Consider the following 142823-nt stretch of genomic DNA (forward strand, 5'->3'; position numbering starts at 1 on the left):
GAGGTATATTTAAGAGAAGAGGCAGCCAGCCTATGCCTGAACATCGGGAAAAACAAAAGCATCTTACTTTTGAAGTTAGAGATTTGAGAGTCTTAGCTGGCATTCTGAGATCATGTTTCACTAGAAAATTGGGCCTTCAGTGGGGCTTTTAGCTGGTGCGTGACTGTGGGCGCCTCAGCATGGCATCCCCGGCCTGTCCACCCTGGGGCCAGATGGGGTAGGAGGAACAGTGATTAGAACAGCTGTTATTTGTCCCTGAGCCAGGGAGGTATGTTTTTAAACTTGAGGTCACTGTACACATAGACAGTTCACAGTGAACTATTTGTGTCACAGCTGTGCAGGTGTGGACAAAAGAAGGTTCTTCCCCGGGGGCTTGGCTCACCTGCCTCCACACAGAACCACCAGGAGGTTCTCAAGAGTCGGGTATTGGAACTACTTGACCAGACCTACAGCAGAACCCTGGGCCTAGGACTCGCCATCTAAAACTCACCCCTCAGGCCTCGTTGTGGATTTGGTCCACAGCTTTAGGTTAGCGTCCAAGCCAGCGTTGCTCAGATTTCAGGATTTCACAAACTAGTGAAATTACAGACAGAATCTTCTGGACTGACTTTGTCAGCCTGTTATTTTGTAAAGAATGAAAAGTGATGGCCATCTCCTTTCATCTTCCGCCTTGTTTCAGAAAACATTATTGACATCTGGCTCTGTTAAAATCTCCATCCGTGGTCTTTACTGCCCAGTTTGCTGGGAAAGGTGCACGAGTCATCACCGTCCAGCATCTGTGAACAAACCCCAAGGGGCTGAGGGCAGCCCTGTGAGGTGAGTGAGGGACCCAAGAGACAAGGCTTACCAGAGACAAACACTGCCTTATATTCCTTTATTTATTATATATATGCAAATCTGTTTTATGTACAATATTTGGTCCTACCAAATAATCTTACCAAGGCATTCTACTGGTAATCTTCCCCAAAATAGATTCAGGTAAAATTAGATATTTGTGCACTTCACGACCACCCAAACCTACTGATTTCAGTTTGGGGGCCATATGCATAATTCGAAAGACATACACTAGATTAAGGCGATGAAAGTGAGCTGCAGGAAACCACAGGATTCAGGAACAACTAGACTGTGTACTGTGTTTGCATTAGAGTCACAACGTGAACAGCAAATGTTGTGCGGATCTCACAGTGCTTTTATTGTAGCGCGAGGGCTTCTAAACACCTACATGACTGCACGGTGGGGGGTGGGGGTGGTGGTAAGCAGCCCACGTGACCTGCGGGAAGCTTCGCTGGGAGCTCATTTCTTTTCCACCTCTCCTTTCTTGGGTTGTTTCAGTTTGTAATCAGCCAGGGCGGCCTTGATGGCATCTTCAGCCAGCACTGGAAGTAAGAGAATGAAAGAGAGCCTAAGTTTCTAGAATCTGCAGGAACAGTCTTGGGAAGAGACTCTTTAAGGGCTGAGGTAGCGGTGCTGGGACAGGCTTAACAGTCACCTCACCAGGGTGCTGGGCGAGAAGCAGGCCTGCAGGCCGATGGCTGTTTCCTGGGCCGGATCCCTCTTACGGGGTGGCTCTGGGGACAGACTGTGTGGCATATACCCGAGATTCTACATTAGTTCTTTAGCCTCTTGGACGATCATGTTTTCTTGCTGGGATAGGGTGTGGGCTTTATACATAAAGTGTCTGATGCACAAGAGGGACACAACAAATGTTAGTTCTCAGCTGCTCTCAGGAAAGTCAGGATAAATGCGGTGGACGCTGTTGACGCCGCTGGCATTACTTAGGTCGTGCCAGTTTGTGGCTGGGATGGCATTTGCCGGCACTCTCTAGTGAACCCAAGTGTGGAAACTCTTATTTTGGAGTCGATATTAAAAGGGAGGCTTTGGGGAAAATAAACATTGAGAGAGCTGGAATGACAGCAGAGAGCGTTGGCTAAAGGTTTCAGTACCCAAAAAGACCTAATGAAAAGGTGGGGGGTTCCTCTGAAACCATGTGAAAATGTTTATAAGCTATGGCCTTTATTCACGGGTATTTGAAATTCCAGTGCAAGTGGAAAGAACTCAGGTCTCAGCAGACCTCCATCCCTGCCGCGGCACTCACTTCTCTTGTGAGTCCTACCCTGGCAGGAGGCCTGGCCCTCTGCTGATTTTTAACTAATTTGGTCAGTAAATCTCCATAAATAAGTTTAGGCTACTGTTTCCCATAACCTCCTTCCCCTAGAAGGTTGAGATTTGAAAAGCTTTAGACTGAAATGGAAAGCCAAGTATAAGCCTTAGGGCATCTGGACTTTCTCTTAGGGAGAGTGAAGAGGGGGATATTGCACAACCGGGCTTAGTCATTGCATATACACAGATGCAGACCCCGACAGTGGTGGCATCTGGAAAGGAAGTGAGGAAACGCACAACAAACAGGATTATGGTGAAAGCGGCATTTTCTCCTTTACTGGTCCGAACTTCACCACAGTCGGGTGAACAGCACAGATTCTGGAATCAAAGACTGGGGTTTAGACTCTGGCCCTCCTACTGAGGGGCTGTGTGACTGGCTCAGGCTTTAACCTGAGCCCGCGTTTCCTCCTCTGTGAGGGGGAGAGGTAATGGCACCTCTGGGGACTGGAGGACGTTCCTGAGGGTTAGAAGTGAGGCCACAACGTGTTCCGCACGGTGCTTGGCCCACACCACCCCCGTAGGACTCCCCTGGAGACCGCAGTGAGACCCGGGGGCTCTAACCCTCTGGAGATTGTGAAAACGGACTCCATGAGCTCTAAAACCCTTGGAGGCTGTAAACGTGGACTCCACGACCCAAAAGGACTCGCCGTTCCTCTGTCACAAATCAAGTGGATGCCATTACAAAACTGCCCTCACTGTCCGAGCCCATGGGCATCCTGGAGGGGACACTTACTGGAGCAGTGCAGTTTCACAGGCGGGAGGCACAGCTCCTTGGCGATGTCCGTGTTTTTGATGGTCAAGGCTTCCTCTACCTGAGAGGCAGGTGGGACAGATGGGAAGTTTTAGTGGTGCTCTACCTGGTGGGACAGAAAATATAAAGCGCCAAAGAGGCCCCCACGACAGGGTGGTGGGGGACGATTTCCATTTAATAACCCCAGACAGATGACTCCCACTTCCATGTCCAGGCTGCAGCTGGGCTCCTCAAGTACGAAGTACATGCACGAGCACTGCTCAGCTGGGGTAAGCCAGGCCCGCAGAGATGCTGCCATGAGCCAGGAGCGGACCCTGGGAGGAGTCTCTGAGGGATCTGCTTGAGGCCAGCAACTTGAGCCTTTTTTTTTAAAAGGCAGTGATGTTCTACGCTGGTTTTATGACTCTCAGCTTCTCTGGTGTCCTTATACTAAATGTTCAGAATAAATCCCGTCAACTTTAAGTGCTAGATGGCGTCAGGGAGGTGGGAGGGGTGGCCCCCAGGCTGGCAGCACCCGGGCCAGCGGCACAGACAGCTCCTGGAAGTAGAGCTCTTGGGGCTCATCTCCTGCCCCAGGAAGAACCTTTCTCCTCCAGGCGGACTAAAAAGAATGCCTGGGGTTTGTCGAGAGCCCAGGGGCATAACAGGAGGCAGGTCTGCATGGAACGGAGCCCTGCTGCCTTAAGGAAAGCGATCCCCGCCCCCGCCCCCCCCGTGCCCCGCAATCTCCCAAGTCCACTAACTCCACTGAAGTATGCTTCAACTTCTGTTGCTGGAAACTCAGATGGGAGTCTCTCAGGGTCAGAGAAAGGCCCTCTCCCCACTTTCTGATCACATTCATGGGGCCAGGCCCTGGGAGCACAGGTGCCCTGTCTCCTCATTTTCTCTTTCCCTGAGGACAGTTCTGGACAAATCACTTCACAGCCACCTCCGGCCAGAACAGGTTAGGTCTCTGCTTCCCGGGTCCTGAGGACCTTGCCGGTCAGGAGGCCCTGAGCCACACACAGGGAGCCGGCAGCACGTGGCCTGGCACACGCCCGTGACTCAGCTCCCAGAACCTGGGCCCTTGGGGCCGCAAAGGTGAGCACCTGCAGTTTGGTTTTTCTGAGAGGTTTTAATGGCGACAGGATTTTAGAAAGGCTAGTTTGTTATTTCATGAATCCTTGTAAGCCACCTGCACTCCCTCCTGAAACATGATGGGAGGAAACAAACAAAACAAACCACAACGGAACCGCCCCAGAGCAGACTTAGACTTCTAAGAAATGATAACAGCAGTGACCCTGGAGAAAGCCAAAGATTTCTTTCCATTTCTATTGTGTTAGAGGGGGAAGTGAGGATCTTTTTTCGATTTAGTTAAAAACAAAACACCATCAAAACCCCCAAACAAATAAAAATGATGAACAACAAAAAACCCCAAACTAAAAAACACTTAAAATTATCTGTAATTCCCAACGTGGAGAAGAATTTAATAAAAACCTCGGTAAGCAAAATTAAAAAGAAAATTCTTAGCATATTTAGAAAAAAAAATCATAGGTTTTTGGTTTGTTTGTTTACACTCACTAGACCCTTCCCTTAACTGAGAGCCAGCTTTGTGGAGAATGTGACTTAATTCTAGTTTGCAGGAACCTACCGTCTTCCCCTTTACCCATTCGGTGGCTAGCGAGCTGGAGGCAATCGCAGAACCACAGCCAAATGTTTTAAACCTGGCGTCCACGATCTTCCCCTTTTCATCCACTTGAATCTAAAATAGAGGCGGGAGTTAGCAGAGGTTCTGGTGCGCCCCACAGAACCTGGCGCTCATGGAGGCCCGCGGGGCGCTTCCTGAGAGCTTTGGTCCTGCTTTCCACACTTAAAAGTTTGGGCACTAATTACTGAGTTTCTTCTATTTCAAAGAGCTCAGAGATGAGAAGATAAAACGCAGGAACAACTATACAGAATTATACAGGCCTGGCTAGTAAAGATCAACCAAGAAATATGCCTCCTGCCGCCCCCAACCCTAGCCGGAGTTTTGGCTTTGAGGCTCTCCTCCCAGCTGCTGGGTCAGTGTGCATCTTTAAACACTGGGAGAGTCTGCAGTAAAGGTCTCTGGATAATGCTTTTTCCTTTGGCGCCAGACTGCATGTAGTAGTTCCCTCCTGCCTTGTTTCTGTTTTCCAAGATAATCATGAAGCTGTCTGGCGAGCTGCCCACGACGGTGACAAAGGAGATGTGGAGAAAGCTATGGTTCACCCAGAGTGCCAGGCACTACCTGCATGTCATCTCCAACGTGGGGGAGGTTTGATTTATTGCGTTTCCTGTCTCTTTGGGGATTGCTAACTGAACAGTTGTGGTTTTCCTTTGACTGGTAAAATTCACAAAAGATTTCACTTAAGCTGAGTTGGAATTTAGGCTGGTACAGTGAGCACAAAGGTGAGATCAGTTCACTATGTCAGAAAGCGTCAGCGTGGTCTACCAGTATGACTAACATTCAGTCCCTGCTCGAGTCATTTATAACACTGACTTGTCCCATCTTACAGGAATCGAGATGGGGACCAGATGCAATGCTGTACACGTAAATGCTCTGTCAACTACGGAGCACTGTACAAGCAAAGGGGTTACCACCAGTAAAGATGGGAACCAGGGGTACCTGTAATTTCATGACATCACCACACGCTGGAGCTCCCACCAGTCCGGTTCCAACATTTTTAGATGTCTTATCAAGGGACCCCACGTTTCGGGGATTTTCATAATGATCAACAACCTGAAACGAGAGGGTGAACAGAAATCACAGTCACTCTTTTTCGCTGTTGGTCTCCCCGACTGTGATGGCAAGGTCCTTGAAGTCAGCGAGCTGAACCTCGCAGGCCATCACTAAATACCAAATTTCACCTGGGAAGGAATTCAGAGATTCCAGATAGTGATGAAAAATCAGCAAAATCGTGTTTAATCCCGCAGGGTTTTGAACCACAAATAATTACGTGGCCTTTAACCACACACATCACCAGAGTTGGGCTCAAACAGCATTTTTGTAATTTCCAAAGAAAATCGGTTCTCAAAGGATAATGATTACTATTTGAAAATCCTAAAAGTAAGTACGGTCCAGAAATGGAAGGGTTTCCCAGAAGCCTCAAGGAGACTGTTACAGGAGGAACAAGGCTATGGAATACGTCCCTTTGTGTGCGAAAATAAATAATAAATATCTCATTACTGTATTTCAGGGCCCTGAAATCTCTCTGGTGCAGTAGCGCACCCTGGTGGCGGAAAGGCTCGTGTCAACAACATTCACAACCCTGGGTGAGGGAGGAGTGAAGTCCCGTTGGGGAAACACGCGGAAGCCAGAACAGAATAAACATCTATTCAAACTGGCACACGGAAGGCTTTAAAAACCCTGAGGTTTGTTTACCAGTTAGCAGTAAGTATCCCGATCTTTCCAGTCTCCTCCCCCCACTCCACCCCAGCTATCCAACCACGGATTTTGACTCCAAGCCCAAGGACCTACAAGATACTGTCCAATCTGGACTTTCTGCCCTGGGCTGATTCACCGCATTCTTTAGTCAACCGGTTCCCGAGTGAGAAAGTCTCATGTTTGGGGACTTTCCACCCCCCGGAAGGTAAAGGCTGCAAACTATGCACCTATCTCTACCCACAGCTCACCACCACTCCAAACAGAAAACAAAAATTAAAACGTTATGATTGTTCGTTACACGTCCAACTCCACTCGGAGGCTCTGAGCTCCTGCAACAGTAACATCACCCTAAGTGGCCTCCCTGTGCCAGGCACCCTGCCGAGGACTCCACAGGCTGCTAAGACACCATTTGACAAGCGGGGAAACAGGTTCAGCGCAGGGCACTGACTTGCCCAAGGTCACCTGGCCAGGGCGGTGGCCTTGGCTGAAGCCGGACCCCGCACCGCTGTATGTCGGGCTGGCAAGTCACTGCAGGACCCTGCTTCCTAGGCTGTTGGGGGTTTGAAGACTGGATGTACAAGATGGCGGCCAGAGGCCGGGCCCACGGGCGTTGGCCACTAGATGAGCGGGAGCTTTCATTTTAATTTCAGGCGCGGATAGTGCCCCTGCGCAGGGAGGGAAAGTTAGTCCAGACGGATTCACGCGAGGGGCGGCCCCTCCGTTGGGGCCGGGGGAGGCCCGTACCCTGGGTCGCAGTGGGGCCTCCCGGGCCCCGCAGAGTCCTTTCTAGGCCGGGCCTCCGCTAGTATGCCCGCACTCTCGGTTGTCCTCGCGCCCCCGCCCGCTCCTACCTTTTTGTGATAGAGCCGAGCCGGAGCTGACAGCTCCCGGACCGGCAGACGCGGGGCCCGGAGTAGCAGTGCCGAAGTCGCCCGCCTCAGACGGCCTGCTCCAGCTGCCGCCATCTTGCAGGCTTGCGCCTGTGCAGGCCGAGTGCGAGACCGAGGCCTGGGCGCGTGCGCGAGTCTGCTCTTAGCTTGGAGCGCGCTCCCTCTAACGTCCCGGCGACTTCGCGCCTGAGCCCTCCCGCTCCGTGCACGTGTACGCGCTTTGGTTCCGCCTTGACCACGCCCCTCCGGAGCGGGCGGGGCGCGGAGCCCAAAGGTCTGGAGTCGCAGGAGGGTTTGTCCTCCGTAATGGGTTCTGGATCTGAGGGGCTTCGGGCTGGAGTTCGGGACCCAAGTTTGCGTTCACAAAGTCCACCGCCGGAATGCGCAGAGGATCAACCAGTCCAGCTTTCTTAGCCCTGTTTTGCAGCTTAGGAAGTTGAGGATCAGAGCGGTGTAGTAGCTTGTCCTAGTTGCCCGGAGAGTTAGAGTCGGTTGGGATTCAAACTTGAACAATCCTGAGTGGGAATCCCGTTTCTGCTCCTAACTGGCTTTGTGATCCTAGGTGAATGACAGTGACTTTCTAAACCTCGATCTTCTCTTTTGTACTAATTCAAGGACAATTCTTTCAACCATTGAGCAAATATGTGTTGAGTATCTACTTTTTGTCAGGGTACTTTGGGAATCCAACAAAGAAAAACAGATATAATTTCTGACATAATTAAGCTTGCTAATGAGGGAGAAAGGCAATAAATAGATACACCAAGGCTTTCCTACGTCAAAAGTGGAAAGCTTTGCCCTGATTTTAAAAAGTGTATGTCTCTATTTCTCTCTCTATAAAAAAGCAAACTGTCACAATTTATATGACAAGGCATGGCAATGAAGAGATTCTAAGTAAATGTTTACTAATGTTGTTAATAATTAATATTGGTTTGCAGAATATGATCCTATAAAATCAGAAAACGCACATGTGTATTTAACTGCTAGGCACCAGGCATTACATAAAGGGGAGGAATCTCTTTGGGAAGTGAGTTTTTCTCATGAATGGTGCAATCGATCCTTCCCCAAGAACTTGGACTTTTCTCTGCATTTGAGGCTCAGTTACCGGGGAGACTGAACCACGCGCCAGGTCAGAATAGGCGGTAAGGCATTAATTCCAAGAATCATTTTGACCTTCTCAAGATGGCGGTAAACCCTTAATGTCAGTCAGCACGCTCACTCCATGACTTCCTCTATGGCTTCCACTTCCTGTCTAAGGACCCAACTTCTGTCCGAAGTTGTGGCGAAACACATGCCCTGTTAGTGAGTTCTTTTTCCTCCGACGAGAATTATTAAAAGTATATAAACTAACATGAGTTTCGTGTATTTCGAGGTTTCGCCGTCATCCGTGGCTCATAGTTTCTCTGTAGGTGGCAGGAGAGCGAGGTTTTGATCAGGCGCGCGCCGCGGGCAGCTTCTATTTCAGTGGGTCTTCGGCAGCCGAGTGAGGACTCGGGAGTCACTGGAAGCGCAAGATGGCGACGGCGGCGGCAGCATCAGCTTCGGAAGCGGAGGCTGAGCCCAAGGCCGGGCCCAAGGCCGAGGGCGAGGAGGTTGAAGCTAAGGAGGCTAGAACGAGGAGAAAGGTGTTATCGCGGGCCGTGGCCGCCGCGACATACAAGACCGTGGGGCCGGAGTGGGACCAGCAGGAGGAAGGCGTGAGTGAGAGCGATGGAGATGAGGAGTACGCCATGGCTTCCTCGGCCGAGAGCTCCCCGGGGGAGTACGAGTGGGAGTACGACGAAGAGGAGAAGAACCAGCTGGAGATCGAGCGGCTGGAGGAGCAGGTGGGCGCAGGGGTGGGCGGCGGGCTTCTTCCCTCAGGTTCCCAGGCCCTGGCCCGCCTCCCTTGTCCTCGGCGGTAATAAAGCCGCCAAGGCCGCCAAAGCGCAATTCATTAGCGTGTCCCGTCCTTCGAGCGCTTACTGCTCGCCAGGTGCTTTGCAACCGTTATCCCATTGAACCCTCGCAAGAACCCGCTGAAGGAAGTAGTGTATTTTCCGTTTTATGGGAGGAAACTGAGGCTTTTGGTGGAGGGAATTCTCTTGCTCAAGATTACACTTCCTGCAGATGGCGAGACAGGCTTTTGGCGAGACAGGCTTTGAACTTTGAAACGACTCCAGAACTCTCGCTTTTAGCCACACCGTTCAGCTGTCCAGCACGAGAAATAAAATTTTATTTCTAAAAGAGAGTTATTTGCATGTAGGAATGGCGACGATGATGAACTATGGCGTGGTCTGGAAAATGTTGGCCGTGACGGTGATAACAGAAATGGAAAGGGAGAGATTTCAGCGTCTGGAGCCTAAGGCCCCAGTTTTGGCTCTTCCATTCGCGCTTGGGCGAATTTCTTAATCTTTCGCAGCCTCGGCTTCCTCATTTGTAAATTGGGAGAAACGATTTCCGCACATAGGTTTGTTATAATGGTAATTAAAGCCTGGGGCCTGGCACTAGTAGCTAAGTGATTTCTAATCTGTAACCTTATGAGATACAGGTGGTGGTATCTCTTGTGTAATCTAGGATTCCAGCAGGAAGTAGGTGGCACATTCAAATTAGGAAAGTTTGAGAAAAGGTCAGTAAAGGGACTACTGTGTCTAGGGCAGGGAAATCAGGAGTGAAGGTTCGGTACCCCAGGGCTAGTAGTAGCAGGACCTTTAGGTGTCCACCTTTAGGCCTGAAGAGGTGATGGGAGGGACTGATTTTCCAAGTAGTTGTGTGGAGAGAACACCTAAGAGGAGGTGAGACGTTTGTTCCAGGGGTGCGGCCCCAGTTTCCCATCAGGGATTGATTGGGGTGGGGAAGAAGTACCCTGACCCACTGCTCTGCTTCTCTCCAAACAGTCTGCTGGTGCCGTCTGCTGGGCAGACCCTGCTGGAAGCAAGACAGCCAGAGACCTCATCAGTGTGGTCCACACAGTGGGTCACAGGACGGGGAGGAGAGAGGGTGGAGTGGATTTGGAGGGGCAAACAGATGGAGCACATTCTCATTTTACAGATGAGGAAACCGAGGCACAGAAGGAATGATGAAATGATTTGCTTAGAGTCACTCATAAGGGGTTTTGAACTTTTCAAGGTTGTCTGTGGACTGAATGCCACACTGGCTATGAAATTACTTAGTGATGTGAGGTTGTTCGCCTGGGTTTCTCACTTAACTTTGCTGGGTGTGAGATTCCTTATAACAGTCTCTCTCGAGGTGATGTTTTTGTTAAGTTGTGAAACAGTTATATTATCTCTTGGTATACCTGTCCCACTTGTCATCCCATCTGAACCAGCTGGGGGTAGGCAGGTGGTTACCATTTCTGCTTTTTATAAATTAGCCAAAGTCCATTCAGCCTTTTATTCATTCATCAGTGTAATACGAGGTGCCAGGCTGACTGTGTCCCTGTCCTGGTGGAAATCTGTTCTTCTGGCCTTGGGCCTTTCAATGAACCATTAGCTTACTCGGTAGGGGAAAGAGTATTACCTTTTTAGGGGAAGGGGAGGCTTGGAAGCAGAGCGATTAAGTCCTTGATGAGGGTACCCAGCTTACTAGAAAGGAGGATGGGTTAGGGCAGAGGCCACCGGCCTACTGGTGTTGTGCAGTAGCCAGCCCTGCCTCAGGCCACCAGAGGTGACCACACAGGATGGGATCTGGCAGGTGATGGTGAATTGAAGAGCCCCTGGCTTTATCCTTTTTTCCAGGGGGTCTAGAAATGAACTTTTCCAATTTTTCCAAAACTCCCTCCCACCTCCTCCTAATCCCACAGCCTCTAGTTCCTGCTGTAACGACTCTGCTGGTGGAGCATGATGGTCAGTAACTTACAGAGAGGCCTGTGAAACCCTCGGCCTCGTCGTATTTGCAAATTCCAGTTCTCGCCCGGAGTGTGTTCATGAAAGCTCGTAGTTAGTGATATCTGTCCACGTAACAAAAGCGGAGATTTCCCACCATTTGTGTTTGTGGCCTGAAACTAAAAGTGGCCGCTCATGGTGTCCTAGAGGTCATGTCAGCGCTCTGAGCCTGCCGTCCCAGTTGGTAAAGGGAGGGTCGTAGTAGTGCCTCCCTCACAGGGCTGTTGTGGAGCTTAAGTGACAAGAGGTGTGTAAAGCTCCAGGCACAGTTTGACACACAGTAGATGCAGTGATGGGACCTGCTCCCTTCTCCTTCCCCCCCCCCTTTCCTGTGATTGTAGCCGAGTGTCCTCTCCACCAGGCCTCTCTGTCACCTCTCCGCCCCCAGTCCAGGGCCAGGTTGTGCTGTTAGGGAGTTAGGAAATCAATTCGCAGAGCACTTGCACGTTGGCTAAGCCTCCTCTTTCTTTAAAGCATCCTTTGTCGATAACAGTGTTCTGAGACCAGACTAGACCGGCACAAGTGCTCGTTTGTCAGTGCTGGTTGAACACTCTGGAAGGTCTCTTAAATGTATGTCAGTGTGCATTTAACGTACATGCTCTCAGAGCACCTCTCCATATATAGTATCTTCATTATTGGGGCCTAAAAATCAGAAATTTAGATCAAAAACCATCCTAGAGACAGTGCCTTTACTTCAGTGAGTTTTGTACATTTCTCTTCTGACCTCCCTCTGATGTTCACGGGAGGGCCGCTTGCATAGACATTACTCAGGCTGGCTAGGCAGGACTTGCCCACCCCCTTCATGCCCAGAAAACACATTCAGACCCAGGTGAGTTGCGAGTGATGGGGTGACAGGGAGAACTGCGCCTGCTCCTTCATGAGGAAAGTACATCTTTCATGATCTTCAGTTCTTTCACTGTTGTTACTTGCGGGCACACTTGACAGCCAATTCTGATGCATCAGTGCATCGTGGCAGTCCACTTGAGATGCAGAGGTGCACTCCAGTGCCTTCCGGTACAGACGGGGAAACAGAACCCGTGGACGTGAGAACGCTTGTGTCCTGACCTCGTCCAGTCCTTTTTCAGCCTATCACATAATCATGGGGTGGGTTCAGCCTGTCAAGTTTTATAAATCATGAGCAGGAGAACATTGCCGAGAGATTTTTGTTTAAATTATAGCTCATGGACTTACCTCATACTGATTCTTCTTTATTATCTATTTGTGTGTAATTTGATACATACAAAGCAGTTCACATCTGTAAATTGTTAAGGATGATAATGAGATGAACACCCTTGCTCTGCCCCTTGCTCTAAGGGTGGGGCCTTCATCAGTACTGCTGCCCGTCCCTAAGGCTTCTCCCCAGTTCCTGTGCCCTGCCTTGACCCCATCCCCTCCTCAAACCCAGGTAACTGCGTTTTTGAATCTTGAGTGCTTCCTTCTCTTTTAAAACATGTATAGCTTTATTCTCTTAAGTATGCATTCCTAAGCATATATTGTTCACTTTTGTTTGTTTCTGAGCTTTTAAAAAAGTGTCATGCAATGTGTAATCATCCGGGACTGCTTTCCGCTCAGCAATGTGTTTCTAAGATTCAGCCGTGTTCTGGCAGTTGCAGGTTATCCATTTTGACTGCTGTGTGTTCAGTACACCAGGGTGTGAGTAGCCCACAGCTTACTGGTTGTTCTGGCATTTGAATTGCTTACAGTTTTTTTTTTTTTTCCTGTTACAAACAAGCTACAAGGAACATTGTTACTGTTAAACTGTGCCAGTCTCAAACCCTGTAAGAGTTTCTCTAAGTCAGTATTTTTCAAACTGGGGCCATGGTCATGGGTCATGAATTCATTTTAGTGGATACACCCAGTGCCCCTCTGTGATATACTTTCTGGTTGCGTGGGTCTGTTTCTGGGCGCTTTCTAGTGTTCTGTTGGTCAGTTTGTCTGTCCCGTGTCAGTTCTGTGGTCTAACTCATTACTGCTGAGACTTGCTACCTGCTGAGACAGATCCTCCTGTGTGCAGTTTAATGCAATAACTAGGATCTAGATTACTAAGAGTACATTGTCAAATGGCAGTTAGTCGAATGAATTATAGGTCATCTGTGATCTCTGGAGAGGGAAATATTTATTGCTGAAATGTGGCCGACGCTGGAAGAGTAGATACTAGTCTAGTCTTGGTGTATAGACTTAATGTAACCCCATACCCCAATTTGTTTGAAAGCTTTTTTTAAAAAAAAAAAAAAAGATTTATTTTTAAATTTATTTTTGGCTGTGTTGGGTTTTCGTTGCTGCGTGCAGGCTTTCTCTAGTTGTGGCAAGAGGGGGCTACTCTTCCTTGCGGTGTGCGGGCTTCTCATTGTGGTGGCTTCTCTTGTTGCGGAGCACAGGCTTCAGGCACGTGGGCTTCAGTAGTTGTGGCTCATGGGCCCTAGAGCGCAGGCTCAGTAGTTGTGGTGCACGGGCTTAGTTGATCCGCGGCATGTGGGATCTTCCCGGACCAGGGCTCGAACTCGTGTCCCCTGCATTGGCAGGCGGATTCTTAACCACTCCACCACCAGGGAAGCCCCTGAAAGCTTTTTTAAAAAATTAAACTTTTCATTTTGAGGTAATTGTAGGTTTCCCTCCAGTTGCAGGAAATAATACAGAGAGATCCTGTGTACCCTTTACCCAGTTTCCCCCACTGGTGACCTTTTGTAAAACTATAGTACAGTCTCACAACCCATGTATTGACGTTGAAAAAGTCAGCACACAAATCGGCTCTGTCACCTCAGGATCCCTCCTGCTGCCCTGATAGAGACAGTTCCTGACCTCTAGCACCCACTAATCTGATATCCATTTCTACAATTTTATCATTTCAGTAATGTTATGTAAATGGAATCATACAGTATGTAACCTTTGGGGATGACCTTTTTTCACTCAGTGTAATTCCTTCAAGATTCATCTGTGTGTTTATTTGTTCTTTTTTATGGCTGAGTAGTATTCCACGGCGTGCATGTTCCATGGTTCATTTACCCATTCATCCATTGAAGGACCTCTGGGTTCTTTCCAGATTTAGCTGTTAGGAATACAGCTGTTATGCACATTCCTGTACAGATGTTTGTGTGAATGTAGGTTTTATTTCTCTGGAAAAATGCCCAAGGGTGCAGTTGCTGGGTGATAAGGTACTTGTGTGTTGAATTCTATACGTAACTGCCAAAAACAGTTTCCTGGGTAGCTATACCCATTTTATATTCTCATCAGCAATGTATGAGTGATCCAAGTTTTTTTGCATCTTCTCTGGCATTTGTTGGTGTCACGGTTTTTCCTTTTGCCGTTCTGATAGGTGTGTAAGGGTAGCTCATTGTGGTGTTAGTTTGTATTTCCCTGACTGTTATTCATGTGCACTCACTTGCCGTCTGTGTCCGCTGAACATATTGGGTTGGCCAGAAAGTTCATTCGAGTTTTTCTGTAACATCTTACGGGAAAACCCAAAAGACCTTTTTGGCCAACCCAGTACATGTTGGTTCATGTCTTTTGCCTACTTTTAATTTTATTTGGATTGTTTATTTTTTACTGTTGAGTTTGAGTTATATCTTTTAGATATTAGTCCTTTGTCAGATATGTGGTTTGTAATTTTTTTTTCCGGTCTGTAGCTTGTCTTTGCATCCTCTTAACAGAGTCTTTTACAGATCAAAAAGTTTTAATTTTGATAAAGTCCTAACTTTCTGAGTGTTTTAATCGTGAGTGGTTGTTGGATTTTGTCAAATGCATTTCTTGTATCAATTGATACCATGACTTTTGTTCCTTAGCTTGATACATAGTGGACTACAGTGATTGCTTTTCAAAGATTGAGCTAGCATTGCATACCTGGAATAACTCCCACTTAGACATGGTGTATAATTCTTTTTGTACATTGAATTTAGTTCTATAAGTTTTCCTGTCCACTCTATGCTAGCTGCAGTCCACTTATTTTTATTTGCTCTGTTTGCATTTTCATTCAGTTCTGTGTATTTTTTTTTTTTTTTTTTTTCTTTTTTGGAGCGCGGGCTCAGCAGTTGTGGCTCATGAACTTAGTTGCACCACGGCATGTGGAATCTTCCCGGACCAGGGCTCGAACCCGTGTCCCCTGCACTGGCAGGCGGATTCTTAACCACTGAACCACCAGGGAAGTCCTAGTTCTGTGTATTTTAAATTTTCTTTGAGATTTCCTCTTTGACCCATAGATTATTTAGAAGTGTATTGCTTAATTTTCAAGCATTTAGAGATATTCCTACAGTAATTGATTGTTGTTATCAGAAAACATACTCTGTATGATTTAAGTTTTTAAAAATTTGTTGAGGTTTGTTTTATGGCCCAGGATATGGTCTCAGTGAATGTTCCTTGGGCATTTGAGAAAAATATGTTATTCTGTTATTGTTGGGTAGAGTGTTCTATATATAGCAATTAGATCATGTTGGTTAATGGTGTTGTTGAGTTCTTTTATTTTCTTGCTGATTATCTGTTTGGTAATTCTTTTAGTTGCTGAAGTGGGGGATGTTGAAATCCCCAATATAATTGTGGATGTGTCTGTTTCTTCTTTTAGCTCTATCAGTTTTTGCTTCATCTGTTTTGAGGTTCTGTTGTTTGGTGCATGCACTTTAAGGATTGTTTTGTCTTCCAGTTGGGCTAATCCTTTTATCATTATGTAATGTCCCATTTTATCTCTGATAATTTTCTTTGCTTTAAAGTCTACTTTATGTGATATTAGTATACTCACTCCTGCTTCTTTTTGTTTAATGTTTGCATGCTATATCTTTCCCCATCCTTTCACTTTGAACCTACCTACATCCTTGAATTTGAAGTGAGTTTCTTGTAATCAGCATGGAGGTGAGTTGTGTTTTTATCCACTCTGCCATTCTGTCTTTTAATTAGTATGTTTAGATCATATACTTTGAAGGTAATTATTGATATGTTAGGTCTAAAACCTGACATTTTATTATTTTCTGTTTGTTTCCTGTGTTGCTTGTTCTCCTGTTTCTCTTTTCTTGCCTTTCTATGGGTTATTTGAACATTCTTTAGGATTCAAGCTTGATTTATTTATAGTGATTTTTAGAGTATTGCTTTATATACTTTCTCAGTGGTTGCTTTGGGTATTTCAGTATATTTGACTTACATGGTATCTATGTTTTACCCCTGAGTGAAGTGTGGAAATCTCCCCATTTAGGTCCCTTTACCGTTTCTCCTTTGAAATGTCATTATTTTGGGTATCAGATAGCCTTAAAATGTTTATTTCCGTTATCATACAATTTAGAAGACTCATGAAGAGAAGGATCATCTATTGTATTTACCCATATTTCTGCTCTTTCTTCCTTCATGATGCTCCAAGATTTTTCTTATCATTTGTTTTCTGTTAGAAGAAATTGCTTTAGCTATTCTTTAAGAGTAAGTCTGCTAGTGACAAGTTCTTTTAGTTTTCCTTTGTCTCAGATGTACGATAGCTTTGGAAGCACTTATCTTAATTTATTAACTTTTAACTTGAAATATAAAGATAAACCTTTTTGTACCTATCACTCAGCTTCATCAGTCTGTTGTCATTCTTGTTTCTCCGATAGGGATTTTCATTTGTTTGTTTGTTTAGTGAAAGAAAGGAGCTCTTAACTGATGTGCCTGGCACCGTGCTACAGCATGATACTAAATTACCTTTCAGTGGGATAACGAGGATAGGAGGGAGGCTCAAGTGGGAAGGGATATGGGGACATGTGTGTGCATAAGGCTGATTCACTTTGGTGTACAGCAGAAACTAACACAGTATTGTTAAGCAATTATATTCCAATAAAGCTCTATTTAAAAAAAGAAACAAAAAAACAAACCTCACAAGAACCTTACTAACTAGAGCCTAGTGGTGTATCCCATTTTACAGATGAGGGAATGGAGGCTTAGAAAAGTTAATAACTTGCCTCAGGTCATACTTTGTGTTTATTTATTTGCTTCATTAGAATGTTTTCTGTATTTCAGAGAGAACTCACTTGTGTTCTGACAGGAATTGTAACATGTTTGAGAGAGCATTAAGTTTATTATAAAAAGCTCTTCCTTGTGGATTTTTCTCCCTCTTCCTGAGGGTAAATGTTGCCTTGCTCTTTTCGTGGCTCTCCCACATTGCACGTATTTTGTGCTTGTGGCAGACGTGTCATCACCAATGGTGAAAAAAGCTGAATTATTTTGATGATGGCATTCTAAATTTCGACGTCTGCTCCTTTTTCTTCTAGCTGTCTATCAACGTCTATGACTACAACTGCCACGTGGACCTGATCCGGCTGCTTCGGTTGGAAGGGGAGCTTACCAAAGTGAGGATGGCCCGCCAGAAGATGAGCGAGATCTTTCCTTTGACTGAAGGTAAGGCTTCCACAGTTGGGCCGCTTTTATAAACACAGAGAATTGCAGAGTGTCCTCCTTTTTCAGTGCTGAAAGTGGGACATGCTTCTTATAGAAAATTTGGAACATATAGTGGAAAGAAGAAAACCCATTATCCAAAGTCAGTGATTTTTAGTTTATCCTCTTCTAGTTTTTGCTAAACATAGTTGTGGTCATGCAATACTGACTCAAGTTTTGGATCCTAATTTCTTTATCCTAACTTTATGATAAAATATTTCTGTGTAATTAAACTTTTCCCCTGTTCCCTTTCTGTTTCCTATTCTAGTATTTGTGTATTTAATACATTCTCAGAAACAGATAACTGTAAATGTACTATAACTAAACTTTCTTTTTTTTTTTTTTTTTTTTTTTTTTTTTTTTTTTTTTTGCGGTACGTGGGCCTCTCACTGTTGTGGCCTCTCCCGTTGCGGAGCACAGGCTCCGGACGCGCAGGCTCAGCGGCCATGGCTCACGGGCCCAGCCGCTCCGCGGCATGTGGGATCTTCCCAGACCAGGGCACGAACCCGTGTCCCCTGCATTGGCAGGTGGACTCTCAACCACTGCGCCACCAGGGAAGCCCTCATAAATAACTTTTAATTTAAATGTTTCATACCTTATTTGTTCCACAATAGTTGGGCATTTAGGTTATTTCTGCTAATTAGAAACATAATTACACCGAGCATCTTTGTAGTTAAATCTCCGTGAGTATACGTAATTGATTTTTTTTTTTTTTTTGTGGTATATGGACGCGCAGGCCCACGGCTCACAGGCCCAGCTGCTCCGTGGCATGTGGGATCCTCCCGGACCTGGGCACAAACCCGTATCCCCTGCATCGGCAGGCGGACTCTCAACCACTGAGCTACCAGGGAAGCCCCGTAATTGATCTTTTAGGGATAAGTCGGAAAACACAGGTCCTAGATCCAGTTCTGTCCCCTTCTCCCTCCCACAAAGCATAACTTCAGAGTGTAGAAGCTGAAATCAGATTGCCTGGCTATATGTCTTTCTAGCTGTGTGACCTTAAACAAATTATATAAACATTCTAAGACTCAGTTTTGGAATTTCCTGGTGGCGCAGTGGTTAGGAGTCCGCCTGCCAGTGCAGGGGATGCAGGTTCAAGCCCTGGTCCGGGAGGATCCCACATGCCACGGAGCAACTAAGCCCATGTGCCACAGCTACTGAGCCAGCGCTCTAGAGCCCGTGAGCCACAACTACTGAGCCCAGGCACCACAGCTACTGAAGCCTGTGTGCCTAGAACCTGTGCTCCGCAACGGGAGATGCCACTGCAGTGAGGGGCCCGTGCGCCGCAGCAGAGAGTGGACCCCGCTTGCTGCAACCAGAGAGGGCCTGCGCTCAGCAATGAAGACCCAATGCAGCCAAAAATAAATAAATGAATAAACAAATTTATTAAGACTCAGTTTTCCCAGCAGTAAAATGGGGATAATAGTAATTTCTGCCTTATAGTACATTGATTAGAAGAGGCATTCTTTGCACAACACTTAACACATGCTTGGCATGTTGTAAATGCTTAGAGAGATGCCATTGTTATTAATGTCCTTGTCACCTTCCTCATAGGTTTTTGACAAAGATTGAATGAGAAGATATATCAGTGCTCTGCAAAATATAAAATGCCCAGCCACTCTAGGGATGTTATGACTTTAGTGATTGATCATCTTTGGAAGCATAAGCCTTCTATGTGCTTGGTGCAGTTTTTAAGAATTGAATTTCTGTGAACTGGGCCAGGTTGTATAAGGTGGATGAAACATTCTCATGCCGATGCCTCACGGTGCAGTCCCTGCTTTCAGCCCGCCCTTTGGTGCGGGGGGTGGGGGGCGGTAACGCAGGGGACCCTGGTGTCTTGCAGAGCTCTGGCTGGAGTGGCTGCATGACGAGATCAGCATGGCCCTGGATGGCCTGGACAGAGAGCACGTGTATGACCTCTTCGAGAAAGCGGTGAAGGATTATATCTGTAAGTTCCCTGTGGGCTGTTCCGGGGGTGTCAGGTGGGCTCATCTAGCATTACTCTCTGCCGCCATGGATTGTACTGTGAGGTGTTGCTACCCAGAAAAGAGCATTCATCCAGCGATTGGAAAGATTGGAGTTCATTTATTATTATCATTGTTTGTGGTTTACAGTTGAAGCTTTAGGTTTTAAAATACAAGTAGAAGAAATATTTGAAGGAAAGAGGTGAATATACTCACCCCCACCACTTATCTGGCAGGGAGAACTTACCTGGTATTTCCAGATGACTAAAGGTTACCTTTTACACATTGATTGGATTTTTAGAAGCTTTGGACGGAAGGCTTTTTCTTTTTTCCCAGTACTAAAAAACTTAAACTTTTAATTTTGACATTTTTATAGATTTATAGGAAATTGCAAAGATAGTACAGAGAAGTCCTATGTACTTGCTTGATCCAGTTTCCCCCAATATCTTATGACTGTAGTACAAACTCAACACTGGGAAATGGACCTTGGTACAATGTGTGTGTATATAGTTCTGTGATATTTTATCCCACCACTGCATCAAGATACAGAATCTTCCATTACCACGGAGATCACTTGTCTGCTGGTCTTGACATTTTACCAAAGTGAAGTGTGGATGCCTTCCCTCCCTTAAAATCCCGTTTGATGGTATAAGTCTCTAAATATTTTCTCTACGTACATCGAAGACTATATCAGAAAATGCTATGGACAGAGTGTTCTTAAAAATTATTTAAAAATTTTCCCCATTTTAAATTAAATATCCTTTTTTCCTATCTGATTTTCCTCACTCCCTCTGTGGGCATTTCCCCTAGTGAGAAGCATAGACCCTCTGTAAACGAGACTAACCCTCACTAAGGGCTTCAGCTCCAAGAGATAGTTCATTTCCATTTTCAATTTGCAGCCCATATGGCAGCTCTGTACTGGTGAGCAAAAACAGAGTAGCTCACAAATTTTAGCTAAGTTCTTGGAAATGACTTATTTCATTGAAAAAGCAAGCCTAAGGAAAACATACAGTAATTCTCACGTTGGCTTTATCTTTTTAGTTTTTTTTTTTTTTTTTTTTTTTTTTTTTTGCGGTATGCGGGCCTCTCAGTGTTGTGGCCTCTCCCGTTGCGGAGCGCAGGCTCCGGACACGCAGGCTCAGCGGCCATGGCTCACGGGCTTAGTTGCTCCGCGGCATGTGGGATCTTCCCGGACCAGGGCACGAACCCGTGTCTCCTGCATCGGCAGGCGGATTCTCAACCACTGCGCCACCAGGGAAGCCCTCTTTTTAGTATTTTTATTTTGCAAGGTTAGTGTATCAGCATCAAAAATTATTTTCAGATCTCTGAAAAGTGACTTGATAGGCACAGTATGTACAGTAAGAATCGATGTATTCATAAAGAGTTTAATTCATTGGTCTTAATGCTGCAGGAGTATATAGAAAGTTTAAAAAGTGAAAGAAACGAGGCAACCAGGTGTTTGTTGTTTTAGAGATTTAAAATCTCTAGTAACAGGATTGGTGCTTTTAATTTTGTTTTTCACTTTGATCAGAAGACTTAAAAATGAATCAAGATTTAAAAGTTGAAAAATTCTAGGCTTTGTTTGCAGTCTTTCTGAAAAGTCACTCAGATTTGTAACTATTTTCATTGAAATCTTTACTGGATTTCTTCAGTTTTAACAAATGAGCTCTATAATCAGTCGTATTATATATTACCACTTGGCATGTACTGTTACGGAGTTAGATCTCAGTGGTTATACCTAGTAGGGCCATTAAGATAGGCTTTCTTTTCGAGCTGCACTGTTGGTACAGGGAACCTGGGATACTTGTCGGTGATGCTCTTCCCTTTGTCCATGAACGAGTACTTTTTTGGTGGGCTCATCTCTTCTGTTGTTATCAGAACAAAAGTTTTGATGTTTGGGCATTTCGTATCCTGAACTTATAGAACACTTCTCATTTTTAGGTCCTAACATTTGGCTAGAGTACGGCCAGTACTCAGTCGGCGGGATTGGTCAGAAAGGTGGCCTTGAGAAAGTCCGCTCTGTGTTTGAAAGGGCCCTCTCGTCCGTCGGGTTACACATGACCAAGGGACTCGCCATCTGGGAGGCTTATCGGGAGTTCGAAAGTGCCATCGTGGAAGCTGCCCGGGTGAGTGACCAGTGCTTGCCTTGGCCACCCAGGGCTGTCCTCGTAAGTGATCTTGGAGAAACATAGTTAACAAAACGGTCTTCGCCTGTTACTTAGTGGGTGGGCAGTAAATAAAATCACGAGTCTTTGTGGAGTAGCAGGAATGTCTTCTTGGACTGAAAAACACATGACCATACAATTTTTTCCTGATATTTAAACATACTACTGTTTTAGTTACTGGTTTCAGGTGAGAGTACAAGAATAACGAAGTCATTCCAAAAAAAGATTTTATATGTGTGTGTGTATACATATATATGTGTACATATGTATGTATATATATATCCTGTCCCATAGTAACTGAGAGATTTGATCCCATCATCATTGCGTTTTTTAGACTAGACTATGATTTATAGAATTTTACAGTCCCCTCCCTAGTGTCTCTTTTCCACTCTGTGTGTGACCACAAAGTTGTTGTTGCTACACGGTGGAGCCCTCTCCTTAAGTTAGATCACTGTGGTTAAAGTAGCCCAGTCCCGTCTTGATTGTGTCCCTGTTTAGAAATGTGCGGTGGTGCTCGCCCCCTACCTGGACTAAGGAGTTGGGGCTGAGCCTTCGGCTGACACGCGCGGCTGTCTCGAGTGTCAGTCGTGACCCCGCGTGGAGTCTGCTCCCACGCTCCCCTCGGTGTTCACTTTCCGGCCACTGTACTTGTACTCTTGCCCTCCCTTCAGCTGGGAGTCTGTTTTCCTCTCTTGCCAGCTCCGGAGAGCTTGTAGGAGCGTCCCCCGTGCCAGGTCCTCCAGGAGCCTTTCCTTGATTCCCTCCCTTCATAAAGACAAACTCAGCCCTGAAAACCAGCTTGAAGCAAGCCGCCACCCTTTGATATTTGTGAAGCTTCGCTTTTGTGATGCTTATGCTGTATCTCCTTGTAGTCATTTGGGTACATTTCTTAGATTCCTTCTTGCTTTTCCCCCATAAACACTTGCTAGGGAAAACATTCACTTTTGAGCCTCGTGCAGCATTTGGCACAATACCTCATGTATGAGAGGTCCTATGAATTCTTTTAGTGTGAACTAAAGATATGCTGAAATATTTTTTGAAGTAGGAAGAACCAGAGTTTGTCATTTACTACGAATTTGCTTCTTTAGCCCATAGCTGGCTTCCTTTCCCCTTTTGACCGGGAACAAACCTTTGATTCACAGCTGGAGAAAGTCCACAGTCTCTTCCGGCGACAGTTGGCGATCCCACTCTACGGTAAGAGAAAGTGACCCATCCACCCCAGTCCTTCATCGTTCTTTGAACGCTTTGGAGCATGTCACGTGATTAGGCCTTTCCCAGCATCTCGTGAGGCGAACGTGGCTGGTGTTCGTATTCTCATTGGACAGTATCACTGTGGACAAGGCCCTGGGGAAAAACGCATCTTGAATTGTTCATGCTCAAGAGGGTTATGAGGGGCAGGGGCAGGACTAGAAGCAGACTTCCTGACCCCTAGTTTCCTGTGTTAAGACATTGTCAGGGAGGCAGAGAGAGGGTCTCTGAAAGGAATAGGGAAACTGGCCCCCTGTGTTTTCTGGGGGAACTTTATTGAGTAAGAGCTCCATTATGAGCATTTTCTCTTCAGAAGTGACCTCCATAACAGCGTGGGCCTTGTATGTGGGCTAGTATCCTCCTCCTGTGGAGGTGAGCTGGTGGTCCAGGAGCACTGTCGATTGGAAGTGTTCCTATCTGAATTTCTTGGGGCTTGGGAAGGAGTCTCCTTTTGTGTGAACATATTTTGGCAAGCCAAGCCTTTGAGCTTGAACATGAGCAGCGCTGGGAGGACTTCTGAGCGTGGGAAGAATTGGGTGCTGCCATCTTGTTTGTTCCCCAGGTGTGGTTATGCGTTGCACACCCTCAGAACCTCTGGCCAACTTTACTTGAGCCCGTCTTATTTCTTTTTACTTCCTGGTTTATTTGGATTGGATTTGACAAATTATGAACTGGCTCTCCAGTCGAATCCTTGGGTGACAAGCAGAAAAGGCTAGAGCTGAGCTGGCTTCTATGTCTCATCTCACATACCAGTGTGAGGCAGTACAGCATGGTGAGCAGAGCATGAACTTGAGCCAGACTGCCTGGGTTCAAAGCCTTATTCTCCTGTTAGCTGTGGCCAGTTGATGTAACCCTCTGCTTATGTTTCCTGAACTGCAAAGTGGGAATCATGGTAGAACCTTCCTTGTAGAATGGTGAGGATCGAATGAGGTAATGGATGTGAAGTGTTAGAACATAGGGAGCAGTAGGTAAGTGTGGTTAGAGCATTGCTATTAGTTTCATTTACTCTGATTGATTAACTAGGTGGTAGGGCTGCCCAGGATGGTGCTTTGAGACAGAGTCTAAGACCAAGTCAGGGCTCAACAGAAGAGCTCAGGATTCCATCAGTAAGAGCCCTGTGGCCACAGATGTGGGAGGGGCCAGTGGCACCTGAGTCTCAAGGTTTACCCTGTGTTTGAGTTGATAAAACCCAATGGCAAGACCCATGGGGCTGAATCCATCTCTCAATAGATATGGAGGCAACGTTTGCAGAGTATGAAGAATGGTCAGAAGACCCCATACCAGAGTCAGTAATTCAGAACTATAACAAAGCACTACAGCAGTTGGAGAAATATAAACCCTATGAAGAAGCACTGGTAAGTGTTGGTCTCCTTTACAGTAAACGTCTCTCTACAAACTTTTCCCTAATTGATAGTTGCAAGTAAAACAGTATCTTTAACATTTGTTTTATTGTGAAATATACTATAGAGTGTATAAATGTGTACATTCAGTTTACATCCTAATAATAAAGTGAACATCCATGTACCCACCACCCAGGTTAAGAAATAGAGCATTGCCAGTACCTTAGAAGTCTCCTATGTGCCCCTCTCCGATTGCCTCCTCTTCCCTCTCCCGAGAGGTAATCACTTTCCTGACTTTTGTGATAATCATTCCCTTGCTTTTCTTTATAGTTTTACAACCTATGAATGTATCCTTAATTAATACATGGTTTAATTTTGCTTGTTTTTGAACTTTTATATAATGGAATCATGCTGTATATTTTCTTTCATTCAACATGTTTTTTGGGTTTTACTCATGTTGATAAGTATAGTTATAGTCCATTTGTTTTCACTGCTGTAAAGTTGTCTGTGTGTAAACAATTTATTTATCCGTGTTCTTAGGTGGTTGGGTTGTTTCCAGTGCTTTGCTAGGAGTAGTAGTGCTGCTTTGACCGTTCTTGGACGTATCTCTTGGTACACATGAAAAAGTTTCATTCCATTACGTCAGAATGGAATTGCTGGGTCCTAGGGTGATGCTGAACTGTTGTCCAGGCTGTCAGTTGCTCCTCCCGCCTGCAGTCTCTTGAGAGTTCTCATTGCTCTGCCAACCGGGGGTATTGACATACTTAAATTCTAGGCAATCTGATGGATCTGAAATTATAGTTTTAATTTGCACTTCCCTCATAACTAATGACGTTGAGCATCTTTTCACACCTATTGGCCATTCAGATTTCCTTAAAAAAATTTTTTTTTGAAGTACCTGTTAAAGTCTTTGGCTCATTTTTCTTTTGGTTTGTCTTTTTTCTGATTGATTAGGAGTCCTGGGTCTTAATCCATACTGTTGGTTGTATGTATTACAGTTTTTTCCTCCCAAGTTTGTGGCTTGTCTTTTCCTTTTTTTTTTTTTAGTAGCATCTTTTGATGGCCAATTCTTAATTTTAATCTAATTGGATTTGTCATTCTTTCCCTTAGGGTTTGTGCTTAATAGATCTTTCCATACTCCAAGGTCACTAATATACTTAGTTCTGTTTTACTTCTGAAAGTTTATAGTTTTGTCGTTCATCTTTAGGTTTTCTTCTGGAATGGATCTTCGGGTATGGTCTGAGGCAGGGTCCAGTTTCATTTTTCCATATGGAGAAACAGTTGTTCCATTGCTGACTTTGATGATTCCATCCACCCTCACTCATATGCTGCCCCATGTCTGTCATGGATTAGCTTTCTGTTTCTGTTTGGGTCTATTTCTGGGCTCTCTCTGTTCTGCCCCACTGGTTTATATTACACGTCACAATGATGATAGTTTTATAAATTAAATTTTGATCTTTGGTAGCATGAATCCCATCCATGTTGTTCTCCTTCAAGAGGATCCTGGCGTTCTTTAGCTCTTAATACTTCCATTAAATTGAGAATCAGCTTTTCAAGTTCTATTTTTTTAAAAAAATTGTTGATTTTTTTTTTTTTTTTTTTCCCCTACACTGCACCACATGCAGGATCTTAGTTCCCTGACAAGGGATCGAACCTGGGCCCTTGGCAGTGAGAGCATGGAGTTCTAACCACTGGACTGCCAGGGAATTCCCTTGAATTTTTGATTGGAATTGCATTGAATCTGTAGATCAATTTGGGGAAGAATTTATATCTTTATTGAATCTTTCAGTCTGTGAACATGGTATAGACCTCTGCTATTTAAATCTTGTCTACAAAGTTTTATAAATTTATCCAGTGTCTTGAACACATTTTTAGATGTATTTCTAAGTGGTTTTTTTTGATGCTATTATAAATGGTATCTTTTTTTTTTTTTTTTTTTTGCTGTATGCGGGCCTCTCACTGTTGTGGCCTCTCCCAATGTGGAGCACAGGTTCCAGATGCGCAGGCTCAGAGGCCATGGCTCACAGACCCAGCTGTTCCGCGGCATGTGGGATCTTCCTGGACCAGGGCACGAACCTGTGTCCCCTGCATCGGCAGGCAGACTCTCAACCACTGCGCCACCAGGGAAGCCTTAAAATGCAATTTTTTTAGTATTAATTTTTAAATCAAACTTGCCCAGTCCTTATTAATAATTTATAGATTGGGGGAGATTTTATGTGTTGACAATACACACAATACTATTTGTAAATGGCATTTATTCCCCTTTCTTGGTCTTAGAATACTTTTATTTAACTTCATTTACCACCCCTCAGACTTAAGCTTTGTTTTCTTGTGTTTCTCGTCTTTTAGTTGACCCACAAGGCATCGGTTATTAATGCTGCATTTTGCATTTCCAGTTTGTTTACATTTATTGCATGTATTTCCCATTATCTTTGCTCTTTCTTTTCACATCATAGATCTTTCACCTGGAATCACTTTTCTTTTGCTTAAAGTCTGCCCTTTAGCATCTCCTGCACTGGATATTTGCTTATAACAGATTTTCTCAGTTTTTGTTTGTTTTAAAACGTCCTTACTTTGCTCTCCTTGAGAGTTAATTTCTCAGGATATAGAATTCTAAGCTGACAGTTCTCTTCTCTCAGCAGTTAAATATATCTTTTTGTCTTCCGGCTTCTGTTGTGCTGCTAAGTCAGCTGTCTAACTCTTGCTTCTTGGAACGAAATCCTTGTTTGTTCTCTGGCCAATTTTAAAATCTCATTGGTTTGGTTTGATGTCTGGCAATTTCATTGCAGTAGGTCCAGATGTGGATTTTTTTGTATTTATCCTGCTTGAAGTTTGTTGGGCTTCTTGGCTCTGTTTTTGGTATCTTTCACAGCCTGGTGAGTGAGAACACAAGCTCTGAGAGATGGGCTGCCTCAAGTTTGAGTTGTAGCTCTGGACTAGTACTTAGCCTCCTTGTGACTCAGTTGCCTCGAATGCAAGAAGGGTATAGAAATGATAGCTGCTTCCTACAATCGTTGTAAAGATCAAATTCGTTAAATTTATTTATTTATTTTATTTTTGGCTGTGTTGGGTCTTTGTTGCTGCACGCGCCTTTCTCTACGAGCGGGGGCTACTCTTCCTTGCAGTGTGTGGGCGTCTCATTGTGGTGGCTTCTCTTGTTGCGGAGCACAGGCTCTAGGTGTGAAGGCTTCAGTAGTTGTGGCTTGCGGGCTCTAGAGCACAGGCTCAGTAGTAGTGGTGTGTGGGATTAGTTGCTCCACGGCATGTGGGATCTTCCTGGACCGGGGCTCGAACCCATGTCCCCTGTATTGGCAGGTGGATTTTTAACCACTGTGCCACCAGGGAAGTCCCAAGATCAAATACTTAATATTATCTCTTAAACTGGCAAAAGCTTAACCTTCCCTTAGCTTAACCACCTTCACTTAGATTTTGTTTGCAGTATTTCTTGTTTCTTGGCCAGTTTGTTGTTGATTTGCAAGAACCTTTTTTTTCTTTTTTAAATATTTAATCTAGTATTTTCAGTTGTTTTCAGTGGCACAGTGTGTCTGGGTAACTGATTTTGTCATTATTAGTAGGAACTGAGTCTCTCCAATATCATCTTTCTGCGTTCAGAGCTTGCATGCTCTCTCACTGGTCTGCATGTGCTCCCTCTCCCTTTTTCACATGTAAACGATTGGTATTTAGTTGCATTTCACAAAGCTTCATTCATGAAATCCTCAGGCAGCTGAGTTTTGTTTTGACCATCAGCAGAGTGTGGCTGAGGAGAAAACAAGTTGAGTCAGAGGATTTTGTTTAAAAAGAATTTTAATTGTATGTCTTTGGATCAGTAAACGTTGAGCATAGCCTCCTCCATCTCCTGCATGTACCTGTACTTTGGCAGGAGCTGGTATTTGGAGTGATGAGCCTGAAATAGCACAGGGCACCAAGTAACTCTGGTACGGTTGCATTCACCCCACTCAGTAGGCCAAGGAAGTGATATCTGTTTTGAAAGGATGGTTAGCAGTGGTCGTTGGCAAAGGTGTTTCTCTTTCATTCAGTTCCTGATTGATGGGAGATTTAAATTCCCTGTGGTCTAGGGATGGAGTTTTAAAAGGGTTTACGGAGCCTTTGTAACTATTGCCATGAAGAGGCACTTTGGATTCACTTTCTGCTCGTCAATTTATAGACTTGATATGCAGAGGTTCGGAGAGTGGGGATTGGTGATTCTTATCTCGGTGTGGCCATTCTCAGCAAAATTTACTACGGAGCTGTGTGTGCTTTCTGACAGTGTCACATAGCGCATTCCAATTTCATTGCCGTTCTCCTTTGCCGCAGTTGCAAGCCGAAGCACCCAGGCTGGCTGAATATCAGGCATACATCGATTTTGAGATGAAAATTGGAGACCCTGCCCGCATTCAGTTGATCTTTGAGCGCGCTCTGGTCGAGAACTGCCTTGTCCCAGACTTATGGATCCGTTACAGTCAGTACCTAGTAAGATAACCTACCTGTTCTAATCTCACTTTATTTTTTACCAATTTAGGTTCCATTTAAAGAAAGAAAGAGTGCCCGTAGTTAGCTGCATGCTGCTCTTCTCTGCTTGATCACTAAGGAAGTCTCCTGGTGTTTTAAGTTATTTTAAACTGATAAGTGTAAAAACATTTTTGCATAGCCTTACTCTTGAGGACTTTATAACAGATTAATTTTTCTTTTAACTTCTTATCATGGAAAAATGTAAATACATAAATGTAGACAGATTAGTAAAATGAAACTGCAGTTAACCATCACCCAGCTTCAACACTTAACTAATGGCACTAGTCTAGTTTCATCTGTAATCTTACTAGGTTCCTTACCTATTTTCCTCCCTTCCATGTTATTTTGAAGCAGATCCAGAAATCACATTTTGATGGTAAATATTTCAATGTGTATGTATAACAGATTTGAATCGGGATCTAGACAAGATCCATACATTAGGATTGGCTGATGTCTCTTAAAGCTCTTTGATCTGTAGGTTCCCCTCTGCACCTCTCTCCTCTTTTCCCGCAAAACCCCTTGTGATTTTTTTTGTTGAAGAAATCAGTCATATTAAGGAAATGTCTTTTGTTGGTTGTGCTGGGAATGTTTCATGGATGGTGAAGTCTTAACAATAAAATTTTCTCTCATGACCCTGGCATTCTTTATCATAGGATCGGCAGCTGAAAGTAAAGGATTTGGTTTTATCTGTACACAGTCGTGCTGTTAGAAACTGCCCGTGGACAGTTGCCCTGTGGAGTCGGTACCTCTTGGCCATGGAAAGACATGGAGTTGATCATCGAGTGATTTCGGGTGCGGATGTTTTTGTGGGAAGACTTCTAAGCTTTTTGTCCCGCGTCAGAAACATTGAGCTGTGACAAAAGTCATTAAATTAGCGTTCCCCAGGCGGTTACTTTGGGATATTGGGTATTAGTGACAAGAAGGGCTCTAAGTGGGAGATACGAAGTAGTTGTACTTTTGACTTATTAGAACTTTTTAACGTCTTAATATTCATTGTGATTTTCCAGGGAGTCATGGTCTTTTCTCCAGCTTACTTGACCTGGAGCACTTTAATGCAGGGCACCTTGTGGGATGTGCCCTTTCTAGAACACAGTTTGTACACCACTGTAGTAGCCTTTCTTTTGAACATTTCTCTCTAGCTCATTTCACTTTGTTGCATCCCATTATTACTATTACTGTTTAAGCCATATGGAATTTTATAGTCAGCAATTTTTATAATCATCTTGATAACTTCTTTTTGAATTGGCAACAAATCCTGGCTTTTTCTTCGACTCCAGTGACCTTCGAGAAAGCTCTGAGTGCCGGCTTCATTCAGGCCACTGATTATGTGGAGATTTGGCAGGCGTACCTTGATTACCTGAGGAGAAGGGTCGATTTCAAACAAGGTATTGAAGTTTATGTGTTTCCTATCAGAACTGAGCTTTTCCTTAACATGTGTTTTGGTAGGATGTCCCAGTTGCCCAGATATCTCATGATGGGGCAAGTGATATTGGTAACTTTTTTTTTCTCAGAAATTTCAGCTATTTCAGTTTGTAACGAATCATGCCGTTTATTGTAAAGGGAGAGAGTAATGGTTCTTACGGTTTACACTGGCTCCTGCCAACTTCTTTAGTCTCATTTCTCCCTTCTGTGTATCCTGAATAGTTCTTTACATGGGACTGCTGTATTCCTTTTAAATCATTGAACCTCCATGGGATCCTCTGCCTTCCTCTCTCCTCCTTCAAAAAAGAAAAAAAAGAGTGACCAGAACCACATGCCCTCCCCCCACCACCCCTAATTGGTGCTTGCTTCCTCATGCAGCGGGATTTTAGCTATTCTGCTGGCTCTGGGAGACCCCCTCTGCTGTGGTCCCGCACATGGCGCCCTTGTCACCTTTGTCCTCGTACTGTCTGTGATGTGCTGTCTCCCTGTATCTGCCTCCCCCCACTGTGTGATGAGGGCAGGGACTGGCGGTTTTATTTCCATGTCCCCAGCATGATGCCAGGGAGCTTCAGTGTAGGATTGAAAAGAACAAACAAGACGTGGCATGTGGTTTCCTCCAGCCGAACCTCTCTGCATTTTCTCACAGACTCCAGTAAAGAGCTGGAGGAGCTGCGGTCTGCGTTTGCCCGCGCCTTGGAGTACCTGAAGCAGGAGGTGGAGGAGCGTAAGTAGGGCCCCTCCTGCCTTGTCTGCTTGTGCTTCCTGTTCTGGTCGGTGTACCTTTGTAGTCAGAGGCAATTTGCCTCTCAATTACTTTCTGATTTCGTCTACTTCTGTTCTTCAAGGTTTCAGTGAGAGTGGAGATCCAAGCTGCCTGATCATGCAGAACTGGGCTCGGATTGAGGTAAATGTTTTTGACACATTGTCAGTTCATCCCCCTTTGAGGGACCTTTGTCCTGTAGTGTGACCGAAGCTGAGTCGGGATCCCAGGTGATGGTCTAGGCCCTGTAAGGATTCATGTTTATTTCCTTGCTCGGCACACGTTCGTTTCTATCTTAGGGAGAATCCTAGCTCCCAGCTCGAAGTTGCGCAGCAGCTGTCTGAATGCCAGGCACTGACTTGTGTGTTACTTCTTCCCTTCCCGCGCTGTGCCCCATTGATGAGCACGTTCCCAGGATGAGCAGTTTGCCAGGCCTTTCACTGTGTGCCAGGGGACGAGATAAACCCTGTCCCTGTGCGAGTAAGGCTTTTAATCTAGTGTGGAAGACAGACAATTTCACAAATAATCAGAGGATATAATGAGTCGAATGTTATTGCTGAACCAAGGACCCCAAGGTGAGTAAGACGTGAACCCTGCCCTTAATCAGCTCGTAGGATTGTAAAATTCTAACGTTTTCTCCTCTGGGGGAGAGTCAGGCAGGTATCAGGTAGTTGGTGGATGGGATGTTTGTGTTGAGACCACGTTAACGATGCAGCAGCTGCGGCTCAGAAGTTAAGAGCCGGCATCTGCTCCTCGATCCATCTTTCTTTCTCTGCCTTGCCCTTCAAATAAAACACAGTTAAGCTTGTTAAAAATAAAAAACGCCTGGCCAGTACTGTCGTGAGTGCCTGTGGGCTCCCAAGTGTGGTTCTCGAGGTGAACATGGGCAGACAGCCTGAGGCTTGTTGCTGCAAAAAGGCTGACATGCTTGGGCCGGGCTTTTATCATGGGGACTGGCCCGGGAATGTCCAGGGAGTTAAGTAACGCTGATAGTTTGGGGGTGAGTTTTGGGGTGGGAGGTTTTTAGCCATGTGTGTCTGAAGTGTGTTTTGTAACGAGTGTCACCATCATAAGGTCTGAGTCCTCTCCTAACTCAGTCTGCTAATGCGTGCAGGCTCGACTGTGCAATAACATGCAGAAAGCCCGGGAGCTCTGGGACAGCATCATGACCAAAGGGAACGCCAAGTATGCCAACATGTGGCTTGAGTATTACAACCTGGAAAGGTAACTGGCTGGGGTTGGGGGCGGTGCTTGTCAGGTGTGGCCCGCAGTGCCCCCTGCCTTCCGCAGCCTGGGCTGCTCCTGGCAGTGCACTGCTTCTCTTTATCATCCTGTCTCCTCGGTGGCGGGGGTTACTGGGGTAGGGCTGTAGAGAACCAAAGATAATATTCTGTGCCTAGGCTCTTAAAGCCATGTGTTACTTTTTTTTTTTTTAACATCTTTATTGGAGTACAATTCATTACTTTCAGTTTATTTTGGTTTGTTTTGATTTTTGGACATGAATGTTTTGTTTGACTTTTGGGGGAGCTGTTTATTTTTTGTATTTGCTTTGTCTATAAAAGTAGGAAATACTAAAGAGCAGAGAGGAAAAAACCCAAGTATTTTTGCAGTGACAGGCCCACATACAACCACCATTAGTTAATGGTTTGGGTATGTTCTTTGAGACTTCTCTATGCTTAAATTTTTAAGAAATGATGATGCAGTTATAGTATACATTTTCTAAACCTCTAAAATTATTTTAAATAATGTTTGTAACATGGAGAAGGTATAAAGAATATTACCAGCTTTTAAATTCAGTATATCTTGGACATTGCATGTCTATAAATACGTCTTTTTTCTGTTCTGAACATTTTGGTTTTTTACCCCCGATTTAAAAAATAGTATGTGCCCAAATTAAAATTGAACATTTAAAAAAATGTGAGATAGAAAGTGAAAGTCTTAAAATCCTTCCCCAGAAAAGATCACTGTTAAAGCTTCTTGAATATTCCTCTAGATCAGCGGTTCTCAAATGTTTTGGTCTCAGGACCCCCTTTACACTCTTAAAATTTGAGGACCCCCTCAAAAGCTTTTGTTTATGTGAGGTATATTTATTAATATTTACCATGTTAGAAAATAAAACTGAGAAATTAAAAAATATTTTTATTCATTTAAAATTCACAATAAATTCATTACATTTAACATTTTTATGAGAAAGGACTGCTTTCCAAACTCCAAAATAATGCAGTGAGAACGTGGGGTGGTTTTATACTTTTGTAAATATCTTTAGTCTGGCTCAGTAGCAGACAGCTCGATTCTCATGTCTGCTTCTGCGTCCCCTCTGTTGTGACGTTTTCATTGAAGAATATGAAGGAAATTTGGCCTCACACAAATAAGAGGTTAGGAAAGAGAAGGGGGTATTTTTCAGATAATTGCAGGTATTCTTTCACACTACAGCAAAATTTTACAAGTCATGGTCATTTGCATTCTGGAATCTGAAGCCATATCAGTGAATTTTTCACTCTGTTGCATTAATATCCATTGGTCTGTTTTGCACTGAGCAGACCTTTTATCCACGTGTGATTCCATGACATGCATTGTGTGTGTGGAAAATGCTGACTCATTAAGTCCTGCAGCTCTTCCAAATATTGACGCGTTTCATTATCCCATTTGTTATATCTGCACTGATCTTTGTAGAAAAGCCTTGCAAGTAGGAAGCTGTCAGACTCATGGTGACAGATACAAATTTTCCAAAGCTCTAATTTTCACTTGAAAGCTCCAGTCTTATCACCGTCAACAAAAACTCTTAAGTGGTTTTCCTTGAAGTGATAGCCTCACTTCATTAATTTTTGAAAATGTCTAGCAAATACCCAGGTCTGAATCACCATAGTTTTTGTCACTCAGCTGTTCTCTCAAGTGAAAATGATGTTCCATGTAAAAAAGTAACTAGTCCAGCTTGCAACTCAAACAGTAACCCATTATTTCTTTGCTACAACCATTGTACTTCGGTATAAAGAGGTGCTTTGATGTGTGCATCCCATTTGTCACACAGAATATTAACAAGGTGTGCACTGTGTTGATTTGTGCTAAGAGCCATTGTAGCTTTTGTACCCACAGTGCAAATGTCAACACAGTGGAAAAAGTCCAGTAAATGTTTCGGTATTATTATGAAAATAGTTTTGACTTTGCAGACCTCCTGAAAGGGTCTTAGAGACCCTCAGGGGTCTGAACTGCTGCTCTGAATTTTTTCTTAGTGTCCTAATATGTATTTACAGTGTTTATGTATATTTATAAAAAATTTTAAAACAAACGAGAACACAGTATCTTATAACTGCTGGGATGAACAGAAGTTGTTTTAGATGTACTATCCTGATGAGCAGTATATATTTCCCTGTCGGTGTAGGAAGATCTGACTCTAGGCAAGAAATCTGACAGTCCCCTGTGTCAGTGACTCTCCCCTCGAGTGGGACCGTGTCCTAGAATTTCTGTAGGAACTTTATCAAGTCACCCACAGCTCTTGGATCCCCCCATGCGTTGCACATGTGAATGCAGTAAAGGCAGAACGCCTGGCTGTGGACCACTGTCCCCAGGTGCGTTTTCCACTAGCACCGACTTGCTAAGGGAAAAGAGTGGCTTCGAAGAAAGCCCTCATTTTTGACTAGAGGGGCTCTCTGGGAAAAGGAGAAAGCATTAAAAGTATCAGTAGCACAAAGAGCGTGGCATTTCCTCAGAAGCGGTGGGCTTTGATGCCGTGATGTTAGCTGTGTGAAGACAGCCCTCCCTCTGCGCCTTCCACCTGGTGTGCTGGTGGCCCCAACTGTGTGTTTTCCGCCTTAGGGCCCACGGTGACACTCAGCACTGCAGGAAGGCTCTGCACCGGGCCGTCCAGTGCACCAGCGACTACCCAGAACACGTCTGTGAGGTGTTGCTCACCATGGAGAGGACAGAAGGTGGGGACCTCGGCACATTGCCTCTGGCTTGGGGTCTGTCCCTTTTGCCATTTGCCTCAGGTCTGTAGGCTTAAGGACAGACTGTGTTTATGGCTTCAGCCCCTCACGGGGCCTCTCTAATGCGACTGTCACACGGTGCTTGCCAATGAGAGGGGGGAGTCCTGCAGCCCTCCTCAGACTCCATGTGCCACGGGGCCCGTGACGATGCCGTAGCGCAGGCCTCTCAAGACTCTCTTTGGTGGGGGCCGTTGTGTGCGGCATCCCTGGCTTCCCTATACCCACTAGGTACCAGTCGCACTCCCTGCCCCCAGTCCTGACCACCAGAACCATCTGCAGGCGTTGCCAAGGGTCCCTAGGAATCAGGAGAGACTGTGCTCCAGCACAGCGCCGAGAGGCACACGGCAAAACGCGCCCCCTGGTCACATGTGCCTCCCTTGTGAATTTCAGAGCCTCAGTGTTCAGTTTCCATGGGCGTTTGTCTGGATTTTGGGGTATGAACCCCTCAGAACTGGAGATAGACATCCAAACAGCAACAACAGTAAGAAAAACACCCCAGCATTTATCATTTGAGGAGCTCTTAAAATCTTTTGGTCTTAGTACAGATGTCTTGTACCTTTTGCATTAGAATGTTTTCATAATCTTTGCCACAGAGATCCCATAATAGAACCCATTCTGGTTTTCAAGTCTCTTTTCTAAAAGAGAACGGATGTTCTAAACACAGCTGGAAGGACTATTTGAATTCTGAAACTTGAAACCTATACAAATGAAATCTTAAAATGGGGAGCCGATTCTCCAGTTGTTACTGTTTGATGGAAGAGCTTTCTTCTGGAGGTGCGGGACAGTAAGAAAATTTTATATCCTTCAAAATCTGAAGAAGTGAAAGTTTGCTTCTCTTCCTCTCAAGGTACTTTAGAAGATTGGGATATAGCCGTTCAGAAAACCGAAACTCGACTGGCTCGCGTTAATGAGCAGAGAATTAAGGTAATGATGCTCTTTATTTCAAGTCTTCGAACCTCTGAAAACTATTTTGATTTTGTTTGGTATGAATATTCCTTGTCAGAACTTTGGGGTCATCCTGAGAAATGTCTTTTACTCAAAGTATTAACTATGAAATGTTTGAATCAACAATTAAGCCTGTCATCTTTTTAGATCGGCTTAAAACTTTAGCCCCAACGATAGATACAAATCCAAAACAGGAATTTTGGCCCTGAAGGTTATTGGAATAGACGAAGAAGCTAAAAGAGGAGCCTGACATACTTAGCCTAGCGATTGGAGCATGAACACCCCCAAATAAATCAGGGCCTCAGTTTTATAGATTTTTTTCTTTCTTTTGGTGAGTCATTCATGGGGATCTTGTGAGACATACCATAGACTTGAGATGCGGCTCCCAAGAAGCCTGAAGAGGCTGGGGCTCAGCTGGGGAGACTGGGAGCAGCCGCCCTCCTCGTCCTCTTCCTGGTTTCCTCCCTTCTCCCGGGCGGTGGCCATCCTCCCTGTGCTCCCACCTCTTCCATCACAAGTCAGTAGACTTCATGTAATCGCTGCATCCAGTGATGCATCATATCCCGGTTTTCCAGGCTGCGGAGAAGGAAGCAGCCCTCGCCCAGCAAGAGGAAGAAAAGGTTGAACAACGGAAGAGGGCCCGGGCAGAGAAGAAAGCGTTGAAAAAGAAGAAGAAGACCAGAGGCTCGGACAAGAGCAAAGCTGATGAGGATGATGAGAAAGAGTGGGGAGACGATGAGGAAGGTAAGGCCTGGTAGGACTTCACCTGGGACGTCCCAGAGCTCCAGACAAGGGTGCAAAGCAGCACAGAGAACTTTCTTTCTTGCATTTGAGAATAAGTTGCTTGCGAGGTGCCCACCACCCTCCCTGTCCCTGCCTGCCCTCTACATGGGTGCCCTCTTCCCCGGCTTGACTCCAAGCCCCTGTGCCAGGCACCACCCCGTGTAGACACACCCCTGCCCATACCCCCTGGGCTTCACTCCCTACCCTGTTGCTGACACCACCACCCCCTTCCTGAGTGGTGCCTCCTCTCCCTCCGTGGGCTCCCACACTCCACCCTGTCCCGTCACTCCCCGAGCATGGGCGCTGCCTTATCCTCAGGCCCTGGCACCCCGCACTGCCACCGCAGCCGGGCCCTGCAGTGACACCAGCCTTACCTGTCCCCACCTGATGGTTTTGACAGGTAGAACTTTCCAGCCAATGTTTCTGTCACCCCTGCCATTTCAGGCGTGGGCAGGTGTGGGTCAGATTTGTTTCAGCAAAATCAGTCAAGGTAAAGAATTGTCTATAGACACTAAAGGACGCTAAACATTTTTCTAGTTCAGAGTTGTCAGCCAGAGGGAAATAGTAATGGAGCCATTGTTCAGTTGACCAAGAATTTCTCCCCGAGTCTTTTTGGGGCCTTCAGAAATGACCGTGGGTAGCTCACTGCGCTTTAGGGCTTCTGGTTTAGCAGGGGAAGGCAGACGGGACCTGTGACTGCAGTGACGTGTAGTAGGGACTCGGGGAGAGGTGAGGTAGGTGTGAATCATGGTGGAGGCCAGGGAAAGCACTAGGGGGTCAGTGATCTCCAGGAAAGACTTCGTGCGGAAGTGATGCTGCACCTTGGCATCTGGGGGAGGAGTGAGTGGCTTTCAAGTGAGAAAGAAGGGAAGGGGCCAGCAAAGCACAGGGCACAAAACAGCCTGGCATTTTCTCCGTGCAGCAAGTGTCTGGCTTTGGGCCCTGATGCATGGCAGAGGGCCAGGTGCTGGGGTAGGTGAGGCTGGGGCAGCAGGCAGGCCAGCAGGCCCAGTCAGGGCGCCCTGGTGGGGGCGTGCCACGGTCAGGTTCCATCGGGAAGGCAGTGGGAAACTGATGGGAAGGTCTGGAAGCAGGGGGCCCTCACCAGTTGGGTTTCAGTAGTGTCCCCCTGGAGGCAGTGGGAAGAGCGGGTTGGAGTAGAATGTTATTAAGTTCTGTTGAAGGACACGAGACAATCGTGAATGTGGGTCGGAACTGTAGCACTTTGTACTGCTTCCAGGGGTGGCCCGGGGAGCACATACTTCAGTGTCACTGGAGGTGTTTGTTTACACGCGGTCCCCAGGCTCTGTCCTCCCCTCGCTGCCCTGGGCTGTCTAGGAAGGGGGTCCTTGGGATTTGCCAGCCCAGCTTGGAGACCCACTGACCTCTCATATGATTAAGCATGGCCGATGAGGACTTAGGTTATCACTTGCACTTGAGTTCATCCCCACACATGAATGTAACTGGGGCCCGCAAAGGAGTGGGATGAGTCGGGTGGGTCGAGAGAGACCTGGCCGAGGGCGGGGTGGGGGCGCGTATAGGGGGAAGAGCCCTTTCCCTGCCAGCCGCTCCCCTTGCACAGCTCACCGACGGGAAGGGGCAGTTAACTAATCATCACCGCTTTTCTCCCGACCGACTGTAGAGCAGCCTTCCAAGCGCAGGAGGGTGGAGAACAGTGTTCCTCCTGCTGGGGAAGCCGAGCCGGGCCCAGAAGCCGAGCTGGGCCTCTCTGGGAGCAGAGCCCCTGCGGCCGCGGAGCCTCCCTCTGATCAGAAGGGGCAGCGGGCGGCTGCCCGAAGGAGGGGTGCGCCCAAGGTGCCGCACGACAGCGGCAAGGACGGTGTCACCGTCTTCGTCAGCAACCTGCCCTACGGCCTGCAGGAGCCTGCTGCCGTGCTCCGGCCGCTCTTCGAGGCCTGCGGGGATGTGGTCGAGGTCCGCCCCATCTTCAGCAACCGCGGCGACTTCCGGGGCTACTGCTACGTGGAGTTTAAAGAGGAGGCAGTGGCCCTGCGGGCCCTGGAGCTGGATCGGCAGACCGTTGAGGGGCGGCCAATGTTTGTCTCCCCCTGTGTGGACAAGAGCAAAAACCCAGACTTCAAGGTTGGTTTGTGGAATAAAGCACGCCTTTCCGTAGGGTTGTGGTAGGACAGGGTAAGCGCTCTTTTCCTGCAGCAACTCATATTTAGAATACATGTGGAACATTTGTTAAGAACAAAACTTCCGCGTTAACCGGGTCACTTCTGTTCTGAGCTGCTTCGCTGAGGTCTCAACTCGGGGCTGGGTCACTTCGAGCCGGCATTACTTGACAGAGGACGGTACAGTTAGGAACTGTGTGATGGTTGCTTGCCATTGGATGGTTAGGAGTGACAAGGGACTGTGCCAGGTGTTTTGTATGTTACCTCATTGGGTCGTCACCCAGGCTCTGAGAAAAGTGGCTTTGCTTGCCATTTTACAGAGGAGGAAGTGGCAGCTTCGAGAAGTTGAGTGACCTGCCCGGGACGAGTTAACAGTTCCCGGCACCCGGAGCTGGCTCTGGGCTGTGGCTGGGCCAGGCCTGTGGACGAAGCCTGACCCCGCGTTGTGGGGAGCTGGGTTGGGCCTCGGGTCATGATTTCCTCTCCCCACTCCTCCCTGTAGGTGTTCAGGTACAGCACTGCCCTAGAGAAACACAAGCTGTTCATCTCGGGCCTGCCATTCTCTTGCACGAAAGAGGAACTAGAAGAGATCTGCAAGGCCCACGGCACTGTGAAGGACATCCGGCTGGTCACCAACCGGGCTGGCAAACCCAAGGTCAGCGTCTGAGCAGATGGCAGTCGCCTCCTGGAGTCTGGGCGAGCCTCTGTTCAGAGGTTACTTGCTTCTAGAGTGGGTTCTGATTTGTCTACTAGGAAGCAGACGAGAAGTTAACAGAAGGATAGGTGCGCTAGGTTCTTTTTCCATTTGGAGTCAGATGAACCTGTATGTGGCTCACTGTACTAAAAAGAATAGGGTGTTTGAAGAAAAACTACCACGAATTAGCAGGGGCTCCAGTGCAGCTCCCAGGCTGTGGGGCCTTGGGGTGAGGTGCCCCCCTTTGCAGTCTCCTCCCTCCTGCCCGGACCCCTCTTTTTACTAGGCCTCTGGCCATCTCCCCAGGTCCCTGCACTGGCTTCCCGCTTACCACGTCCTCCCCTTCTCTGGCCCTCTCAATCTCTTGTGAAATCCTCAACCACGTTTTGAGTAGTTGTTTAAGAAGAGTTTGGTTGACCTCTCAACCCCCGTCCCGTTTATCCAAGTTAATCGAGAGTTGAAGAATGTGAATAAGGGCGTCCCCAGGCACAGGGACATCGGGGCTCACCTGTGTCCAGGACACCTCATCCATTTGCTAGATTTATGCTGGTCCATCTCTCTCCTTCCTTTCTTTTTTTGGCTGGAGCAAGCACAAGATGCATTAAACTTAAAGAGTTATCTAAAGTTAGTCAGTTGGAGAAATAGGGAGGGAGACTAGGGCTGTGAGACCTATAGACAAAGGATGGTGGTGGTGGGGAGGGAACCCAAGGGTCGGGGGCCCCGCCCTGAACTGGCCGGTGGACCTCAGGGAGGAGGCTGTGCCCTGCAGCACTCACCTGGTCGGGCTTTTGCAAACTTTCAGGGCCTGGCCTATGTGGAGTACGAAAACGAATCCCAGGCGTCTCAGGCCGTCCTGAAGATGGACGGCATGACTATCAAAGAGAACGTCATCAAAGTGGCTATCAGCAACCCGCCTCGGAGGAAGGCTCCGGAGAAGCCAGAGGCAAGGAAAGCCCCGGGGGGCGCCATGGTGCCGCGGCAGATCTACGGAGCGTAAGTGTTGTGTGCTCGTTGGTGCAGACTTCGTCCTGGCCTGCACCACGGTGACCGAGATTCCCGTCAGCGCAGTGAGTTCGGATGGAAGTTCAGGGCCTGGCGTCCCTGGGGCGCTCACGCTCGTTCCCAGGGCAGGGTGTCTGCAGCAAGTCCACGCTGAGGGCCAGTCTGGAAGGGGGACCCTCTCTCCTGTTCGCTGGTTTACACCAGTGATTTATTTATTTATTTTATTTTAAGACAGTGATTACGTTGAAGTCCCCTTTGGCAGGTGAATCCACATGTGTAGGTTCCAAACCTGACAGCCATGTCCTTGCCGTGCTAATCTGTATCTCCACCTGTAATCCAGATAGAAGTTCTGTTCTCACCCGACAGGGATGAGGCAGCAGGGCGCGAGGTTATTTGGTGAGGTCTGCAAATTTACAGCCATTTTTATCCACCCTATGTGTGACCGTATTACACAGGCGTGGCCCTGACCAAAATTGTGGAAAAGGCAAAGTTGGTTAAAGTGATTTTTACCTAATAGCCGAAGTCAGGGAGAACAGGGCTCGTCTTATTACCCTTCTTGTTTTTTGTTTTTCACCTTTTACCTTGGGGTGATCTAAGACCGTCCTGGCTTGTTTTCGTCAATTGTTGCCTCAGAAGGTCCGTGCATTGTTTGCTCTTCCAGGCGGGGGAAGGGGAGGACCCAGCTCTCTCTGCTGCCCCGCGCCCTGCAACGCCCAAGCGCCACCGCGGCCCAGGCTGAGAACGGCCCTGCCCCACCGCCGGCGGCCACCGAGGTACCCAAGATGTCCAATGCCGACTTTGCCAAGTTGCTTCTGAGAAAGTGAGTGGGACTGTGCGAGAAGGGAAATGCCTTACTTGACGCTGGCCGGGAAGACGCCCGGTGCCCAGCTGCGCCCTGGCTGTGCAGGACCCAGTGCAGCGCCCGTGGCCACATGCTCGCTCTGGTTTAGGTAGGACGGGAAAAGGGTGTCCAAGGAAAAAAGAGGCTTTAAGTGCTCCCTCATATTGAGGGCGAGAGGACGAAAACGGTCACTCCACAGGCTGGGCGCAGGGCGCAGTTTCCTAAGATGTGTCTTAAAGAGTGAGAAACAGAAGTGAAACGTGAACACACCATTTTGAGACCCCCTTGTCCAAATATTTTTGGCCACCTCTGGTCCCCTTTTTATAAGACACTTCTCTTAACACCCTGCACAGCACATGTGCCCGTCACTCTTTTAATTTTTAAAAGACAAAATGGCAGATGTTAGTAATTCACCAGAATGGCCTATTTTAGTAAAGGGGTGGGGGCAAGGGGCATCACATAAAAAACATCTGATGGGCTTTTGTTCACGGGGGCTGTGCGTTTTTATATTACGTATTTGTAAATGACACGTCAACCCACTGTTTTGTTTCCTAAAAGCAAAATACTTGTGACATTTGTTTTGTATAGGAATTCTGTGCGCCATCTGCTATGGACGTTTTTCTTTGCCTAGTGACTAGTGAACTGTGTTCTTTGTCTAAATATTGAGTTTCATCCTTTTGGTTTTGTTTAAATAGCATTGTCAAGTGCAAACTTAAATTCCCCCCATTTAGCTTTGTTTATTAAACTGAAGTTCTCTTAAAAACTTGTTGAAAGGTACTCAGATGTGCATTCAAATATGTATTTTGAAATGGGTGTACCTTGGTTTACCTAACGGGTGTGTAAATAGAACTTTTGTAAGTCAAGTCTGCGTGGCACTTTGATTTAAACCATTTCTGCTGTGATATCTTCGGTTTTAAACTTCAGTTTACAGCAGTTTGGCGCTTACAGCTTTCAAGCTTTTTTACCCACATCTTTTATTGCTTTGAAAGTGACATTGGCAGTTCAGTAGGGAAACTGACTTTATAAAAGGCACTCTGGGGGAAAAATCGGAATTCTTTACTGTGTCATGAAAATCAGCTCATTTATCTGTTTCTAAAAGTTTTATGCGTCATTCAGGCTTTCGTATATTTTTTAACTTAACATTTTTAATGGCCCATTTGAAACAGATAAGTAGACAGAATAGTAAACTAAGCCCTGTGTGCCTGTCATCGAGCTTCAGCATTGCTCAGCTCGCAGCCCGTCTTCATCTCCACCTCCTGTCCCTCTTGTATCCGGTGTTCTGGAGGGATATCCCAGACATCATTAGTGCTCACCCAATAATACTGTAGCATGTATCTCTAAGAACTTAAAAGGCCGTGGTTTTATCATTTCTAGAAACATTAGCAGTAATGCCTTAATGTTATCAACCATCCAGGCAAATCTCCAATTTCCTGTTGTTTTGTAAATAAGTTTTTTAATTGATAGGTTCTCTGTACCTCATCTTTATCTTCTGCACAGAACGTTTGTTGTTAGGTGTTTTTGAATTCAAGCAGCAGCTGTGGAGCAGTCAGAAGAACCTGTGTTCTCTGGGGTGGCCGGCTATCCACTTCCCTGCAGAGAGGCCCGTTGCGTGGGTGAGAGGATGAAGGTCAGTCTGGGATCAAGGGGCCATGGACCTTTCCTTAGCAATCCGGGTCATGTGGTGGTAAAGGTTTTGTTCTCTTGCTTTTGCCAATGCTCTGATCTCACTTCACCCTCTCAGATGTCCACAGGGGCGTGTGGTAAATAGATACATGAAAAACCATTTCAGCTACTCATGTCTTAGTGCAAGCTCAGCGACACAGCCCTGTCAACATAACGAACCAGTTCTGTCCTGTTGAAATAATTCCATCTTGGATCTGTTTTTCTCCCAGAATAATATAAAGAATAGGGCTAAAGTTCCAAAAGAATCCCTCCTTCCCCCTTAGGATAGATACATGGGAACGTCTCTTGAATAAGGTAGCAAAGTCTCAGGCATTTATGTAACAAAATACTTTATTAGTAATTTGTTAAAATAATACCCTTCACATAGCTAAAGTGCAAATTTCTCCCTCTAGTACGAAGCAAGCAGTTCTGTCAGGCTTCCTTGGTGTGCTTATAAAGAGCAAGACGATTAGAAGAGTTAAGGTTTAAGAAATACCTTATGGCAGCATACAAATACAAAAATATTTTTTATCAAGGTTTGAATAACTATCACTTGGGGCCATTTCATACATCTTTTCACTTATTAATCTTTCAGAAAATTACTCCGTGCTCCATTCAGACTAAACAGCAGCAGCCAACTTGGAAACCTGGCTTTGTTACATGTAACATTTTATCTTTTAACAAGTTGCTAGGAACATAAGGCCACTCCAAGGCAATCTGCTCTGCTTCCCCGAGGGGACAGTGGCTGTGGGGCAGGTGAGTAGATTAAAGGGACGCATCCTGGCTGCGGTCAAAGGTGTTTCTCAGCTCCTGTGAACTGGCGCTCTTGACTCCTCACAAATGTTTGTTGGGTACTGACTGACTAGGCGTCTGTCTGCAGATGTGTCCTAATGCCCGATTTGCAGCAGGATTTAATTGTTAGGTGACAAACCCAGAAGAACCTTTAGATGGAAACATCTGGTCTGAATTGCTGCAAACGTGAGAAACATCAATACAAAGAACCCAGGATAGCCATGCCCGTGTTGTTGATCAGAGAAACGGTCCATGTGGCAAAATAACAGCCTCTGGTACCGGAGTTTGCAAACCATGGCTCAAAGAATCTTCCTTGAAATGAGCGAGGTATCTAACTAGATATATTGTAAACGTTCATTTCATATCTCAGAAATTTGCTCTTCCGGTAAGGATCAGTCACAACACTAACCTCTTGGTAGGGGAGCCAACACCTGTACGAAAGGAAGCTTTGTCACTTCTCAGAACTGCGACCGGGTTCTCCTCAGCCGTGTGGACTTCTCTCAGGTAGTCACAGACCCTCGCGGCCGGTTCCAGAAAGGGCTGCAAGGAGTTACTCCTCCGGACCTCATCCCACAGCTCCCCCGCCTCAGTGCAGATTCTGCTCCAGAACCTGTGTTCTGGTCACACAAGGAGCACTGATGGCCCCAAAGCCTGCCGGGGCCACCCCAAGGATCGGGGCCACCAGCACAGACAGCTGACAGCACACGTTTACCAGCTCAGAGGGAAATAAATAACTGGGCTCAATGATAAGTTATCTTAGGGACAAGGCTTAATAATTTAGTTTTCTTCTTTAAAGCAGCATTTGGAGGTAAAGAATGTTTAAGTTCCTTACTCATCTCCTTTTGTTCTGGGACATGACTAGGTTTCCAGAAATGCTGAGTTTCTTGGCTTTATTCCCCCCCCGGGACATCCTTTGCCACCAAGGGGGAGGGTTGAGAGCGTTAGGGCTTCACAGGCAGCGTCTCCTTGAACCTCGAGTGGTTGGGCCGGGCCTCTGGCAGTGCCACAGGGTACTCCGTGGTGGCAAAGAGCAGGGTGTCCAGGGTGGTCTCCGTGCACTTGGCAATGAAGCGGATGAACGGCCTCACGTCGCCCTCATTGGCCACCTCCAGCACATGGTAGTACTCGGACCTCTGCTCCTTGCGGATGGTGATGGGCGGGTAGCCCGCCTGCATGAGGATGAGGTTCATGAGCAGGCGCGAGGTCCTGCCGTTGCCGTCGATGAAGGGGTGGATGTAGACGAGTTTATAGTGGGCCAGGGCCGCAAACTCCACCGGGTGCAGGTTCATGGCGTCCTCCGAGTTGAGCCACTGTATGAACTCCTGCATCTGCTTCTCCACCTCCTGAGGGTGGGGCGGGACGTGGTGGCCCACCAGGACCTGGGTCGTGCGAAAGCGGCCGGCTTCCACGGGATCCACGTACCCCAGCACCCGCCGGTGGATCTCCAGCACGTCGCCGATGCTGACGGAGCCGATGCGGGAGAGCAGCGTCGTGTTGACGTACTTCATGGCCGCGTGCATGCCGATGACCTCATTCTGCTCCTCCAGGCTCTTCCCCGGCACTGCGTAGCGGGTCTCCAGGATGTGCCTGATCTCTGAGAGGGTGAGAGTGTTGCCCTCGATGGCCACTGTGTGGTAGATGTGGTGGTAGTACGTCTCCTCCATGACCCGGCGCAGTGCTGAGTTGCCCTTGGGGATGGACATGACCTTCTTCACTTTGCTGTCGATGATGCTGAAGTACCGCTGGTCGATCTCCTCCACCAGCGGCAGCGTGCGGTCGCGGTTGACCAGCGCCTTCTTGTGGTGGGGTGCGATGGTCAGTGCTCTGGTGTACAGGTAGTCAGCCCGGATGATGTCCCTGTCCTCTTCTGAGAAGATGCCGAACTCATTGAGCGCGTCCACGAAGCCCGGGTCCATGTTGAGGGCGTGCAGGAAGAGCTTGTGGGCTTTCTCCCGCTTGCCCTGGCGTTTCATTTCCAGGGCTTGGTTCAAAGCTGCTTTGGCTTCTAACTTGCTGGCTAGAAAGGAGCCAAAGAGGTGTGGGTCAGGGAGGGGTAGAGGATGTTCAGGGGAGGCATCACCCCTGACAGCTGGCCTCAGGGGGCTCGATCCAGCCATGCCGTACATGCCCTTCTGCATACCTGTATGTGCAGACACGTCTGTTCCCTCCAGCCCAGTGGGGCCCTGTGCTGGTCGCTGTCCACTCAGCCCCAGAGCCATTCTCTACCGTGGGGGCAGCAGCAGGCTCCCCGGCCCCCACCTCTGACCTGCCATCGTCGAGTGGCTGTGTTCTCCTACGGCCGCAGCTCCTGTGAGGCGGCCCTCCCCTACCGCTGCTCCAGCTCTGCTGATTTCTTCTGGAGGTGTGGGTCCCTTCCCCCTGCCTCCACCCCTGCCCCTTTAGGCCCTGGCTGTGAAAGGCTCCTCATTGCTGCTAGACCCTGGGGGCCTCCTCATCCCTGGGCCTTTTAAAAATTCTTTTAATCTAATGGTTTTCAGCTGGACCCTGCTGTACCTCTGGCCCTTTTCTGCTGGCCCTCTCACCCCCAGTGCCAGCCACACCTCCTAGACTTCTTTTAGTTCCTCAAGTGCCCTGGTCTCTGCCTGGAACACTCTCCCATCAAACCTTTTCCCTTGGGTCTCTCCTCCTCCAGGGAGCCTTCCTGGTGTGCTCCTATGGCTCCCTCTGCTTCCATATCACCACATGTATCTCAGCCACCTATCACCTTGTCTAGCTAGGAGCTCAGGGCTGACCCTGTGCCCCGCACACACGACATACCTGGCCCTCTAAATACCTATGGGATTAACGAGCGTCGAGGCGAGATGGCCAGTCTTACCTGGAGAGGCCTTGGTCTTGACCACCAGCGGTGCTGCATCCCTGGAGGTGACACTGAGCTCCGTGGATGGGCTGGTGCACTTGGTGATGGCAGGCTGGGCCCTGTCCAACCTGCTCCTGAGCAGGTAGAAGCCTTTGAGCACAGCCAGACACTGCTCCTCCATGGCCCCCAGTGGCAGCAGCAGGGCCAGCAGGGAGCCCAGCACCATGCTCAGCAGTATCACCCACAGGAAGCGGCCCCAGACTGAGACCCATTTTGGTTCAGTCACCGCCATCACTGAAGCCATCGACATGAGTGTCATCTGGACCCGGTGGGGGGCCCTTGCACATGTCCAGTGGCCTGGGAGAGAGCAGGATCTGCAAGGAACCAGGAGTTGCAGGAGGTGAAGCAGGGGAACCGATACCCCGATGACACATTTCTGGCTTCCCAGGAGGCTTGGAGACCCCACGGTTCTTAATTCACTGTGAGCAGTTGGGGGGGGGGGGTGAGGCAAGCATTAGGTGCTGCCTCCACGGCGGTGTGATTGAGAAAAGCAGTGCTGCCATCACCCAACTGCTATTAAACACCTACTGCGTGCCAGACCCTGTGCTAAACCCTAAGGACCTCACACGTACCCTTGTGCAGTCTTCAACAGGAGCTGAGGCTGCCCCATTCTCCAGCGGAGACCGGCTCAGAGAGGTGAAGGCCCTTGCCCAGAGTCACCCAGTGAGCAAGTGACGGTCTTGGGTTCAGGAACCCATGGCTCAAAAGCCTCCCCACTTAAGCATAAATCTCTGTGGTCCCTGACCCCAGACACTGGGTGCCCTAGACACATAACACACATGTCCAGAACAGCTAAGGGAGTTCTGAGGCTCATTCTTTGGTAAGTACAACTGTTTGGAGGCCTGATTTAGTGCCACCTGCGCAGTCAGCTCTTCCTGCCCTCACCCTGGTATGAGCCATAGTGCTGTTCCCCGCTCTGGCCTTCTTTTCCTGGCCTGTCCAGGATGCATCCCGCCTAGAGTTTGGGCAGTCTGAGCATCTCAAGGGGAACTCGGGTTGTGGGCCAGAGGCGCTGACCACTTGCCTTCCGGGACAGTGAGCAGGAGCTTGGGGCTGGCGGTGGGAGTGGCGGGATCGGGTCTGCAAGCACCATCATACGAACAGTAAGCTGGGCATTGAGCTGAGTGCTAGCAGTGCCTTATCTCACTTACCCCTCACCACCTCACGGAGGAAAGCTGCCCCTAGGCTCCACTTTATAGAACTGATGCACACAGAACAAGTCAATTCCCAGACAACCTACAGGGGATAAACAGGCATTCGGGAACGAATTCCCAGTGCGTCTGGGTCCAGAGAACCCAAGTCTTCACCTCTATTTTATTCATAACCAGGGCCCAAGCACCCGATCCCGTCTGCTCCTGGTACTGGACCAAGACCCAGAACTGACTGATAAGGTTTCTGGGGGACACTGGACTAAGGTCGTTCTGAGGAGCCGACCCTTTCCGAACCCCACCCAGGGCTCGCTGCCCCGCTGCACCCTTCCCGGTTCACCCCCTCCTCACCTCGCGCCACCACCCGGCCCTGCTTTGCTGTCGCCTTCTCAGCACTCGCTGTCTCCGCTGGCCGCCGGCTCCGGGGGTCCTTTGCCGTCAGCCCGTGGCCCCGCCCTCGGCGACTCTCCATTGGTCGGCCCCCCATCCTCTTCGCAGCGTATTGGCTTCTTCAATTTGTCTGCGCCTCGCATTTCCGGGTTCCCGCTCTGCCTCCGCTTTCCCGGGAAAGACACGCCGTGGGCCACTCCCATTGGCTGATTCCTGTATTGGTCTCGTGCCCGAAAGGACCAATAAGCAATAGGAGGGGCGGGGCCTGAGCGACAAGCGGGAGCCCCAGGTGCGGAAAACCCCCGCCTATGCGGTTTTGGGGCGCTCTGGAAACTCGAAGTTCCGATTGCCTTTCCCTTAAGTTTCTTCCTTCCGCGGGCCCCTCTCGCCGTCCCCTGGGCCTCAGTTTCCTTAGGTGTAAAGTGAGAATGCGGATGGTTTACACCTGTCCACCCTGTTAGGCTGACTTAACACCCCGCGTTCTCAGCCACCTCTCTGTGCTACCAGGGTTGCCCTCTTACACTGTTTCTCACCTTCTTTTCCTCCTGACTTTTAAACTTACATCCTCTTGAGAAGCGCCTGGCTGGTTCTCTTTCTTCTCGGTGTGGGCAAAGAACGTTGCCAGCCATTCTGGTACACAATGGATTATGGCCACCCCTCAAGCCATCCTACACTGCAGCTGCCCAAAGGGTTTGTGCGCCCTAGGTGGAACTCAAGATGGAAAAAAACAGGATACTGGTCCTAAATAGTTAAGATGCATATCAAAGGAATAATTTCAATGAGCCTAGATTCTTCCATCTTCTTATAAAAAGGCACTAAACTCATTCACTTGAGATGCTTTTTGTGATTAGCAGTAAGCTTCTGAGTGTTCAACTGCACCCCACCCCCACCCCCGCAAAAACTCATATCCTGGCTCCTCCCTTACCTTACCTCTTTGGAACAGTTCTTCAGAGTTGAGATGGCTCCGCAGTCCTCAGTAATGTCCCTGAACAAGAACAATTCAACTTTCAGGTGGTATGTTTTGTTTTGTTTTTCAGTCGACAGTGAGAAGTTTTCTCCTTGAAGTAGAGAACTGAAAGCTCCATTTTAATTCACAAATATTGACATTAAACATCCAGGACATGCCCCAGAATGCTAAAGTACATGAGTTTAAAAAAATATATTAGTACAGATTCTGTAGTCAGGGAAACCTGGGCTTAAATTCAGACTTTGTCACCTTGGCTGTGTGTTTCCTTGAGCGAGTCGCAGTTTCCCCATCTGTAAAATGGGGGCAAACAGCCTACCTCACGTTTGCCCTCAAGTTTGGGATTTGCAGAAGGCCTGACACCAAAGCAAGCTCCTCTTGTCTGATGCACAGCAAGCCAAAATGCTGAGAAACTGAGTTTCGCAACAGAAGATTGATTCGCAAGGCAGCCAAGCAAGGAGACAGGAGAACAAATCTCAGATCTCTCTCTCCTTGAAGGCAAGGGGCTCGGGGTATTTGTGAGATGAAGAATAAAGCTGTAGGGTGGAGGTGTGGGGAGCAGGGGGCAGGTGATTGGAAAAAGGTGTGATAATTATCATTCTGCACAGGCATAACTAAGCTACAGGCCTCTGCACGTTCAAAAGGTCACCGATGGACCCCCCGCCCGTGCTCAGGTGAATGGTGGGTGGACTGCCGCCCATGCCCAGGTGAATGGTGGGTGGTCCTATCCAGTCTCAACCAGCTCAGCTGAATAGACACAGCTGACTCCAAGTTCCAAGAAAACAACTTGGGCAAATACCTTATTGTTTAGCTATGGGCTGCTTGGAGGACAAGCAAGTCTTAAACAACCTTAGTGGAAGCAGGTGAAATGGATTTAACTCACAGCTGCAGTTCCCCCTATTTTTGATCATTCCTTAATCTTGAGGAATAAAGGCAAAAACCGTTCTGGCTACTTCCTGCTAATAAGGGGTGCAGCTTGTAGAATCAAACTGCTTAGTACTCCCTTGAAAATATTCTCTTATTCCTGGATTCAAGTTAACATTTTGATTTTAATAAACAATTACTACCTACACACCAGCTGTCAAGGCACTTATAGGCCCAAGATTGGTAACTGAAACCGCAAAGATGTACCCTGAGGGGGGCACACAGAATGTCAAACATCTGACATTCTTAGGTATTAAATATGGAAGGAAAATAGCCTGGGAAAATTAAGTACAGTTTCTACAATATCCTGACAAAGTAGAACCCCCTGCCAGGGGTAGACACCAGGTCTTTAAAAATCCAAGGACATGAGGAGAGGACCAAATTTCAGCTTAGTCAAGAAAAAACAGGGGACAGGAAATTCTATCAGTCTAATCTGTTACATCTGAAGACACAGTGAAGATAGGGAGAGTCAAAAAATTAATGACAGGCACAGTCAAGGGATCAGCGTGATCCAATACAGAAAAAAGGTTTTGAACAGCTAGAGGGATTAGCACTTCTCAAACTTTGGCAAAGTAGGTAATCACTGAATTGTCCTTCCAAGCCTGGGAGGTTAGAAGCCAAGAGAAGGCATAACAAAAGAGAACAATCATTCTGGTAAATCTAACAAGTTATCTAAATTGCCTTCTGAGAATTAACAAAGCCACCACTGCAGCAATCCCGCTCACCTTGATTTCTTTCTTGCAGCTTCTTTCTGAAAAGAAACTTAATAAGATCCATGAAGGGGTTCACTTGCTCCCTTGGAGAAGTCAGTGTCGGGAGTCTGGAACTAGCCAAGGTTTGGATGATCTTGGTCCCAGTTTTTCTTCTGCAGCAAGCATGGTTTCTGTTTCCCCATCATGTTCCTCATAAGGTCTGGTCCAATGAGGATGGAGCTGGTTTTCCAGATATTTATTCTTCCAAGATTCCAGTCTAGAGGTTCATCGTCTCCCCTAAGAGCTTCCTAAAAGGGGTTCTGCTATGAGTCCAGAGTTGGGGATCCAAATGGGGCAGCACCCGGCCCCCCCCAGGAATCCCCGGGGGTCTAGAGTTTCCATTCCGTCAGGGAGCAAGTCTCTCTATCCTTGTGAGAGTTCAGAACCCAAGTATTTAACAGAGGGCTGAGAACTCTGCCTTTTTTGGGGACCCATTATAGCCTCTTTCAATCAAGGAGTTCAAAGTCAACACTGTATTCTGGTCCTAGGTGTTTGTCTTACTGGTAATCAGAAGATCATCCACAATACTGGAGCAGGGATCCCTTCTTTAGTGGAAGCTCCCTCAAATCTTTTGCCAGGATTTCTCCAAACATCGTGGGGGAATTTTTAAACCATCCCCCCGCCCCCCCAGGAAGTAGTGTCCAGGAGTACTGTTTTTTAACTCTTGTATCTAGACCTTCCCATTTGTAAGCAAACAACTCTTGGGAGTCAGAACTCAAGGGTACGCAAAAAGAAAAAAAAAAAGTGCCATCCTTCGACTCCAATATGGGAAACCAACAAAAATCTCCGGACAAAGCAGTGAGCAGGGTGTATGGGTTAGGGGCTCACTGGGTGAATATCTTAGGTGTAGTGGTCTTTGCTCTCTTCCCAGACCCCCATCCCCTTTACCTCCTGGCTCACCTTCTGCAGCATCTCTTCCGGAATGGTCACAGGCTGTCATTTGGGGTTGGAACACTGGAGTCTGCCTTGGGCGAGCCTGCTCAGGGGGTACGTTAATGTCTGTTTGCCCCGATGCAAAGGTAACCCTTGTATTTAGTGAGTCTTGTCCCAGAAGGGGAATGGGACATTCAGGCATGTGTAGAAAGCCAGGCTTCAGATGGGTTTTCCCCATCTGACGGCCTAGTGACTGGAGAAAGGGTTTTTTCAAGGTTTCTCCCAACACCCCAGTCACTAACAGTCTCAGAAGAAAGTCTGGAAGGCCAGGTGTTTAAGACAAAGTAAGTGGTCCCCGTGTCAATCTGAAAATCCAAAAGCTGATTTCCCACATAGCCACAGTCATCCGGGGCTCCATATGGGAGACACTGATGGACTGGATGGGATTTAAAAGAACCTCTGTCATTTTTTAAAAAAATTTTATTTCTTTTTGTATACAGCAGGCTCTTATTAGTTATCCATTTTATACATATTAGTGTATATATGTCAATCAACCTCTGTCATTCTTGATCCACCTGGCACACCAACTGTTTACCTTTAAGTCTTATTGATGGGACGCTTTTCCAGGGTGCCTCCTGTTTACAGGATGCACGCTGGTGGGGTCCCACTATCAGATGCACCATTCAAGGGGGAGCTTGGGGCCTCTTACCTTTTGCTGAGTCCCTCGTGGGCGGTCACCGTGTGGTCCGGCTCTTCCCTGTGTCAAGGCAGTCAACAGCGGAGTGGCCGGTTTTATTCTCCGTCGTTCCCTTTTCTCCTGAACCTGGTCCCTGCCATGAAAAGTTCTGAAGGCAATTTAAACAAGATTAGACATAGGCATCCCTAAAGCCCCTTCCACCTTTTGTCATTTCCTCTGTGGATCAGGGGTGCTCTGACCAATAAGAGTCATGTTAGCCATCTTTAAATTCTGTGGGGCCTCAGGGTCTATACCTGTATATTGCCTGTAGGCTTTAAAGATCCAGTCTAGAAATTCTGGAAGATCCTCATTCGGTTTCGTTTTTACCTCCTGTACGTTACTGAGGCTTCTTTGGCTTGGCAGCCCTCCTGGCAACCATCCAAGAATGCAGTCTCCACGACGTTCAAGTTCTAGCCCTTCCCCATCACTCACCTCCCAACCGGGGTCTGCTGTTGGTACAGCTACGCTTGCCGTGGCTCATACTGGGTTACCAGGGATTTCTGTGTGCAGCTGACCTGCCTCTCCCGTGGCTTTATCCAGCACCATTCTATGTCCTTCTGAAGTGAGGATGGTGTTTCATAAACTTTGGCTGAACCTTTTTTCTGGGGGGAGCCATGCTGCGCGGCACGTGGGATCCTAGTTCCCAGACCAGGGATGGAACCTGTGCCCTCTGCAGCGGGAGCGCGGAGCGCCCTAACCACTGGACCACCAGGGAATTTTGAACATCTGCCCAGGTTGGGTTGGGGGTTGCAAAGATCGGTGAAAGAAGATCTTCCATTCTCTTTGGGTCGTCTCTGTAAGCTGGCATATGGTTCTTCCAATTAAATAAATCTGAAGTTGAAAAGGGATAGTGGACCCATATCCATCTCACAGGCTACCCAGTCTCAGCATTCACACCCCCAGTGGGGACTTAGCTTAAGAGATATTGCCCCACCCGAGTTGGGGTAGCTCCCTGGCAGGTATGGGAGGGGGAGACCATTCCTATTTGTTGACTCTTGGAGGCCAGGGGGCGGAACTCGAGCCTGAGGCTGTGGCTCAGGCTCCGGCAGTGAAAGAGCAGGAACGCCAGCCATCGTCTGCGGATAGACAAGGAGCAGTCGTAGTGCTTGACTGAGTTCACAGCAAGTGGTCCTCCTATGCATTTGAATCAAGCAGAGGAGGTCTCTGTCTCCCCTTCCTGTTGGACCACAACCCTGTATCTCCTCTGCACAGGTTTATTCTGATACAACAACATCAGAGACTGTATATAATGCATTTCATCCCGTTCTTCTTCCCGTTTACAGATGAAATCTAGAATTGTAATTTAAGGATTCTTTTTCAGACCATTTTGCTCCAGAGTCTAACGGATATTGTGGCCATGCAGTGTTACTAAGTAAACAAACCATTTTTTTCTTTTCCAGAGTCTCCCACTTTGGGAGAATGCAGCTAGAGGGCTGCATAGGGGAACTGAGTTAACACTTCTCATTTTGGAGGGGCTTTGCTTCCAGGTGGTTACAGCAACAAAATCTTTCTAAGGGTCCTTGCTACAGGCACCAAGAAGCTCAACCCCCAATAGCCCACCTTTAACAGGACAATCAGACATAGATGGACATAGATAAGACCAGAGCAGAACAAACAAGACCAAAAACCAGAGCCCCAGGCCTTTCACCCAGGTATGGAGACCCTGTACCTGTGACTCTTTTATGTTGGCTCCAAAATCCTACCAGGTGGGCCTCCGACCCACGATTGGGTGATCACTGCAAAGACAATGCAGGCACAGGTTTGTTTCTCTAACGGGGTTACTCACCCCAAAGATGTCTTCCAAACCCCCAAGTCCCCAAACCATCTCTGTTGCAAAACAAAACTAAGCACCAAAGGTCAGTGGCACCTTGCTGGGGAGATCTGGGGGAGCGTCCCTGACACGAACAGACTAGGGGCTGCTGGGACTTGTTCACAGCCTCCGGGTACCAGTGAGGGGCTGACGAGTCACAGGTACTAGGTGTGTTTGGACTCACCTCCTGGATGGTTCCCCAAATTTGCTTCCAAACCAGGTTCTTGCCTGACACACAAGAGCCAAAACGCTGAGATGCCGAGATGTGCAGCAAAGAGAGAGCCCTCGCGGGTACAGAAGCCTTTCCGTGTCCCCCATTTCTTATGTGTGGGAAAAAGGTTTCGGCCTCCTAGACCTCCCCTAATTAGAGGAGGAAGGGAATGCAGAAACAAGGGAGGCTCAGCCAAGAAACGATAGTGCAATAAACAGAGTCCTAGTTCCTCCTCAAGGGATACACATAACAACCTGATACATACCTCTGAGTTCTTCTACAGGAACGAAGGCCCCCACGCCCGCGGAGGATGGGGGCCTCACACTAAGCACAGTGTCCCTGGACCACCTCGCTGTGCACCCATCAGAAGAAAGTCGTGCACCCTGTAGGCCTCCCCGCAAAGGTTTCCTTTAAAAACTCTTCCCTGAAAACCAACAGGAGTTGGGATTTTTGCAGCATGAGCCGCCCATCCTCCTTGCTCGGCTCTGCAGGAAACCTTCCTCTGCTCCGACCTCCGACCTCCGACGTTCTGCCGTGGCTGGTCTCACTGTGCATTGGGCACACGAACTTGGGTTCGACAATTTCTTGCGAGGCACTCAAGCAAGGAGGTGAGAGAACAAATCTCAAATCTGCCTCCTCCAAGGCAAGGGGCTCAGGGTGTTTATGGGATGAATAGCAAAGCAGCAGGGCGGCTCCAGGTGTGGGGAGCGTGGGGAAAGGTGAGTGGAAATAGCTGTGATGATTCTATGCAGTTGTAACTAAGCTACAGGCCTCGGCAAGTTCAAAGGGGCCTCACCCATCCCACTTGAAGGGTGGGTGGTCCCATCCAGTCTTGACCGGCTCAGCTCCAACTACACACAGCTGACTCCAAGTTCCTAGAAAACAACTTGGAAAACATATTATTTAGGCTCCGTGCTGCTTGGAGGGCACACAAGTCTTCCAACGATCTTGATTAGTGCAGGCATGTGGAGTGGATTTAACCCACAGCTTCACCCGGGGCTGCTCCCCTGGGCCTCAGTTTCCTTAGGTGTCACATGAGGATGCTGATGATTTACACCTGTCCGGCCTGTGGTCTGACTTCACAGCCTGGCGTTCTCAGCCTCCTCTCTGTGCTACCAGGGCTACCCTCTTCCCCCAACTCTCACCTTCTCTCTTTTCCTCCTGACTTGTTACTTTGCATCCTCTCGAGAAGAGCCTGGCTGTTTCTCTGGCTTCCTAGAGAGACAGAGGTTTTTCTCCTGGAAGCCGAGAGCTGAAAAACCTCATCTTAATTCACAAATATTGAAATTAAACATTCAGGACGTGCCCAGAAATGCTAAGCATTAAGATGTTAGCAGTCCAGATTCTGGAGTCAGGGAGACCTGGGCTCAAATTCGGACTCTGGCACCTCTGCTCTGTGTGACCTTGGGCAAGTGAGTCCAAGCCTCAGTTCCTCCACCTGCAAAATGGGGACAAACAGGCTTCCTCGCTTTTGCCCTCAAGTTTGGGATCTGCAGGAGGCCTGACACTTCAAGATTTGACCTCCTTCCTCCGTGATGCACAGTCCTCCTGGGGAGCCAGTACTGGGCAGCGGCTGTGGGTGTCACTGATGGAACCACATAGTCCCGGGTTCAAATCCCAGCTCTGCTACTTGTTGAGTGCCATTCAGCAAGTGACTTGACCTCGCTCATCTCCCCTTTGCTTTTCTGTAAGATGGGGGTAGTGTGATGACAGCACCTCCTCATCGGGTTTTGTGTGAGGACATCTGGCACCAACACTTGATAAGTATCTGCTGTTGCAATGATCTCCAGAAAAGACACCAAGGCATCTCTGCTTTGTTATCTGCAGAAGAAACTGGCAAAGCGGCTAGGTTACTCCAACCACTGGGGTGAGACCCCATTGTCCTTTTCTGGGTCTCAATCTGAGTCCAGTTTAGGGAAGCCACTGACCCAGAGCTCACAGGGAAGCGTCCAGGCCCAGACCAGAGGTTGCTGCCATGAAGGGGACATACTGCAAGGTGAGGGACCCAACAGCTCTGGCCCTTGCCCTTTGGGCTCCCTGTTTCTGTGTGCTAACTGACCTCCACTTCCCCCCACAACTCCCAGCCCTTGGCATGGAGCAGAGCACTTAGCAGATGCTGAGAAATTTTGTTGACTTGAACAAGAAATATCCGAAAGCGGAACCAACCATGGAGTTTTTAACATACACAATCAGGAGGGTGGTTATTTCTGGGGCTTCTTGGCCATGAACATTGTTTACCTTGGAATGCCCCGAATTTCACTTCGGATGGCGCAAGCAGTGATGTCCTTGTGAACGCCTTCCCCAGAGGAGGGTCTTCTCTGCCAGCTAATTTTGGGGGGCAGCTGATGGAGCGGAAAGCAGTGAGGCTCTGGGGTCAGACAGATGTGTGTGTTCAAATGCAGGGTCCTCCACTTACCGGCTGGATAAGCTCGAACAGGGCACTTACCGTCCCTGAGTGGGCTGTCATGGAGCTTGTAGACCTCCGTCCGTCCCCTCCCAGTCATAAGGTGATGTAATCACCTGCTTTTAAAGGCACCATCCTCTCTCCATTCCTTGGAACGCCAAGTGTAAACTCTTGAATGAGCTTAGACCATGGTAGCAAACCTAGAAGCTATACGAGAGCTGATAATGAGAAATACTGCCTGGAAGTGAGACACTAGGGAGAGGTGGGGAGTGTGGAGAATGTGAGAACACTTGTCCAAAGTGGGCAGCGGCTTCTCAGCTCTAGCCTATCTTTATCATGCTGGGGTACAGCCCCAAAGTTGCAGATTTTCCAGTTTTTCCAAAGAAGTGTCAGGCCTAGATTTTAAAGCAAAATGTCTTTATTTTTTAAACAGTTGGCCTGTCTGCCCACTGGCTAAAGTGGGCTTTTCAAACTTGCAGGAGATGCTGGTAGGGAACACAGGAAGAAACACCACAGAAGAGCATCTCAGCAAATGGCTGCACTATCGTCTGTGGACATCAGGGGGCAGTACTTCACCTGTCATCACTTCCTCCATTCAATCCCCCTGTCAGGAGATCCACTCAATTTTCTTTCTCTATTTTGTCTACATTCAGCTGTGCACAAAATATGGTCCCTGAAGCAATATTGAAAAGTGGGCTTTCTCCATCCTAAGCATTCTGTATTGGGTGGAAATTGCCTCCCCGTGGTCCACGGAGGAGTTTTCTAAAAGCTTACCTTGACACTTGACAAAGAACCTGGAAAGTGGCCGCCCGGGAAATGTGTCCATTATGCAAAACAAAACAAAACCCCTTATGCATCTTTAAGAAACAGCAGTCAAGTGCTTCCTTCTGGCAGAGTCGAATTCCAAATGACTCACCTTCATTTAAAAGAAAATACACCTACACTGGTTCTCTCTCCTCACTTGCAGGTTCCTCTTATTCCTTTGCCTGGATTTTTTTCCCCTTCTTCCAACCTAATGCTGCTGTCAAAGAAGAGGCCCCAGCAGCCCTCCTCCCTGACTACTGATCAATTGTTCTTCTTATACATACTCAGTACAAGGTCAGGCCCAGTTTCTGAGGCACCCCCCTGAGAGACAGGGGTTGGGAGACCCCGTGGAGGTGTCCCTGGGCCGATGGCTCATGCTCTGGATTTAGGATGTTTCTCGTGTCATTCGGTGTTGAATTGATTTTCACCATCGAATGGATCTCAGACATGCAAAGAAGTGTTGTTCTCAGAGCGAGTCATTTGGGGAAGCCATATATCTTACTTTCAAAAAATTAAACCTAACTGTTTTTCTTATTAACTAACCAATGACTTTATTTCTGAAAAGCAAGATGGGATTATTATAGATGTAATAGAAGGCACAAATAAACAACAACAAGAAAAAAAATACCCATGCACAGGGAGTCCTCTGGTGGCCTAGTGGTTAGGATTCTGGGCTTTCACTGCTGTGGTGTGGCTTCAATCCCTGGCCGGAGAACTCAGATCACACAAGCTGTGCAGCCTGGCCCCAAAAAACAAGAACAAAAAAACCCCATGCGCAAATATAAATATGCAAGACATCTTTCTCTGCACATCTATTTTTAAATTAAGAAATATTTCAGACACCCAGAAGGCATGGATAATACAATGAGTACCTGTGTGCCTGCCACCCAGTTTAAGAAATACCATAGCATATTAGCAATGCACACTGCAAAGCCCCATGGCATTGCCTCCCCCATCACACGTCCTTTCCCCTCCCAGGGGTAACCACTAGCTTGAATTTAAAGCTTATTATACCCATGCATGGCTTCTTGCTTTTATTCATATGTATATATTCCTAAATAATATATAGCAATTTCCCATTTACCTGTTGATGGGCATTTGGATTGCGTCTAATCTTTCCCTATTACAAACAGCACTGTAGTGAAATCCTTGTATGATTTTGGGGGCACATGTGTGGACGTTTCTATCACGCAGAGTTTCTCAAAGAATCACCTGGGGAACTTTTCTCTTTTAATAAATTTATTTATTATTTATTTTTATTTTTGGCTGTGTTGGGTCTTCGTTGCTGTGCGCAGGCTTTCTCTGGTTGCGGCAAGTGGGGGCTACTCTTTGTTGTGGTGCGGTGGCTTCTCTTACTGCGGAGCATGGGCTCTAGGTGCACGGGCTTCAGTAGTTGTAGCATGTAGGCTCAGTAGTTGAGGCTCACAGGCTCTAGAGCGCAGGCTCAGTAGTTGTGGTGCATGGGCTTAGTTGCTCCGCGGCATGTGGGATCTTCCCGGACCAGGACTTGAACCCGTGTGTCCCTTGCATTGGCAGGCGGATCCTTAACCACTGCGCCACCAAGGAAGTCCCCACCTGGGGAACTTTTAAAAATACACCCCCTACCTTGGCCTGCTCCAGACCAATAAAGTCCTCCAAAATTCCCCTAATACTTCAGCATTTTTATTATTATCTAGAGCTCAATATGTGTTTAACTTACAAAAATATACAATAAAATGTACAAATCTTAGGTCTACCATTGATGATTTTGACAAATGTAGATGCTTATGTAATGCAAACTCCTTAAGAGATACAGAAGAGTACTGGAACCCCCAAAGTTCTCTCAAGTCTATCAATCCCTGTACCCTGCTGCCCCCGCCCCCACCCCCACCCAGAAGCAACCACTCAAACTCTGAATCTTAACTATAAGTGGAAATAATTGTAGCTGTCACACTATCTCATTATTGGTACTGATAACTACCATTAAGCACTTACCATGTGCTAAGTAGTTTATATGTATTATTTTACTGGATTTTATAGAAGGTGAAACTGAGGCCCAGAGAAGTTAGGGAATTAGCCTGAAGTCACACAGCAAGCATGTGGCAGAGCCAAGGTTCACAACCAGTCCTCCTGACTCAGAACTCAGATTTTAACCACTTTGAGACCCTACAATTTCAGAGCTGACAAGTTACACTTTAGCTGCTCAATTTTACTGGTGGGTAAACTGAGGCTGATAGAGGGGAAGGACTGAGCCAGGACACAAATCCAAAACTCTAGATTCCTTATCCACCAGTAGAACACTTTCTTTTCTTTTTTTTTTTGGCTGTGTCAGGTCTTAGTTGTGGCACATGGGATCTTCATTGAGGCATGCGGGATCTTTCACTGTGGTGCACGGGCTTCTCTCTAGTTGTGGCCTGTGGGTTTTCTCTTCTCTAGTTGTGGCGTGCAGGTTCCAGGGCGAGTGGGCACTGTAGTGTGAGGCACGCAGGCTCTCTATTTGAGGCACCCGAGCTCAGTAGTTATGGTGTGCAGGCTTGGTTGCCTAGGGGCGTGTGGGATCTTAGTTCCCTGACCAGGGATGGAACCTGTGTCCCCTGCGTTGGAAGGTGGATTCTTTACCACTGGATGACCAGGGAAGTCCCAGTACATCACTTTCTTATGTAAAACTGCTTTTGGAAAGGGAATGAGGAGCAAGGAGGTTAATATCTTAAAAAGCCATCTTTTCTCCTCAATTTCTGGCTATCCTAGGGGCATCTGGATCCATTCTGTATGTTATCCATTGCTGTGTAACAAATAACCCCCAAACTTAGCAGCTTAAGACAACGATGAACATTTATTATTTTTTTACGTAGTTTGTGTATCAAGAATCTGGGAGCAGCTCTGCTGGATAGTTCTGACTCAGGGTGTCTCTTGAGATTGCAGTCACAATGTCCACTCTGGGTCTGCGGTCAACTGAAGCCTTAACTGGGCTGAGAATCTATGTCCAAGGTGGCTCACTCATGGGGCTGGGAAGTTGGTGCTGGCTGGTAGCCAGGGGCTCTAGTTCCTCTCCGTGTATGTTGCTCCACAGGGCTGCTTGAGCCTCCTCACAATATGGTGGCCATGTCCTCCCAAAGTTTGGGGTTGAAGAACATGATGTCTTTTATGACCTAGCTCTGGAAGTCACACACTGTCACTTCTGCGTAGCTCTCTGGGTCACACCACAGACCAAGCTTGGTGCAGTGTGGGAGGGGACTACCTAAGGTTCACCAAGAGGTGAAGATCACTGGGGGTCATCTTGAAGGCTGCCTACCCTACTCCCACTGCTCCTGCCCCTACTCAGTCCCAAGAGGTCTGCCCAACAGCCCGACAGCCTGGACTTCAGGTCCCCTGGGCTTCTGCAGGTGTGACCTTCTCCACCTGTGAGAACAGTGGGCTCCCAGTTACCAACTGCCTTTCCCCCAGCTGTTGTTGAATGAAAGCTTTACGGCCATGTTACTCTCATCGGCCAGAGCTGCTGCCTACCCCTGCCTAAACGTATGGTCGTGTTGACATGGAGACCGGCTCCGGTCCTCAAGATGCTGCTTTAGATCACAGCTTCTAAAAGATGTGACCAACACCCTCTCCTCTTCCCGCATGGTGATGGCGACTCAGGGCGCACTAGGCCAGCATGGAGTGTGGACCCTGAGGTGCCACTGCCTGCAATCCTCAGATTTCCCTACTTCACCTGATTCCAGGCTGCCCTTCCTGCAGCATCTGTCAGCGAGGCAGCCAGCACCTGGGGGATGCTGGGTAGAAGGCTGCAGACCGCCTGGGTGCAGATCAGCGTCCCTTTGGACACACCCCTAAAGCGCTCATGAAAACTTCCTGTTGCCATAGTAACGTGGAGACATGGAAATTGATATGGGTGCCTTGGTAGGCAAGAAAGCCAAGCTTTTAATAATGCAGTCCTCTCCTTCAGATAGATAAGAATTCCCAGGAGGGCTTTGGAGGGACATCAAAGGGTCTCATTCAGGTACTGTGGAAATGTTCTTTAAAAATTATTGCGAAATCAGTGCAGCCCTAATCAGGGAGATGGTGGAGGGTTTGGAGGAATTGGATGTATAAGTTTAGAGCCAAAGCAACTTAAAAAAAAAAAAAAAAAGCTTTTCTGCAATATAATTCGCAGAGTAGACAATTCAGCCATTTAAAGGTATACAATTCCGTAGTTTTTAGTATATTTGGGGTTGTAAAGCCATCCCCACAATCCATTTTAGACGTTTTTATCACCCCCCATCAAAGAAACCCCATCCCTTTGATCAGTCACTCCCATTTCCCCACACCATCCCCCTCTGCCCCTGGTGATCTATTTTCTGTCCGTATAAATTTCTCTATTCTGGACATTTCCTAGAAACGGGATCACACAATATGTGGTCTTTTGTGACTGGCTTCTTTCAGAGTTTTTTATTCTTTGCTTCCTTAAGGTTCTCCATAGCTTCTCCAACAAAGGTGTCTCCATTCTTTTTAAGAACGATTCATTGTCTGGAGATGCAGCTGCCAAACTAGCCCCCGGGGTTGGAGCTGGATGGAAGGGAGCAGATTCTTCTGAGGCCCCCAACCCTGGCCCTTCCTGTTCCTTCATGAGATACAAGCTACGTGTGACGGGATTTTTGGTAGCTGGCAGCAGGGAGCTGAGCGTTAGAGTGACACGTGCCAACTGATGGATCACCTTGGCTCAGCCTGGAGGTTAAAACACTGGCTCTGAAGACTGACCTGGGTTCAAATGTGGACTCCACCATGTCCCAGCTATGTGACCTCAGGCGAATTACTCCACCTGCCCGAGCCTCAGTTTCTCTAGCTGCAAAGTGGGACTAACAATAAAACCTATATCAGGACTCTATGGGGAAAGAAACCCCATCGTGCTTTTAGCGCACCTGTGAATCAACTATTATTTACTTAACATTTTTCTTTAAATCAACTTTTAAACACAGAGCTTCATCCTAAGGCAATGATGTTGGTGACATCACGGGTGCAAAGTGTTTTTTCGTAACACACGTTGTAACTGTATTTGAGAAGTGTTTGTCCCGGCAGAAATTAAACTCCTTAAACAAGGCCACAATTTTTTGTGTATTTCACTTGCAGATAGAGCTCCAGCGCAGTGCCTGGCACATAACAGGTGCTTAACAAATGTTCGTTGAATGAATAAATGAACCAATGACTTTAAATTATCCTCCACACTTTGGGAAACACTGAGATAATGCATAGAAGGCGTGCTTGGCTTTTGGCCCACGGTGAGCATTTGATAATGTTGGCTATTATGATTATTAGCTTGGACAGTCAGAGGAACTGGGGTCCTCAGGTTGGAAGACCACCCGCCCTGTCCCACCCAGCAGCCATCTTCCTGCCCCTTTGGTTCCGGGGTGGGACTCAAACCCACTGAGCCTGAGACATCTTTTGGCTCCTTCTGAGTACTTGGTCAGATGGCTGGACTGAGCTGAACCTTGACAACGGGAAAGAAGCCGTGGCATCTAGATGGAAATGTTCATGGTCCATGAGGGCTCAGGGTACACGACGGCCAGATCAGTCCTTAGCCATTATTTATTATCGTTGCAGGCACTTCTGTGAAGGAGATGGCAGGCGTTTGGCCACATAGCTACTTCCAGATGTCCGCCATAAATGCTCTGTGCTTGCTTACTTTCCAGGAACATAAAACCCGCTGTCAGTGGACTTGCCCAGAGCCTGTATTTGCTGCGTTTTTGTTCTTGTTTAGAACAAAATCTCCTGTGATTACAGAGCCGACAGCTGGTAAGGATTTGCATAGGGCATGAAATTAAGTTAGTTCGTTTTAATGTCTAAACTGAGCAGGGTGTGAATTTGTCTGGTGAAAACTTTGTCTCCCTTATCTGTGTTTGTACATCTGCTTTGGGCTCTAGCTTCCAAGGTCTTCAAGTCTGATTTCTCCTCACTTCACTTAGGCAGGACATGGGATTGGCTGCCCCCTCTAGAATTCCAGAAGGGATTTTGCACTTGGGGCTTAGAATGTTCTCTTTTAGGTTTCAGGAGGAATTAAGACTCAAGGGCTACTGTGAAGTGACCAGCATTCTGGCCCCCAGGTTTGTGTCTTTTTTGGCTGTGTTGCCTTGGGCCAGTCACTTTCCCTCTCTGGGCTTCAATTTCTTCATCTGTCAAATGAGAGACTGGAAGTAGATAAATGTTCATTATCTACATTTGGGGTGGGACGATGTTTCATTGTGTGGGGTTGGGTGGGGTACTGTACAGCCTTTAGCATCCCTGGTCCTTGGGTATCATATGCTAACAGCAACCTCCCGATCACTGCCAACCCCAAAACACTCTGCCCATTTCCTAATGCCTCTGCAGCAATCATAATCAGTGCCCTGCTAGCATCCCCGGATCCCTTTACTGTTTTTAGGCACACTGCCTTCCAGTGCTCTCTCTCCAACAACCAGCACCCGTGTCTCCTCGCTGGCACACTGCCCTCAGACTGCCAGAATCTGTTTTCCTTGAATTTACATTCCCTACCCTGTGCGTAGTCCTTAATCAATGACGGAGATGTGTGGGAGGGGGGATAAATACTTCAGCTCCCTCGCCTCTGACCTGGTCAACTCTAAGATGTGACCTGCAATGTCCCCAGAGCTCCCTGGGGGATTGAGTGAAGGCTTCCACTTTCCATGTGGCTTTGCCTACTGGTCTGTCATAGGAACATTCCCTAATACATCACCTTTACACAAGTTCTTAGCAAGGCACTTTTGCACAAATTCTTATCTTAGGAACTGCTTCTAGGGAACCTGCCCAAGGCAGCCTCCAGGGCGGGGCTGAAAACCCACCATTGATGACCTCTGAACTATGACCTCACTGACTTATTTATTCATTTGACAGATCTTCGGTGTCTAACACGTACCAGTCCAGGGCTGTGTATGTGGTGGTGGACAGGGTGTGGATCTGTCCTAGCGAGACTGACAGACAGTAATAAGTAAACTCAGAGGGTGTCCTGTGATTACTACAAACCAGGTGCTATGAGAGAGAACACAATGCAGTAGTGGGCTTTATGCCAGATGACTGGGGGAGGGGTGGGCTTCTAGGACGAGGGGACATTTATGCTGGTCCTTAAAGGAGGAAAAGGAAACAGTGAGCCAGGTAGAGAGCAGGGAAAAGAGCCTGTCAAGTAGAGGTGGGGGGGGGGGCGGTGAGCCCCTCATCACAGGTGGGAGTGGCCAGCTTGATAATGCATCCTGTGTCGACTTTTCCTCCTTCCCCATTCACTGCATTGCTCCTCACTCCTGCTCCCTGAGATCATGTTCCTAAATCAACTACATGTGCTAAAGACACTGCTTTTGGTGAAATTGTTTCCAGTTTTCACTATTGCATTAGGGTTCTCCAGAGAAATAGAACCAACCAGAACTAGTAGGAGAGCTGTCTCTCTTTCATATCTATGTAATCTGTAAATCATCTATCTGTCTGTCTACCTACTTGTCTTTCTTTCTTCCTATCATCTATCATTTATCTATCTTTCTCTCCATCATCTATCTCTCCATCAGTCATCTATCTCTCTGTCAATCATCTATCTCTCCATCAATCATTTATCTCATCTATCTATAATCTACCTATTATGAAGAACTGGCTCTCCCAGTTATGATGGATGAGAAGTCCCACAATCTGCCAGCTGTAAGCTGGAGACCCAGGCAAGCTGGTTGTGTAATCCAGCCTTAGAACCAGGGGAGCCTATGGTATAAATCCCAGCCCGAGGCAGGAGCAAATGAGACGAGATGTCCCAGATCCCACAGCAAGGCAGGAAAAAAGGGGCAAGTCCCCTTTTCTCTGCCTTTTGTCTCTCAACTGATTGGATGATGCCCACCCACACCAGTGAGGGCAATCTGCTCTACTGAGTCCACCGATCCCAAAGCTCAAGTCACCTGGAAACACCCTCACAGACACACCCAGAAATAATGTTTAATCCGGGCACCCTGTGGCCAATTTGACACATAAAATTAACCATCAGGGCTTCCCTGGTGGCGCAGTGGTTAAGAATCCGCCTGCCAATGCAGGGGACAGAGGTTCGAGCCCTGGTCCAGGAAGATCCCACATGCCGCGGAGCAACTAAGCCCGTGTGCCTGTGCTATAGAGCCTGCGAGCCACATCTACTGAAGCTCGCGTGCCTAGAGCCCATGCTCTGCAACAAGAGAAGCCACCACAATGAGAAGCCCACCCACCACAACGAAGAGTAGCCCCTGCTCTCCACAACGAGAGAAAGCCCGCGCGCAGCAACGAAGACCCAACGCGGCCAAAAATAAATAAATAAATAAATTTATATTAAAAAAGTAACCATCACAACTCTAATGAACAGTGCTGCAGTGGACATCCTTGTACCTAAGAGTCTTAGGTTGTGAAAATAGTTCTGGGGAATAAATTTTCTGTGGTGTAATGCCTGGGTTGAAGGGTTTGCCCATTTACCAGTTTAATCACTGTCACCAAGTTGTCCTTCAAAGCTGCCAATAAACAATTTGCACTCCATAGCTTCCCTGATGTTGAATATTATTAACCTTTAGAATTTTTGACAAGTGAACAAGGGGAAGCTAGCACTTCACTGTTTTAACTTATGGATCTTTGATTATTAGTTTAGAAGCCATTTGTATACTTCTGAAATTGTAATTGTATGCCCTTTCCTCAATTTTGGGGTGTTAGGTTTCTGCAATTTTTCATATGGATTGAAGGACTGCTTTTTTTTTTAATGCTTTTTTTGTCATGTGTGTTGCAGACACTTTTTCTGTTGGTTATTTTGCACTGTTTATTTATTTATTTAATTTTGCTATATAGAAGTTTAAATTTTGATGTGGTCAAATATATCAGGGGTTTTCTTTGTATATCTGGATTTTATATCATGCTTTAAAAGTCGTCCCTTTATATGGAACCACAAAAGACCCAGAATTATCAAAGTAATCCCGAGACAAAAGAACAAGGCTGGAGGTGTAACCCCTTTGGGCTTCAAACTGTACTACAAAGCTACAGTAATTAAAACAGCATGGTACTGGCACAAAATCAGACACAAAGATCAATGGAACCCAACAGAGAGCCCAGAAATAAACCCACACACCTATCTTCAACAAAGGAGGCAAGAATATGCAATGGAGAAAAGACAGTCTTTTCAACAAGTGGTGTTGGGAAAGGCGGACAGCTACATGTAAAACAATGAAATTAGCATTCCCTCACACGATACACAAAAATAAACTCAAAATGGTTTAAAGACCTAAATCTAAGATGACACCATAAAACTAGAAAAGAACAGAGGCAAAACGTTCTTTGACATAAGTTGTATAAATATTTTCTTAGATCAGTTTCCCAAGGCAAAAGAAATAAAAGCAAAAATAAACAAATGTAACCTAATCAAACTTAAAGGCTTTTGCACAGCAAAACCATAAACAAAATGGAAAAAACCTACAGAATGGGAAAAAACATTTGCAAACAATGCAACCAAGAAGGGGTTAATTTCCAAAATATACAAACAGTTCTGGGCTTCCCTGGTGGCGCAGTGGTTGACAGTCCGCCTGCTGATGCAGGGGACATGGGTTGTTGCCCCAATCCGGGAGGATTCCACGTGCCACGGAGCCCGTGAGCCATGGCTGCTGAGCCTGCGCGTCTGGAGCCTGTGCTCCGCAATGGGAGAGGCCACAACAGTGAGAGGCCCGCGTACCGCAAAAACAAAAAACAAAAGAACCCCATATATATATATATATATACACACACACAAACGGTTCAATATCAAAAAACCCCAAACAACGCAATCAAAAAATGGGCAGAAGACCTAAATAGATATTTTCCCAAAGAAATAATATCTGTTGGAGAGGATGTGGAGAAAAGGGAACCCTCGTACACTGTTGGTGGGAATGTAAATTGGTGCAGCCACTATGGAGAACAGTATGGAGGTTCCTTACAGAACTAAAAACAGAACTACCATATGATCCAGCAATTCCACTCCTAGATATATATCCAGAAAAAAATTAAAACTCTAATTTGAAAAGATACATGGAAGTAACCCAAGTGCTCATCAACAGACAATTGGCTTAAGAAGATGTGGTATATATATACAATGGAATATTATTCAGCCATAAAAGAGAATGAAATAATGCCATTTGCAGCAACATGGATGGACCTAGAGAATATTCGGCTTAGTGCAACAAGTCAGACAGAGAAGGAAAAACACTATATGATATCACCTATATGTGGCATCTAAAAATAATAAAAATGAATCTATATACAAAACAAAACAAACTGGGGTAAAAGTCCAGGTCTTTCACCCATATGGCAATAAAGCCAAGGGGACTTGGTCTTGGGTTGGTTTTTGCAGAAGACCTGGAGACAAGGATTTATGTGTCCCAGGGGAGTGAGGAAGGCAGGGCAGGGAAAGGGAGGATGCCAAACAAGGCACAACTTCAGCAAAGTCCCGTGGAGGGAAGTCTTAGCCTGATCCTGCAGGGGAGCTCTGGCGTGTGAGTCACATCCTAGAGTCACCCAATGCCTAGGAAGAGAGCTGGGCGAACATACACATGCACCTGGCAGTCATCAGTTAAGGGCTGCCTGGGAGAAACACTTGGGGAGTTCTGGCCCCTGCAGGTGCCAGGAGAGAACCTCCAGTAGCCAGGGGCGGTGCTCCAAAGGGGAGTCCCAGGGACTGGCTGGTGGGAGTGAACGTAAAGGTAAAAAGGGATCCGACTGGAGCTAAGCAGAGCACCAACATAGGCTGGTACAGACCAGGTTTAAGGTAGGAGATGATGGGATGTACTGGAAAGGCTGGACATCAAAAAATTCTGGATTGACACGGTGTTCTCTTGTCACTGTGTGACCTCGGGCAAGTCTCTGAGCCTCTCTGAGCCCCAGTCTTCTCATCTGAGAAACGGAGGCAACTACTTGTCCCCCCCCCACCCCTTGCCCCATGGCTTTGTAAATTGTAAAACACGACACAAATGTCAGGTGTTTTCCTTTCTCTGTGTTGAGGGTTTATCTATTTCATGCCTTTGTTCTATATTTTAAATCAAATGGGATTATGTATTGTATTAGTTTTCTGGGGGCTGCCATGACAAAATACAGAGACTGGGGAGGAGCAGTGGGCAGGGGCAGTGGTTAAACAACAGAAATACATTTTCTCACAGTTCTGGAGGCTGGAAATCTGAGATCAAGGTGCTGACAGGGTTGGTTTCTGGTGACAGTGCTCTCCTTGGTTTTCAGATGGCTCTTCTAGCTCTGTTCTCTTTCCTTTGTGCACACGGGGTCGGGGAGGGGGGCAGAGAGCATGGTGCTGGGGGAGGGCAGGAGAAGGGGGAGGGAGGGAGATAAAGGAGAGAGACAGAGAGAGGGAGAGAGAGATGGATCTGATGTCTCTCCCTCTTCTTATAAGGACACCAATCCTATCAGATCAGGGCCCCATCCTATGACCTCATTTAACTTAATCACCTCCTTAAAAGCCCCATCTTCAAATACAGTCACAGGGCTTCAAAGTATGAATTTTTTTGATGAGGGGTGGGATAGACACAATTCGGCTCATAGCACATATGTAAAATGCTTGCATAATGTGTAGCAGATGCTCTGTAAGTGTTAATTTCTTCCCCCACCCCCCCATCCTCCTCCCGACCAGTATTACATCCCAGGTCCTGTTCAGACTTGTGGAACTGAGTGGGAAACAAGACAGACACTGTTCTTGCCTTCATTTCCTCGGAAAATATCTGACCTTTCACTCACGGTGAAGCAAAATCAATAAGCTCAAGATTGAGCTTAAGATCCCCAAAATACAACGTTTGAAATCAGAGCTGGTACACCCAGACCTAACAATTGGGTCTGCCTCATGGCTATATTTTTTGGGGGGCTTGGATTATGCTTAAAACTTTTTAAAATAGTGGCTAATTTGAAAATAGGATTTCACTTAAAAATGCCCAGTTCCAGCTTCTCTTGAAGTAATCAGATGAGCCGCAGCCTCAGGCTTGTATTCTTGTGAGGCTTGTTGGCCTGGGTGGCAGAGGTTCCACCCCTGGGGGAAACAGGGTGATGGTCTCTGATTCATCCCATTCCCTGCCTGGTCTGGCTCAGCAATTAGTACCTGCCTGTCCCCGTAGATATTAAGATTTACAACTACTGGTTTAAATAAGTATGACTCGAATTGAAGAGCCTGACTGTGGGGTCTTACTTTTTCCATATGGAGAATGGGGTCAGTACAATCTTGTTTTCTATTCTCTTTTCATGAGCTTAAGATCACTGAATGTGGGGTGGGGTTTGGGGTGAGGGTGGGCGTTCGTGGGAATCGGGCATCAATATTGTGGTAGGCTGGTTGCATTAATGGTCCCAATTAATGTTCTACCTGTATTTATGCAGTTCGTTTTATAATGCTCACTCCCCTCCTTTTCTGGTTCTGGGCTTGACTGTGTGACTTTCTTTGGCCAATGGCATGTTAGCAAGCATAATGCAAGCAGAGGCTGGAAAAAGTGCTTGCCTATTTCCGCTTGCTCTAATGGACTCCTGCAGTCACCACGAGAATGTGCCTGGGCTAGCCGGCAAACGTGTCCAGACCAGAACATGAAAGGCATGTGCATGTGAGAGGCATGTGTGAGAGCTCAGCTGTTCCAGCTGAGGCTATCAGCTATCAGCCAACAGCCAACAGCCAGCGGACTGCCAGACATGTGGGTGAGCTCAGCTGAGGCCAGACCTGCCAGCCAACCTGCAGACTTGTGAGCAGTAATAAAAATAGTTGTTTTCAATCACTGAGGTTTGGGGATATTTGTTACATAGCATTATTATAGCAGTAGATAACAGCTACATTTGCATTCTGTATAGACTCCCTCCCTCCCTCCTTCTTCAACTCATTTATTGAGCATCTACGATGTGGCAGGGATACAATGGTGAACAAAATTAGATACAGTCCTTGCCCTTAGGTTGTTGATGATATTGCTCCTACTTCTATCAACCACCTTGAAAGACTGAATTCAATAAGCAGGTGACTTATTTTGTGGTTAGAACAACACATTCTGTTCTGGGCTGATCTGGGATGGGTCATTTCCTGTAGAGTGCTTTGTTCTTTCTCTCTTTCCCATTTTAATTGTTCCCTGAGCCTCTGTAAAGATCACCACTGATGGAAACAGCTCTTCCAAGTAATGGAAATCCTTTCAAAATGATGTGCTCAACAGGAATGTTCTTAAGTAATTTATGTAATGAGCGAGAAATTCCTTGTATGGTTTTTATAAGGTAAGGGGAGTTTATGAACTGTAACGTATGATGTATTGTGATAAATTATGCTTTGGTCTGAAATCTATGCAGAATAGCATGGCATTTCTCTGAGTTCTGGGAAATATACTATTAATAAAAGTGGTGGTTTATTTATTGGCTGGGCGTTTTTTTCTAATAATGTAAAGAGATGTCAATGTCCATTTCTTAAGGGCAAAATATGATGTTCTCTTCCCTTCTCACCACTGAGAAAGAGTGACTAGGGCTTGCTGAGTCCTTCAGACTCTTACTGGAAAGGGTGTCTAGTCTAGAGCCTGTGTCAGAGTGTGGTCCTCATGTTTCTAGCTGGCCCATCTGAGTTCAGGCAAACTGGGGCAGTTGGCACCCTCTGACCATGGGCTCCTCCTACCTCCTTCTTCCCTCTGGATGGCATTCCCAAAGATGTGTCAGCTCTGCTTTCAGTCTGCTGTAGGCAAATCCTTCTGTGAAAGTGGAAAGACCAGTCATGGTCCCATTCCCCACTGTAAAGCTACCCAATGATAATTCACAATCTCTACAATAAGCCCAGGTGTAATTCCTTCCCTGGGTTTATGCATTTGTAAAAGATGCATCTTGAAGACAGAAGACAGAGAGAACCGGGATTTGCTGGGGGCGGTGCTGTTGGATGCTCCTCGAATGTGTTACGTGGCTGGATGCCTTCACTGCCGGCAGGTAAAGGAAGGAACTCTGAACCGGGTGTGAGTCCTGGTTTGGTCACTTTATTGTGTAGCCTTGGGAAAGTCAAGTCCACTTTCTTAGCCTCAGTTTCTTCCTCTGTATAATGAGGTGGCTCTTCCAGCTCCAACATTCTGGAATTTATTGAAGCCAATAATGTCCTTGCCTGGGTGTCTGGGTGTGAGAGGGGATTTTCCTCCAATTCCTTGTCTTCATCTTGGGGACAAATCCAGAGCGTGTGAATCAGTTTTCTTTTGAATGAAAGCCTCAGAAACTCAGTTCAGTTTGGCTGAAGCAAGGTGATTTGTTAGCTCAAGGGACTGAAAACTCCAGGGCCTAGCTTCAGGCATGGCTGGATCCAGGTGTCCACCAGAAGGCATTGTGACTTAGTCTCTTTGTCTCTTATCTCCGCTTTCCCCTAGGTTGGCTTATGCTCTTAGGCAGGCTATGCCTACACAGCAGTGAAGATGACTTCCAGCAGCACCAGACCTTTATCTTACTAGTTTAGTAAGCCAGATAGAAAGGGAAAGCCATTTCCTCAGATGTTCTAGCAAAAGTCTCATGGCTGTATTTCACTGGCTTAGCTTGAGTCGCATGCCTAGCAATGAATCACTCTGATTGGCCAGACCTGGGTCATGAGCTCATCTTGGAGATGGAGGCAGGGTCAGCGCCATCTAAACACTACCAAGGAAGAGAGGTAGAGGTTCCCCATAGGAAACTGAGGCTCTGAAGTCAGAAGACCGGGGAATGAGTGCTGAGCAGACCTGAACAACAGATGCCCAACCCCAGGGCCAGGCAGGGATCTTATAGATGGGAGTTTCAGAGGCTACTGTGCATTTTCTATTCTTGAAGTTCTGGGATGTCAGAGCTCGATGAAAACTCAGGGGTGGGCTTCCCTGGTGGCGCAGTGGTTGAGAGTCCGCCTGCCAATGCAGGGGACACGGGTTCGTGCCCCGGTCCGGGAAGATCCCACATGCCGCGGAGCGGCTGGGCCCATGAGCCATGGCCGCTGAGCCTGTGCGTCCGGAGCCTGTGCTCCGCAACGGGAGAGGCCACAACAGTGAGGGGCCCACGTACCACAAAAAAAACCAAACCAAAACACCCCCCCAAAACCTCAGGGGCTAGGCAGCTTAACCCCCTGCCTCCCAACCTTGCATTTCACAGATGAGAAACTGAGGCTCAGAAAACTGAGTCTCAAGGAGACAAGTCCATTTCCCAAAAGTCTCTGAGTATGAAACATCCATGCCCTCCACAGCTTCAGAAGGTGTGTGGCCACGGTTCCCGCTGATCTCTGTGCCTCTGAGTGGCTCACACCCAACACCTCATGAGATGGAACCTTACCCAGCAACGACCCTTCCAAGCTTGCAGCGTCCTAGCACCGACCCCCTACCACCTATCACTCAAATGTGGTCCAGAGATGGGCAGCCTCAGCATCGCCCGGAGCTAGGTAGAAATGCAGAATTTCAGGCTCCACCCCAGACTTCCTGAATTGGGATCTGCTTGCAAACAAGGTCCCTGGAGGATTATGAGAGGTTCTTGTCTAAACCAGGGACAACAGGTTTCCCGGTGCCTGTGAGATGTCCATTCTTACATCTGGCCAGGATTCCAGTCAGCCCTGAAAAGGGCTCTCTTCCCTTACAAGCTCGCAGAAGAGGGGGGTGTTGAAGGCGCTTGTGTGCTGTAGGATGCTCTTGGTCGGGAAGGTACTCCTCGAACCTGACCCGCCTCTTTCCTGCTGCTGTTTAGGCACGGTTGCCATGGTAATGTTCTTCCCATCAACATCACCAATGGTGTGAGAGAGTCCTGAGACCCGGGGTTGGGTCCTAGGGCTTTGAGCTCCACGGGTTGGGAAAGTTCCCTTCCTGGGCTTCATATTCCATTAGATGGAGTTAGCAATTCTTGCTTTGCTCTTCCCATAGACCCAAGGCGCCAGGTCAAGTGAGATCAAGGACATGAATGTAGGATGAAAGCCTGAAGTGCCATAAAATCCACCGCCACCTTCCCTGACCTTGTGATGTTTGAGGTTGCTTCTGGCTTCACTGGCTGGGTAAATGTCATCGGTATTGATATAGCCACAAAAAGCCCAGGCCATTAAGAAGAGCTCTACCAAACATTAATTACAATGCTCAGGTCACATCTAGTGGAGGCCAAATGTGGCTTCTTCCCTGGGCCCAGGAACCATTTCTGGGAAACAGGAGGCCGCATGGTATTTAATCAAACATTTATGGCTACTGGTGTAGGAGGGTGAGTTTACAAGGTCCTGTAGGCTGAGCATCAGGAAATTAAATTTCTTGCATTTTGACTCAATCCTAATCACGCCGCCAGCCATGGGATTTATGAGGCTGTAAAGTCTTCAGCATGTTGCAGGCTGGAGGCCTTGCTGATGGCTTCCGGTCTGTGTCCTTGAAAAGAGGCATCCTCCAGGAGCTCAGGGCTCAGTGGCCCGTTGGTTCAACACACAGTAGGCAGGTACCTACTGGGTGCTGGGGGTCGGTGGTGAACAGCACAGATTATGGGACCTACCCTCTTGATGTCTGCAGCTTCCTAAGCAGACAGGCATGGCCAAATGATTTCACAAATAAACAGAAAAGTGCAAACCGTGGTTAAGGTTTGAGGAGAGACTCAAGATGATATGGAAATGCAGAGTGGGCTGAATGGGGGACCCCACAAATATATGTCCATGTCCTCACCCTAGGAAGCTCTGAAGGTGACCTTATTGGAAAAAAGGGTCTTTGCAGATGGAATTAAGTTAAGGATCTTGAGATGAGATTTTCCTGGATTATCCAGGTGGGCCCTAAAGCCAAGACAGGTGTCCTTATAAGACAGAAAGGGAGGGACTTCCCTAGTGGTCCAGTGGTTAAGACTCCATGCTTCCACTGCAGGGGGCACAGGTTTGATCCCTGGTCAGGGAACTAAGATCCCACATACTGTGCAGTATGGCAAAAAAAAAAAAAAAGAGCGAGAGAAGGAGAGAAGGACATGTGAGGATAGGGACAAAGGGGGGAGTGATACAGGCACAGGCCAAAGGACACTTGGAGCCACCGGAATCTGGGAGAGGCAAGGAAGGATTCTTTCATAGACTCCAGAGGGATCAGGGCCCTGCGGACACCTTGACCTCAGACTTCTGCCCTCCAGAACTGTGAGAGTAAATTTCCGTTGTTTGAGATCACCAAGTTTGTGGTGATCTGTTATGGCAGCCCATGCAAACGAATACAGGTGTAATAACAAATTACGACCTCATGTGGGAAATCAAGGACAGCTTCTGTGAGGAAGTGACTTTTGAGTTGGCAAATGTAGCGTAAGTAGGAGTTCAGCTGGCAAAAGGAGTTGGGTTGGAGGTGAGAATGGGGACAGGGAGGGGAGAAGTGTTTATGAAGAAACAGCACGTGCAAAGGCACTGAGGTGGAGGAACTGACCTTGCTCTGTCCACAGCCTCTCTTGGCCATTCTGTCAGTTTTTTAGAAGCATCGAGCTCTGTCCCACTGCAGGACCTCTGCCGTTCCCTCTTTCCTCCAGGTTTTCCACGTGTCGGCTTCATCCTTCAGATTTCAGCTGAAATGAAATTTTTGGTGAAGCTTTTCATGACCACCCTAACTAAATACATTCCCTCCCTCATTCTGTATCCCTTCATCAATTTGTTCCCATTATAGCATTTAAAATAATGGTGATGAGAATAATAGCTAAGACTGAAATAGCTCTCACTGTGTCCAAGGCACTCTGCTAACCACTTTACATGTACCATCCTTTAATCTTCACCACACGCCTATGGGCCAAATGCTATTTTTTATTTTTTAGTGGTTGTTAAATTCCCATTTTACCAACTGGAAAACTGAGGCATAGAGAGGTTATGTCACACGATAATAAGAGGTGGAGCTGGGATTTGAACCCAAGCAGTCTGGTGCGTAACCCGTATTCTTGGAGACGATGTTATGCTTGTCAAAATCTGGAACTGAATGCTTCTTTGCCATGTACTTGCTTGTGGTCACTCTTGCCCCTATTAGACTGTAAGCTCTGGGAGGGGTGGTCCCTGGCCCGTCTGGCTCACCACTGTGCCCCAGAGCCCAGCATGACCTGGGCTCATGTTCAGCAAATCCCTGGTGGCTGCCCCCGGCCTTCTGGACCTTGAGCCCCCGTGACAGCAGTGTCCCCACACCCTTGCCGTCGGGCTCAGCAGGTGACAGTACTGGGCCCTGCGAAGCACTGGTCTTCCACTCCAATTCCTGCCTGACCTGGAATCCTCAAGGGAGGTTGTATGGCCCTTCTCAGCCTCCTGTCCACTCCTTCCCTGTGGGTGGCTCGAGGGGACCCCGGTGCAATGCTGCCAAGATGCACAGGGGGTCACTGCTGCCCAAGAAACCTGCCCTCACCACACTGAGTGGGCTGCAGGGGGCAGCCCAGAGACCACTCTTGTGGCTCCAGCTCCTGAGGCCAGGGTTTGGACATCCAGATTGAAGGCCCCCGTCTTCCAGGAAGCCCAGATGTGCTGCTGCAGATGTCCTGAAGCATCATTCAGCGATATCCACAGCAACGCCGCGTAAGCAACTGCACTGCAGAGCAGTGGTTACCGCCTGACCGTGCACGTCTCACTGACTCACGTGCTGATTACCCGCGGTGCAGCCAGCTGTGGCTCGGCTGGGCCGGGCTCCTCCACACCTCTGGCCTCCAGGGACCCACAGGCCATCTAGGGCATTGTCTTCTTGTGCCGATGGCCGAAGCACATTTTAGGTCTTTGCATGTGCCCTGTTCACTAGCATTCCGTTGGCACCAGTCACGTGACCAAGCCCACCATCAGTGGTGGGGAGGGAAGGCAAATCAACTGCTTCTCCTGGGAGGAACCTGGCAGAGGGCTAATTTCTCAGCACTTCTGTCGCTGAGAGCGTGGACCAGAGGCCCCTGAGGCAAGGAAACGCAGGCACATGATGGAAGTCGGAAGTGGGGTCTTGCACACGTGCAGGGAGGATGTGGCGATCACCGAGAGCGTCTGCTGCCACCATCAATTAAGGACAAAGGCGGATAGTGGTTCGGACGTGGGCCAATCAGGGGCTGTCTTGCTGGGATTTGGATCTTGAACACAAAGACCAGAAAAACGAACCCCAGTTCATTCATCTCTAGGCAGATGTCCAAAATGTAGGGCTTCCCTGGTGGCGCAGTGGTTGAGAATCCGCCTGCCGATGCAGGAGACACGGGTTCGTGCCCTGGTCCGGGAAGATCCCACATGCCGCGGAGCAACTAAGCCCGTGAGCCATGGCCGCTGAGCCTGTGCGTCCGGAGCCTGTGCTCCGCAACAGGAGAGGCCACAACAGTGAGAGGCCCGCATACCGCAAAAAAAAAAAACAAAAAACAAACAAAATGTATTCCATTCGTTTCTGCCACTTATGACACCTCCCCCTCTCCCTCCCTGCGCTGCCCTTCTGGAGCCTGGAGTTTCAGCTTTTCCTTCTGTTCTATTTGTATTCATTCACCAGGGTTTACTGAGCACCTACTATGTTCCCTGCCAAGGCAGTGCCGGCAACCAAAGGATGCTGATGGGTGTGCGGTGATCCCCTCTTCTTTCAATCCCAGAGGGGAAAGTGATTCACCCAAACTTTAGAAATGAGTGTGGATCCACCCTGTAACACCAGGGCACACAAAACGTCTCATTTCTTCCATTTTCCCAAATCAAGGGGAAGCTGGATCAGACCTGCCCTGCCTGGCTGGTGAGATGTTCTTAGGGACCTTTCCCTACTCTAGGTATTAAGAGATCAGACAGCTCATGGGTGTCCTGTGGAGGTCACCGTGTAGTTTCTCCTTGCCTTGACCTGTGTCTTTTGGGGAACGTCCATGAGTTGTCCACAGGACCCTTGGCAAAAATGATGACACCGTTACGATAAACAGGGTTACGCACTGTGTATACACCCAGCATTCATGCCATGGGGCTGGAATTGACTGTTTACTTATTTGCCTCCCTGGCTAGGCTGGGAGCTTGGCGAGAGCAGAGATGTGGTCTGTCTTCCTCATTTCCACCTGTCCAGCAGTGCTCAGTACATAGTAGCTTGCTCATGAATATTTAACGACGGGGGAAAGAACCCCTGGATTTGGAGCAGGAGCTCCATGTTTGCTTTACCCTGCTCTGTGACTGTAATTCACTTCTCCTCTCTGTGCTTCAGTTTTCCTGCTTATGGAACAAACAGGTTGAACTTGATCATCTCCAAGATGCTGTCCAGTGCCAACGTTCTCTCTGCATTCACTTCCTGCCCCCTTGTCATTGGGCAGGGTCACGTGACCAGTTCTGGCCAATGAGTTGGGAAAGGAAATGACAGAAGTCAGTTCTGGGCTAGAGCATTTGACTGCTGGTGAACGATGCTCCGGGGCTCCTTCCCTCTGCCTCGGGCCACTGCAACTGGCAAGGCTTGAGGCAGAGGCTGAACCCTGCAAGTGGGGCTGTGGAGCCAAGGTCTTAGTTGAATGGAGCATAAGCACAAGATAAACCTGGATCCTTAGAAGGAACTAATTTGGGGGACCGATTGCTCTGCCTGTCTGCCTGCCGTGGCCTGTCCTGCCTGCTACAGTTACTCTGGGTGGTCTCCGAGGGAGTTGCGGGGGGTGGGGTGGCCGCAAAAGGAATGAGTCAGTTACAAGTTGAAACTAAAGAAGCCATGGCTTGCAAACGGATATTAGGGATACAGGAAAGAATTACTTCTGCGAGGCTTACCTGGGTCTGTAGTTGAAGAGCTTTCCAGACCACAGATTGGGCTGGAAATTCCTCCCACAATCTCATATTAGAGAATAAATTCTGTTCGTCTTTTAAGAAATAGGTCTCTCAGGACTTCCCTGGGGGTCCAGTGGTTAAGACGGCGCTTCCAGTGCAGGGGGCGTGGGTTTGGTCCCTGGTCAGGGAACGAAGATCCCACATGCCATGCGGTGAGGCCAAAAAAAAAAGAAAAAAGAAAAAAGAAATGGGTCTCTGTTTTCACTTTTCATAGAAGGCAAGAGAAAGTTCACTCCAGAGGGGTGAGGGGCCTAGGCCCCCCTCTCACACGGCCAAGGTGCTGAGAGAGAGAGAGAGAGAGAGAGAGAGAGAGAGAGAGAGAGAGAGAGAGAGAGAGAGAGAGAGAGAGAGAGAGAGATGCAATTTAGCACTGTATGTTCTCAGTAAGATGATTGTGCATTGTTGTAAAGGGATAGCACCGTTTCAACAGGACAAAGGAGAGGGGAGCCCCGTGGACGATCCCGGGGACCAGAGGGCGCGGGTCACGTGGCAAAGGACAGCTCAGCCTCGGGGGTGTGGTTGGCTGCTTCCGCTGGCTGCCTTCTCTGAAGAGCTTGGAGCCGGGTGGGGGCGGCCGTTCCAGCAGGACGTGCCCCAGCGTTTGTCCCAGCGTGTAGAGCTGAGCTGTACAATGTGGCAGCGACTAGCCATGTGTGGCTATTTGCATTCAAATTAGTTAAACTGAAATAAAATGAAAAATTGAGTCCCCCAGCCGCACGAGCCACGTTTTAAGTGCCCCATAGCCACGTGTGGTTAGTGGCTACCATATTGGTCAGCACAGACAGAGAGCATTTCCATCACCACAGAGAGTTCTGTTGGGTGACTCTGGTGTCAACTGTTAGGGAGACTTAAAATGGAAGATATTCAAGCAACAGAAAAAGGAGAGGGTCTTTACTGGCTCCAGCTTAAGGAGCCTAGACACTTCTCACTTCTGGCTCCCACTAAGTGGCAGAACTGGGGTAAGAACCCAGATCTCACTTAATTCCAGGACCCGCCCACCACCCCCCTTGCCATCTTTAACCTCTACGTACCCTGGACCGCCCGAGGCTGCTACGAAGCAGCTTATTGTGCTCAATATTCCTTGAGCGAGGGAGCTGTGGTATGTGCCCGCTAATGCTGCCACGCCATCCACCGAGGGATGCTCTCCTGGTGTTGCGGGAGGCATTAATTCCAGGCACTGCTGACTTGCCATGGGCAGCCAGAGGAAGCTCAAGGCAGGGATGCAGGGGCTCGCACAGCAGTGGGAAGTTGGGCGAGGGTGCCCAGACGTGGCAAGTGTGGAGGGATAGGGAGGGTTCCTGGAGCGTCTGCTTCAAGCGGCAAGAGAGTGAGGTCAGACAGATCCTGGGGTGGTGTGAGGGACACTGGCTCTGCCCCTTATTAGCTCTATGGCTCTGACCTTTTCTCCTCTTGCCCTGTCTAATCTCTCTCTGCAGTTCGGGGGGTTCCTTTCAAATAGGAATTAGACCGTGTCCATGATTTCCCATCGATTTAGAATCAAATCCAAATTCTACTAAGACCTATAAAGACCCATGTGACTCTGGGCTCACTCCCTGCTCTCCACCCTCATCTTCCTTCACGGCCTCTTATTTGTCCCTTCATGGCCCTCATCACCACCTGGAAGCATCTTTCCTTGTTTGCTTTCCTGGTTATTACCTATAGCCCCTCCTAGACTGGAAACTTCACGAAGGTAGGGCATGCTTATTTTATTCCCCACTATACGCCCGGTGTCTGGCACAGTCACCAGAGATGCAATAAAGATATTTATTGAATAAAAGAAGGGTCTTATAGAATAAAAGAAGCGCTTGATGCTTAATAGCTTTGGAGCCTCAGTTTCCTCATCTGTCAAATGGGAATAAACTAGAAATAATTTGCTAAGATTATTTGTAAGGTGGAAACAGAGTTATGAAAAGTGCACAGCACAGTGGGTGCTCAAATTGGCAGTTACTGTTATAGAAAACTTGCAAGTAACTTTTTTTCTCTAAGCCATTTGAAAGAAAGTTGACAGCCTGAAGCCCCATCACAACTGAATACAGTAGCCTATTTTCCTAAAACGAGGAGGCTCCCAGATAATCACAATAAAAGTACGAGGATCAGGACATTAACCCTGATACGTGACTACCACCTCCTAATCCTCGGACCCCGGTGAGGACCCACCATTTGTTCCAACGACGTCCTCTGTAGTAAAGGGTCCAAATCACGATCACCCGCTGTGTGTAGTGGTCCTATCTCCCGAGTCTCCATCAGTCTGGGACACTCTTTAGTCTTTTTTTGACTCTCAGGAACTGGACACTTTTGAAGAGACAGGGCCATCATTTTGTAGACTGTCCCTCAGTTTGGGTTTTTCTGACATTCCCTTTCAATTAGATTCAGGTCATGGGTCTTTGGCAGGAATAGCATCAGAACGATGCCGTGTCCTTCTCATCCAGTCCTGCCACGTGGCGTGTGACTTCGTGCGTCCCATCGCTGGTGATGTTCTCTGTGGTCATGTGACTACGGCGCCTCCTGCCAAGCTTCTCCAGTTACTTTTTTCCTCTTTGTCCTCAGTAAGTATTTTTGTGGGAAGGTTCTTTGAGATGATGTAAGTATCATCATCATATTTTTATTTTTTCATTCATTTATTTATACCAGTGTGAACTAACTCTTTGCTATTTTCTTTAGGGGGCTATAACCCATTCCTATGGTCATTTATGTTGATGCTCAAATAGCCTGCTTATTGGCAACATGAGAGCTGCCTTCCATGTCCCTTGACATGACTTCCCTTTTGCTTTGAGCCCTTTTTTGCTTTCTGGCACAACAATGTTCCAGGCTCCTGTTGTTCTTTTCCTGAGGTACCCCGGGAATCAACCATTTCTCAAAGGAGCCCTGATTCAGTTTAGTGGAGGATATCTAGAAATAAAGATCTTTGTGTTCGTGTGTTTACTGCTACTGGCGTGTCACTGTTCTGAGGGTCTCTCAATGGACAAATCTAGGAGATGTGTGGGCGGGTGTGCGTGCATGTGTGTGCTTACATCTATATTTATTTCTAGATTTTCTTCTATGTATTGAAAACTGTAAAGTCACGTTAATGCCTCTGATTCTAATCCATTACCGTGCAGTTCATTCTAGTTTTCTCTCCGTATCTGTAACTTCCTTCTCTGATGGTGAGAAATCTCACTGCCCTTCTCCTCAATGTATTTAATTGTTGGGTCAATGAGACAGCTCTCCTGTTACAGCTGCCACCCCTTTGTACACGGACGTCCTTGCCCTCCTACCCTCATGCAGATACCCTCCTCGTCACGCTTGGGCTCTGAGAGCGATTATTATTATTGTTGTGGTTATTTATGACCATCCTTGGTAGGTTGATGGGGCAGTGGAATAGATGGGGGGCTTCTCTCACTTAGACAACCTGCTCTGATCTGGCCAAAGGAGCCCATCCTAGAGGCTCATGGGTGCCTGTGTTTTTTATATTCATAAGATGCTTCTCCCCAGCCGCCGCTAAGAGGTCAAAGTAATTAAAAATCCTTCAAAATTACCCAACGTTCAGAAATTGACGGCTGGTTCCAAGTGCCATGCCTTTTATTCTCTTTCACCCCCCCCCCCCCGCAGAAATCTAAGGGAGGGAAAAGTAAGTAGCAGCTGAAACGATCCCCTTCTCCCTTTCTATAAAGAGGAAAATTGGCTGGTCTAGTAATCATGAATATTAATGTAGAGCCAATTTCACTCAATTAAAATGATGATCTATAATTTTGCCTCAGAGCTTTATGGAGGCTATTTCAATGACCACGAGAGGAGTCTGAGTACTTTTCAAAGTTCTCGGGTTTAGCTTAACTCTCTCACCCCCTTCGCTGGCTTCCATGTAGGATGGAACCAACACTCTTCCATGAACAAATCGCTCAGCCCTTCGAGTGCACATCTCTTTTTAGGATCCAATATATATCGTTGTCTTGGCAAGTGTATGAGATTCTGCACAGCTCACACCGATTGCCTTTTTCCTGAAAACTGCTCCCCCACTGCTCCTCGGATGCATGAGATCCCTGGGACGTGTATCCAAGTGGCTATATTTGTTCAGTGAATTTCTACTCTCCCTGGCCAGAGCTGAGTGGCCAAAGCGGGTGTCCCTAGCTCCAGACGGGCCAATTAGATCCTCTTCCCTGGGATTTTGGGATTGGGACTAGGAAGGCCCAGTGTCAAAGGGATGCTTTTGAGCGAAAACTCGGGAGCTGTAGGCAGCTAGCTTATCTTCTGTCATATAAACTGGGTGGTGGCCCAAGTGCCAAGAGAGAAACAGCCTGAGGGCTTTCTGCCTCTCCTTCAGTCTCTCCTGGGTCCTGGAACGTCCTGCCCTGGGTTCCTTGAAACACTTCTGTATCTTTATACTGAAGTCCCCTTTTATTCCTAACGTTAGATGTAGAAGGCTTCTGTTACCTGCATCTAGAGAGCTCCAGCTAATGCAACTGTCAATGGCCAGGCGTCTGTTCTTATTTCTGAGACTTGGGTGGACATTCCTGCCAATTCTCACTGTCCACAGCAGCACTGTCTCCACCAGAAGAAAGCCCCAGCCTGGGCCATGGAATGGAGCATCAGTTGTAGCCTCCAGCTCTCAGGTTCTATTTCTATCTATCCATGGACAATTCTGTTAAAAGAGAACAAAATAAAACATAAGATCAGGCTGGTGGAGAAGATCACTCAGAAGGTTTGGTGGTTTTTATGCCAAACAGTGGGTTGCCTGACATGTTATTTTTTTAGATGGTTGTTTGGGGTTCTTGCAGACACAGCTGCTGTGTGTCAGTGGCTCTCTTTGCTGTTTCCCTATGTGCCCTGTCACTCTCCATCCCCTTACCCTGCTGTATTTTTCTTAGCACTCATCACTGCCTGATACTAAAATACCTATCTGTTAGTTCACTGTGTACTGATTGCCCCCTCAACTAGAGCAGGGACCTTGTCTATCTCGTTCAATTCTGTAGCCCAGTATCTAGAACAGGGTCTGGCACATACTAGGTGACTAACAAACATTTGCAGAATGAAGAAATGAATGAATGAATGAATGAATTTAACCCCTCTTTGGTAAACCCCAAGCAGAAGCTCTGGCTAGTGACCAAACACATCACACAGGTCTGAATGTTCTTCTGTTTAACCTTCTTCCCAGTACGCGAGGGCCACTCGTAAGGACAAGCTCCTTTTCCTGGGTGCAGCCAGAGAATGTGGCTTGGAGCTCAGTCTTTGGATTCAGCACACTTGGGTTTGAATCCCAGCTCTGCCACACTGTGTGCCCCAGGGGTAAACTACTAAACCTCTCCAAGTTGCATTTCTTCATCTTTGAATTGGGGATGATAATAGTTTCTATCTCAACAGGTTGTGCAAATTCCGTGAGACAATGAATGTCAGTTTCTTAGCCCTGTAACTGGCATACGGTATTTGCTCAATAAATGTGAGTTATTATTATAGCTCCTTTAAGAGATATCACCCTCCATTGTTGAGCAGCACTGATTCATTTGTTCATTAGTCCATGAATTGATTAGTTAATTCATCAACACGTATCAGGTATTTGTATGCGTTAGGATCCAGGGATGCAAGTAAGGTAACAAGAGGATATGCCTTGATTCACTTTGTTGTAAAGCAGAAACTAACACACCATTGTAAAACAGTTATATACTCCAATAAAGATGTTTAAAAAGAAAAAAAAAGGGCTTCCCTGGTGGCGCAGTGGTTGAGAATCTGCCTGCCAATGCAGGGGACACGGGTTTGTGCCCCGGTCTGGGAAGATCCCACATGCCGCGGAGCGGCTGGGCCCGTGAGTGAGCCATGGCCGCTGAGCCTGTGCGTCTGGAGCCTGTGCTCCGCAACAGGAGAGGCCACAACGGTGAGAGGCCCGCGTACCATAAAAAAAAAAAAAAAAAAAAAAAAAAAAAAGAGGATATGCCTCTCCAAGGAGAATATGCATCATAGAAGAGAACTCTGAGACAGAGGACCAAAGTCATGGCTATCTCTTTGGCTCTCCAGGGCCACCAACACAGGTCCTTAGGGTAGGGTTTTGAGGTAGGACCCAAAGCAGTGCTGGGCGGTTTAGAGAAATCTTGGAATTGAGAGACATGGGTTTGGTTCTGGTTCCAACTTGCTGTTTAAACTTGGGAAATGTAATTCACCTTGACTAACCCATTCTCCCACCTGGAAAATGTGGGTGTGGCACTAGATCAGTTGGCTTCAAGCCTAATGTACATTAGAATTGTTTGGGGGTGACGTAAAAACACATAGTACAGGGCTCTTCTCTGCAGAGAAAGATTCAGATGTTGGAAGAAATGACGTTCCAGGTTACCGACGTGGCCCTCGAAACACACTTGTGATAAAGTTTCCTCTCTGTGGTTTGGCGCTCTTTGACACAGCCTAGCTGGCACCTTTAAGATTATACCTTCTGTAGAAGCTGAGGATAGGGTGTAGCCACTCACCAGGTTTTTCCTCCTCTCTCCACTCAACCTTTAACTCCCCCAGGGAGCTTTCCATGGTCCTGAAGTTAGTCCAGGGCTGTGCAGAAATTTCCCCACTTGGCATCTTCTGGGTGGCTGATTCTTGACGAAGGGAGATCAAATCAACAGGAAGGGCTCCTCCTCCTGACTGAAGCTGTCCCAGCCTTTCCTTTGCGTGGCGAAAGAGGAGAACAGTGTTCTTGTTTCCACGCCAAGTTGCCAGGGCGCTGGTTTCCATGACAGCAGAGGGGGAAATGAAAGCCAGGCTCTCACCTACAGAGGAATTAAAAGCTACCCTCTTGGAGAACAAATAATGATTCCAGGAGGAGCCTACAAATTGGAGAGTGTAGGTTTTTGATTCATTCAGCCACACAGCGTAGGACGCCAGGGAGGAGAAGGCATGGGGAGCACTGAGGGAGGGGTGGTTTGTAGGGGCTTTTATGGGGAGAAGGCTACATAATAATGAGAAGTAGGGACTTCCCTCATGGTCCAGTGGTTAAGGCTCTGCACCGCCACTGCAGGGGGCGCAGGTTCGATCCCTGGTCGGGGAACTAAGATCCCGCATGCCACGTGGCGCGGCCGAGAAAAAAAAAAGGCAATAGCAATGATAACATTTCACATGTCCAACACAGTTGAAAACTTGTGGCAGCCACTTTAGACCCTCAATATGTACATCCCATGGATTTTACTCAGGAGGAAATGGGGATGTCACATGGAGAAGTGATTCATATACTCCCTCCAGGCTGTCTCGTTAGGGCTTGGGGCTTCTCATCACTTCACTGGACTTCTCCAGCGGTGCCCAGGCACTGACTCCCCCTCCCCATCCAAATCTACCAGTACCCCGTCTCATTCCCTCTCACCATGTGATAATGACACATCTGAGAAGCAAATCTTAGCTAGAGAGCAATAATGAATTGAAAAGCTATTGTCTCAGGTTACGTTTTTTCCTGGAGGCAGTATCCTAATCTAAAGTGATGACTCCAAAGGCAAAAGGACTGACACTTCGCCACATGGTGGAGGAAAGAATTTTTGAATCCAGGTGCGTTTCCCCATTCCGCCTACATGAAGAGCTGCTCCTGTTCGCATAACCTTGGAGAACTGTTTTATATATCCTCAGGACAGCCCCGCAAGGTAGGTACTATTATTATCCACATCTCACAGGTGAGGAACATGAGGTCCAGAAAGGCTAAGTAACTTGTCAAAGTTCACACTTCTAGGAAATGCCAGAGCTGGGATTTGAACCCAGGTTACTGACACTTCAGTTGGACGTGAGCATCCAGTTCAACTGGACGAGAAACCAGGATAAACCCTTCAAGAAACTCAGCTTGCCTGAAGCCTAAGGGCACTTCTAAGGCTCTGCTGTGATTAATTCCAAAGTGGTTTCCATAGTCAGGAGAGTTTGGGATCACAGAAAGGCATCTGGAAAGAAGGGGTTAGGGTTGGGTTCACTGTGGAACAGTTACTCAGCACAGAGTGGCATGCAGTTGGTTGAATTCTGAGGTAGTAAATACAGAAGCCTCATAATCATAGCAAAGAAAACCCCTCAGAGTCACGCTTTGCCATTCTTGGAGGACCTGAGAGCATCTTTAGACTTATCTCCTCAAGACTCCAGAGGCTGGGTGGCAACGTTAGGAGGGGATTTCTTCTTTGCAGAGACTCCAGGGGTGTGATCTGGGGGAGAATTAGGGTCATGACATCATAAGAGGTTATGATCTTCAAGTATCAGAGATGAATAGGACCGTAGAGATAGTCAAGTCCAACATATCCCAAAGTGTTTTTGTGTCTATCAGCACGGATATATAAGATGATTTAGGTGTTGTATTAGTCAGGATAAGCTCACTAACGCTGTAGTAACAAGCAAACCCAGAAACGTCGGTGGCTTAATGCAACAAAGTTTGATTTTTCCTCCCCAAATTCTGATGAGGGTCTGTCAGCCCTCCGGGGTGGTGGTCCTCCATGCAGTGGCTCAGGGACTCAGGTTGCTTTTTGTGATGCTGCCATTTCATTGTGTAGCTTCCAGGACATTCAGGCAGGGGAAGAGAGAAGCAAAGGGCTGTACGTGCTATAAAAAAATGACTATAGATGCGGAATTTAAACATCTTTGCTCTAAACAAGAACTGACTTGCAGGAAGGAAGGAGGAGGGTATTCACCAGCTAGGGGGTTGGGACCACCCAGTTCCTTTTCTTAGCATATTGCAATCACAGATTTTCATTTATCCCTAAATATAACCCAAGACAACCTCCAAGATTTTCTCCGTGGTTAGCAGGGGAGAAGATCCCTCGACATTCAGGAATTGAAGATGAGGCTTCATGACATTCAGTAGGGGAGGGAGCGTGGACCTTGTAGCAAACTCCTAAAAGGCTATTATTTGAAAGGGATACTGACGTTATATATTTGAAAGATGGAGCCACAGACAGAAACTCGAATGCATGCACACACAAAGATACACAAACACACTGAGGCCAACACACAAAGACACACAAGTCACACGTACATTCAAGCACACACAGGCACACTCACACCCACAGCGACACCATGACACTCGCCTCCTCTCTGTGTGATTAAACTTCCCAAGCCTGGGAGGAGAGGACCTCTTCCCTGAGGTCACGGGGGCAGTGAACTAGGTCTGGAGTGTATAAATCTGGGGTTGGCCGAAAAATGAGCTAAACCACCCCCATCTCTCTCCCACTGTTGTCCCATGACTCTCTCCCAGCCCCTGCCCCACCCTCCTGGCAACAATCCTCACTGCCACCTCTCCCAGGTTTATTAGATTTAGGTGCTGGAGTGGTTTGCTTGCTCCCCTGCCTGGCCGAGCCTGCCTGACGGGTGAATTTACCATCCCTGGAGCCTGCAGAATCAATATTGCTTTCTCCTCGCTTGAGGAACAAAGTGGGATTTGGGGGCATCTGCCATGCTTGGTTTGACCTGGGTCCCTGCTCCTTGCAGAGGAAAGGGAAGAGGTTTCTGACACAGGGCAGAAGGGCTCTCTCCCCAGCTCACTGTGATATGGCCACGTGTGGAGCCCAGGACCCAAGGCCCTGGGGTCAAAAAAATTAAGGCAGAAACAAGCTGGGAGACTTCCTGGAGACATCACTCAGCCCGTGGCCTCCCCAGCGCCAGGACATATCCTGGGAAGTGGGTGAAAGCACCGACTCTGCACTCAGCCTGCCTGCGTCTGAATCTCAGCTCACCTGCTGAGCGGCTCTTGTGACCTTGGGCTAGTTATGGAAGCACTTGGAGCCTCGGTTTCCCCATCTGTAAAATGGGGATGACAGTGGTACGTCCCTTACAGTGCAGTCATGGGTACATGACACGTTTAAAGCATTTTAGTACAGGGCCAGACCCTGGGAGACAGAAGTCTGTAAGTGTTGGCTGTTTCTCTCAGACTTATAATGGCATGTTATGAGAGTCAGGTAAGAGCCACAAACCCAACTCAGAGAGAAGGAGTCACAATAATGCTAGAAGTTTCAAAGAGACGATGGCTGCTGAGTCCCCACCCATCTCATTAGGAGAAGCCTTGACTGTACCCAATATGCCAGGACCAGACTCACTGGGGGCCCAAGCCAAGGGACAAAAACACCCCCTGGGGTCAATGTCGATGGAGGGGTGGGACCAGCGTCAGGGCCTGCTGGCTCGTTTGGTTAACTGACTCTTACTTGGGTGTTTGGTGCTGGGCACGGACGTTAGTTGCCATGTGGAGCCCCCACGGGTCTCCCTTTCTCTCTCTTCCTCCCACCAACTCCCAGCCTTTCCTTCCTTTCTTCTCAGATCTTTATTGAGCACCTACTAACTACTGGGTGCTTGGAGAAAATAGGCCTGGTCCCCTGCCCAGTAGTGTTTATATGGCACTCTGGGAAGACAGACCATCAGCAAATAAACATACAGGTGAACCAAGGTAAATTGCACGTGGTGAAAAGTTCTTTGAGAAAGCAACCCAGCTGATAAAATGGGGGTGACTGGGAGGGATTTTACCTGAATCAGGGAGGGCCTCTTGGAGGAGGTGACATCTGAGTTGAGACCTGAAGGGGAGAAAGATGGGCTGTGCAGACACCTGGGGGGCTGGGAATTCCAGGGAGAGAGAATAACAAGTGCAAAAGCCCTGGGGTGGGGTGGAGAGCTGGGGGTTTCCAGCAAGAGGAAGAAGCACAGGGTGAGTGAGGGGAGTACTGCCGGAGAGAGGTCCAGAGTGCAGACAGATCACATCCTGCCCTGCAGGCCAGGGTGAAAAATGAGGGTTTTATTTTAAGTGCGGCCAGGAGTCAATCGCTGGAGGCTCCAAGCCGGGGACAGACACATGATCCAATTTATATCTTAAATAGAGGACTCTGGCTGCTGTGTGTCACTGACTGGTCTGGGGAGGAGTGAGGGTGGAAGCTGGGACACAGGGAGGAGGTGGCTGCAGAATTCCCGGGGCCTTGGCCCCAGGTGGCCTCAGTCGAAAGGAAGAGCTGGATCCCCAATGTATCATGAAGGAAGAGCCAACGAGACTGGCTGACAGGTTGATTGGGTTGGGGTAAGGGTGACAGATTTGAACTTGTCTGTCTTCATTTAGGCCCAATTCTATTTTAATATTAGCCTTTCGATCATGATTAATATTATCATGCCTCAGGTTCCTGAGAGGGCGGGAGGAACGGACCGTAATGGAGACTCGAAGGAACTGACGTCAGGGGTCTGGGCTGTAGTCCCGTCTCTGCTATGACTCGTTAAGGGATACTGGCTGAATCGCGACCCCTCCCCGCCTTGGTGCCCGTGTCTTCCCTGTGAAATACGCAGGATCACAGAGTGTCGAGCAGATGGAGGCTTCTAGGATAACTTGAGTTCAGGTACCATGGACTTCTGGGGTGTGGAAAGCAGTGAGACAGATGTGCGTGTGGTGAGATTGCAGCAGGAAATCTGCATCTCTTTGCCGGCCGGCATTTCTCTTCCCTCTTTTTTCTCACTGTGGTTCTGAGGACCCTTTTCTCCCCTGTCAGCTGGCACCAAAATGGAGTGATAGGTGGAAGCATGTGGGTGCTTCCTGCCCACCCCCAGGCTCAGAGGATGTGTGAAGACACTGGAGAGAAGGAGAAGATGTTCTGTGAGCCTTCCTGAGCAGAAAGGCCTGCATGGAGGCCACTGGAAGGGAGGAGGGCTTCCACCATGATGACCAGGGAGAAGAGGCCAGGGGCTGAGTGGTGAGCAGTCCCGGTAGGGGGGACTGACTTTCTGACCCATCCTTTGGGAATAATTTGCCATACAATTATTCTGGCAATGTTCCAGCCCCCTAAAACGAGGGCAGGGAGCTTGGAAACCTTATGGGAAGAGGGAGAGAATGGTAATCTTGTTCCCTAACTAGGGGCAACTGACCAGAGTCCCCAGGAAATTTCCCATGAGCTGGGGCGTCGAGGGCCCCCATCACTGTGAGACGTGTACACTTGGGACTCAGCAGTTCCACCTGGGGAACCTCTTTTTAGACATCCGTGAAATCATGATTATGTCCGAGGATGTTTAATGAATCTTCTCCTCATCTGGAGACATCCTAACTTCCCATCAGTCTAGACTTGTCCAATAAACAATATCACATCCGCACTATGGAATACTATGCAGCTGTGAAAAAGGATAAGGTCAGTCTCTGCGTCACCCTGATGGAACATCCTTAATACATAATGAAGTGAAAAAAGGCAAGTGGTAGAATCATGTGTATAGCATGATTCTTTTTTGTAAGTAAAACAGGCACAGAGAAGGGAACTCTACAATAGTCTGTTAATGTTGGCAACTTCACAGGCGTGGGCTTGGAGAATAGAGTGGGGGAGACTATTGACTTTTTCTTTAAATTTCTAGCACATGACAATGAGCAGGTGTTACTTTCACAATTAAAAAACTGAACGTGTGTTCTCCGAAGTTCAAGATGTTCTCAGATTCGTTAAAGCTCCAAGGAATTTTGAATCTGAACCCCGGTCCCTGGTAAGTATTTGGAAAAGATACTGGATGCAAGATTGAAAGATGAGTGAAAGTTTTAGCTCCACATCTCCTTTCTCGGATGGTTTGTACAAGTTTAACAAAACAGGAACCTTGATGCAGTCAGTAATTAATGGATACCTCATCGTTGGAGGTTCGTATTGAACATTAAACAGTCTCACTGAGGCAGGAGATGGATGGGCCCCAGGCCGAGCAGCTGCAGTTTGTTCCGTGTGGACCGAAACTCCAAGACGAAGACAGGAGAGGAGGCTGAGCCCTGCCCAGATAACAGATAAGAGGCCACATATTCCTCATTCTTGAAGTCAAGAAGCCCTTCCTGACTAAAACTCTCCTTGGAGGTCAAAAGGGGAGTGATGTCAAGCTACCCACACGCCTCTTCACTGGAATCCATCTTGGCTAAGAGACGCACATGTACACGTGGGCGGATCCTGAGATAAACCAAATGCGGACTCAGAACCAGGCAAATCAAAACGACCGGCCAAAGGAAACGCGGAAGAAATTCCCCGTGAAAGTGATTTAAACTACCTGAGGGTGTGACTCCCTCTCTGAGCCCACCCGTGCGCCCACACGTACCGTACTCTTTCGCCACCTAATAAACACTTTACTTGTTTCACTACTTTCTGTCTTTGTGGGAATTCTTTCCTGCAAAGCCGAAGGGCCAGGGCCTTGTCACTGACCACTGGTCTAGTGGTTAGGATTCAGCACTTTCACCACCTCGGTGGCGAAATCTCAATCTCTGGCCGGGAACCGAAACCCTGCTTCAAGCCACTGCAGGCCGAGGCCACCCGAGATCATCACCGCCCAGCACGTTAACATCCTCCTGCTCCAGCTGGCCCAGGTCAAGGCTAGCTGACAGCTTGGAGAGAAGTGATCAAGTGTCCTCCTGTGACCACTCCCCGTCCTCCCGGTTGACAATTTCACCGCGATAGTGAGACAGTGATGGGTGAGCAAGTGCTTTGGGCGATGCTGTAACGTCCAGCTCCGGCAGCTGTGACGGGCGCGAGTGATGTTACTACCAGACAGGGCTCTGCTGCAACTTGGGCAGGGCTGTTCACTACGGACAAACCCTCTTACAAACGTTTCCTTCTCCTTCGGCAAATAGGTCGATCGTTAGTCTGTTCATTAGCTCTGACGTCACCTCCAGAATGACTGTTAGGTGTTGAGGTGTGGGGGTGGGTGGAGGGGTGTGGATGGAGGGGGGCGCTTCCCCTCTTCCCACCTCTTGTCTGGCCACCTCCTTCCCTCTGTCAGCGCCAAGGGCCCTCATTCGCCACTGGGGTTCCACACTGGTCCAGACTTCGCCCATCACCTGCCCTACCTGTCTGTGTCTCCCCAAGCCAGGGAGGACGACACCCTCCCCCAAAACAACAATTCATTTTTGGACTCCCTTGTTCATGTTTCCATTTCACAGGTGATGAGAGATCAGTGTGCGATTCGTCCTAAGTATTCTAACAGGGGCGCGAACACACGTTGAATGAAATGAGTGATTCAAATGGAGAAACTTCAGGGATTCTGATAAAGCAAGGATAGAAGAACTTAGGGCTAGGTACCAAGTACCGGATGTTAAACAACATTTCCCCCCCATCTATAAAAGGCTGTGTGTGCTCAATGCGTAACACTTGGAAAACACAGACTGGCAAAAAGAAAATTAAATACAAAATTCCTCTCTAATTTCTCCGGTCAAAAATTACACTAGAGACACACACACACACACACACACACACACACACACACACACACACACACACACACACACACACACACACACACACACACACACACACACACACACACACACACACACACACACACATCCTACGTATATATTCACCCAAAATAGTGGACTTTGCATATTCTTCTGTTCTTTTCATGTGGGCATTTGCCCACAACTATATTCTTTCAAACTATTTTTTTTCCAAATGGAAATATTTTAAACAACACAAAATGTAAAAAAAATAAAGATCTGCTATTACCCCAATCCTCTGGGTAACCATTATCACTTTAAAAAAATTTTCTTTAGGCTTTCTTCTATGCACATGTGCACTGGAGTGTGATACTTAGAGTTTTGGCTTCTTTTTGTTGCCCTCACTTCCTCAGCACCTATAGGAAGGTCTGGCATGTAGTAGGTGCTCAGTAAATATTGTTTAATTAATGAAAAATATAAATGTATATTTAATCGTGTTCCTGGAGTAGAATCAACTCACACATTTCTAAAAAATCAAAGCTTGGAAAACCTTCACTTAATACATTATATGCATATCCTGCTTTCTGGGAAGGAGCCTGGAGTTTACCTTTGAGAAAGACCACCTCTTGACTCTGGGTGTGAGCAGGTGGTGAGCAGAAAAGAAAAATACCTGTCTGTCTCGTCCTTGGGGAGGCGCTAAAAGCCCAAATGTTGACGCTGCGGACGGAACTGTTAACTATTTTGAAGAGGATTCAAAGCCAGCTGTGTGTGTCGGCAGACTGTACCCTGGCAGGCTGGGTACATTCTCCAAACTTGAGAGTTGGGCTGCTCCAGTGTGCTTGTTTGCTCTTGATAGATGGGGTGTGTCTTCTTATCCACACACTTGCTCCCCAAGAGCTGGGGATTGAGGGCCAGATGACTGAAAGCCCAGGAGGCTTTAAAAAATGTAGATTCCCAGGCTTACTCTATGCAATAGTTATCTACTGCTGCAAAACAAATTACCCCCAAACCTAATGGCTTAAAACAACAACAATGAATTTTTGCCTAACATAGTTTTTGAGGGTCAGGAATTAGGGAGTGTCTTAGCTGGTTGGTTCTGGCTTGGGGGCTCACATGAGGCTGCAGTCGAGGTGTGGGTCAGAGCTTGGCTAGGGCTGGAGGATGATGCATTTCCAAGGTGGCTCTCCATGGCTGTCAAGTCTCTGCCGGCTCTTGGCAGAACTCAGTTTCTCAGCATGCGGAAGCCTCCACAAGGCTGTTTGAGAATCCTTGTGATGTGGCAGCTGACTTCCCCCCAGAACAATGGATCCAAGAGACAGCAAGGCAGAAGATGCAATGTCTTCTATGACCTCGCCTCAGAAGTCACTCCATTACTTCCACAATAGCGTGTTGGTTACACAGATGTTATGGACTGAACGATTGCATCCTCCCAAATGCATATATTGAAACCCTAACCCCCAATGTGATGGTATTAGGAGGTGGGGCCTTTGGGAGGTGATCAGGACATGAGGTTGTAGCCCTCATGAATGGGATTAGTGCCCTTATAAAAGAGACCCCAGAGAGCTCCCTTGCTCCTTTCTGCTGGATGAGAACACAGCAAAAAGACGGCAGTCTGTGATCCAAGAAGTGAACCCTGACACCTTGATCTTGGACTTCCCAGCCTCTGGAACTGGGAGAAACAAGTGTCTGCTGTTTATATCACCCAGTCTATGCTACTTTTGTTATAGCAGCCTGAGCTAAGATAAAAGGTCAGGCCTATTCAAGGTGGAAGGGGGCTACACACAAGGATGTGAATACCAGGGATTCACTGGGAGGCAGGAATCATAGGGGACCATCTTGGAGGCTGGATGAGAGAGCGTGATTTCACAGGTGTGTGGGGTAGAGCTCAGGGGTCACCTTTTACAAGGGGCATCAGTTGTGCACGCCTGCCTGGTGTACATTTCCCCTCTTCTGGTAACATCACTCTGATTTATCATGGGGACCCATCTCTGCTCTGCCCCATTCCAGGTTCCTGGATAGGCAATGGTAAGCCTGGCCATTCGGAGCACTTACTGCATCCCCCAGCACAATGACTGGTTCAGGTAAGGCCTGTGACCCCAGAGCTGGTCCGGTCAGAGTGAATTCCAGGACTTCTAAGAGAGTTACTGACACAGAGGCATTCTTTTCCTTCTTGGGTCCCTAGCTGGTGGGATTGTAAGCAAGGAGCTTCTGTCAGTCATTTGGTTATGTTGGGGTAAACACCTCCCTAAGGTCACAAATAGAAAAGAACCACGTCTTGATGCTGTCTTGTAAGTACCTGGATCAAGCCACACCTGAACTTCCAAGTTATAGCAGACAGTAAATTCCCCTTTAAGCTTAATCACTTTGAGTTGGCTTTCTGACACTTGCAATCTTGCACAATGTAGCAACTGAGGTGAAACCACTTTGAAATGCTAAAAAGTCCCCAATGGATTCAAATTCTCTGTATTCAATTTTCATGCATTTGATACGTTAGATGGGGATAAGGCAGGGTGATATCTTCCTGGATCACGTGCCCATCCCTTGGGAAAACAAATTATTTTCTGTTTTGAGAAGCCAGGCATCTGGCCACTCTCAGAGAAATAATACAACTCTGTTTCTCAAAGTGGGGTTGTGTATTTAGAATGGCATATGGGGCTTCCCTGGTGGCACAGTGGTTGAGAGTCCGCCTGCCGATGCAGGGGACACGGGTTCGTGCCCCGGTCCGGGAAGATCCCACATGCCATGGAGCGGCTGGGCCTGTGAGCCATGGCCGTTGAGCCTGCACGTCCGGAGCCTGTGCTCCACAACGGGAGAGGTCACAGCAGTGAGAGGCCCGCGTACCGCAAAAAAAAAAAAAAAAAAAAAAAAAAAAAAGAATGGCATATGTATCTGCTCCGTTGAGCCTAATATGTATTGAGTACTTACTGTATACCAGACACTCCCCTCTACAGAAATTAACTTGTTTCCAATTCTTAGGGAAAAAAAAAAACCAAATCCTGAATGAACAGAATTTATAGTTTTGGCTTTTTCTTCCATCATTTTCCTGCTAGATCATTGGCTCTTGCTACTAGCTTGTATTAGAATTTGGTATGAGATGACAGTGGATTTAGCACAACATTTTATGAGGCAGGATAATTCACTGCGATATTGATTTGTTTTGTTCTGCTACAGGAAAAGAATCACGAGAGTAATCTGTAAATTCTCTGTGCTGGAAACTGTGAGCAAAGGGGGAAAGAGAACGGGCACTAGGTGGGCAGACACGCAATTTCCGCTACCACTGGTGCTCAAGTAGAGGTTTGTTTCCTTCTCTCTCTCCTCTTCTGTCTTGTTAGACATTGTGACAAAGTGGGAGAGCGCTTGTCCGCAGGCAGAACTGTCCCAGAGAGAGTCAAAACCTACTCCGTAGCCAGTGACCTACATACAAAGTCTGTGAATCCACATCAGGCAGAGGGGCTGGGCTGATGAGGGCTTTCGGGGACGCTGTAGGAGAGGGCAGGGCTCTGATGCTGTTGCCTACGACAGACCGCCACCACTTATAGGTCAAGGACGGGCAGCTCAAAGGATGCTGGCAGCCCCCTCCAAGAAGGCATTCGCTATCTCAGGGAGGAAACGCACTCCATTCTGTTTGTCCTTCAGCTGGCAGCTCTTGGCTGAGGTCTCAAAAAGGGAGAGAAGGAGATGAGTGACTCTGAGGTGTGGGGAAAAGGCAGAAGCAGTGAGAGTGGGAGGGAGGTTTCTCAACACCAGAAAAGGGTTGCCTGGAGCTCTGTAGGTACCGTGATTCTACACGGGATCCTGGGGAGACGGCTGGAACCCCACTGGAGGTCAGGATGGGGAGGTGTGGAGTGGCTGCGGTACACTGAAGGAAGATGGACCCTGGATATTGGGGCTCTCAGTTCCTAGAGCCAAGCTTAAACGATTCCGTAAGAGTTGGATGATAGCCCATCAGGGACACGTACGGGACTGAAGACCAGAGGCCCATCCTTTGTTTCCTGAGCCCTGTGTTAAGCCTCTCAGGTTCCAATGTGACCTTCTGAGGTGGAAGAACCACCCCCAAAATATGGAGACTGGGCTTCCCTGGTGGCGCAGTGGTTGAGAGTCCGCCTGCCGATGCAGGGGACGCGGGTTCGTGCCCCGGTCCGGGAGGATCCCACGTGCCGCGGAGCGGCTGGGCCCGTGAGCCATGGCCGCTGCGCCTGCGCGTCCAGAGCCTGTGCTCCGCAACGGGAGAGGCCGCAACAGTGAGAGGCCCGCGTACCGCAAAAAAAAAAAAAAAAAAAAAAAAAAAAAAAAAAAAATGGAGACTGAATTTCTTATCAACTCCACAGAATGGGGCTCAGAGTGGATTAAAAACATGAGCATGACATTCATTGTGTATTTGATTTTGCAGGCTGGGTCTTGTAAACATAGCTATCATTTACTGAATGTTTACTAGTGCCAGGCACTGTACCGAATATTTCAATTTACGGTATCGTCTTTGCCCCTCAAAGCAACCCCAGGGTGTTCGATATTATTGCATTTTATCAGTGAGGAAACCGAGTCTCAGAGAGGTCAGGTTGCTTGCTGTAGCAAATGTTGCTGGTGCCCCTCTACATACCCTGACACGGTCTTACCATGTCAGGGTTCATGGACTGGTCTTCCAACCCCAGCCTGGGCAGCTCTTTGCCTGAAGGCTCTCACTGGACCCCCAGCGTCCCCAGGCACAGCAGGCCAGAAGTGCCAGGGAGTTAATGCCCCCAGGGGGCAGCCCTCAAATAATGACCTATAGGAGTTGCCATCTTTCTCCCTGGCTGAGCTACCTTGGTGACTTCCTTGATACACACCCTGCGTTGGCTCCTTTTCTTCTTTTTCTTCCCCAACCCCCTGCTGGTGCTTCACGAGGTCATCTCCCAAATCAGCTACTTGCACTTGAACCCTTGTCTCGGAGTAAGTTGCTGTAGGATCCCAGACAGAGACACTTGCCCACGATCTAGGTAGCAGGCCGAGGAGCTGGGATTTGAACCCTGTTCCGCCTCGCTCTCTGATGCCTGTGCACTTAGCTGCAGCTCTAAGCCTTCTTCTAAGCTCAATATACCAGCATTTCGGGTGTCTGCAAGGATGCCATGCAGTTCAAGTTCTCTGCCACTTGACGAGCTTGAAGGCAGTGGTCTTACTGGACGTGTGCATGTAAGGCGAGCATTGACTATGCAGACCCCCCGTCTTCTTTGCAGTAGAAATGGGAAGGGAGAGCAGCTTCCACAGGTCCATCCCAGCGTGGAGTTCGGGGAAGGAGGAGGGAGGATTCTGTTGCTCTAAGGAAGCGCCTGGGTGCTGATGCTGACTCCAGTTAGCATGTTAGCATGCTGCCGGAGTACATCTTCTGCAGGCCAGCCATCTCTCGGCTGGGCGATAAAGTAATTTAACTAGGGCTGTCTTCCAGGCTAGAGCTCCTGGAGATTGCTCCTCATTTATCATAGAGGAAAAATCGGAAGCTGCAGCCCCTGGGCTGCCAGCACCATCGAGGCTGCACACCGTTGACCTTTGAATGGTGAAGTTCCGCGATGGGTAATGGAGCTGGAGCCCTTACGCTACAGCGGCCGTGAAAGCTCTTCACAACCCTGTCCTCTGATGTGAATTCACAGGCTTCTGTGTTTAGTCATTGGCAATGGGGTGAGAGTTGATGGACCCTGGGAGGACTCTCCTGCCTACAGATGCTTGCTCGGCTGGTTTGTCATGATGTCTCTCAACAGAGGAGGGATTGGGGGGGGAATAAAAAGAATATTTTTTTGAGTACTATGGTGATGGAAATTGTGTTTGCTTATATGCAGGGGTCTGCAATTTTTATTTTTTTGTAAGGGGCCTGAGAGTAAATATTTTAGGCTTTGCAGGCGATTACAAATATTTTAGGCTCTGTGGCAATTGCTCAATCCTGCTGTTGTAACACAAAAGCAGTCAGACAATATGTAGATCGATGATTGTGGGTGTGTTCCAATAAAACTTTATTTACAGAAACAGGCAGTGGGCTGGATTTGGCAGGCCAGCTGACCTTGGCCTACAACATTCCTTTTCTCTTACCCTCTTTCCTACAGGGCCTGATTTTCGTTCTACCTCCCTTGTGTTTCTGAGAGACTGACTCCACCTCCAACCATTGGGGGTGGATTTTGATTGGCTTCAGCTGATTGGCCCATTTCATTTTCCTGGATACTGGTTGATTCCGGGGTGGGAATGTGACCTCAGTCAGTCCCACCAACGTGAATGTCAGGACTCTTGCTTGTAATGTTGGGAGGAAGACATTCTTCCTTTGTGGATTGTATGGGTTTCAAACATGAGGGCTGGAACTGCTGCAACTATTTTGCTTTCATGAGGAAAGCCTTTTGTGGAAGATGTCAACAAAGGACTAAGAGAATTAGAAATGAAGAGTGGGCCTTGAGACTTTCCAATTATATATTACTTTGAAAAGATGCTAATTTGAGATGAGTTTTATGTATTTGCAGCAGTAAGGATCTTAACAGGCTTTCATGGGGCTAACCATTGTGCTTTACAGATACCACCTAATATAATAGTTGTCTATGCAGAAGGCCTTCTAATCCCTATTTAGAAGATGTTGAAACTAAGACATAAACAGATTAAGTGGCTTGTCTAGAGTCATGCAGTATAGACACCATCATGCATGACCATCTGGGACCCCTTTTCTATTCCTTTATTTAGCACCAGACCCTGCCCCTCTGACAACTGTGATTGATGGCTCTCGAGAGGGGCATGTGATGCAAGCTGAGCCCATCAGAATCCTTCCCTGGGAACTTTTCTCTCTGGAGCTGGAGGAAAAGAGCCCTTTCTTCTCTGGTTGTGCAACTCTCCTTTCTAGAAACTTCTTTCCCACCCATTTCCATAAGATTGTGGAGGGAGCAACCATGTTTTTACATGACTCTATCTCTGATCCTAGTTGATGAAACTTGATGAAAGCTTGACCCAAGAAGGACTAGTCAGTTCTGTGGTTGTTTAAATATATATCTACAAGTTCTTTGACATCCCTATTTCAAAAGGTGAAAAATTTCCCTCCCCATGAATGGGGGCTGGACTTAGTGCCTTGCTGTTAATGAATAGAATTATGGTATGTAACTTCTGAGACTGATCATAAAAAGGATAGCTTCTGCCTGATGTTCTCTGTCTTGGATCCCTCACTTCAGGAGAAGCCAACAGCCATGTTGGGAGGACACCCAAGCAGTCCATAGAGAGGCCCATGTGGTGAGGAGCTGCAACAACCAGCATGAACTTGCCAGCCATTAGAGCGAACTATTTTGGAAATGGATTCTCCAGCCCCAGTCAAGCTTGGAGATGATTTCTGGCATATGAGAAACCCTGAGCCGTCACCACCCAGCTACGCTGCCCCTGGATCCCTGACCCACAGAAACTATGTGAGATAATAAATGTTGTTGTTGTATCAAGCCACTCAAGAGGATAACTTGTTATGTAGCGGTAGATAACTGATATAAGACCTTTCACTGAGGGGGCTTCCCTGGTGGCGCAGTGGTTGAGAATCTGCCTGCTAATGCAGGGGACACGGGTTCGAGCCCTGGTCTGGGAAGATCCCACATGCCGCAGACCAACTAGGCCCGTGAGCCGCAACTACTGAGCCTGTGCTCCGCAACGAGAGGCCGCGATAGTGAGAGGCCCGCGTACTGCAATGAAGAGTGGCCCCCACTTGCCACAACTAGAGAAAGCCCTCACACAGAAATGAAAACCCAACACAGCAAAAATTAATTAATTAATTTAAGAAAAAAAAGAAATTTGGATATTTACAAATTAAAAAAAAAAAAAAGACCTTTCACTGAGACTTTCGGGCTTGGGATTGAGAGTCAGGCCAAGTGGATTTGGAATCTGTTGGTAGCCATATTTACCTCCATAAAGATCAGTGTTTGAAGAAGCCAATTATCAGAGCAAGAAAGTGAGATGAGAGAGAGTGAGAAATGGAAGAGAAGGAGCAGAGATGAGCCGTGGTCCACGTGTGTTGTTTCTTTTTACCTGGTATCCCTTCCACCTCTTTTAGGGATAACACCCTGATTTTCCTTGGCCAGAACCACCTGTTTCCCACTCTTAGTTCATGTGGGCTGGGTAGAACTGATTCCACACTCTGTTTCCAGGGTGAGAGTCTAACTTATATAGTTTTTGTACCCATATGAAGGAGTTTCTGAAGCCACAGTTATATGAGACAATAAGCACCCCCCTGCGCCCCCCCACACACCACTTTTTTTGGCTAAAGCTGGTGACTTGGGTTTCACTTACAAGTGAAAGAGACTCTACTGAAACAGAAGCAGAGATGAGCAACAGACAGAGATAAAGACATTTATCTAGGTACCAGTTCCTGGGTTTAGCTGTTCCTGAAACCCACCAAAGTCCTGCCCCTTTCATAACAGCAGCAGGGGCAGTGGCAACAACGAACATTTACTGAAGGCTTATAATAAAGTCCACCTTTTTGCTAACTTAGTTTCTTTCACTTGCAACCAAGAACGTCTTAAAGGCTACAAGAGCCAACGCAAAAACATCTGGAAGGAGAGAGAATGTGCACTTAATTTAAAGGGAAACGAAATTTAAATAAAGATTTACAAGACACAAGTGGGAAATCGTGCCAGACTGTAACTGCGTCCTTTGTAAATTCTGCCTAGACCTTCTCTGTGTCTGGGGCTCCTTGTGGTGAATAGCACAGCCCCACAGGGAGGCTCTAATGGATCACAGGCCAGGGAGATGCAGGCTTGGGGAGTGGGCAGAGAAGACAAAGCAAGGCACATGTCTGAAAGCCTTTCAAATATTTAAAACTGGGACCTAAATCTACCTTCTTATAACGAGAGATGGCATTGGAAGGGAAAAGTTTTTCAAATGATAAACCACCTTCCTCCCTCATTTCTGTATTTTTTCTGCTTAGATGTTTTTTTTTCCTTTTTGTATAGGATGCAAAATACAAGTCCTCCCTCCCCTCTCTCCAGATGTATCCACTTTTAAGAAATATTTTCATATTTATTGAGATTTAAACAGACTTTCTTTTTCAGAGGAGTTTTAGGCTCACAGCAAAACTGAGAGGAAAGTACAGAGACTTCCTCTACACTCCTTGCCTCCACATAGGTACAGCTACCTCTGCCACTGAAACCGAGCTGGACCCTGGGGGCTCCTGGGTCCAGGAACCTTTCTATGCAGCCTCCATGACCTTCTCTGAGTTCCAAAGGGCGGGTTCAAACAGCTGCTAAGCAGGGAAGGGAGGGGATGCAGAGACAAGGGAGGAGCAGCCAAGAAACAATAGTGCCGCCTTGGGGCAAGGTCCTGGTTCGCCTGGAAGGATACACACGACAACATCTTTTGAGCTCTGTACAGAACTAAAACCCAACAAATGGAAGATGTAGCATTCTTCATTCCAGAGAAGACCAGCTGAGGCCAGATTAAAGGAACCAGAGAAGCTCATCAAGAGATTACCTGAGACCAGATTAAAGGAGTGCAGGCCCTGCACACACCCTATTCTTATTGGCAACCCCACCCTTGAACTATTGCTATAAAACTCCCCAAATCCTCCTGGGTTGGGACACAGTTTTCAAGGGCAGGAGCTGGCTGTGTCCCCCTTTGCCTGGCAAAGCAATAAAGCTATTCTTTTCTACTTCTCCCAAAACTCTGTCTCCGAGACTTGATTCGGCACCAGCGCACAGAGGCCGAGTTTTCAGCATCACCATCAACACCCGCTACCAGAGGGGGATGGTTGTTACAACGGGTGGACCTACACTGACACATCATCACCCCAAATCCACAGTTTACATTCGGGTTCACTCCTGGTGTTTGGACAAATGTATAAGGACACGTATCCAGCACTGCAGTGTTATACAAAATAGGTTCACTGCCCTAAAAATTCTCTGTGCTCCTGTTACTGAACTGAGTCATATGGACCCTACTTTGGGCTCTGTGCCTAGGTGGGGGAGGGCTCTTTTTCCATTAGGGTCTGAGTAGGTGAATAAGGAAAGGGAAGCTGAGATTGACACAGCACAAGTTTTATTCAGTGGTCAAAGAAAGGAGAACCAGGAACTAAGTTCACAGATCAACTTCTTGCCCACCTGGGGAGAGGGATGTATGTAATTTTAAAGAGTAAAGACAAAACGAGGAGGAGTGGGGCTAGTGATGCGGAGGTGCAGGCATTAGTCTACTGGGGAAGCGGCAGGGCTTTTTCGAGGCAGTGGGGTGCCACCTCCTTTTTATCCTTTTTCGGTCCTTAACTGTCCAGTCCTGGATGCCGGGAGGTGTGTCATTTAATATGCTAATGTAGTAAAATCAGCATATAATGCGACTCGGGGTCTGTTGGAGGTCAGATTGGAGGCCAACTTGGTCCCAGCTGGTTCTGTCTGGATTTCTTTGTTGGGAAATTTCTTTCTTATCTCTGGATCCTTTAACTTAAAGATTTATGCGAACTCCTGCTACAGGAGGGGGCGTTGGCAGGCTGTGAGCAGGGACACTCCTGCTAAAGGCAGAGGCTGATGGGTTTTGAGCAAAGACATGGAGCAGCTCTGGCAACACACCTGCCTATTCCCTGCTTGGTATCTACTTCTTAATAGCTCGGAGCACACCCTGGCAGGTTTTTCTATGCACTTACATACTTGAGTATAGGTATGGGGCTCTGTGTAGTCTTGCATTTCTTTTCTTGTTAATACCACTTATTATAATTTACTTACAGATCTATGACTTGCTTTTGGTCACTTATCAGTAGGTCTTGTGAGCGCAAGGAGATCTGGCTCATTTTCTAAGGAGATATTTAACATTCCAACAGAATACGACCCATTTCCCCACTGATGGACATTTAACTGTTTCCAGCTTTTTTTGTGAGCGTTTGTTTCATGCACACTCTTGTCCATACATATTTGTGCATGTGTGTTTCTGTAGAAAAGACACATTTTAGAAGTAGAGTTGGGAGGGTAGAAGGTTATGCAGATTTTGAATTTTGATGGAGTTGCTGTTGCACTGGAAAGGCTTCACCAAGGTGAGTTCTACTCCTGGTACCCTCTGCCCTGTCCACGGAGGGCAGTTTCCACCACTTTGTTTTTGTTGGTCTGATTGGCAAAAAGGATATCCTTTTGTGGTTTTTTTTAAAAGCTTTTTTTTTGGCTGTGCCAGGCGGCTAGCAGGACCTTAGTTCCCCAACTAGGGATTAAACTCAGGCCCACAAGCAGTGAAAGTGCCGAGTCCTAACCACTGGACAGCCAGGGAATTCCCTCCTTTTTTGTTTTAACTTGAATTTCCTTTATTTTTTAAATGTTTATTTATTTATTATTTTATTTATTTTGGCTGCGCCGGGTCTTCGTTGAGGCATGAGGGATCTTCATCGCTGCATGCGGACTTCGTAGTTGCGGCACGCAAGCGGGAACTAGTTCCCCGACCAGGGCTCGAAGCCGGGCCCCCTGCATTGGGAGCGTGGAGTCTTACCCACCGGATCACCACCGGGGAAGTCCCGAATTTCCTTTGTTTTTTTAAAAACTCTCAAACACGTTTCTTTTTCTTGACCCCAGCCAGCATCTCACTTCCTCCGACTCAACACCACAGTCCCTTTTTTTTTTCTCTGGGGTAAGCCTGGCTGAAAGAATTCCTTTCAAGCTCTGGGGCCTGGAGACTGGGTTCCCTCAGGGTGTAATTAGCACAACCTAATCGGTGGCTTTCAACCATGTGCTGTGTTCCTTTCAGTACTGTACTCAAGTAAAGGAGGAAGATGGCTTTGATCACCTTTAGGAGTGGTGTTTTCTGGCCTTTGACCTTTGAGATTCCCCTGGAGGGTTGGCTGCCAGGGGTTCAGCAGAGAAAATGGAGTAAGAATGATGTTGAGGGCCTGGAAGGGCTTCCTGGGACCCCAGGGACCCGCTGAATTGATGGTGGTTTTGCTATCAAAGGCCAAAGAAAAGTCTGTAGGTCAGGATTAGGGGTGTGAGCATAGCCGGCTTAGAATGGGGGTGGGAATGGGATGGGAGTGGAGACACGTGGAATAAATAATAATACAAAATGCACATGTATCAGGTATAGTGCTGAGCACCTGAAAATCATGACCTCATTTAATCCCCGCCATAACCCTGTGAGGTTGGTACTAGCATTATCCCCCTTCATAAATGTGAAAACCAAGGCTTAAGAGAGATTGAGTGCTTTCATGAAGACCACAGAGCTGGCAGGTGGCTGAGCTAGGACTCCACCTCCTGTCACCTTGCTCCCTCTTAACTATGCCGAGCACTGCCTCCCATCTCAAGGTCATACCAATTACACACCTGGACCTATATGACTTCATTTCACATAGACGGCCTGTGATGTAGGTTTATTATCCCCATTGTACAGTGGAGGAAACTGAGGCTCAGGAAAGTGGTGGAATTAGGACTTGAACCCAGGATTCAATTTCCAGCTCAGTTATAGAAACCGAGTAGGGCCGTCCTGGGCACAGAAGCCTTTCTGCGTCCCCCGTTTCTTTGTAAGAAAAAGGCTTGAGCCTCCTAGACCTTCCCTGAGTTTGAAAGGGCAGATTCAAGCAGTTACTAATCAGTGAGTCAGAAAGAGAAAAACAAATATCGTACAATATCGCTTATATGTGGAATCTAGAAAAATGGTAGAGATGAACTTATTTGCAGAGCAGAAATAGAGTCACAGATGTAGAAAACAAACTTAAGATTACCAACGGGGGAAGGGAGGATGGGACCGATAGGGAGATTGAGATGGACATATATACACTACTATATATAAAATAGATGACTAATGAGAACCTCCTGTACAGCACAGGGAACTCTACTCAGTGCTCTGTGGGGACCTAAATGGGAAGGAAATCTGAAAAAGAGTGGATATATGTATACGTATAACTGATTCACTTTGCTGCACAGCAGAAACTAGCAAAACACTGTAAACCAACTATACTCCAATTTAGAAAAAAACAGATACTAATTAGGGAAGGGAGGGAATGCAGAAACAAAACAGGAGCAGCCAAGAAACAACAGTGCAGCTTATAAACAGGGGCCTGGTTCCTCCTCAAGGACTACGCATAACAAAATATCTTTGAGTTCTTCTGCAGGAACTAAGGCCCTCACCCAGGCGGACATGGCAACTCCAGGCTGAGCACAAGATTCTGGGAACATCCCCCTGCTATCTCACCAGCAACCAATCAGAAGAAAGTCACACGCCCTTCAGCCCTCACCCCAAATTATGCCTATAAAAACTCTTCCCCGAAAAACCATCAGGGAGTTCCAGGGGTTTTTTCTGAGCACAAGCCACCTGTTCTCCTTGCTCGGCCCTGCAATAAACCCTTCTCTGCTCCAAACTCCGACAGTTAGGTTTGTGTGGCCTCACTGTGCATCCGGCACACAAACTTACTTCTGACCCCTTCACGTCTGAATAAAGCAAAATCCCTAAAGGTCAACATTTTTCTTGTTGAACATTTATCCTAGCCTTGCCGATAAGCACAGACCACCTACCAGCCAGCACCGTCACACACTGGTAAATAAAGAAAAAATGTTTTAAAGAAATAAAATAACTATTATTCTGTGTTACTAAAGAAGTAATACATGTCCATCACTGAAAATCACAAAATGGAAACAACCAAAAAGTATATTAAAACGATTCATACTCCTGTTATCCAGAGTTCATTTTCTATCCTTTCGGGTGTATGTTATTCCAGTCTTTTTCTGTCCATATTTCTCCACCCCTCACTTTTTAACTTAACAACATGTAATGAATATTATTTTCATAATTACCTTTTTTTTCAATTTGCCGGCAGTAAGTTCATTTACATGTTGAAGTCATACGTATTGTGAGTCTTAAATGCTTCAGGTTCTGAACACAAGAAAGGGGGGCCCTACCCTCATGGTGCTTACGATCTACAGGCAAAGACTATTTAAACAAGCAATTACACAAAAATTACTTACTTATTCTTGTGCTAAGTGTTACAAAGCAAAAAAGAAAGAGAAAGAAAGAAAGGAGGAAGGAAGGAAAAGGAAAAGGGAAGGAGAAGGGAAGAAAAGAGAAGAAAAGAAAGAAAAGAAAAGGAGTTTTTGAGAACATAAGTTCATGAACCTTAGCTGGGTGAACTTGTAAGCTGATCCTTAGTGGGATCAGGGGAGGGTCCTCCAAGGAGGGGACAATGAAACAGAGACCCAAGGATAAGCAGGACTTAGCAAGTGGAAGCATGGCAGGAAGGGCTTTCCAGCAAAGGCTCTGAGGGAGGAAGAAGCTGTCTGAGAAACACAAGGCCAGCGCGACTGCAGTCCAGTGAGCAAGTCGTGTGTGTGTGTTTGTGCACGTGCACAGGGGTCGAGAAGCTTGTGGCAGGGGAGGGGGGGGTTGGGGTTGGGATATGAAACAACACAAGGTAGGAAAGATGGGCAGGGGCCACACCCCTTTTCACTTTATAAGGTGTAAAGAATTTGTCTTTAAATCTAAAATCAATGGAAAGCCATTGAAGAACTTTAAAGCAGGCAAGGGACACAATCAGCTACTCGGTTTAGGAAGAGCCCTTGGGCTGGGGGCGGGTCCCAAAACGGAGCGGGGGGGGGGGGGGGGGGGGGAGATCCCGTGGGAAGCAGTTGTAGTGATGCATGAGCTGGCAGAGGGCGGTGGTAAAGGAGATGGGGAGAGGTGGATGGAATCCAGACATCTAGGAAGGAGAGTGGAGGTGGGGACTTGCCTGTGGATGGGGTGTACAGGGGGCAGGGGAACTGTTCGGCACCATGGGTTGATGGGTACAGGAAGAGAAGCACGTGGATGGGGGAGGTCTGGAATAGAGATGCAGGTGATCGATTTAGGTTTGCGCAGAGGCTGCGTCTGAGGCATCTTTGAAACATCCAAACATCCCGGAGCTGCCGTCAACTGACAGGTTGCTCCTCTCCCTGCAGGGTGGGCAATTTACAAATTACTAAAGCTGATTTTCTCTCTGCAGTCAGGAAGCAACGAGGGGGAAAAAAGAAAACAACCCAAACGGCATTGTGGACACTCTAGATAAATTTTGTTCCACTCTTGCAGCCATCGTAGAGAACTGTCAGGCAAGGGAAGTGTGTAGGGGGACAGAGAGGAAGGGGTCCTGCTTTATTCCCATTCTTCAAAGATTCTAGCATAGCAGTCACACAATTCAACTGAAATCCACAACACTTGTTGAGTACCCCGTGCATGGCAGGCTTACTGGTGAACATAGGAATGCTGTCTTTTCCCTTGGTGCCTCCCTGGAGAAGACTCAGAAACCATCCCTACGTGGTCTGGAGTGGAGAGACCGTATTTTGAAGAGTGGCAAAGACAAAAAAATTAATCAGGACAAGTAGTCAAAACTAAATTAGATCCACATGCTAAGTAGAAGCTCCATCAGCTCTGCCAAATGATTAGGATTAAATAGAAATATGTTTTCTTTTGCCCCCCTCACCAACCTTTTCCTGGTGTTTTTTTCTCTCTAGAAGTAAAGAGAAGTTTAACAAGCGCCTCAGTGAACGATGTGGAGTTCTCCTGGAGTTTTCAATTTGGCTGTATTGATTTATAAGGTCTTTTCAACTACTGGATTCTTGGTGGCAGTGCGCAGGGCCGGAGTACATGAGAATCATGCTCCATTGATCGCAGGTACTTAGAAAGGGGGCATTTATGTGTCTGCTTGAGATGGATGAAGTTGCGAATAATGAAGCTTCCCACGCAACATTTATTAAATGAAAACCTGGAATTCATTAACACAAGAACCTGTATTAGAAAGAAAGGGACGGGGGCTGGAGAAAAAAACAGGGACTACCGTAGTTATCGTGAACATAATATATGAAGCAATTTGAATTCAAGGGAAGGCAATTTAGAATCTTATTAAATTTTCTTCTCTCCTTTCATTGTGTGAGCATGGTTGGGTGGCTTCTGGGGAATCATCGATCAAAACATAGGTGCGTAGGGAGGTGGGGACTGAAAAAGAGCAGTTCCCAAATCCTTGCTCTAGTTAACATGGGACTGCTATCCAGTGCCTAGGATCTGGCTCAAATCAGGAACTCTGTAAATACGAATGATAAATAATGAATGAATGGATGGCTGGCTGGACCAGGATTGGGAGAGACCATTAAATGTTAGCTGTGGTTGCCAAAAAGCCTGGCACAGCGGTTAGCTAAGCCCTGTCAGCCTCTGTTTCTAATTCATTTCACTCCTTCACTCCTTCATTCACTCATTCTCTCACTCATTCAACATTTACTGAGAATGGACCATGCACAAGGTACTATGTTAAGTACTCTATTAATAGTTTCCTAGGGCTGTCCTAACAAATTACTACAAACCAGGTGGCTTAAAACCACAGACATTTATTTTCTTATAGTTCTGGAGGCTACAAGTCCAAAATCAAGGTGATAACAGGGCACGTCCCCTCTGAGGGCTCTAGGGAGGAGTCCTTCCTTGCTTCTTACAGCTTCTGGCAGTCCTGGGCATCCCTTGGCTTGTGGCAGCATCCTTCCAGCCTTTGCCTCTGTCTTCACATGGCCATCTTTTCTGTGCCTCTGTGTCTCTAGATCTCCCTCTCTCCTTATAAAGACATCAGTCATCAGGTTTTAAGTCCACTCTAATCTTGTGTGACCTCATCTTAACTTGGTAACATCTGCAAAGACCTTATCTCCAAATAAGGTCACAGTCACATGTTCTGGGTGGTCATAACTTTTGAGGGGATGCTGTTAAACCCAGTATAAGCACTTGGGGAAACCCAGATTGGTGCTTGCTAACAGCTGAATAGGGGACATAAGAGAAACACACACATTCAGTATGTAAATACATAAACACCTCCCAGTTTGCAGGATGTCAAGCTGGTGACCTGATTTATCCCCTTGAATCCTTTCCTGCTCTTGCTGAAATAGGGAGGGTGATGCTTCTGTTTAGACATGAAGAAAAGAAGGTGCAGAAAGGTGGTCACCCAGCTGGTAAATGGCAAAGCCAAGGGCTTTCTGGTTCCTTTTATAGGCTTGTGGTAGGGAAGTGAGAAAATGCAGGTAAGTCTAAAGAAAAAAAATTGTGATCCAACCCCACATAGGCAAACACTGTGCAGCTTTGGTGTGTAATCCTTCTGGAATTTGCAGCGGACATTTTCTCGGCCTGCCGAGCGCTCCCATTCCCATCTTGGGAACCGGCCCACGCGTGTTGCTCCGGAGCAGGCTTCTGGAAGCATGACCCAATCTTGGCTACAGTTGATTAAGTCACGAATGGGTGACTGACCCACACTGAGTCAGTCAGTGCCTTGACTGGGACTTGGAAGAGAGACCCAGAGGTTCCAGCCCGAAACTTGCTCATCCCTGTGATGAAGCAGGTGAGAACCTAGAAGGGGCAACACTGCCTTGTGATGTAGGTTTAGATGCCGTGGAGATTGATCTGCCGTGAAGGAGCAGGAGGAGGCCAACTTAAAGAGAATTCAGAGATGTTTCCATAATCCAGCCACATGTTACCCTTGAGTTTCCTGAGTAGCCTTATGGAGATCCCTGGAAATCTCTCTTTTCCAAATCAACTAGATTGAAAGGGTTTCTGTTACTTGCAATCAAAAATACTTGAGGATATGGGGAGGGGGAAGGGTAAGCTGTGACGAAGCGAGAGAGTGGCATGGACATATATACACTACCAAACGTAGGGTGCATAGCTAGTGGGAAGCAGCCCCATGGCACAGGGAGATCAGCTCGGTGCTTTGTGACCACCTAGAGGGGTGGGATAGGGAGGGTGGGAGGGAGGGAGACGCAAGAGGGAAGAGATATGGGAACATATGTATATGTATAACTGATTGACTTTGTTGTAAAGCAGAAACTAACACACCATTGTAAAGCAATTATACTCCAATAAAGATGTTAAAAAAAAATCCTATGGCAAGTAGCAGAAAAAAAAAAACAACCCCAAACTCTAAAGTAGCTTAAACCATAGACATTTCTTTATATATCAAATGGCTGGAGGAAGGTAATTCTGGGATGGTTCAATGTCATTAAAGGTGTAGGTGTTTATTATCTTTTTGTCCTGCCTTCCCTGGCAGTGACTTCCCTCACAGTCACAAGACGGTTGCTGCAGCTCCAAGAATCACATCCTCACAAGACAGTGTCCAAAATCAGGAAGGGAAAATAGCTAAAGCAGAAAGGAATTTTCCCTGCATATACCTCTCTCTTATTGAAGGGTGAGAGGAAGATAATTTCCTGAAAGCCTCTCTGCAGATTTCCCTTATGTGTGGTTGATCAGATCTGGGCAACATGGATATTTCTAGACCAGTCAATGGATGAGGGCAATGGACATGCTACGACTGGTTTACACAAATTCAACTCATCCCCTGGGGCTGAAAATATTTGTCCAATAGTGCAAAATTGCACTCATAAAATCTTCCATGAGTAAGGAAGGAAGGAAGGTATTGGGAGGGTAACCAATAACGTACTCCCCAGTGCTAATAAGTTCTCTCTACTGTTTTTCAACCTACGCTCTTCACTTAAAATACTGTGACTGTCTTTCTGTTTTGATGACTATACAAAATGCATGACTTTATCCATTACAATATAGGACAGTGATTCTCGACATTGGTGTACAGCCAGTGATTTCTGCTGTCTGATACACCCACCCCTCTGCTGCTGCCTTGGCCACAATCCTTTCTCTGACCCAGCTGTCAAAACCAATTGTGTCTCTGTCTTCCTTTTCCACTTCCTTGTTGATTTTTCTCCCTCAGGTGAGACTCAGGTTTCCAGAAAGGGTCATCTGCTTCCTCCCTCCTTATAGCACTCTGCCCATTTCTGAGGCCCCTGAGGGTGGACAGCCGACACCTAGGGCTTGGCCAGGTGAGCCAGGAACTGCAGAGAGGATGGATGCGCAGGGCTTTTGGGTAGACACTGGGGTCTCTCTCTGGAGATGCCAGGTTCTGATTCGGGAATCCTTGGCGCCGAAGTGATGTGAGTGAGTGCCCAGCACAAGCTGACTCAAGCAATGTGCCTTTGAATTTTGTGAATTTTGCAAATTTCCTTCCAGGAAGGGAGGGTGAGGCAGTGTGACATCACGGTTAAGTACACAAGATACATGCACCCCAATGTTCACAGCAGCACTAATTACAATAGTCAAGACATAGAAGCAACTTAAGTGTCCATCAACAGATGAACAGACAAAGAAGATGTGGTACATATATACAATGGAACGTTAGCCATAAAAAAGAATGAAATAATGCCATTTTCAGCAACATGGGTGCAACTAGAGATTATCATACTTAGTGAAGTAAGCCAGACAAAGAAAAATATCATGTGATATCACTTATATGTGGAATCGTAAAAAAGAAATACAACTTAACTTATTTACAAAACAGAAGCAGACTCACAGACACAGAAAACAAACTGATGGTTACCAAAGGGGAAAGGGTGGAGAGGGATAAATTAGGAGTTTGGGATTAACATATACACACTACTATATATAAAACAGATAACCAGCAAGGACCTACTGTATAGCACAGGGAACTATACTCAATATATTGTAATAACCTATAAGGGACAAGAATCTGAACAATTCCTATCACACACACATATGTATAACTGAATCACTGTGCTGTACACTTGAAACTAACATAACATTGTAAATCAACTGTACTCCAATTTAAAAAAAAAGGGGGGGGGCTTCCCCGGTGGCGCAGTGGTTGAGAATCTGCCTGCCGATGCGTGGGACACGGGTTCGTGCCCCGGTCCCGGAGGATCCCACATGCCGCGGAGCGGCTGGGCCCGTGAGCCATGGCCGCTGAGCCTGCGCGTCCGGAGCCTGTGCTCCGCAACGGGAGAGGCCACAGCAGTGAGAGGCCCCGCGCACCGCAAAAAAAAAAAAAGCATACAGACTTTGGACGTGGGTTGACCTAGGTTTGAAACCTGCCTCTGCCACACAGACACAAATTACTTAACTCCATGACTCTGTTTCTTCCTTTGTAAAATGGTGATAATAGTATCTTTTCTGCAGGTTATAGTGTAGATTGGTGACAATGCGTGTAAAGGGATGAGTAGAGGGCCTGGCAGGTAGCAGATGCCCCAGAAATGAGAGCTGCTGCTGGTGCTGGTACACGGTTCTCCCGGTGCCTGGTTCCTCTCCTTGCCCCGAATTCTCCACGAGAGGGAAGGATGAAGAACAACTGTGCCCCTCGATGTCCTCGTCAGTTAAGAGGGAAAATAATTAAATGGGGTATTGTATGTAAAACATCCAGTCGTTGTAAGTACTTGGTACTCGTGAACAATTTAAATGAACATTGCCACGACTTAACACTAGTCTGATGTTTCTTTTTGCATATAGCAATTATTTTCCTAGTGCCTTCTAGGAGCCATGCCCTGTGCTTGGCTCTGGGGGTTTAACAGTGACCCCGACAAACGCAGTGATGTGCCATCCCACCCGGGGCTGAGACATTCCCCTTTGCCTGGGGAGTAGATATCTGTGTGCCAGACCCTTTGAACACAGCTCTCCCTTCGGGACCCCTGCAATCGTGGGGCAGGGAAGGGATGAAGGACTGAGGTAGGAGAATAAGTGGGAATAATGATTCTGTCAGGAACAAGCAAGAGCCACCAAATGCAAAAGGACACAGGGGTCCCGCTGTTATGGCAGCAAAGGGCAGAAGCTCTTTCAGGCAAGCCTTCTGCAGCCCCAAGAGATGTTAAAATGCATCCAATTCAGTGGGCAAAATAAGCTCAAGCCTGTACTTCTGAGAATCCAGCTCTTTGGGGTCAGGAAATGTGAGCTGTGTTCAGACAGCTCTGGGAGCAAGGACCCACCAGTCTCCTTGGTTGGCTGCACTTGACCAAAAGAGGCCAGCCAGACTGGAAGGACGCTGGGGGAATTTAGGAAAAGAGCATTGGCCTCTGTTTATGACTGATTCCACCTTGGAGTGGCTGTGAACATGGGCTCTGGAGCCGGAATGCCTGGGTTCGACTCCCTGCCCCTCCCCTAACCAGCTGTGTGACCTTAAGAAAACCACTCGTCCTCTCTGAGCCTTAGTTTCCTTGCCTGTAAAACTGGGATGAGAATTGTACCTACCTCACAGGGCTACCACAAGGATTAAGTGAGGTGACGCGTGTGTAACGCTGGTTATCTCATTAGATCTGCACAACCAGCCTGCAAGGCAGCGCAGGATCTCTGCGCCCATTTCAGAGATGGGAAAACTGAGGCTCAAGGAATCCCTCAAGGGCAGATGCTGGGTTGTAGTTGTCTTTATTTGTCTACTATCTATTAAGTCTTCAGTAAGTGGTGGCATCACATATCATTCTAGGTATGTGACCACTGACTGCTTCCACTGAATAAGGACTTGCAAAGATCCTGATTCCAAACCTCATCTTCCATGTGAATGACTCAGTGGAGATGGGGAGTGCCCATTGTAAATATGCTTAGAAATATGCGTGTCCGTCAAGTGATGGCGATGTGGTAAGCATCACTACTACTGACTGAGCACTAATTATATGCCAGGCGCTATGCCAAACATGTGACAGCATTCTCATGGGCACTCAATCACCCTACGAATAGATGCCGTTATTTACTTCTATTTCATAGATGAGTAAACTGAGCCTTATAAAGGTTAAAGAACTTTCACAAGGTCATCTCTCTGGTGATGTCAGAGCAGGGATTCCCACCCAGGGCTTGTCTGACTCCAAAGTCTGGGCACCAGGTCTACCCTGCGTTGCCCAGAGAAGGTAAATGACTCACCCAAGGCCACACAGCGAGCAGCAGTGCAGCAGAGACAAGATTAGGACTCTGGCTGCCTTTCTTCAGTTCTGCCTTCTCCACCCCTCGGTAGACTGAAGTCTACTTCACTGTGCCTGGAACTTTTCCAAACCCCCAGGGCAGGACAGAAAGCAGGAGTCGGGGAGCGGAGGTTTCAGCTGTTCCCTTCAGACCTCCACAGTGGTCAAGTGACTTCCCAGGTTGGATCCAATTTCCAGCCAGAGCTGAAATGTGTCAGGTGTTCCGACAGCGACAAGTCAAGCCCGGCCACATGTGGTGGGAATGGAGGGGGCTCGTGATTTGCCAGTGGCGTCCAATTACCAGCAAACTGTCAGAACACGCCACCGTGGGAAGCTGGGAAGGTGTCAAAATGGCTCCATGTCTGGGCCGGATAGCAGGAGTGGGACGAGGAGGGGGCATTCCCCCGGAGCCACTGCCATGGCCCCGAAGGGGGCTGCCTTTCCATCTCAGACAGTGAAGGCAGCAAAAGGAATGGAAAAAAAAAAAAAAAACGGTGCATCTGGTGTCTCTGTGGACTTGTGGCCATGGGATCCCGGAACAGAACCATCGTACGTGGATGGGAGGCAGGACAAGGTCAAGGTCATGGTTAGAAGCAGGGCTTTGGAGGCAGAGCTGGGTTGACCTAGCTGGGTGACCTTGAACTTATTTATTTATAACATAAGAATTTCTTTCTCCATTCTAGAATAAGAATAATGCTACCTTTCTTGTAGAATTGTCAGGTAATTTTAATGAGCGAGTCCTGATAAAAGTCTTAGAAAGGTACTTAGGAAACACTCAATACACAGCAGACACAGGCACCTGTGTGCCACTTCCAGCCTCGCGCTCATCCCTGACGCCCGGTCCTAGCCACGCAACAGAGAGTTGTGGAACAATTCAACACAATGGCTATTTCTTGCGTATCTCCAATAATGGGAGTTCAGTCTCTGAATTGTGTCAGAGCTTTGCTGTCTTGACTAAACAACAGCTTTCTTGACTTATGTTCTTCCTGCTTTCAAGAGCAATATGGGGTGGTGGTTTGAATTCCTGCTTTGCCACTGACAAGCTGTGTGTGAACTTGGGCGAGTAACTGCACCACACAGTGCCTCGATTTCCTCAAAGGGGACTAGTAATTCCTCCCTCCCAGGGTTGCTGTGAAGTTTACATGAAATTTAAAACTGATTTAACTGTGTGTGTACACGTATATACATATATGTACCTAGATACATACACGTGTCTATGCATATATGCATGGCACTAAATACATACAACAGTGCATGGTAAATAGTTCTTATCTAGTGTTGGCTGTTCTTACAATAATATTATTTATTTATTAATATCAGCTAATTAATTATCAACAATATTAGCATAGGGTCTGCCCCATGAGGCTGGACAGAACAAATGTTATATTCTATAGTCAACATCCAACAACAGTCACTGAGTATCTGCTGTGTTCTAGACATCATGCGGGGTTCTTGTGATGGTCACAGAGGCTTGCCATTCAGACCCTCCGCTGAGGGAGCTTGCTTGACGAAGAGCCTCCTGCTGTTGCATCCTTGGACCCACCCTTATGTTCACACTGGGCTGTGCTTCTCCCAGATGCTCCCAGCCAAAGACTGAAGGCTGTGGGGTAATAGAACCTGGCCAGTCCTGCCCAATATGGAACGAACCTCTCCCAAACTGGTTTCCTGAGGCTGCCGTAATAAATTGCCACAAACTGATGACTTAAGACAAGAGAAGCGTATTCTCTCACAATTTTGGAGGCCAGAAGTCCAAAGTCAAGGTGTTGGCTGCATTCCCCCCAAGGAACCACTGTTTTCCTTTTTGCCACTATTGCCCAATTTGCATTTTCCAGAATTCTCTGTGCACGTGGGATGAAACAGTATGTTTCTTTGGTTTGCCTTCTTTCACCCCATGTCATTACTTTGAGATTCATTCATGCTGTTGCGTGAAGTGATGCCAACTCTGACGCCTACACGGGTTTTATTTTTGTGAGGCTCAGATAAGGTAACAGGTGCGGAGGGTGATGCAAGAGGGAAGAGATATGGGAACATATGTATATGTATAACTGATTCACTTTGTTGTAAAGAAGAAACTAACAGGCTATTGTAAAACAATTATACTCAAATAAAGATGTTAAAAAAAATAATAAAATAATAATAATAAAAAAGAAAACCCAAATGCCAGGAAAATAGTCACACGATATTTTTCATGTGTCTTTTAAATATTAATAAAATAACTTATGATGTTAAAAAAAAATAAAGCCACATAGTCGTCATATGGGATGATCTGGAAGCAACCTTCTGCCTAAAATATCTATCCCTCCCCGTTTCCCACTTCTTTGCCTAGTGAACTTTTCATCTCCTTCCCTCGCATCCGCATCCTCACTGCTGCGAGTGCTGGCAGCTGACGGTTCACGGCTACCCCACGCTCAGTCGAATTGCCTCTGTTGGATGCGAGCTGCCTCCTCTGGGAGGTTATCAGTGACTGACTGATCAAGGCGGGACAACGGCTGGGGTACCACTCATGGTCCAGGGCTCCCCACGGGATCAGACTGAAGCTCGACTCCAGCGGAGAACACATCTTTACTTATCTCCCCACACCCTGCCCTATGCTGCGTCCCTCAATCCCCTTCTCCCTCAACAAACCCTTTGCACGGATGCCCAGCTCAGTCTCTGCTTCTAGGGAATCCACCCTAGGGAAGCTGGGACAAGAAGCGGCCCTAGGAAGCCAATTGTAAGCATGGAACTCTGGAGCTGGAGCACCTGCTGCTTTAAGGGTAGCGGGGAACCCCTCACTGGGGACGGGGGGAGTATTGACAGGCCCGGGTCTGGTGTAGCAGGACCGTCACTAAGACTTTCAGCTGGGGTGAGTTTTGGGGGAAGGGGGGTACATAACTTATGCGGTGTCTCTGGCATTTCAACGACACGGGGGAAATAAAAACTTTAAGAATTAGAAAACTGAACAGTCGTTCCCTTGAATCACTGGATTCATGGAACAGAGAAGATGGCAGGCTCTGATCTATTCATTATCATCGAAAACCATGTGTGAGAGTCGGAGTGCCTCCTTGGGAACATTTAAAGAGACCACCTGAAAAAATAAATAAATAAAATAAAATAGATAGCCAACAAGGACCTACTACCTAGCACAGGGAACTCTACTCAATATTCTGTAATATGCTAAATGAGAAGAGAATTTGAAAAAGAATAGACATATGTATATGTGTAACTGAATCACTTTGCTGTGCCCCTGAAACTAACAAAACATTGTAAGTCAACTGTACTCCAATATAAAACAAAAATTTTAAAAAATGGAGACCAGCTGAAAGGCAGACCGAACTGAAAACCAGGTACAAGACTCAACCGTGAAAGTCACTGAACTTCAGAGAAAGCTGAAGTCTCAACCTAGGCAAGTCCTCTATGCCGAAGTCAGTGCCCTGATAGGGAGGGAGGGAGACCCTGAGAGCTGGGCTGAGGATACCTGGGAAGGGGCACTTGACAACCTCCAATCCCCTGCAGAAGCAGGCCACTCTTCCTTGTCAGAAGACAACAGCCTCCCTTTGCTTGAAAATTATGCAGAAATCTCAAATGAGACAGCTACCTATAGGATAATACCTTCCCTCCCTGTCATCTGATGCCCACTACCTTTGGATATCAGACCTATAAGAAGGGTTAAGTCCCAGCACGGCTTCACCAGAAAAAATGCTGGATCTGCTCAGGGAGGAGATATAATAAACTCCAAAGGAATTGCAGAACCCCAAATTGGGAGAGTATGCCTTGGAGTGGCTCCAGAGGGTACACTGGATTAAGGGGGACAAGACAGAAAGTTGGATAAAAGAGAATCAGTCAATATGGGGCATTCTTCCCATGCTGTTAGATAGCATTTAACTTCTTGTTAAGCACCCCAGGTGCCAATCTTGATACACTGCTGGGATGCTTGGGAAACTGGCTCACATTGAATGTAGTAGAGATGGCAGATTAAGGGAAGGGAACAAAAGTCTCAGAGAAGCGAAAATGCTAGAGGGGACCTACTACCCAAGCTTAGAAAATCACCAGTTGGGTAGATTCCTTGGGAAGGCCTGGTGGACCATCCTTTTACCAAGGCCATAACGAGGGTGCCAGTAAGGGGGAGACGCTGTAGTGGTGTCCTCTGATGGCAGGGCTGGCAGAGATGCTGTTACAGAACTGGCATCTTGGTAGCTATGGGAATGATGGGATTTGGGAGCAGAGGCCAGCTGGCAGCTCTTAACCATTAGAAGCAAGGAAGGCACAACGGCTGTCACAGGCAGCAAGTCGGCGTGGCTTGACCTGTTGGGGCCCACTGAGATGGCTAGTAGATCATGGTGTTTCTGGGCAGGATAGATAAATGGGTCAACAAATGTGTTTCTAAGTATAAGCATAATCAAGGCAGATCAATATTGGATGAACAGAAGACTGAAGTCAGTTACTTCCAAGGAGAACCATGATCCCAATTTCCATGCTTGAACCAGTTCCCAAACCTATAATCCACCGACTGAGAGAAAGGAGAGAGTCCTTATGAGAAAGGACCTTGTGACATCATGGTAGTTAGTACAGCAGTGATTTCCTTAGCTCTTCCCCAAAAGATTGGTCTGTGGCCATTTACTCAGGTATCTGTATACTGGGGTGTGGTAGGCAGAATAATACCCTCCTACCCCAAAATATCCATGGCCTAAGCCCTGGATCCTGGGAACATGTTACATTACATAGAAAAGGAGATTCTGAAGATATAATTAAGATTCCAGATTTTAAGAAAGGGAGATAACCCTGGATTATCCAAGTGGGTCTAAACTAATCCTGTGAGCCCTCAAGAATGGAGAACCTTCTCCAGCTCGAGATGGGAGAGAAGGCAGAAGGGAATGTCAGAGAGATTCAAAGCATGAGAGGGACTCAACCCACCACTGCTGGAGGGGAGGCCACATGAAAGCATGAGAAAAAAATGTGGGCAGCCTCCAGGAGTTAAGACTGACTTCCAGCAAGGAAGTGGGATCTCAGTCCTACAACCACAAGGAACTGAGTTGGCGAACAACCTGAATAAGCTTGGGAGCAGACACATCCTCAGAACCTCCAGAAAGAAACCCAGCCCTGCCAACACCTTGATTTCAGCTCTATGAGACTCTAAGAAGAGGACCCATGGAGTCAGGCTATACTCAGACTTCTGACCTACAGAACTATGAGATAATAAGTCGGTATTACCCTAAGCCAGAAAGTTTGTGGCAATTTGTGATGGCAGTGATAGAAAATTAATACAGGGCCATTGAGGGCTGTTGGATATAGGGTATGATTTGACGCTGACATCCAAAGACCCAAAGCACCACTGTGGTTCCCGTCTTAGGGTGTTTGCCTGCCTCGGCGATATTGCAAGTTCAGTTCCAGGCCATTGCAATAACATGAATATCACAATACAGGAAATCATGTGAATTTTTTCATTTCCAGTGCATATAAAAGTTATATTTACACTATGCTGTAGTCTATTAGTATGCAATAGCATTATGTCTTAAAAAATAATATAACTGTTATAATTATAACAGTAACAATATATTAAATTGTTAATTTAACCTTAATTTAAAAATGCTTTATAAACAAGACCAAAAGACAACCCTCAGAATGGGAGAAAATATTTGCAAATGAAGCAACTGACAAAGGATTAATATCCAAAATTTATAAGCAACTCATGAAGCTCAATAACAAAAAAACAAACAACCCAATCCAAAAATGGGCAGAAGAACTAAATAGACATTTCTCCAAAGAAGATACACAGATTGCCAACAAACACATGAAAGAATGCTCAACATCATTAATCATTAGAGAAATGCAAATCAAAACTACAATGAGATATCATCTCACACCGGTCAGACTGGCCATCATCAATAACTCTAGAAACAATAAATGCTGGAGAGGGTGTGGATAAAAGGGAACACTCTTGCACTGTTGGTGGGAATGTAAAATGATATAGCCACTATGGAGAACAGTATGGAGGTTCCTTAAAAAACTACAAATAGAACTACCATATGACCCAGCAATCCCACTACTGGGCATATACCCTGAGAAAACCATAATTCAAAAAGAGTCATGTACCAAAATGTTCATTGCAGCTCTCTTTACAATAGCCAGGACATGGAAGCAACCTAAGTTTCCATCAACAGATGAACGGATAAGAAAGATGTGGCACATACATACAATGGAATATTGCTCAGCCATAAAAAGAAATGAAACTGAGTTATTTGTAATGAGGTGGATAGACCTGGAATCTGTCATACAGAGTGAAGTAAGTCAGAAGGATAAAAACAAATACCGTATGCTAACACATATATATGGAATCTAAGAAAAAAAAATGTCATGAAGAGATTAGTGGTAGGATGGGAATAAAACACAGACCTACTAGAGCATGGACTTGAGGATATGGGGAAGGGGAAGGGTAAGCTGTGACGATGTGAGAGAGTGGCAGGGACATATACACACTACCAAACGTAAAATAGATAGCTAGTGGGAAGCTGCCGCACAGCACAGGGAGATCAGCTCTGTGCTTTGTGACCACCTAGAGGGGTGGGATAGGGAGGGTGGGAGGGAGGGTGATACAAGAGGGAGGGGATATGGGAACATATGTATATGTATAACTGATTCACTTTGTTGTAAAGGAGAAACTAACACACTATTGTAAAACAGTTATACTCAAATAAAGATGTTAAAAAAATAATATAATTGTTATAATTATAACAGTAACAATATATTAAATTGTTAATTTAACCTTAATTATTATTATTATTATTATTATTTTTTTTTTTTTTTTTGTGGTACGCGGGCCTCTCACTGTTGTGGCCTCTCCCGTTGCGTGGCACAGGCTCCGGACGCGCAGGCTCAGCGGCCATGGTTCACGGGCCCAGCCGCTCCGCGGCATGTGGGATCTTCCCGGACCGGGGCACGAACCCGTATCCCCTGCATCGGCAGGCGGATTCTCAACCACTGCGCCACCAGGGAAGCCCAATTTAACCTTAATTAAAATTGCTTTATTCCTAAAAAGTGCTAACCATCACCTGAGCCTTCAACAAGTTATAATCTTTTTGCAATAGTTACGTCAAAGACCACTGATCACAGATCACTACAACAAACACAAAAATAATGAAAAAGTTTGAACTATTGCCAGAATTACCAAAACGTGACACAGAGACAGGAAATGAGCAAATGCTGTTGGGAAAACGGCACCAATAGACGTGCTCAACGCAGGGTTGTTACAAACCTTCAGTTTGTAAAAAAATGCAGTATCTGAGAAGCTCAGTGAGTTATGCCCATAATACATGGAGTCTTATCCCAGCTTCATCTCCTAGCGTTTGTATGGAAGATGGACCAATGTGATGCTTTACGGACCAGCTGTTGGCCATCCCTGTTTCCAAACGTACAGTTGAATGGATGTACTTAACTGTTGGCATGACCCTCATATTCACATTGGTTCTTTGACCTGTGAAGTAGGTTCTTGTAGTAGGAAAGGCCAACTGGAAGCCCCTGAAACTGCTTCCTCCAAGCCAAGAGAGTAAATAAAAAACCAGTACTCTAGGGGGATGATGGAGATAAGCACCACCCCCAAGGATTTATAGAATGCACAGGTACTGGCCTCACATTTCTTTTCTAATTACTCAGTCTAGCTCCTGCAAAAACCAGGCAGATCATGGCAGATAATAGTGGATGAACTCACATATAATCAGTCATAGCCCTGATCACACTGCATGCTACTTGCAGGTTCTTTACTAGAAAAGAGTATCCCAGCCTCTTCTGTGAAGACGTATGGTTATTGATCTGGTGAATGCATTCTTTTCAACAACTGTCAAGAATGAGAATTAGAAGCAGTCTTCATCTGCGTGGCACAGGTAACAGATAAATTCAAGGTCTTTCCTCAGGGTTATGTTAATTTCCAATTCTCTGCCTCAGTAAAGTCCAAAGGGATCTGGACTCCCTAGAAATTCTGCAGCATAGCACAGCGGTCTACTACATCGATGACTTCGTGGTTCATCTAACCTGATGAACAAAAAGTGCTAAAGTACCCTGGATGCCTTGATAAGACAAATTTGCTCCAGAAGGTAGGAGAGAAAACCTATTAAGATTCAGGAGGTTCATGCAGCTCAATGTCAAAAAAAAAAAAAAAAAAAAAAAAAACCAATCCAATCCAAAAATGGGCGGAAGACCTAAATGGACATCTCTCCAAAGAAGACATACAGATGGCCAAGAGGCATATGAAAAGATGCTCAACATCACTAATCATTAGAGACATGCAAATCAAAACTACAATGAGGTATCACCTCACACCGGTGAGAATGGCCATCGTCAAAAAATCTACAAACAATAAATGCTGAAGAGGGTGTGGAGAAAAGGGAACCCTCTTGCACTGTTGGTGGGAATGTAAATTGATACAGCCACTATGGAGAACAGTATGGAGGTTCCTTAAAAAACTAAAAATAGAGCTACCATACGACCCAGCAATCCCACTACTGGGCATATATCCAGAGAAAACCATCATTCAAAAAGACACATGCACCCCAATGTTCACTGCAGCACTATTTACAATAGCCAGGTCATGGAAGCAACCTAAGTGTCCATCCACAGATGAATGGATAAGGAAGATGTGGTACATATACTCAATGGAATATTACTCAGCCATAGAAAGGAATGAAATCGGGTCATTTGTAGAGATGTGGATGGACCCAGAGACTGTCATACAGAGTGAAGTAAGTCAGAAAGAGGAAAACAAATATCGTATATGTGGAATCTAGAAAAATGGTACAGATGAACCGGTTTGCAAGGCAGAAATAGAGACACAGATATAGAGAACAAATATATGGACACCAAAGAGGAAAAGGGGTGGTGGTGGGATGAACTGGGAGATTGGGATTGACATGTATACACTAATATGTATAAAATAGATAACTAATGAGAACCTGCTGTATAACACAGGGAACTCCACTTCGCTATACAGTCGAAACTAACACATTGTAAAACAACTATACCCCAGTTAAGAAAAAATAAAACAACAAAATAAGATTCAGGAGCTTGCCATATCAGTGAAGTTTCTAGGGGCCCAGTGATCTGAAGCACGCCAGTACATCCCCTCCTAAGTTGAGGACAAGTTACTTTGCACCTTGTACCACTAAAGAAGCAACACGATGCTTGGTGAGCCTCTCTGGGTTTTGAAGACAGATTATTTTACACTTGAAAATAACACATTTATTGCATGACACAAAAGGTTGCTAGATTTTTAGTAGAGCCCAGGGCAAGAAAGGGCTCTGGAGTGGGTCCAAGCTGCTGTCCAAGCAGCCCTGCTGCTTGAGCCATATGACTTGGCAGATAACATTAAACTAGAAGGATCTTTGGTAGAGAAGGATGCTGGGGTTTGGAGTAAGACCTTGCCATCTTAGTGGGTTGAACTGTTCCCCTCATAAAAATATGCTGAAATCCTAACCCCTGGTCCCCGTGAATGAGACCTTATTTGGAAATAGGAATTTTTCAGATGTAGTCAAGTTAAAAGTCAAGTTACTGGACTAGGGTACACCTTAAATCCAATGACCTGTGTCCTTATAAAGAAAGGGATATTTGGAGGCACACTTTACACATTCACAGGGAGAGAAGTGAACGTGAAGACAGAGGCAGAGATTGGAGTGATGCTTCTACAAGCCAAGGAATGCCAAGGACTGCTGGCAACCACCAGCTGGGAGAGAGGCAAGGGACTGTGTGTCCCTCAGAGCATCCAGAAGGAACCAACCTTGCTGACATCTTGATTTTGGACCCCTAGCTTCCAGAACGGTGAAAGAATAAATTTCTGTTGTTTTTAGCCTCCCAGTTTGGGGAACTTTGTTACAGCAGCCCTGCAAAATGAATATACCATCTAAGGCATCGAACTATACACCATCTAAAGCACAGACTCGTAAGCTATCTGAAAAGCTACACCCACCTCTCTGCTGGGCTCTGCTAAACACTGAGTGTCTGGCCATGTGATACCAAGTGACTATGGGAGATTGGCCGCGATGGCAGGGTAGAAAGACCCTGTGCTCACGTCCTCTCACGCACACACCAAAATCACAACTATCTGCAGAACCACCACCTATGAAAAAGGCTGGAACACACCAGAAAAGCTCTTCTCTAACTAAAGACATAAAGAAGAAACCGCGATGAGACGGGCAGGAGGGGCAGACTCACGATATAGACAAGTCCCATTCCCCCAGGTGGGCGGCCCACACACTGGAGAATAATTGCATTGTAGAGGTTCTCCCACAGGAGTGAGGGATCTGAGCCCCAGGCCGGGCTTCCCGGTCTGGGGGTCCTGAGCCAGGAAGACGAGCCCCCAGAGCATTTGACTTTGAAGGTGGGCAGGGCTTCACTTCAGGAGTCCCAGGGGGCTAGGGGAAATAGAGGCTTCACTCTTAAAGGACGCACACAAAATCTCACGCGCACCGGGACCCAGGGCAGAAGTCATAAGCTGATGGGAGCCTCGGGGAGAGTCTCCTGGAGAGGCGGGGGAGGGGGAGGGCAGCTGCGGCTCACCCTGGGGACACAGACACTGGTGGCAGCAATTCTTGGGAGCTCCTTCCACTGCAGGGATGCTGACACTGGCAGACACCCTGGAATCCTCCCTCTAGCTCATTGGTGCCAAGACCTGGCCTCACCTGACAGCCTGTAGGTGCCAGTGCTGGGACGCCTCAGGCCAAGCAACTAACTCGGTGGGGACACAGCCCCACCCATCAGCAGTCAGGCTGTCTTAAGACTCCCTGAGCCCACAGCTGCCTCTGGACACGGCCCTGCCCACCAGAGAGTCCAGGGCCCAACTCCGGCCCCGGAATCCCCTGGGTCCTGGCCCTGCCCTCAGGGAAGCTGCTTTAGCCTCTGGACCAGATTCACCCACCAGGGGGCAGACACCAGATGCAAGACAACCACAGTCTCGAAGCCTGTGGACCCAGCCAGCTCACAGCAGGCCAGACCCTGCCCTGGGACAAGCTGGGCCCCAGCCCTGCCCACTAGCAGGCCAACACAAGCTATGGGACACCCCGGATCTCATACCCAAGTGTGTCAGGAACTGCTGTGTAAGGTAACGTACTCACAGGTTCTAGGGTTTAGGAAATGGAGACCATTATTTTGCTACCATAGGATCCAAATAAAGCCCAAATATTATGTTTGGTTGATATGTCTCTCAACTCTTTTAAAATCTACAGATCCCTCCTCTATAACTTTTTCTGTCATTGCAATTTATTGTCGAAGACACTGGGTTCTTTTTCCTGTAGGTTTCCCCCAGTCTTTATTTTGCTATATATATCCTAATGCTTTCTTTAAAGTATTCTTCTGTTCTTTGTTTTCTCCTGTAAATTGGTAGTTGGATCTAGAGGCTATATTAAATTTATGTTCATTTCCTTTTGTAGACTACTTCATAGCAGGTACTTTGTATTTTTTGATGATATTAGTAGCTATTGGGGCCCAGTGCCTAAATCTATTAATTCTCTAGGGGTTGCAAAAAGGGTGACATTCTAATTCTGTAATTCGGTGTTCGTTCATTATTTGGAATATATCTACAAAGTGTCATCTACTACTTGGCTAGACTGAGGTACAGTTCTTTTAGAAGAGCCAGGATAAATGCTGGCTTCTTTCCCTTTGTCTTCTAGTTTTCACAATAAAGAGTTGGCTCAATTGCATCCTCCACCCATGACCAGTGAGTTTCCTTTCGAATATAATTATGAGGTCAAAGATTTCAGCATATTTGCTGTCAAACCCAGATCTATATTCTGGTTTTAGAACAAAAGTTCCCAAATTTCCTCTCACCAAGAATCCAACTATTTTATCCCCAAGACTCCTTACCTGAAAATATTTTGCTCGCTAAATCTACTGCTGAAAATAATAAGTTGCTCAAATTTTAATAAATTAAAGATATAAGCAGGGCTTCCCCGGTCGTTCAGTGGGTAAGACTCCGTGCTCCCAATGCAGGGGGCCTGGGTTCGATTCCTGGTCAGGGAACTGGATCCCACATGCCGCAACGAAGATCCTGCATGCCGCAACGAAGACCCAGCATAGCCAAAATAAATAAATATATTTTTAAAAGGTATAAGCAGGGCTTCCCTAGTGGCGCAGTGGTTGAGAGTCTGCCTGCTGATGCAGGAGACACGGGTTCGTGCCCCGGTCCGGGAGGATCCCGCGTGCCGTGGAGCGGCTGGGTCCGTGAGCCGTGGACGCTGAGTCTGCGCGTCCGGAGCCTGTGCTCCGCAACGGGAGAGGCCACAACAGTGAGAGGCCCGTGTACCGCACAAAAAAGAAAAAAAAAAAAAAAAAAAGGTATAAGCAAGAGTCTGATAAGGTGATGATAAGCAGGGGAGTCCCAATGTGATTGTACACTGCGTTGCCAGCATTCCGGCCAAAATAAAAGATTCTTTAGTCAACCTGGTCTTGTCCCATACCATGAACCTCTCTACAATACCCTTAACTCCCATTACTGGCTATGAGAAACCCTTGTTTAAAACTACTGACTTAGGGCTTCCCTGGTGGCGCAGTGGTTGGGAGTCCGCCTGCCGATGCAGGGGACGCGGGTTCGTGCCCCGGTCCGGGAAGATCCCACATGCCGCGGAGCGGCTGGGCCCGTGAGCCGTGGCCACTGAGCCTGCGCGTCCGGAGCCTGTGCTCCGCAACGGGAGAGGCCACAGCAGTGAGAGGCCCGCGCACCGCCAAAACAAAACAAAACAAAAAACTCTTGACTTAAAAACAAAACAAAACTATTGACTTAATAACAGCCAACATTACTGAGTCCTTACTATGGGATGGGCAGTGTTCTAAGTACTTGAATGTAACAACTCGTTTAATTTTCACCCTAAGAGGCAGGCATTCTCATCATCTCCATTTTGTTGATGTGAAAATTGAGTCACAGAAAACCGAGATGTGAAGTGACTAGACTGAGGTCACACAGCTGCTAAATGATGGAGTTGGGGCTGGAAACCCTGGGCTCAGACTCCCACGTGGCAGTTACTGGCTGAGTACTAGCCACCTCCTTGAGATTGGGCATGCGCCCTTCAACTCACCGAGTACCCGTCTGGCCTCTTCATTCATTGATATTACTTGCCTGGCCTCTGCAGGCATCTGAGTTTGAGATCCCTGACACGCATCACCACCCCTTTACGAGTCTTGGGATTCTGGGGAACTTTAATTGGGTTGGTAATAAGAATGGATGCCTTGTCCGAACCTGTCCAGGGAACAGAGTTTTATTTGTCCTGGATCCCACGCTCGGCTGGATTTATAAACGCAGAATCCTAGGGCCAAATTTAGCAGAGCGAATTATTTTGTTTCCCCAATGTAGGGCCGGGCATCTAATTTGAGCTTATCTTAGTAAATGCCTGTGCCATCACCCACGAGGTGATGGGTGATGGACACGTTCAAGATGGGATCTGGGAACACTGGACCAAATAATTTCCTTTTTGTCTTTCTCCTGCCACAAGAAACACTTTTCTTCCCTGTAGACTGTCTTGGTGGATTCAGTTCTTCCTCTGGTCCCTGGAGACCACACTGAAGGTGTGGCTCAGAGACCAGCCAGCAGGAGAATGAAACTCAAGCTCTGCACCATGGTTATTTCTGTGCAATTTCCTCAGGCATCGTGGGCCTGTTTCCTAAGTAACATAAAGAGCTGGAAGTGTTTCCCAAAGATGTTTGAGTCTATGCATAAGTGGGGGCTCTGGGACCAGGTCTATTTCATTTCCATACAAGTGATGGTAACTGCCTTTAATCGAGCACTTACTACCTGTGAAGTATTTTACATACATCATCTCATTTAGAACATACCACAATGTAACACGCACAAATGGAGGCTTGGAGGAGTGAAGTGTTTTTTCCAAAACCCACGCAGCTAGTAAATGGCAGAGCTGGTCAAAATCCACAAAAGCAGATTCTTTGGGAGGCAGAGGACTTCCCACTTAGAAGGCTGGACAATGTCTTGGCAGGGACTAGAGGATTTTCTCAGCAGGGAGGGAACTGGTCCATAAAATCCCTTCTCATTATAATATTCTGTGAGTTCAAAGCCCTGTGGCAATGGAAGCGAAGTCTTTTTGGCTACTTCAGAGCTTTACTTCCAGGTGCTGGCATGTGAAACATGGGACACTTGCATCACTGAGCTAACTTGCGCAAAAACGAATGACAGGAAGAACTCATAGAACCAAAGAAGAGCTGAACAACAGATTCCATGAATGAAAAGGATTTTGGCATTCTGGGTGGAGCTCCAGGCAGCAGTGGAAACCAAGGGCTTCAGGTCTTGGTGGTAACAATGTATCAGCTGCCACTTACTTCTAATCTCTCTTCACTGTGCTTAAGAGCCAGATTCCTAGGACAGAATGCTTGGTACAGATTGGGTCATGTGCCTGCTTCTCAACCAAGAGATGATGGGGTACTTTGACAGCTCCCAAAGAACAGTGTTCAATGTTGATGGGTGGGCGGGAACAGGCCCCTGTATAAAAATGAAGGTGCTGGTAGCAGATGAAGAGGAAAAGACGCCAGCCAGGCAAAAGTCAGCAGAGGTCCGCTGCAGAGGTTATCCTGGGGGGCGGACTGGGTGCCATGGGGTCCTGGGCAGCTATTTTAGGAGCTGGGATTGTGACTGCTGATTCTTCCCATCTGTAGAATGACCATATCAGAATGACCTCATGCTTGCCACTTAAGACCCTCTGACTCCTTCACTGAATCCCACTCCACCAAGGAGTGTTGGTTTTATTCAACTCCTGCCCAGGGGTAGTCCTGTCTGTCACTTAGTTCTTCCCCTCTCCCTTTGTTTACCAAACATCTCAATGAGATGCAGGAAAAGGATCTTTACCATTGGACGTTTAGGGGCTGTAATTACATGCCCATGGAAATCCTCTTCTCACTTTCCCTCCATCATTGCGTACCCATCTTAATCCTCGTCAGGCTGCATTATGCATGGATAATAAAGAGAGCTTGGGATTGTACAGTGAGAATGTCGGTAAGCTGAGGAAAGTGTGGGGACTGCCTTCTTGGCCGCATCACACCTCTCTCCTGTTGAGTCTTTTGTTTCTGTCAATTGCACCTTCCCCCCTTAGCAGTCAGAGCTCAGGCCCTAAGCCAGCGATTCTCTTCCTTGGCTGCAAATTGGAAATATTTTGGGGAGCTGAAGATACTGAGATCTGGGGCCCTACCTCCAGAGATTCTGATTTAATTGGAAGTGATTGTAATATGAAGCCAAGAGTGAGAACCACTGACAGGTTATGGGCTAGTACTTTAGGCTACTGGGTCTCCCTCCCCTAGGAAAATGCGGATTCTGGGATGGCAGCCTTGTCATGGCCCTTTGGAGATATTTCATAGTGGTGAAGCATATACAGCCAGATATCCCTGGGTTCAAATCCCAGATCTTCCTCTCACTAGCTGTGTGCCTTTGGGCAAGTGTCTGAACCTCTCTGAGATGTAGCTCTTCATCTATAAAGTAGGATTAGTAATAGAAACTCCCTTATAAGGGTGTTAGGATTAAATTAACTAGTGTAGAAGAAAGCGCTTGGCACAATGTCTGGAATAGAATAAACCCACAATAAATATTAGTCGCTGCTGTTATCATCATCGTCATTATCTGGCAGTTCCTCACACTTAAAGCCTCAAAACAGCTCTCTATGATTGGTACTATTATTACCTCCTCTGACCATATAAAGAAATTGAGACTCAGAAAGGTTAAGGAACTTGCCTAAGGTCACACAGCCTGTATAGTATAGGGTCTTTTGCAGCCTGCTCCAGGGCTCTGGCATGTCCACCTCTGCTCTTAGCTACTTGGCATCAGGCAGTAACCTCCAGATAACCCCCTATTCCCACTCTAGGCAAAAGGGCATGTGACCATTTTGCATCCCCTCCTTCCTTCTATTCTCTTTCCAGCTGGAGCAGAAACATGCCAATGAGAGACATTCCCAGGGGCTGCTGCTCCATGTTGCTGTACAGAAACGGCTTGATCACAATGATTTCTCTCCTCTCTACTAAGTTAATAGATATTCGCATGTAGGCTTGATCCTTATGAGTGTGCAGGCTGAGTGTGTATGCGACCTGACAAGAGCACAGCAGAGATGGAACAGAAGTGCTCCCCAAAGCCCGACGGCTGTCATGCTTTCACCAATCTTTCTTTAAGCAAAGAACAAAAACCTCACACCATCTCAGTAGAAGGGCTGAAGGGTCCTTTAAAGGTACAAGGAGTATACAGTGAGGGCTGCCAGCCTTCTCCAAAGGGGACTCACATCATTTGACTTACAGGAGAATTAATGGAGTTGGGGGTGAGAGAGGAGTAAAACCCACAGCAGATGAAAACAGTGGAAGGAGCTGAACAAAGATGTCAAGAATGATTAGGTGGTGAGAGAAGCTGGGGGCCATGAGCGCCTTGTCCCCTGCTGTTGGGGGAAAAGCAGGGATGATCCTGAACAAAGGGGAGAAGTAGAAGGATTTTTTTTAAACTGAAGTATAGTTGATGTACAAAATTATATGTTACAGGGCTACAATATAGTGAGTCATCTGTTTTAAAGGTTATACTCCATTTATAGTTATTATAAAATATTGGCTATATTCCCCCAGATGGACTTCGATGATGAAGAGGTTGATGATGGTTAGTTCAGACAGAGAGCTATTCTGTGCTGGGCATCGTGTGAGTTCTTTTTTTTTTTTTTTTTTTTTTTTTTTTTTTGCGGTACGCGGGCCTCTCACTGCTGCAGAGCACAGGCTCCGGACGCGCAGGCGCAGCGGCCATGGCTCACGGGCCCAGCCGCTCCGCGGCACGTGGGATCCTCCCGGACCGGGGCACGAACCCGTCTCCCCTGCATCGGCAGGCGGACTCGCAACCACTGCGCCACCAGGGAAGCCCCATGTGAGTTTTTTATAAGCACCATCCCACTGAATCCTCTAGACCTGCACCATTCAATATGGCAGCCACTAGCCACACGTGGCTTTTCAGATTTAGGTTTATGTCAACTACGATTAAAGTTAAGTTCTTCAGTGACACTAGCCACACTGCAAGTTTTCGGTAGCCACACGTGGCTAGTGGCTACCATACTGGACAGTGAAGATACAGGGCATTCTTGCCATAGCAGAAGAGTCTATTGGACATTGCTAGTCCAGACCCTATCTACTTATCAATATCACCTAGGAGCTTACTAGAATGACAGAATCTCAGCCCCTCCTATGGATCTACTGAATCACCAATTTGGAAAGTTTGGTGTTTCTTCAAATACATTTTTTTTCTGCCTCATTTTCTCTCTCTCTTTTCTTCTGGGACTCCAACTGCCCTTATTTTAGACCTTCTGATTTTGTTCCATGGACCCCATGAGGCTCTGTTCATTTTATTTCTCAGTCTTTTTCTCTTCTTACAAATGGTTCATTTCTACTGATCTGTCTTCAAGTTCCCTTTATCTTTCCTTGTGTGTTTCAGTTCTAAAATTTCCCATTTGGTTCTTTTTCGCATTTTCTATTTCTCTGTTGAGATTCTCCATCTTTTCATTCGTTATGAGCATATTTTTTAAAAAACATAATCAGAGGGCTTCCCTGGTGGCGCAGTGGTTGAGAATCCGCCTGCCAATGCAGGGGTCACGGGTTCGTTCCCTGGTCTGGGAAGATCCCACATGCCGCGGAGCAACTAAGCCCGTGAGCCATGGCCGCTGAGCCTGCGCGTCCGGAGCCTGTGCTCCGCAAAGGGAGAGGCCACAACAGTGAGAGGCCCGCATACAGCAAAAAAAAAAAAAAAAAAAAAACCATAATCAGACATAGTTTTATAGTGGTTTTAAATCTTTGTCTCATAGTTGCAACATCTGGGTCATCTCAGGGTTGGCTTCTATTGTCTTTTTCCATGAAAATGGGTCACATCTTGTGGGTTCTCTACATGTTGAGTAATTTTGAATTTTATCCTGGATGTTGTGAATGTTTTGTTGTGCAAGATTATCGGTTCTGTCATATTGCTCCCAAGAGCATTGCTGTTTTTGTTTCAGCGGGCAATTACATTCTGTTAGATGGCAAACTCTGTCTTACCTGCATGGGCAGCAGTGGAAATCTTAGTTGAGGTCTTTAATAATTAGCTGTAAGCAAGCCTGTGCACGTGTGGTCTAGGGGTCAGCCAGAGATTTGGACTGAGCCTATACCCAACCCAGAATTTTAAGGTATCCCTTCTCTGTTCTCTCTTTTCTAGGAGTATCCCTCGTTTCGACAGTGGTTGCCAGAAATTTGGCAAGATTTTCTAAGCGTTTGAGCTGCCCTGTGCTGGGCCACAAGCGTGGCCTGCCCTCAGACCAGAATAACTCAGTGAGAAACTATCCTGTGCTAGTCCCTTCCTCCAAGATTTGACTTCCTCCTAAATCTACCTGGTTTCCCCCGGACCCCACTTCCCACCCAGAGACCTAAGGTACCTTTTTGTATTTTGTTCAGAGTTTACCGTCATTATATATGGCATGGTTAGTTTGTTAGACTCTAACTCTGCCATATGCCAAATAGAGCCCTAGGCTTCCTGAAACAGATTCTTCATCTTAACAAGGTCCCAAAATGATTCTAGTGCAGCTGAGAAGCTCTAAATCACCCTAAGAGGAAGGTACTTCTCTTTCTTATTCTCATTTTACAGATGAGGAAACTGAGGCTTAAGAAGGTTTCTTAAAATGGCAGAGGACCCAGAGTGAGGACATATCTGATTCAAACCCATCAGGAGTCTGACTCCAGAGCTTAATCACAAGGCTGTAGCCTCTTTGAAGGCTGTAGCCTCTCTCCTCCCTAGAAACGGGGGTGGAGGTAGGGGCTTGAGATACAATACTTTGAAGTGTGGTAGGAATCGAAAGATCAAAGAGTCAAGGAGAAAGCTGTAAGTTACTGCATTTGGTCATGAACTGGGAGACAGATGACCCGTCACAAAGTTTGAATTAGATGGATCTCATTCTTCATCAGTCTCTGCTTGGTCCTGGATCATTGGGATTTAATATCTTTGAGTCCTCAAATCTGGCATGAGGTGGTATCAATGCTGGGAGCCCTGTGTCTTGAAAACCTCAAGTTGGAGACCTACTTCATTTTTTAGTTCATGCAAGTGACTTGCTCTCCATACAAAGTAGAACATTAGGCATTAATTGAACTTGAAAATTAAATTTCATTCTTATCACTTCAAGGAGTTCCAATAGGACTCCTGCCTTGCAAGTTAAGAGGACTTTAGTATCCTAAATGATCACCCTCTTCTTTTGCATGTCACATCTGAACTGTCAACTGTAAAATGGGGTTACTGTTTTCAGTATCCTATGTAGTGGTACAATTCACCAGCCAGAAAATGTGTGGAGGGCATGAAATACATGTCAGCAGCCTCGTGACCTTCTCTCTCCATCCTTCCTCTAAGTTTCTGTCCTCAGTAGAAGCCTATTGACAGGTCATCTGGATTGGTATTTAAGTAACATCTAGAATCTATGGAGAAAGATGGGATGTGAAACTGGCCCAGATATGACTTCAGAAATTATCTGCTCCACACATCTCATTTTATAGATGAAGAATGGAGGCCAAGAGAAGGTAAATGTCTTAGTCCAGGTTACACAGCTATTAATGGGCAGAGCCAGAGGCTTAATTCCAGTCCTGGTCCTGCCCACCATAAATTAGACGAACTAGGGCTTGGGGAAAGATGCGGCTGTTTGGGTAGGGGTCAGAACTGACTGTTGATGCTGGCAGGAATAATACATTGCCAGGGATTTAGAACAGGGGGTGGGAAATGGGCATCTGGGTGGGACTGTGGCAGCTGAGGAAAAAGTCAGGAGCAGCTGGAGAAAAGGAGTTTCACCCTCGAGAGCTCCGGGACACATAGACCCAAGAGCATGGATAGTACTAGGGGTTGTTGGGACCATGAATAGCAGATGGGCACTTGGTCTGGAGGCTACTGAAACTATCTTAAAGGGCCAGACCCCAATTGTCTGTGGCCCTTGGTGTTCATGGTTGTAGCAAATGCCATAACCCCTGGGTGGAGCTTTCCTTGGAGACTTGGTTGTCTCATGGACTCAAGGGGCCTCAGCTCCTCCTCATCTGCTCTCTGGTCCGGGGCTTTCTTCTCCTTTACATTTCCCTTGGTGCCTTGCACAGCGCTAGATTGTGTGCAGATCTCAAGTTTTTCTGGAAGGTCAGAATTACGCATTTCAAGTTTTCTCAAATGTCTGCCCTTGTGCACACACTCAGACACTAGATAAAAGCAGTTAGATGGACCAGTATTGTCGTGGGTGCTCATGTCCCTTAGCCAGACCACCTGGCTTCAAATCCTGGCTCCACTGCACACTGGCTGTGTGACCTTGGAAAAGTCACTTAACTGCCCTGTGCCTCAGTTTCCTCACTCTAAGATGGGGAAAATAATACAATCTTCCTACTTGATAAGCTTGTCCACAAAATTAAGATGGGTTAGTTTACATCAAGTACAGTCCGTTCTCATGATCTGTGGTAATTACATTCTATGAGTCCCTGCAAACACTGAAATAGTGAACACTGGACCATTGTTCCCGGGGGAAATACAGGATTGGGTCCTTGCAAGTCTCTGGTCACGATATTTTCATCAACCAATGAATACATAACCTTGTTTAATGTATGTTTCCGTTTAAAGACACCTTATTGGGGACTTCCCTGGTGGTCCAGTGGTTAAGAATCTGCCTTCCAATGCAGGGGACTCGGGTTCGATCCCTGGTCAGGGAGCTAAGATCCCACATGCAGCGGGGCTACTGAGCCTGCGTGTCCTAACTAGAGAGCCCATGTGCTGCAACTACAGAGCCCACGTGCTCTGGAGCCCACGCGCCACAACTAGAGAGAAGCCCGTGCTCCAAAACCAAGAGCCTACGCACCGCAACGAAAGATCTCGAGTGCTGCAGCTAAGATCCGAGGCAGCGAAAAATAAAATATTAAAAAAAAAATAAAGACACCTTATTTAATATATATACTTGATTCATTAACATTGAACTCACAGCCAGAGACACTATAATTTATGCCTGAAGGAAGCGTATGTAACACGTATTTTCCTCCGAAGGCACATCGCAGCTTTCTTGCACTTAGGAACCCTGGACGGCACTTCAGCACTGCGCTTGGGGCCATTTTTGAAACGCGAAATCACCAAACAGAAAGCACAAAATGCAAAAATGTCACATTAAGCCGACGGCAAAAAAGAACACTTGTTTATATAGTATGAGAGCAGACACAAGAAGGCAGCCGGGAACATGCATGTCCGGTGACTCAATTTTTTGTTACTCTGCGCATGCCTGTGGAAGTGCTGCAAATACTGATTTTGGGGTTACAAATAAATTTTAGCAAGCAGGCGAATTCTCAAATATGGACTCCGGGAATAATGCGGATCAACTCTACTTAGCTAGTGCTTGGCATACAGTAAGTACTCAAAAAAGGTTTCTTATAATTATTAAGAACTGGCAAGTAGGTGGCTCATGGAGTTCATGTCTCTGTGGGAAAAGAAAGGGCAAAACGTAGAAAAACCTCATTGCAGACTTCCTGACACCAGAGGAAGGGGTGGCTTATAGTGGAGTCACCTATATATCATTTAACCTAGAAGTTCAACTCCTTGGGTGTGCCAGCTAGCATCTTGATTCCCTTCCTGCTGGGGAGGGAAGCGGGCAGCAGCGCCGCTGCGTTGGAGCAGTGGTTCTCAAAATGTGGTCCCTGGACCCGCATCGGCACCACCTGGGAACGGTTGTAAATGTGGCTTCTTGACTGTCACCCCAGACGTCTTGGATGGACAACCTGAGGGCATAATAACAAGTCCTGCAGGCAATTCCGGTACTCAAGTTCGAGACCCCTTGCTCAGAGGGCTGGTGTTTGCTGCCTGGTGGCAAGCATCAACTGTCTGTCATCCTCTGCACTATTTACGAGGTTTCATTAATGTGTAAATTTCTGCCAGTTGATTGGCTTGCCTGGCGTGGTTCCCTGCATCTCATAAATCAGAGGTTGCTATGCTTTCTTGTTTAGTAATTCTCCACCTGTGGACCATTCTGTAGCTGCAATGAGATTAACAAACCCTCCGCTCTGAGGGAAATGAACCAGGCTGGCTCCCATATTCCCAGAATTCCTGCTGCCTTTAAGCTCTGCTGGGGCCCACGGAATTACAAAGAGGCTGGGGCTCTGGAGTCCACGGGTTGAGGTTTGCATTTCAGCTTCGACAATTCCTGGCTCTGTGATGAGAGCAAGCCCATTTCCTCGTCTGTGTGATGGAGGTGGTAGGATCTTAGGACTTATTTGTATAAAAATGATTGGTTCTTGACTTTTCCCAGCCTTGGCCTCCAAGGAGTTCGGTGACATGCCCAAGGTCACACAGCTCTCTTGTAGAATCAGGCTAGAAACCAGGTGTCCTAGGTCTTTGTCTAGCTTTCTTTCTCCCATACAAAGATTCCTGACCGGGCTTCCCTGGTGGCACAGCGGTTGAGAATCCACCTGCCGGTGCAGGGGACACGGGTTCGTGCCCCGGTCCGGGAAGATCCCACATGCCGCGGCGCGGCTGGGCCTGTGAGCCATGGCCACTGAGCCTGCGCGTCCGGAGCCTGCTCTCCGCAACGGGAGAGGCCACAACAGTGAGAGGCCCGCATAACAAAAAGAAAAAGAAAAAAAGATTCCTGGCCTTTCATTAATTCATCTGGAGGCTCGTGTTGTACGCAGCATCGCCGATTCAGCTGTTCTGCTGCTGAATGTTTGGGGCAAGGGGTCAGTTTCAGGAGTCTGGACACGTGGCCACTAGCCTGGCCCTCTTCAGAGACTGAGGGACTGGGCAGGCGGGAGACAGAGCTAGCTGATGAAACTAGTTACTGCCCCCACCTTGGAATATGAACCCTGGATATCTGCTTTGTTCTCCACTTGTCTGCAAGTTGCCTGGTTGGAGGGGGCCGTCAAGCCCCCCTCCTTTGCATACCCCGTTCTGTCCAGAGAGATATTTCCAAGCTGCTGAACTGGGTTAAGAGCACATATGTTAGAGTCAGACAGAATAGAGTCATACTGTCTGTGTGTCCTTGGGAAAATTGCTTAACCTCTCTGAGACTCAGATTCCTCATCTGTAAAGTGGGACTAATCATAGTATCCACCTTACAGTGCGGTGATCAGGACTGACTGAGACAATCCTTGGCCCAGGGCCCAGCCCAGCGTGCCCACTCAGAGATAATCATACATAACTTTCAGATGGGCATCCACCCTCTCAGTATTTCCCAAAGGGCAGGATAGACCCCAAACGTGGGGAAAGTGGAGGAGACAGAAGAAACTGTTCGGTCACATAGAGTATCTGTGGAGGTTGCACCAGAGAAGCAGAACCAGTGGGAGGTCTGTATTAAGGGACTGACTGCAAGGAATTGGTTACATGATAGCACAGGCTGGCTGGCTGGCTGGGCACGTCTGAAATCCACAGAGCAGGCTGTGGGGAAGGGCAGGCTGGAACCCTCTGGAAGAAGCAGGGGGTGCAGGCCACGGGCAGAATTTCGTCCTCTTCCAGGAAACCTCGGTTCTCCTCTTCAAGACTTTCAATGGATTGAATCAGATTCCACCCAGATGACCAAAGATAATCCCCTTTATTTAAAGTCAACTGGTTATGAACACTAATGACATCTACAAAATTCCTTCACAGCAAAGGGCAGGGCTTGGGACACCTGCCACCCGGGCACCCAGGCTGTCTCTTGCCTGACACCTCCTCAAAGTGCTCAGAATGAGGAAGAGTCATTGCTCAAAAAGGCCAATGCAGGGTTCCGCAGAGGACTGAATCTGGAGCAAAGAAATCAACGAGAGTCCTACTACTAAAAGCAAAAAGAAATGATTCCCAGAGGCCTCTTATTTTGTGTAGAGATAAATAAGTTAGGAAAGGAGAAAAACAAAAGCAACAAGCAAATACCCTCACAGCAACACCTAGACTGGGTGCTGCTAGACTTGGTCTGAAATAATGAAGTACTGTAGCTTAGCCAAATTGACCCATAAAACTGGTATCAAATGTCAAATGTTATATATGTATGGATTCCATGCATGCACACCTGCAATGGATTTATGCTCTGCCTCTTACGCTACGACCTGCCTTTTTTTTTTTTTTTTTTTTTTTTTGGTGGTATGCGGGCCTCTCACCGCTGTGGCCTCTCCCGTTGCGGAGCACAGGCTCCGGACGCACAGGCCCAGCGGCCACGGCTCACGGGCCCAGCCGCTCCGCGGCACGTGGGATCCTCCCGGACCGGGGCACGAACCCACGTCCCCTGCATCCGCAGGCGGACTCCCAACCACTGCGCCACCAGGGAAGCCCACGACTTGCCTTTTAAAAAAAAATCAGCGGTGGGTCTTCCCCGGTGGCGTAGTGGTTGGGAGTCTGCCTGCCAACGCAGGGGACGTGGGTTTGATCCTGGGTCTGGGAGGATCCCACATGCTGTGGAGCAGCTAGGCCCGTGCGCTACAACTACTGAGCCTGTGCTCTGGAGCCCGGGAGCCGCGGCTGCTGAAGCCTGTGCGCCGAGGGCCCGTGCTCCGCAACAAGAGAAGCCACCACAATGAGAAGCCCGCGCACCGCGGTGAAGAGTGGCTCCCCCTCGCTGCAACTAGAGAAGGCCCGCGCGCAGCAATGAAGCAGCCAAAGAAAAAAAAAGAAGATAAAATCAACGGTGCATTACGGCTATTTTTCCTAACTTTTTTCACGTCAGTGCTACCTTATTCTTTCTGTATTAGTGTAATCTTCCTTGGGAAAGTGATGGATTCCACCCCACCCCAGCCTCAGCGTTTTCATCTCTAAAATCAGGGTAATGACAGAACCTGTCTTAAAGGGTTTGCTGTGATTCTCGCTATTGTTACAGCTATTCCATTGTTTGGATGGGTCCATAGAGAGCTAGTTACCTAGCTCTCTATGGGTGGACCTCTGGGTTGTCTCCACTTTTTGCTAGTACAGCTCCACAACCCCTTATCCAAACCTTCTGGGGATGCCTGTGTTCTGGGACTCGGGTTTTTTTCGCTTTGTTTTGTTTTGCTTTTTAACTATTGGAGTATAGTTGATTTACAATGTTGTATTAGTTTCAGGTGTACAGCAAAGTGATTCAGTTAATTTTATATATATATATATATATATATATGATTCTTTTTCAGATTCTTTTCCCCTGTAGGTTATTACAAAATATTGAGTGTAGTTCCCTGTGCTATACAGTAAGTCCCTGTTGGTTATCTATTTTATATATATTAGTGTGTATATATTAATCCCAAACTCCTAATTTATCCCTCCCCCTCCCTTTCCCCTTTGGTAACTATCAGTTTGTTTTCTACATCTTGAGACTCAGTTGTTTAAAATTTCAGACAGGTTTTGGGTACATATATCACACACTATGTAATACTACTAGGGGAGCATGGGGCAGCACCCTATAATCCAATATGCTAATAAATTCTTCAGTGAAACACATAAATGTTCCCACCCAGTGGGATAAATATAGACTATGAACAGCCTCACATTGGTACAGGGCCAGTTTTCCTGCCAAGTGACTGTCAGCTCCAAACTTCCAGAAACGTGTTCAGTTTTCAAAGCTTCTTGGATTTTCGAATTACAGATAAATACAAGACCATGAACCTGGGCAAATACTTCTGGAAGATAAATTTCTAGCCACGATGTTGCTGGGTTGAGGAGTCTGTACGTTTTAAAACTTTAAAACTGAGGAGGAACCAAGATGGCGGAGTAGAAGGACATGCTCTCATTTCCTCTTGCGAGAACACCAGAATCACAACTAGCTGCTGGACAATAATCGACAGGAAGACACTGGAACTCACCAAAAAAGATATCCCATATCCAAAGACAAAGGAGAAGCCACAATGAGACTGTAGGAGGGGCGCAATCACAGTAAAATCAAATCCCATAACTGCTGAGTGGGTGACTCACAGACAAGAACACTTATACCACAGAAGTCCACCCACTGGAGTGAAGGTTCTGAGCCCCAGGTCAGGATTCCCAACCTGGGGGTCCGGCAACGGGAGGAGGAATTCCTAGAGAATTAGACTTTGAAGCCTAGTGGGATTTGATTGCAGGACTTCGACAGGACTGGGGGAAACAGAGACTCCACTCTTGGAGTGGAGTCTCTACACAAAGTAGTGTGCGCATTGGGACCCAGGGGAAGGAGCAGTGACTCCAGGGGAGACTGAACCAGACCTACCTGCTAGTGTTGGAGGGTCTCCTGCAGAGGCGGGGGTGGCTGTGGCTCACCATGGGGACAAGGACACTGACAACAGAAGTTCTAGGAAGTACTCCTTGGTGTGAGCCCTCCCAGAGTCTGTCATCAGCACCACCAAAGAGCCCAGGTAGGCTCCAGTGTTGGGTTGCCTCAGGCCAAACAACGAACAGGGAGGGAACCCAGCCCACCCATCAACAGTCAAGTGGATTAAAGTTTTACTGAGCTCTGCCCACCACAGCAACAGTCAGCTATACCCCCACCAGTCTCTCCCATCAAGCCTCTTAGATAGCCTCATCCACCAGAGGGCAAACAACAGAAGCAAGAAGAACTACAATCCTGCAGCCTGTGGAACAAAAACACAGAAAGATAGACAAGATGAAAAGGCAGAGGGCTATGTACCAGATGAAGGAACAAGATAAAATCCCAGAAAAACAGCTAAATGAAGTGGAGATAGGCAACCTTCCAGAAAAAGAATTCAGACTAATGATAGTGAAGATGATCCAGGACTTTGGAAAAACAATGGAGGCAAAGACCGAGAAGATGTAAGCAATGTTTAACAAAGACCTAGAAAAATTAAAGAACAAACAGAGATGAACAATACAATAACTGAAATGAAAACTACACTGGAAGGAATCAATAGCAGAATAACTGAGGCAGAAGAACGGAAAAGTGACCTGGAAGACAGAATGGTGGAAATCATTGCTGCGCAACAGAATAAAGAAAAAAGAATGAAAAGAAATGAAGACAGCCTAAGAGACCTCTGGGACAACATTAAACCCAACAACATTCACATTACAGGGGTCCCAGAAGGAGAAGAGAGAGAGAAAATACCAGAGAAAATATTTGAAGAGATTATAGTCAAAAATTTCCCTAACATGGGAAAGGAAATAGCCACCCAAGTCCAGGAAGTGCAGCGAGTCCCATACACGATAAACCCAAGGAGAAACACACTGAGACACATAGTAATCAAATCGGCAAAAATTAAAGACAAAGAAAAATTATTGAAAGCAGCAAGGGAAAAATGACAAATAACATACAAGGGAACTCCCATAAGGTTAACAGCTGATTTCTCAGCAGAAACTCTACAAGCCAGAAGGGAGTAGCATGATATACTTAAAATGATGAAAGGGAAGAACCTACTACCAAGATTACTCTACCTGGCAAGGATCTCATTCAGATTCGATGGAGAAATCAAAAGCTTTACAGACAAGCAAAAGCCAAGAGAATTCAGCACCACCAAACCAGCTCTACAACAAATGCTAAAGGAACTTCTCTAGGCGGAAAACACAAGAGAAGGAAAAGACCTACAATAACAAACACAAAACAATTAAGAAAATGGTAATAGGAACATACATATCGATAATTACCTTAAATGTGAATGGATTAAATGCTCCAACCAAAAGACACAGGCTTGCTGAATGGATACAAAAACAAGACCCATATATAAGCTGCCTACAAAAGACCCAATTCAGACCTAGGGACACATACAGATGGAAAGTGAGGGGGTGGGAAACGATATTCCATGCAAATGGAAATCAAAAGAAAGCTGGAATAGCAATACTCATATCAGATAAAATAGACTTTAAAATAAAGAATGTTACAAGAGACAAGGAAGGACACTACATAATGATCAAGGGATCAACCCAAGAAGAAGATATAACAATTATAAATATATATGCACCCAACATAGGAGCACCTCAATACATAAGGCAACTGCTAACAGCTATAAAAGAGGAAATCGACAGTAACATAATAATAGTGGGGGACTTCAACACCTCACTTACACCAATGGACAGATCATCCAAAATGAAAATAAATAAGGAAACAGAAGCTTTAAATGACACAATAGACCAGATAGATGTAATTGATATTTATAGGACATTCCATCCAAAAACAGCAGATTACACTTCTCAAGTGTGCATGGAACATTCTCCAGGACAGATCACATCTTGGGTCACAAATCAAGACTCAGTAAATTTAAGAAAACTGAAATCATATCAAGCATCTTTTCTGACCACAACGCTATGAGATTAGAAATGAATTACAGGGATAAAAATGTAAAAAAACACAAACACATGGAGGCTAAAAAGTATGTTACTAAATAACCAAGAGATCACTGAAGAAATCAAAGAGGAAATAAAAAAATACCTAGAGACAAATGACAATGAAAACACGACGATCCAAAACGTATGGGATGCAGCAAAAGCAGTTCTAAGAGGGAAGTTTATACCTATACAAGCCTACCTCAAGAAACAAGAAAAATCTCAAGTAAACAATCTAATCTTACACCTAAATCAACTAGAGAAAGAAGAACAAACAAAACCCAAAGTTAGCAGAAGGAAAGAAATCATAAAGATGAGAGCAGAAATAAATGACATAGAAACAAAGAAAACAATAGCAAAGATCAATAAAACTAAAAGCTGGTTCTTTCAGAAGGTAAACAAAATTGATAAACCATTAGCCAGACTCATCAAGAAAAAGAGGGAGAAGACTCAAATCAATAAAATTAGAAGTGAAAGAGAAGTTACAACAGACACCGCAGAAATACAAAGCATCCTAAGAGACTACTACAAGCAACTCTAGGCCAATAAAATGGACAACCTGGAAGAAATGGACAAATTCTTAGAAAGGTATAACCTGCCAAGACTGAACCAGGAAGAAACAGAAAATATGAACAGACCAATCACAAGTAATGAAATTGAAACTGTGATTATACATCTTCCAACAAACAAAAGTCCAAGACCAGATGGCTTCACAGGTGAATTCTATCAA

The 142823-nt window shown here is 47.0% G+C and overlaps 3 protein-coding genes across 7 annotated transcripts; 1 reads left to right on the top strand and 2 right to left on the bottom strand.

Annotated features, from left to right (window-relative positions):
- Positions 1–1168: 1168 nt before the first annotated feature.
- Positions 1169–9088, bottom strand: ISCU (iron-sulfur cluster assembly enzyme). 2 transcript variants are annotated; one of them, XM_067015243.1, is made up of 5 exons: positions 7148–9088; positions 5538–5651; positions 4542–4652; positions 2894–2972; positions 1169–1376 (listed from the first exon to the last, which is right to left on the bottom strand). In XM_067015243.1, exons 1-5 carry the CDS (start codon positions 7259–7261, stop codon positions 1294–1296), a joined length of 501 nt encoding a protein of 166 aa, XP_066871344.1. In that variant the 5' UTR covers positions 7262–9088; the 3' UTR covers positions 1169–1293. The 2 variants fall into 2 exon arrangements, with proteins under 2 accessions (XP_066871344.1, XP_058895374.1); XM_059039391.2 differs by having other exon boundaries at positions 2894–2968; positions 4538–4652; positions 7148–7356.
- On the top strand, positions 8458–42081 carry SART3 (spliceosome associated factor 3, U4/U6 recycling protein). Of its 3 annotated transcripts, none has more exons than XM_059039376.2 (19): positions 8458–9009; positions 17262–17388; positions 19268–19372; positions 21330–21514; positions 22696–22747; positions 24032–24156; positions 28456–28611; positions 29304–29442; positions 29928–30035; positions 30719–30796; positions 30918–30976; positions 31947–32056; positions 34646–34758; positions 35663–35739; positions 36336–36504; positions 38186–38646; positions 39184–39336; positions 40178–40368; positions 41039–42081. In XM_059039376.2, the coding sequence occupies exons 1-19, from the start codon at positions 8698–8700 to the stop codon at positions 41199–41201; spliced, it is 2883 nt and encodes a 960-aa protein (XP_058895359.1). In that variant the 5' UTR covers positions 8458–8697; the 3' UTR covers positions 41202–42081. The 3 variants fall into 3 exon arrangements, with proteins under 3 accessions (XP_058895359.1, XP_066871342.1, XP_058895358.1); XM_067015241.1 differs by having other exon boundaries at positions 8668–9009; positions 21330–21556; positions 22642–22747; XM_059039375.2 differs by having other exon boundaries at positions 8669–9009; positions 22642–22747.
- Positions 42082–43213: 1132 nt separating this feature from the next.
- Positions 43214–48151, bottom strand: FICD (FIC domain protein adenylyltransferase). 2 transcript variants are annotated; one of them, XM_059039379.2, is made up of 4 exons: positions 48050–48145; positions 47702–47786; positions 46509–46864; positions 43214–45689 (listed from the first exon to the last, which is right to left on the bottom strand). In XM_059039379.2, exons 3-4 carry the CDS (start codon positions 46807–46809, stop codon positions 44614–44616), a joined length of 1377 nt encoding a protein of 458 aa, XP_058895362.1. In that variant the 5' UTR covers positions 46810–46864; positions 47702–47786; positions 48050–48145; the 3' UTR covers positions 43214–44613. The 2 variants fall into 2 exon arrangements, with proteins under 2 accessions (XP_058895362.1, XP_066871343.1); XM_067015242.1 differs by lacking the exon at positions 47702–47786 and having other exon boundaries at positions 48050–48151.
- Positions 48152–142823: the final 94672 nt, after the last annotated feature.

The sequence above is a fragment of the Kogia breviceps genome, chromosome 15, assembly GCF_026419965.1.
Source record: "Kogia breviceps isolate mKogBre1 chromosome 15, mKogBre1 haplotype 1, whole genome shotgun sequence".
In the NCBI taxonomy this organism is placed as follows: Eukaryota; Metazoa; Chordata; class Mammalia; order Artiodactyla; family Physeteridae; genus Kogia; species Kogia breviceps.

Coding starts and splice junctions, on each gene's coding strand:
- ISCU (XM_067015243.1), bottom strand. CDS start 7,261: ATGGCGGCAGCTGGAGCAGGCCGTCTGAGGCGGGCGACTTCGGCACTG. Junction 4,653..5,537: donor GTGATGTCATGAAATTACAG/GTACCCCTGGTT, acceptor CCTCTATTTTAG/ATTCAAGTGGATGAAAAGGG. Junction 1,377..2,893: donor TGTGAAACTGCACTGCTCCA/GTAAGTGTCCCC, acceptor TCTTACTTCCAG/TGCTGGCTGAAGATGCCATC.
- FICD (XM_067015242.1), bottom strand. CDS start 46,809: ATGACACTCATGTCGATGGCTTCAGTGATGGCGGTGACTGAACCAAAA. Junction 45,690..46,508: donor CAAGACCAAGGCCTCTCCAG/GTAAGACTGGCC, acceptor GCTCCTTTCTAG/CCAGCAAGTTAGAAGCCAAA.
- SART3 (XM_067015241.1), top strand. CDS start 8,698: ATGGCGACGGCGGCGGCAGCATCAGCTTCGGAAGCGGAGGCTGAGCCC. Junction 24,157..28,455: donor AACCCTATGAAGAAGCACTG/GTAAGTGTTGGT, acceptor CCTTTGCCGCAG/TTGCAAGCCGAAGCACCCAG. Junction 29,443..29,927: donor TGATCATCGAGTGATTTCGG/GTGCGGATGTTT, acceptor CTTCGACTCCAG/TGACCTTCGAGAAAGCTCTG.